Below are 133,264 nucleotides of genomic sequence, written 5' to 3' on the forward strand. Positions count from 1 at the left end.
GTATGTAGGAGAGACGAGCAGTGAGGGATCAAAGAGGAACAAAAAAAAAGTGGTTATCACGAGGGATGGTTTAGTTGGAGAGGTGGAACGCAAAGTGTTTATGGGGGAAAAAAAAAAAAGATTGACTCAATGGGGGCAATTATACTAAAACAAAAGTGCTGAAGCTCTCGGTTTTGTTGCTTAAAATATGTGTCCTTAATTTCATCGTCATCTATATGGGAAGATGTGTGTGTGCGAGACAGAGAAAGAGAGAGAAAGAGAGGCAATAGTAAATATGTTAGGGAGGTAGGTGACTTTGTGAAGAGGGGAACCTTAAAGCTTCTCAGATGATCACAACTGGAGACATGAAGAATCTGTGTTCTCATTTCTTTTCTCTGCCATGTCACTTTTACCAGTCTCTTTTGTCTGTCAGTTGCTTAGTTACTATAACATCACTCAGCTCACTGGCAAAAAAGATCCTTTAGAGTAATTCCTGCTGCTACTGAGTTGAGCAGTTAGCCCATTTATAAGCTTAGCGTATCTCTGTTGTGTGTATGCTTTCTTTGCTGCTCAGCTCTTTGTTGGAGCCATCCATTCACTCAACCAGCTAGTCAAGAGTTGCATCCACATCTTAGCCAGCCTGCCAGTGGGTATGTCAATCTGTCATCTAGTCCATCAGTCAAATTGTTAATATTTCTGTCTGTTTGGCTCATACAGAATTGCACCAAAGCAGAAAGAACACTATAATCCACATGATCTACTGGCAAAGTGCTGGCAAAGTGCTGGAGCTCAAATTGCCATTTACTTTCGTAGTCCCCGGAGATTGGGTTTTTAGCCTTGTGTTCAAGAGTGCAAGAGCTGGAAGAGTGCTTGGAATGGAAAAGCAATTACTGGCTCTCATGACTGTAGTAAGTATAATACTGACAGGGAACCAAATGCTGCAACGAATTCCTCAGGCCAAATTTACAAAGGTTGTCCGCATATTGATTTAAGGCACTGATCAGAGTAACCTCACCAAATACTGTATGCCCTGATGTTTCTGTGACATACAGCTGCCCTTCTCCTTCTCCTTGGCGCATTTGCTCATATTCAGTCAAATGGAGTTATTGATGGGACAGAGGACTGCGAGACAGTAGAGGCAGAGGGGCCACCACATGCTTGTCCTTCAGTGAAGACGAGTACCAAATCTGCCATTTAAAAAGCAATGCACCAACAGTGTTTCTGACTGTTTCATGTCACGTAGGATTAATTAAGAGACTAAATAAAACCCCTTTGTGCATCGTCCCTTGCTTTGCACCAACATTATGCACTAGGGATGCATGTCTTCCTTATGTGCCGATCCAATACGGATCTAAATACATGGGCTACGATATGATTCATGCATTTCAATACAAAATGATACGATACAATGTTATCTGAATCTATCTGTAGGGTAAAAAGTGGGAAAAATCTAATATCGTCAGTTTGTTTATTTTTCAAATATACACAGGCAGACTTGCTGTATGAAATATGAAAAAATACGCAGTGAACTATCTAAAATAGTTCGAGGCCTGATGACAACGTCTCCTGCTGTGCTGAACACTGTTTCTCATGCCATAACGGTGGCTAGTATACAGAGGTATTTTTTCGCAGTAGACGACAGCAGTGGAACAGGAAGTCCAGGCATAGGACATAGACATAGGTGTCACCGTGCTGTCTCAACTGGTGAGTGTTCAGATTTGTCGTGCTATCACTGTACTTAATCGCTGTTCTACACAGTTTCCAAATGACTTTTGTCTAAATTTCCGTCCTTTTCCAAAAATCCAAACATCTTCCAAACTTTAGATATGATTGTGCACTGTAAACTTTGTTTACATCGTTGTTGCCACTTCTGGAATGACATTATGCAAAAAATTAGTCTGGTAAATGTCACAGTGGAAGTCTCGCGTGATTGGAAAGGCCATTTAGCAGCAATCATGTTACGTTTAAATCGATTCAGCAGTCCACCGATCAATGTAGTCGTATCTTTCAAATGAAAATTGATTTCCAGTTCGTACCGGTGAATATTTACACCCCTATTATACACCATTTAGCTAGCAAAGGTGGATTGGACAGGCCTTAAATGCAGTTGCGTCATTGTCTTTAGATCACACACTAAAGATTATTTAAATAAGGCCCTTAGGCTCTGATCAGATTCTAATATACAGTATCTCATAGAAGTTACTGGGAAAATGACAAAATATTATAAGAATAAGTAATCACGTTTATTTTATTAAACATGTACATCATACTGAATTAAAATCTAATAAACAATGTGTGAATTATTAATTAAATGTAAACAAGACTAGAGTATGGTGTACAATAAAGACTATAGGAGTGCATAGACTTCGTAGAGTATAGTCAGTGAGAGACGTAAAAAATCAGTGTGTTGAAATTAATATAGATGCAGTAAATAAAGCAAACTGAACACAAAGCATGAACAAGAGAGAGGGACAGAGCTGTAAAGAGTGCGAGGACTTGGCACCAGATAGTGTGAAGTTGTCACTCTGGGCATTGCCCCGACACTCTCTGTATGTGGGAGTGGTGAGTGTGGGGCTTGGTCCTCAGGGTGGGTCCTCGGAGGGCTGGGGTCAGCACTCTCATACCCCATTGGATGAGAGAATGTACTTCCTGCCAGTACTCAGTGCTGCTCAGGGCAATGTCGTCATTTAGCGAGGGAAGTGACTTACACTGTGTCTGTGCATCTGTGCGTCCGTGTGCACTCTACTGTATGTTTGTTATGAAGATTTAAGGATAAGTACACCCCTAACTTTGCACACCCTTTCAGTGCGATAATGACACCTCAGTTTCTCAGCATCAGAGTTAACTGCATGACTGTGCTGTCTGTGCATCCATCTATGAAAGATTACAGAAATTAGCTAATAGTGAAGGTTTAAACTGACAAAAAAAAGAAAAAAAATCCCTCATTTAACAATGATATAACCTAATGCTGTGAAAAAAGGCAAAAGGCTCGTACTGTTACATTTGTTAAAATTCAACAATGCATCAGCATAGTGTGGTTGTTGTTTGAAAGTAAGCTTGTATCTCTGAATTTCTCTGACTACTTTGTTAACTTTTAAAGAGCTCTTTGATTGTTGTCTTGCCCCTGTGCATGCAGCACAGTAAACTGATTCAACCACATGACAGACTTCTTGCTGTAAAATGTTTAGCATTGCTGCAAAACATCTATTACAAAGTTGGCCCTTTAAGCCAAGCAATATGTTACAGGTCCAAAACAAATCCAGAAACGTCAATAGTTTCCATAATGCATGGCTTTTCAGCCACTATTGATTGCATTACCAACTCTTAACTGGGGCCCTATTTTAAAATCTTTTACATGTTCTGCTGCTTATATTTTATGTATAAACTCCAATTTGGTGAAAATTAGTACACACATATTGGTCCCAACTGTATGAAATCATTAATACACTACAGGACTCCCTGGCCAGTAAACACAGACTTAAGACATCTTCAGAGAAACTGGTTTGATATTTCTGACCAAAAACAAGATCTTTCTGTTTTATTATATTGCATAAGGCAAATTTGTAAAAATACATTTCTTTCAAATGTCCATTCGAATTAAAATGGTAAACGTAACCATTTCTTATGTTTTCTGCGTTTATGAGTGTGATGCCTTCCCGTACATGCAATATGGCAAGCTGCTTTCATGCTTTCAATATAATGTTTTGTTGTTGTTTCTGTTTGTTATGTATAGGATAATGCACACATACATGTGTACATACAAATGCTGGTACACACATGGATGCACACAAATACACTTAGTCAAAAACACACATCCTTGATGTATTGGCTCAAATATGCTGTGTAAATACATAAAAAAAAAAAGCCTTACACAAATACACAGGCGCTCTCTACAGACACATTACATTAGAGTACAAACACTGACATACATCTGCCCTTGTATATCACTTGAAGCGCTTAATGTCTTTAGTGCGTAAAAGCATAACGTCTTTGTAATTCGATATGCTACAAAAGAGTGACAGTGTAGACATCACAACAAAGATACGAGCAACAGCTTATGTCTTTGATTACTCATATTTGACCTTTTTTGAAAATGTTTACAGGCAAATTATTGCTAATAATTATCGTCCTTCTTTCACCTTAAAAGGCACAGTCCGTGATTCAAGTATAAACTCATCTATGATTCAAAATGTGACCTGCTATCACTGCTATCCCAGATTTAAATAGTTGGCTCTCATCCAATCAGTTCAAACTAGTTCAACAGATTAACTTTGTCAATATACATGCATACAGTTTCTACTGTCAGAAAATACTATTTAGCCTTTTAATTGTTAGTGGACTAAACAGGCTTGATTTAGTTCTATTTTCCACATGCTCTCCTCTCTAATTGCTTTCCATAGTATCATCCAGTCATCTCTATATCACCACATACTGATGATAACTTTGTCAGACCACCTTTTCAATTACTGCTCCCAGACCAAAAGCAGATTGCCAAATTAGATGCAGATGATAAGACCAGTCTCCTGGCTAACCTCACCAACCCCATCTATGGTGAGGTGGGAGTACAGCCACACGGATATGCTGCTGCTGCTCCTCCTCATAAGTCATCTTTCTAAACCCACAGAATGAAAAATAGACATCTGCTCACACTGACACTGTCTTCTACTTCCACTGGTTCTGTAAGGACATTCCCACAAAGTGGAAGCAAGGCTATCAATGCGTTGGTGGCGCCAATTGGACGACAACCACGATAGCCCTTTCAACTTTTCCACCAATTGGCCAGATGGTGGGACAGATTGGTTGCCGTGAAGGCCAAAGATGGTTTACGAGAGCTTTTGTAGCCTCTGCCCTACACCTGGCCATGAATCCTCAAATAAACTACACTCAGTTTATTAAATACAGTTAGCTACAACTAATGCAGTCTAATGCAAGAGTCCTGCAATAAATCTTAAGTTGAAAAAGCTTAGTGTTTCAGTTTTTGTCAAAATGGTTTGGAGAGGTGCAGATTCACCTGTATGACCACTCTGGAGAATGCAGTTTTCTGTGCAGCTGAACTGCATTAAGTTTTAGAGAGATATTTCTGTTATGTAGCCTTCCCTCATTGATAAAAAAAAAATGGGGTAAGAGGCCATTTGGTAGCCTTTTCCCTTACTACTTCAATCATGCATTCATTCATTGAATCAGGGACATTTCAAGCCATGAAGAAAATTACTTATCTAAATTCCATCTCATTAAACATTTTGAAAAAAAAAAAAATAGGTCAAACTCGCTGGAAGTTTGCATGTTACTGTTCTGCTGCAGAGTGTTTGTTCATTGCCGCTAAAGCTGCTGGTAGACATTATGGCTTTATTTTTCAGCATATCCTCTTTATCTCGGTCAAACATTCAAACATTCAATTCAAAAACTGGCCAAAGCCCAGAGCTACTCTTGCCACATAGAGGTCAGAGAGCTGACCCAGTTCTTCATGTATCTGGGTTCATTCCCTCCGTTAAAAACTGGGATGCAGTGGAAAACATGTCTGCGAGGGACTGACGCAGAGAATAACAATGCTATTGCCTCAGATATGCTCTTTACATTTTCCTCTGACACCAGGACTAAATGTGTCCTCAAAAGAGTAATAAAGACAGATTTTGTATCTGCATAAAACAAAATGCCGTTGATATAAGCCAAAAAACTCTATTATCTATTATTATCTACATTACTATGTCAGGTAGACTTACTGTATGATAATCTTTGCTTTGCGGAAATCACAGGTTATAAGAATAAATAAATTGTTAACTCAAACAGATGCAGCCACCTAGAATTGCCAGCTCGCCTACGCCCCGCCAGATCCATATCTGCTCCCCGCTGCATACTCTCTGCTGCATGCTTGGCTAAAAATAATTCCGCTCGATTGCCAGGTGAACTGGGAGCCCTAACGTTGACACGCCCTATAACGCAACAGGAGAAGGCCAGAAGACTCCCAGTGGCTGGGTGTTGGCTGGGAAGCTAGCTGGCAGCCGATAGCCCTTCAAGTTGATAGGAGTATTTCTAGGAGGCTGTCACTGTATGTATAAGATGGTTTGTAAAGTATTTTATCAGTTGTACAACTTGGTAAGTTTTATAAAGATCAACCCTTTATCTGGTGTGTCATGCAGTACTGAACACCTACCCTAAAGTTACAGTTATTGCATTACACCTCTGAAAACTAAAATGGATGGCTTGGAATCTGGACAACACATGCACCATAGACACTGGGCTTCAACTGTTTGAACCATGTTTTCAATGAACACATTTTATCTAGTTTTATCTAGTTAGAACCTCCTATAGATTATCCCAAACCAATACCATATTGAGCAAAGAATTAGTAATATGTTTAGAATAAATTCCTCTTCTTTTTTACATATCATGCCTTTGGTCACAAAAACACTGGGCTAAATATAACATATGAATCACCTTGCAACTTTAATAATGGTGGTTAGAGTTTATGCCCACAGCACAGTGACCAAGCAGAGTATTCTGGCAAAGCTATGTAGGGTGATGCATGCAACTCTGTTCATGCTTTTAATAGAGTGAGAATGATCTAAAAATGTGGGATAATGCTGCAGCTTTTTCATCACAAACACTGTGCAAGATCTTGAGAGAAATCTACTGGTTATTTTTTTTGCACTATCTGGACACCAGACAACCATGTAGCATTCATTCTAAATGAGATGGGACTTTGGGGGCTGCAGGTGCATGTTTCCGACTGTAATCTGTGATGAGTTTCTATCGGTACCTCAGACATTTATTTGGTTTTTGATTATCTAGCTGTCACAGCTTACAGCTCTATCAGTGTAGCCACTCTATCTCGGTCAAACTGACAAAAACTGTCCAAAACCCAGAGCTAATCTTGTCACGGAGATGTCAGAGAGATGACCCAGTTCTTCCTGTTTCTGGGTTCATTTCCCCTGTCAAAAACTGGGATGCAGGGGAAAACATGTCGGAGAGGCACTAAAAGAAAGAAAAACAACAAGCAATGTCAGTGCCTCACTTTGTCTTCTGACACCAACAATCTGATCATTGTGTGTAAATGTGTCATCGAAAAAGCACATAATAGAATTACCATCCTGATCTTTGATGTCATGACACCCTAAAATGGCTGCTGTAGCTCTGATTCATCTGGATTTAGGCCAGTTTAATCCATATTTATACAAGGACACAGAGAGTACTTGCAATCCACGGCTTAGAGGCTGTCTCACTACCAGCCTTCCTGTGAGCATCACACTATATCCCATTCATACAATAGTACCTGATGTACAGTGGAGAGTGGCAAAAAAAAATCATCACTGCATTTACGTTTACATCTAAGTTTTAGGCATGACATTGATGCACATCAATGCCTTTTCACAGCTGTTGAAAGACAGACAAAGCTGGTGGATAAAACCTGTCACCCTTTGCTTGACCTTCCAAACAAGATGACAATAACTGAATGATTTTACTTAAAATCTTCAAGCCTGCCGCACGTTCACGTTTCTTGCTTCGCCTTGCCTTCAGTCTGTGCCGCTGAACTCTGGAGGAAAACATTCATGGCTATTGAAAATGAATGAAAGAAGAGAGACGAGAGAAAGATAAAGTCAAAATAGGAGCTCTTTGCTCTGTAGAATTCCAGTGACAGCTCCCATGAGGCTCCAACAAGTTTTTGCCCTCTCCTCGCATTTTCGCATGATTGTCTCCTTTTCCTCTGATTTCCTTTCTCAGACAAAAGCTGAGTTGGAATCCAACATTGATGAGGTGTTTGGCATTTTACGCTTACGGGGCTAAATTCGAAACCATTAGTCTCTTCCTCCCTTGCTGTGTGTGTCTGCCTGTGTGTGTGTGTGTGTGTGTTTTCTGATTTCACCCCATCCTCACTAGACCTCTCTCCATCTCTTTCTCCTTTTGCCATTGTAATATACCCCAAAAAACTCGTTGAGGCAGCAACTAATGTTCTCTCTCTCTTTATCTCTCTCGTGCTCTCTCTCTCTCTCTCTCTTTAGCTCTCCAGGGAGAGCAGTGTGTGAGAATTAGGTCTCTCAGCAGACGTGTTGTATTTTTGCTCCGACAGTTTGGGGCTACAGTAAGCAGCAAGAGATAGCGGATGGGATGGTAGGCTTGTAGACTCTGTGCGTGTGTGTCTGTGTTTGTGTGTGTGTGTGAGAGAGAGAAAGAAAGAGAGAGTGTGCCACACAGGCTTTTGGCGAGGACACCATCTGGCCACAGGCTCAAAAACTCATCCAGCATGACTGCTAGAAGAAAAACAAAACACGCAAATATGGAAGGTGCATACACAGACACATATGCATGCAAGCAGACACACAGTTACAATAATCAGTGATAAAAGCCTCTGGTGATTGGGGGGAACTGGAGGTATTTTAGTCAGCTGAGCATCCTCAAAAATGAAAACTCTTTGGACGCTGAGGCATCTCAAGGGCTTGCATAGCAGAGGGGTGCTACAATCCCATAAAAGATCAGCCGCCGTATCACAAAATGGCCGGCGCTGCATACACTACATCTCCCAGAATGCTTCACCACCCACACAGGTGTGGGTGCTTAAGCCTCCTAATTGAAGCTGGACTGAAGGAGCGTCACGAACGCTAGAGCGAGAAAAGGAGAGGGACAGAGGCTATAAAGAGCCAGACCACCTACATTCAGGAAAGTGCCTCAATGACTGAGAACCGGTCAAATGGAACAAGCTGTAAAGTTTACGTTGAACACTTTTTCCTCCTTCAGGGTGCTTTAAGTTTGTTCTACAACTTGGATTCTGACTGAAAGATTTACCTGAGTTACCTGTTTACGTCAGAATAAAGTCTCAACTTGCCTGATTTTTCACTTATATATCACTGTCCTAACATTGCCTTCCCAAGTGGCATCTTATGACATAACAACATGTGTTGATAAATCAAGAGATCCATTAGTTCAGTTATACCGTTCCAAATACTTGTTATTTATTTAAATATATGCACATTCACACTCAGGCCTGCAACAATTCTGGGTCTTATGGATTAACTGCAGTCAAAGTATTGGGTTACCTTTGGATAACATGCAGCAAAACATTCAAAGATGCATATCTTTGCATACACTTGGACACATTCCAGTGTAGGCAACCATTATGGCCGTTGTTGGGAGATTAGTAGTGGTGTCAGTCCCTGAAGTCTCTCTCCACTGATCAGTTGTTAAAGTGAATCAGCCCACAAAATATACTTTCAGTAACTACTGAATGTTTTCTTATTTATATTACTAGATCTTTTTTTCCAATTCACACTTGGCTCCCTTGACTTTTATTTTAAGTCTAACTTAACAGTCCTCATTGAAGAGAACTACTTAAATAGGTGTGTAGAGGAACAGGTTTGTACATTTACTGTATCTAGACATCTACACAGAAGATGCAGAGACAGATGAAATGCAGTGACAGGGGCAGGCAGGACAGAGTGTACCCCATTAAACATTGTATTACTATGTGTTCTCGTCTCTTTGTCTCTTTTTGTGGGCCGTAACGTGTCTGAAATGTCAGTAACAGTGACATGATTGTTCCTGCGTTTTATGAAGAGAAGCTCGACGATGGTATCTGGGGTCAAAACTGAGACACATGAGGCTTCACAATGCAACGTTCTCATGAGACAATGACTCCTACGCTGACTTTGTCAGTCTCAATCTCAATGTCAGATAGTGTGTGCGTGCACATGCATGCATGTGTGTGAGAGAGAGAGAGACAGAGACAGAGACAGAGAGAGAGAGAGAGAAAGAGAGAGAGAGAGAGAGAGAAAGGAAGCATTTGTCTGTGTTTTATATTTGGATGCTCTTTTGTCCTGAACTTCATTCGCACTGTTGGGCCAATCACTCAGACGTGACCACATTAAAGTGCTGCTGTGTGGCTAACACACACACACACTAACAAAGAGGAGAAAGTTCACTCAAAACGAACTCCAGTGTGACATTTAACTTATTCTGTTGCCCAGTATATTTGCAGTGAATAATCCTGTGAGAATCCGCCACAACAATAGAAACTTATAATACTTGGGCTGATATTAAAAGTAGCACATGGGGTTTAGCTTTATTTCCACTAAGAATTTCCTCCAGGCTTCGATGGAGAAAAAAAAATCCTGCTGAAATTGAATACAAACATAAATTGATCTCCTCAAAGAATCTCTGCAGCTCTGTTTTCCAAGTCAAAGTTTTCCCCAGCCACTGCTTCTTAAAGCCTAGGCCAGACCAGACACTCAGTCTGGGAGCACATTGAAATTTCAATGCCAGGCCCTGAACTACAAAGAAGATGTTTAAAGTGAATGTAGCAGCGGATTCCTTATTTTCACACAATGCCCTTTATAGCCTCATCTATAGCTTCTTGTGGTGGTTAGTCAGCACCCCTTATACATTCCTCTTTATGAAACTGTAATGCAAATCCACTGAATATAGTATGAAAAAGGAAAAAAAAAGACAGGGTTTTTTCTCTACGGTGTTCTTCAATCATTGATAAATGCTAAAATAAAAGTTGATTTTGTTTAGGTATTTGTGGTTTCTCTGCAATCATTCTCTAAGCTTTCCATTAAATGTCTTGACCTTAAACATCAACAAAGCACTAAGCATTACTCGAAGTGCAGACTGACTGAAGGCATTATTAAATAAAACTAAAATGACAACCATTTTGTGTTCCCTGCTCAGAGGTGGGGGGACAGATCAACTACAAGAGATGGTAAACACAGATGTCAAGCTGGTAAAGAATGTCTGACTGGTGGTTTTGTTTTTCCTCCAGTGACAGAATATGTTTATTAGAGTACAAAATATTTCCATTCAACCAAGCAAGGTATGAGATATTCTCAGTTCAGTACAGTATATACAATTATCCATCCATGAATGGCTGTTTTCTTGCCAAAATCTTTCTCTGTATAACTGAATCAGCGTTTGTCTGTGATGAACATCAGACAACTAAGTCCAAGGCACACCGTCATGGCCGCAGATAGGTGCGGCGGCACAGAGGCGGACAGACAGACAGACAGACATGAAACCAGGCAGCCAGTCGGCCAAACAGGCAGGCCGTCAGGTAGAGAGACTGGCAGTCAGGTGGTCTTGGTTGGCAGTCAGCCAGGCGGGGCTGTAAGTGGACAGCAAGAAAGGCAGACCGGCGTCCAAGACGTATTGACTCCCAAGCAGTCAGGCGGACTGACAGGGGGAGAGACAGATGGACAGTCCGATTGATAGGGAATTATTTGACTGCGCCTCCCACCATCCCCTGTGGTCTGCAGAAGGACTTAGGCAGGTGGCATGAGGTATGTCACTGAAACCCCTGACGAGCAGAGACGGGATAATGGAAAGTTTCAAAAGGTGACAGCTGAAAAAAGAAAAAAAAAGAGGAAACTTTTTAATGGAAGCAAACTTTTTTTTTTTTTTGCTCATTCTCATTGGCTAAAGACCATAATCATTAACAAGTTAGACTGTAATTTAAATGGTTATTGCAGTACTAATTGGGCCTTTAAAACTGAAGGTATTCCCCTCTCTGTTGGCCGCTTCTGTAAGAGCGCTGTAGCTACCGGTAATTCTGCACATCCGTCCCCAACCCTCATCCAAAACAGTTTGTCCCGCTCCGCTTGCACAGACTTTCTGAATGATCACCTCGGTGTTGGCTGTACTGCGCGCTGGAAGCTTGAGTGAACGAATGGCACCCCTCTATTGCACTGTATGTATGGGTGCATCTCCTGTCTCTTTTCATCTCAGATTGTGGCTGTGCTTCAGCACCACTGGCAGCCATTTCCTTCCCCATTGGTCGCAACGCTATTCGCTGTCCAGGATGACAGAGTTGTCACTGATGTCCCTTCATCATGCAGTGAGGGCTTTAAAAAGGTCAGTGGTGACCGAGTTGACTTTAATGCCCATTACAATGTCCAGACGTATCAGTCAAACATTATGACTGTGCTTTTCTCTGTACTTTGACTCATACATTTTTTTTTCTCTCTGATCTGCCACCACAGCAGTTACAGTTTAGACAACCAAAACTACTCCATTTAGACCATGAAAGGATCGTGGTCATGGTTAAAAAAAAAACACTACTGGATCAATGTCCCACACTTTGGAGGTCCAACCATCATCAATCCAAGATTTTCATTTAAGAGCAAGTGCTTTTGTTTTGACATGATCCTTCTCAAACCCCGAACAGTTCAATATCCGATTCCCGGCTGAGTCTCTCAAGGTAGAAATTCTAACTGATGATCTCATTAGCCCCGATCTGTAGTCTTAAGGATACCAAGGCGTCATGGTGACAAACTCTGGCCAATCCATGTCGCGTGGGCTTGACTGAAAGGTTAGTAGTGGCCTCCTGTCAGTCTCTGTGACATTAGCTGACAGGCTGAAGGAGTGAATGATGGCTTTTCATAAAGAATGGCAGTTTTACAGACCACCAGCTGATGCGAAGCACTCTTCACTAACCTCCCATCTACTGCTTGTGTATATATGTGTGTGTGTGTATGCTTGCGTGGAATGGTGTGCATAAGCTCGCGCTTGGATTGTGTGAATTTGCTCCATTTGTACAAAAGGCAGGCACTGATTAAAAGAAACTGACAAAAGCAAATGTTTCTGCTGATGACCAACGTGTCCATTTTTAACCTTTGATTTGTGTCCGTACCAGCGTGTAGAAACACTGATAGGGCATTATATGGTACACAAGCGTGTCACCAATTGGGAAATCTGTTTCAAAATACTAAAAGAAAGGTCTCCTGACCTCCATGAAACAACATTTAAGATAACAACAACAGTGAAGTGCACAAATGATGAGAATCTCCCAAGAGCTCAATCTATTTTAATCCACCATGGCATGGAGAGTGGTGCAGTATATCTCGATGGGGGTTATAGATGGGATAGAGGTTTACTCGTGTAATCCTGCATCAGGATAGTTTTAGAAATAATCCTAAAGGTCAGTGGGTTCTGTGTCTGAGGTTAGAGGACCACCAGGGGCCTTGATCAGCCTCCATTGTTACACCTATCTAAAGGTTCATTTAAAGGCCTATAATATCTCACCTAGAACGACTTTTAAAAAGCAGCATCTATGAAGTTACTGTGCCGGAGCGCACCAACAGTGCCCTCAGAGTGTTTTTGTTTTTTTTACCGCAGCCTAATATCGTGGTTTTGTTCTAACATGTCTGAACTACAGCAACATTTTGGGTTCTGTGTTCTCACCAGAGACACCGTAGGAACGTTTCAACTTTCACACAGCAATCAGCCCCCTCCTTGCTGAGCTGCGAGAAGTGGAAATCGTGATGGTGCCTCCACTGCTTGTGAGCTCTGGCTCGTCTCTCTGCTCACAACGCGGGCTTGTGTTGCCCGCTGGAGGCGAGGCGGGGGAAGGCACGCAGACGGAGGGGAAAGATGAAGCGCACCGTGTTTCCCTGCCTACCCCCCCCCCCCCGCTTGCATGTGGAGAGCCGCGGCCACCCTCTTCGTCTCCAGAGCAGAGAGAGGAGGCAGTGACGGGGCGAGGGGCTGCCAACTCCACATTTTGCAGCCGAGAACATTACCCCGAGCAGAGGACCCGGAGCATTATTAGATCAATGTCAATAATAAAGAAAACGAAGATCATCTAGAGAGAGAAAGTCTGCTTGCGTCCTGACTTGTCATCCACAGGTCTGGCAGTCTCACCCACCCCACACGCGCGCGCTCCCCTGACTCTCTTATATATTTATCCCCCCCCCCCGATGCGCGCCCCCGCAGCCAAAGCAGGAGCGCTCCTCACTCTCCTCTCCTCACTTCGCTTCCTCTCCTCCTCTCGACAGCACCCAGAACTATAGCGCAACCGTCCCCATCACTCTTTTCCTCCCCTCCTCCTCTTTCTCTCACCGCCAGATCTCTCTCCACTGCGTCTCTCACCCCTTTGCCCCCCCTCCTCCTCCTCCTCCTCCTCCACCACCTCCCCAGCTCAGTCCCTCACTCCTCTGACGCACGACAGGGAAACGGACCCGCGGACAGAGAGAAAGACACATACAAAAAAAAAAAAAAAAAAGCAGCAGCAGCAGCAGCAGCTGACCCACACGTCGATATGAACCACAGACTCCTGCGACCGCTGCGCCGGACAGAGACGCGGTCCTGAAACCGAGGGGAGAGCACTCTCACCCGGTTACACTGGTGTTGAGCGCTCGCCCGAGGGGGGCGGCGACGGTGGCAGGAGGAGAAGAAGAAGGAGGAGGAGGAGGTGGAGGAGGAGGAGAGGGGAGGAAGAGGAAGCGGACGGGCACAAGTCGAGGGCTTGCATTTTAAGCAAACTGTTTAGAGAAAAAAAAAAAAGAAAAGAAAAACGGAGACGAGAGAGAAGGAGAGAGAGAGAGAGAGAGAGAGAGAGTCAGAGTCGCCGGAGAGCGAGTGGGGGGGAGATTGCATTCCTATCACGTCTTCATTTCTCCTCTCTCCTCTCTTTTGCCTCAGCCACTGAGTGAGAGAAGGAGAGAGAGAGAGAGAGAAAAGAGAGAGAGAGAGAGGGAGGAAAGAAAACGAGCGAGAGAAAGAGATCTAACAAGATTCATACCAGTGGTCTTTTTTTCCCGATGCTTTCCAATTGCAGTGCGAAACTAAGGTGAGTGCTTAAGCTGTGTTTGCCGGTGCAAGAGTGTATTATAAGGGGAAATCTTGTGCTGATGTGTGTGTGTGTGTGTTGTGTGTGTGTGATCATATGCTTATTGGTGTCTGCATAGCCATGGACTTCAAAAAGGGACAAGAGCATCCAGGATAACGCGTCGCAGGGACCCAGTCGACTGATCAATAGTCATTTGTTTCTTTATTCCCCGTTTCCTGCCAATGTCACGACGAAAGGCTACTGCATTATGCTTGGCATGTATTTCAATAAGCGCTCTGCTCTCTCCGCTGTACTGACAGGAGGGGATTTTTATTTTGGGGAGGGGAGGGCATTTCAGTAAACCAAATGAGAGCGGGATTTCTCGACTGGTTTTGGTTAGACTGGAGCCACCAACGACTCCCAATAACTTAGTTTGCCGTGAATCCACGATTGGAGGCTCTTCAATAGGTCGCACTGAAACTGCCTCTCATTCTTTTAATTCATGTAAGTGCAGGGCTGTGGAGGTTCTCCCCAGCTTGGTTTTGAAGCTGTGGCTCATTCACATGCGCATCTTTTCCTCTCTCTCTCTCTCTCTCTCTCTCCTCAATGCCCTGCTCTCTTTTTCCATCTCTCTCTCTCTCTCTCCCTCCCTCCCTCTCTGTCTCTCCCCCTGTTCCTCTAACGGCTCGGTCACCCCAATTTCTTGTTCTCTTCCTCGCAGCCCGGCATCGGACGGTGAGCGGGACGCACCGGGCATCGGCAGCAGAACACACCGCAGGAGGATATGTGAAGTTGGAATCCCACTAAACTAAGTACGTATACCATCTGATTTGATTCACCCCGGGGGAGTGAAATATGGCGCGCATTATTTTTAATTGCTTTAATTGTCGTTATTACTTTTTTTTTTTTTTTTTGACGTCGCATCTGCGCTTTTTGATCTCTATCCTGGGAGCGGAATCAATGAATCCTGGAGGATTACGCACGGAGAGGGCAATGAAAGCGGTGCATTTTGCACTGAGGAGATCGCGTTCGAGGATGTTTTATGTATTTTTGTCCCTTTTTCCTGTCTTTTTTTTCTTCTTTTTGGGGATTACAGCGCTTTTTTTCTCTCCCTTTTTCCCTCCCTGCCGCTGGGCTTCTGGTTTCAGCACCACGGACACTCTGCTCCGATCCCTGCGCATCTTCTCTGGATTTTCAGCACCTTCGTTTGAACGGACAGCTCTGTGCGTGCCTGTGTGCGCGTGTATGAAAAGTCACAGCTTACAGAAAAGATAATCAGATGCTATGTGCTGTGTGTGTGTGTGTGCGCGCGCGGGTGTGTGTGTGTGTGTGTGTGTTGACTTTTTCCTCACTTAACACCATGGAGACACTGAACGGAATTTTCGATCTGTCTGTTTTTTGTTCATCGTTTTGTTTTGTTTTTTATTCAAAGCAAAAATTGGGGCACACTTATTATTATTATTCGTATTAATATTGCTGTTTCCAGTTGTCCTCTCTTTTTATGTGATTTCATTTATTTCTAGGCCGGCAGGATTTACTAAAACAGCCTCATACCGGAGCATCTCGGGGCAGCAGCTTCGCCCACTGCGCTTTTCACTTGTGCCGTTTTTCCTCTTTTCTCAAACGGCGTCACCAATTGGGAAAACCAGAGGAGTGTTCTAATGATTGTCTTTTTGGTAAATGACAGCTGAATAAGTTGACGGTTTTCACTGTTCGTTGGGTTTTCTCGTGGTGCATTTAGCCTAAAAATAAAAAAGCTTCTGAGGGCAAACAGCCGAGGCTCTGCCGTTTTCTGCAAGTCGGAGTCATTGGACCTACTGGACTGTTTTCCTTTTCCCTCTTATTTTTCACGTCTTTGACATCTTTAAACTGCTCAGTTCAGACCTTACATGTTCTCTAACTTTAAAGCTTTAGCGGCACTGTTTTCCATACCCCCCCCCCCCCCCCCCTTTTTTTTTTTTTCCAAATTCCCATGACCTATAACCTAAACGGAAACATATAAATATATATGTATATGCTCATTTTAACGAGATGGATATTCAGCAAGTCCCTCAACAGTCCTTCTAATAGTGACCATGCTGAAACCTGTTCCGTCCCCGTCCTCTTCCTGCGTTAGACCTTCGATGCACCCACTTTAATTTCCACCGCGCTTTTCTGGACTCTCATTAACCAAAAAAAAAAGGGATTGAGGTCCCTGTTATGTAATAAACACAGCCGGGGGACCGCGTCTCCTCACCACTAACCTCACCCACCTGCTGTTGCCTTCCTTTACTCACTGCGATAAGCATCTCTGAGGTGATTTATTGCGACCTTAGCAGCATATCTGCTGTATAATAAATAGCACCCCCCTCCCCTCCATACACTGACATTAACTATCTGGAAGCAGGTTTGTTTGAGTTGCTGGGTATCACATTTCCCTTCCAAGAGTGCTGGATTTATATTTTGTTTGAAATACCCAGTGAAATTGCAACATCTAAAGTGGTCTCCAATGCCATTCTATTATTCATTGGTATTCATTTCAAAGCTATCTTTCACTCTACTGAAACTAATGCACCCCCTCCTCCCTCTCTCTCCTACCTCTGCCTGCCTCTCACCTCAAACTTCACTTTGCGAGGGTGTATGTGTGTGTGTGTGTGTGTGTGTCTGTATTGCCCACCCCCATTCCCTCCATTCTCTCTCCCTCTGTTCTGTGTTGCAGTGCTGTGAAGTGGCTCTGTCCCTGGAGCCAAGACTTCATCCCCTTGGTGTCAGCGAGGATGCTGTGGGTTACCTTGCTGAGCACCATAGCCTTAGGATGGACCACCCCAATCCCACTACTAGAGGACTCAGAGGAGATCGACGAGCCCTGCTTCGAGCCCTGCTACTGCGAAGTCAAGGAGGGCATCTTCCATGTCCACTGTGACAGTAAAGGATTTACAAATGTCAGCCAGATCTCCCAGATATGGAGTCGGCCCTTCAAGCTCAACCTGCAGAGAAACTCCATGAGGAAGCTTTACTTTAACAGCTTCCTCCATCTCAACAATGCCATATCCATTAATCTGGGTAATAATGCCTTGCAAGATATCCATGCTGGAGCGTTCAATGGCTTAGGAATACTCAAGCGGCTGTTCCTACATGAAAACAAACTAGAAGTTTTCCGGAATGACACTTTTCTGGGGTTGGAGAGTTTAGAGTATCTCCAGGCGGACTACAATGTTATCAAACGGATTGAAAGTGGTGCATTCAGGCACCTTCACAAATTGAGAGTGCTCATACTAAACGACAATCTGATCCCTGTGCTCCCAAATTATCTTTTCCGGTCTGTGTCACTCACACATCTGGACCTGAGAGGAAACAGACTAAAGACATTGCCATATAAGGGCACGTTGGAGTACGTTGGGAGGAGCTTAATGGAAATCCAGCTGGAGGAGAACCCCTGGAACTGTGTGTGTGAGATTGTCCAGTTAAAAACGTGGCTGGAGAGAATTCCTTATACAGCTCTGGTCGGCGAGATCACATGCGAGTACCCATTCCACTTACATGGGAAAGATTTACGGGAAATCAAGCGCAGTGAGCTCTGTCCGCTGCTCTCCGATGCAGAGATTGAGGCCAAACTGGGACTTTCCCGGGTCCCATTCAGCAGTGAGAACACATGGCCTACTAAACCTTCCTCCATGCTCTCCTCCTTTCACAACACAGCCTCTTCTGTGGAATACAAGGAAAGAGTTGTCAAGCCTACCAAACGACCTCGGCCCACAAAGAATCCCCCAACCCCTCGTAGCATCTACCCAGGCATTAACCAGCCCCCCATTGCTGGCTACCAAACAAGGCCTCCCATCCCAATAATTTGTCCAGCTGGATGTACCTGCAACCTTCACATCAATGACCTGGGGCTAACAGTGAACTGTAAAGAGAAAGGTTTCCACAACATCTCCGAGCTCCTGCCTCGGCCCCTAAATGCCAAGAAATTGTATCTCAGTGGGAACCTAATACAGAAAATCTACCGTTCTGATTTCTGGAACTTCTCAAGCTTGGATTTACTGCATTTAGGGAATAATCGGATTTCCTATGTCCAGGAGGGCGCCTTTATCAACCTGCCAAACTTGAAAAGTTTATATCTGAATGGAAATGACATTGAGAGACTCACCCCTGGGATGTTTCGAGGGCTTCAGATGCTGAGTTATCTTTACTTTGAGTATAACGTCATACGTGAGATACAACCTAACTCCTTCTCCCTAATGCCAAACCTCCAGCTGGTTTTCCTCAATGACAATCTTCTACGCTCCCTCCCCACTGATGCCTTTGCTGGCACCAATCTTGCCCGCCTCAACCTCCGTAACAACTACTTCCTTTCCCTGCCCGTGCGCGGTGTTCTGGAGCATCTGACCTCCATTGTTCAGATTGATCTCCATCAGAACCCCTGGGAATGCTCCTGTGATATCATCCCCCTCAAACAGTGGCTGGAAAAACTCTCCTCTGTCATTGTGGTTGGAGATGTCATCTGCAAGACACCTGAATTTGCTTTTGGGAAGGACCTGCGTTCACTGGAGGTTGAGGTCATCTGTCCTGAGCTTAAGTATTCTTCAGGCCCCTCACCAGCCCTGCCTGGTGGGGATGACCTCACCACAGGGAGCTCTGACGTGGGGGAAGCAGGTGGGAGAGGGGCTGTCCCTCTGTCCGTCCTCATCCTCAGCTTACTCATCCTCTTCATCTCTGCTGTGTTTGTGGCTGCCGGGCTTTTCGCCTTTGTTCTCCGTCGCAGGAAGAAGCTGCCTTTCCGGAAACGTTCTGAGGTAGATCTGACGGGCATCCAAATGCAATGCAGGATTTTTGAGGACCCACCAAGGCAGAGTTGTGCTGGTAACACCAGCACACCAGAGAAACCGAAGCCTAGTATGCACACACATACTCACACTACTCATGCACATGCCCATGGTCACGTTTATGATTACATCCCCCATCCTGTGACTCAGATGTGTAACAACCCCATATATAAACCTAGAGAGGGGGAGATAGCAGAGGAAGACAGAGTGCAGTTTTCAGAGAAGAAAGACAATGGGAGCAGTAGCAACAGTAACTACAGAACCTTGCTAGAGAAAGAGAGGGAGTGGACCCTGGCCGTCTCCAACTCTCAACTCAACACCATTGTCACAGTCAACCACACCACGGCTGACATGGCAGGGTTTCATGAGAATGGAGGGCTCTGCCCCACAGTAATTGACAGTCAGAGGCCCACGCCAACAGTGGGCTTTGTAGACTGTTTGTATGGGACAGTACCCAAATTAAAGGACATGCATGTGGCGCATGCGCATCCACCAGGCATGCAGTACCCGGATTTGCAGCAGGATGCACGGCTGAAGGAGACATTGCTTTTCACGGCGGGGAAAGGCTGCTACCCCGACCCGTCCCAAAGCGATTACCTCGAGTTAAGGGCCAAACTTCAAACCAAGCCGGATTACCTCGAAGTCTTGGAAAAATCTTACCGGTTTTAACATCTCTGGCCCATGGAGAAAATAAAACAAAACACAAAATCAACACATTCACTTTGCCACCCTCAAAACAAAATCACCCAAAACCAATATAAAAAAATAAACTTGAAAAAGCAGCATGATATAAAATAAGATATTATATTACAGTTACAACAAAGTTTCCCCCCAAATCACTTTGGAGGAGAGGCCATTCTCAGATATTTCAATGAAGTGCCTTTTTTTCAGAGTAGCCAGCAATGTCAACAGCCGTTATTTTTATAATATATAAATATCTCTATATGCCCAAGAGAGAGCAAAAGAGAAATGAGAGGGGCACCGGGGAATAAAACATACAAAACATCCTAAAATACATCTGTCACTAAAACCCCTTTTTATGGAGTTACCATGATGTGCAAGACACACGGGAGCTGGACGTCTCCCTGACTTGGTCTCTCTGTTTCTTTTACCCCTGACGAGGATGTACAAACACCCGGAGGCCGTGCACATAAAGTTTGTAGGAAATGATCGAAAGAGAGAAAAAATACATATATTAAAATGAACTGCAGTTTGCTGCATGCACTCGCTTCAGTGCAGGAAGCGAGGGGATTTACTCAGAACTATCACATCACATTATGAACAGAGATACTGCAACGCATTTACAGTTCAGTGTTCTATTTAATTTTTATATCTTATTAATATGGTTATTACTATTAATGAGGACTTCTGTCTATATCAGGGTGCTTCTCGTAAAAAGGATGCGCCAACGTGCGGATGGTAAAACATTTGTGAATATTATTATAAGACAACGCTCAAGGTTTTCTGGATATTTCCACGCACTTTGTTGACCCCCCTTCCCTCCCCCCTCCATTGCTTCTGGATTCCCCATCGTCACCCACTAACGGCTTTGTAGGAAGCACTTTTAATGTTTTCTCTCTCACAAAGATTTGAAGAAAAATGTGCATATATTTATTCTGTAATTTCAGTGAAGAATTTAATTGTAAAGGTAATGTTAAATCAATGTATAGTGATTATGCGTCTGGTATAGCCTTCTTAATAAAAACAAACTCTTCAATCAAATGATGAAAGGGTTGATGCCACGGGAACCTGTATGTGGAGCACTACTGACAGGCTGTATATTTGGTGTCTTGTTACAATGGCATATTGAAGCTGTGGCCATGGTGAGTTAATGCTGCTGGAGATGGAAGAATAGCTTACTGAACCAATAGAGTGGTAGACAGAAGTGTAGTGGAGGGCAATAACATTATAACTCAGCTCAGCTCCTTTTTGATTATCCGATTAGTACCAAATTACTTTAAGTTTTAAGGAAAAGGTTGTTTTTTTTTTTTGTTTGTATTGTTTTTTTTCCTTGAAAATATAAAATCGCTTTTTCTGCCAGTTTGTAGTTTGTCCTATGATCTTCACCTGCTGGACATCATAGTGCCAATTTTTTTATTTGCCACTACATTACTGGTCCTGGTTGGATGTAATCTGAGGGTAAAAGACACAGAAAAGGCAATGCCACAATAAGTTAAGTGAATGCTGCTGGTTTTGAAGTGGATGACATAATGGGACATACCAAATCAGTGAGGCACGCTGCAATTTTAATTATCTTAACGGGTATTGCTGATGTAGGCTAATAAACAGTAATTGAGAGGGTGTGAAAATGTGATTGGAAGTCGCTCTTTAAATTTGCGCATCTAATTTTACTGACTCCCTCCAAAGTAGCAGTGTGGATGCAGTCCACTGGAGGGCGACAAAAAGGCGTATACATTCATTGGGCATTTAGTGGGTTGGTTGCAGATACAGTATAATGTAATGCACAAAATGCTTAAGGGGTCATCAAGTCTCGTTCTCAGAAGGGATTATTTTATATATATATACATAAATATATAAAAACCTACAAGTGGCATAAGAATTTTATTCATTTTAGTGCTGTTTCATGATTTTTTCATGCTTTATTTCAACAAGTTGTCTTGAAAATGGCAGAACAAAGCAGGTCACTCTAGCTGTGAAATATTATTTTCTAAAAAGGAAATCTTGAAAGATTTTTGAAATCCCTAGTAAGAAATTAATCCCAAATAGCCTCTACCACTGCACTGCTTAACGTTTTTTTTTTTTTTTACATTTTATATTTTCTTAGCTTCTTATTCTAGCCTGATTTCGTTTTTTGGGACCAAATAGTGCAAGCAGACAAAAAACAAGATTGAAGCAGCTATGGAGTAAATATGGTGTTACAGTACACATCATCATAGCACCATTTCTTTTTCTCTTTCCTAAGGTGAAATTTTGATTTGGGAAAAAAAAAAATTAATGCAATCTTGATGTCTATAAATTTGTGAATATCTATGGAAAGAGGGTGCATTTCTGTTTTGTTTTAAAATGGGCATGATATGCAATTTGCTTTGATTTCAGTAGGTTTACTAGGATTGGTGATGCTCGGTTGCAGTTGGGTGTTATAGTTTCTCATATTGTCAACATACAGTAAGTGGAGGATATGTAGCAAACCACATACTTCCCTGTTAAATGGGAAGACTCTTAGCTAGTCTAGTCTAGTCACCTCCAGTACTGATCATCAATGATCCAGTCTATGAGCTTGCGTAATATGGAACATTTTACCCTATGTTGTATTCATTGTTTCATTATTTTGACAATTATTGTTGCTCAAATGAGTGGAGGTCACCTTCATATAAAGCCTTTGTAAGCATGGAAGCATTACCGTGAAGGCTCTTTGTTTTCTACTCGCAGAAAATTTCACAATGCTGTACCCCAATGTTCTGCTGCCCCACCTCATTTGTCGTCTCCTTTTTTACTTTATCAATTACACACACACACACACACACGCAGACATGTGCTCACAAACACACACACACACAAAGCTTTCCTTTCCCTGACCAAGAGGTTAGATTATATGGTCAGCATTTTCAGTGTGCACTCAGTTTGATTAAAAACCTAATGCATTACTCTGTTAACCCAAACTCTCACCATCACCCCCACCCCCACCCCAAAGGAAGAAATAAATAAAGTTTTGGGATCATTGATGATTTTGCTATAGTCCCATACCTTGGTAACCTTTTATCCTCCACCCCTGTCACCCACCCACCATAATATTTCACAAATGAGTGCTGGGCTTTGTCCCATTATACCATGCTGAGTGGTTTTATCCCAATAAATCCTCTTGTTATCCTGCACTAATATCTCCAAGTGATTTCATACTTTGGTGGCAGCCAATGGAATTGAAGGTTGCCTAAACGTTTCCTTTTTTGTGTGAAATGTAATCATGCACTGCTTGTTTGAATCTCTCCCTATTATGTCAGTGATATTTGAATTTTGCAGTGGGGTTAACCTTTCCTTCAACATGTCCCTTGAGGTTTGTACGTTGGCAAGACTTCAGAATGGTAAATGCAGTGCGCGCTTTTCTTTCCGTCCTTGGATTCCTATTTGTCTCTGTCTCTACAACCTCTTTTTTCTGTCTTTCTCACTCTCTCTTGTATACATATGCCTTTCTTTCTGCCTTCAAGCCGAGTTTGTCTTGTGATCTATTTTGTCTCCATCTTAAACTGGGCTTTGGCTTGTGTTACAGCTCTGCCTATGCCTAAGTCTGGGGTCAGTTAAGTGTTGGTTTTCACCCACTTACAACACGAGCACGCTGTCCTTGGACTAATGAAGGTTATATTAATCTCCATTTTAAAACCTTCAGACTGACCTCTAATGTCTGTGGAAACAAAATGGCTACCTTGGCTGTCTTGCACACTTTTGACCCTTTGATACTAGAATGAGAGACACATATTTTAATTAGCTGTGTCAGGCATTTCCCACACCTTACCTTTATGCCCCACTTTCTTTATCAAGATATATTTTGTGCTGGATTGATTGATTCATGTTCACTGGCAACAGTTACACTGATGAAACTACGATAAGACACTGTGCTGTGAATGCTCTGCAAGGCAATTCTCTTAACTTGGTTTTTGCTCTCGTTGTGAAGTTAAACTGTATGAATGTTTTGGCACACTTTCCAACAGGCATTTATCAAAAAGTTATATTAGAGCATAATGCAGAATATAATATGGCAACGCATGTTTATTAACGCACACATATTTCTACATCAACTGGCTGATTAAAACCTTCACCATGACATAGTTGTTTTAAATTAGCTCATTTAAGAGATATGATATACTATAAGCCTATTAGAAGAGCCACCGTGGGCTCTCAAACCCACACAGCATTCACTCTGGCTATTGCTGTCAGTAAATGCAAGTGGATATTTTTGTGTTGAGTGGAGGTGGTAACCTGGATGTGATAGTGTGGATTACAGGTACACTTTTAAGTGGTCCCCAGGGAGGTGGTATCATGTGTGGTATATTTTCCTCCTCTCCTCTCCTCTGGCATTTCTGCTCAGGATATTTTTGGGCCTCTGGCTGTTGTTTGGCTAGCATATGTCTGCAGTGCACAGTAGAAAGAAGGGTGCTGTCAGTTGTCAGGGCGCCCATGTGTGTCTGTGCATGCATGCGTGTGTGAGAGAGAGAGGGATTATGAGATAGACGGATAGATATGCAGACCTGCAGATCTGTCATTGTGGTGGCTACATATTTGCAATGTGGTTCTGTTCTGTTCTCCTGTTTTTCTCTGCTGTATTAACGTGTGTTTTTGAGGGTCGCAATTAGCCAAGACGTGATTTGGAATGATAGCAGGGAATGAAAAGCGAGATGCATAAAAAAAAACATTATTTATTTATTTATTTAAATCGGAGGAAGGGATCAGTTTGAGAGCACTATTGATGGGAGGGAGTGCACAGACAAGCGGCTTAGGGAAGGGTGAGAGAACATGGAGTTGTCAGTAGAGGATTGTGAAGGATGTGCCACTTAGAGAAAGTAGGGATTCTTTCTGCTCTTTTGTCACTGAAAGAAGCTGTAATTGTCCAATTAACCAAACAGAGTCCAAAGCAGAGAGAGCATGTTATGAAGGGACAGAGAGAGTGCTGTGCCCACTTATATTTTCATTATGCATGTGTGTGTGTGTGTGTGTGTGTGATATGTTTTCTCTGTTTGGGAAACAGGGAATTATCTCCGGTTTGCTGAAAAAGCCAATCTGTCTCTGACCATGGTGCTGAAGTTGCAGTATACTGCAGGTGCTGCAGAAAGAAAGACACGTTCCACTTTTTGTGCATGCGTGTGTGTTTGTGTGTGGTGGGAAATGTCGAGAGGGCTCTCTTGCCTCAGTGTGTGTGTGTGTGTGTGTGTGTGTGTGCGTCTTAGAGCTTACTTGAGTTTTGTGTGATTATGCTGATGGCTCAATTTACCTCTGGTTATAGAAAAAAGTGGTGTGTATATTCTAGTGCAGAGACAAACTCTGGCCATAGTTGTACTTATTTTAAATGCACTGCATTCACTGTTGGTGCTCCACTGTGTACTGCAGCAGCAGCCACTCCATTTAGCACCGTTTCCTCAGTCCTGCGATCATGAAAAAGCCTTCAACACATCACTCGACTGTGCTGCAGTGCAGGAGCACGACTGACCCAGTATGATGAAAGAGAGAGAGGTGGAAGGGGAGCAGGAAGAGAGAGAAAAGGAGGTGGAGAAGGAGAGTTGGATTGAGAGAGCGAGAAAGAAAGAGCGAGAGAGAGAGAGAGAGAGGGTGATTCTCAACCCTCTGCTACTTCTGCTGCCGTCTGCGCTGTAAAACCCTGCATACGTATTGTTTGCCTAGTGAATTTTGGGTCCCTGGGGATTGTGGCCCTCTCTCCTGTCTAAAAAATGCAGCAAGTTTGGGAAAAGTTGCAGTCGTTTGTGCTGCTCAGCAGTGTGCTACAATCTTAGCTTCAGCGTGCAAGAAAGGTTAGCAATCTGTGTCGTTATCACTCATTTCAGGGGGAGGGGAGGGGAGAAGGAGAGGCATCATTTCATAAAATAAAATGGAGCATAGTGTCCCTGGCTGGTGTACCGAACAGCCCATCTCTGTCGTTGTTCCGCAGTGTGGGGCCTACTTTGTGCTTCAGAATGGCCTGTAGTGAAATTCTTCAGGATCATTTTTCTTATTCTACATATCTGCATTCGAACCGCAATAAGCTTGGCTACTTATTATTGTTTCACTTAACATTACAAATGAGTTGATATTTACTCAAAGTCAATCCTCTGTATACTCCCTTGACTCCACGTTTCATATTTTACTCTTCAGTTTTACCCTCAACTTGGACTTTTTTCCTCTTTCCTTCTCTCAGCCCTTCCTCTCTTAGCACTTGCTTGTCTTGTCACCTGTCTCTTGTTTTCTATTTCCATCAGTGTATGTTTTATTTAGTACACAGACACACAGCAAACTATTGACCTGCTGACCTTGCTGCTGGTCTGTGTGTTGTGCTCGACTGGGTAATATTCCACTGACACGAGTTTAGTGGATCCTGTACTTTGCTTACGTGTGTGTGCATGTTGGCCAGGTGCATTGCTTTTTGGAGAGTGCTCCATCACATCTACAAGAGAGAATGAACAAACTGGTCGAAATAAGAGTCTGATAACTGAGTGACATAATAAGCCAACTTTGAGTGTTCCTTTTTTTACTTCCAAGGTATCGAGTTTCTGCTGTTAAAAGGCTGCTATTTGTTGTGTTGCTGGAAAAAAAAAATCACAGGAAAGTGTTTTACAAAATATCACCATCAGCATATTGACTACTTCACATTCTCTAGAGAGGGCATGTATTTTCTGTTAGTTTTTGTTTAACTGTTTAACGAAATGTACTTTTTAGGCATCTTAAATTAGCTTGAATTAAATGAGGTTCAACATAAAGGGCACTGGTGTCTCTTTTGTGCCAGCATGTAGCGGAAATCCATCCGCTTTACTCAGATGGTGAATGGTTTAGTTGGCCGAAGCCACCTGCTGGTGGCTGGTGTAGCTAATGTGCCTCGTTGTATCGTGCTTTTTATGTAAAAACAGCCTTCAGGGGGGGGTTCAGTGCTGCAGATTTAGAAATGTTTGGCATTCAGAGATTCAGTGAAATCAACATCTAACTGCTGATGTAACAACAAAGCAAAGCGTGTGTTAAATGTATGCCAGTAAAACCAGCCCTGAACAGTGTAATGCAGACTGCTGTGCCAGCAGACTCTACACATTTGAGTGACATTGGGACTGTGAATGAGGAGAAGGAATACGAGAGAAGCAGAGGTGATGACTGCAGAGGAGACGGTTAAAGAGAGAGAGGGGAGGTAAACATGGCGGGAGAGGGCTGGGACTCTCATTCTGCTCTTTGTCTCGTCGATCTCCGTTGAGTGCCCATTGGTTTGTGTGTTTGTGGATGGAAGGGCCCACATTAATGCTTAAAGAATGCAGCACCGACTACAGCAGAGTACATTTGGATGTGAAATAAATGATTCATAGTTTTAGGAGGGTCAACATGATGCAAAGCTTAATGTATGAGGTCAAGTGAGTAGAAATGTCATATTATACCTAGAGCTATATAAACACTGCCTTTATATTGTACATGATTATGCATATGAATAAGATATATGGGTATTCACTCACACACACACTTCTCCTCCACAGGTAAAACAGCAGGCTAACACATTTTTTATGGAATACTATTTGTACTACAACAGTGTGTATCACCTCTTTTCATATATGTGTGTGTGTGTGTGTGTGTGTTGCTGGCTGTGCCTGTTCGATCAGCTTGCTGACTTCCATTAGCCCCACACAACAGTAGTGGCATGAAGAGAGGGCAAGTGGAGCAGGAGGAAGCATGAGACGATAAAGAGGAAGGCAGGAGTAATTTAGGACATACGGCAAAAGACAGAGATAACAGAGGTGCACTTAACAGGGCTGCAGTGGGAATAATGTGTTTCGAAGTGATGGAATGATCGATCAGGAAATAATAACACAGACTACGGCTTGGGATTTAATACAAATTTACTTCTTGTGTATGTTTTAGTTGGGCTTAATGTTGCTTGAGAGCCACTTTCAGTACTTCAGGTGGGAAATTGTTTTGACATTTTTATGTCATGTTTGCAATAGGAACCAAATCCTGAATGCTTGAAGGCCTAATCCCCAATTTTTTTTGGTGTTTGTATCAATTACAGGTACATTCAGGGCGAGCTGAGGATCAAACATCAGCGTTTTGCATGTTTCTTGGCAGTTCAAAATTTAAAACGTGACTTTTATCTTGTTGTATTAACACTAACATCAAAAAATGCTCAGTGTATCCACTTTTAGATGGTGTTCTGAAAGACCACAGGGTTGTGCTTAACTTTGCGTAGTTGGCATTATCAGACAAAGCTTTAGCTAACTAAACGCTGTGTGTGTGTTTCCGTGGTGGTTGTGTGTGCGTGAGTGTGAGAGATGGCAGTTGCTGCCTTTCAGCCTACCAGGACAGACCACTGGCATGTCCTCGACCACTGACCTGATGTTAGCCAAACATTTCTGCTCTGTTAGTGAGTGTAATGATGCGTAATGTGCCTCTACACTGTATGTGTGTATTGGTGTGTGTGTGTGTGTGTGTGTGTGCGTGTGTATACAGAGTGTAATGATGTGGATCTGTTGTTGTGCTTGCGAGACTGCTCTGTAACTACTACCACAGCAGAGAGGGGGAGAGATTTGTGGAGTATTTTTGCCTAATGAGCAGGAATCACTTGCATTGTTAGTGTTAGCTCAACAATACAGGAGTTAGCTTAATTAAGGCATTACTGCTTTTAGAGGATCAGCACTCACCAACGCAGACACACAGACACACACTTACGCCTTTTGTTTCTATAGGTAATGAGTGTCTTTATAGACACAAATCCACAGCTACCAGAGGAGCTCTTGCAGTTTAGCTGGGAATTTATGACAAATTACTTTATAATGCATTTGCATAGCATAGAGGAATCTATGTTTAACTGGGTATGCGGATGGCACGTCAGCCAAGTGTTGCTAGACGATGATGTGTATACATCATGAGTGTATCACAAAGAGGAGTATATGAATGTAACCCTGGTAGCCTGTGACCGTGTCATAATGGTTTTGAGTGTGGTCTTGGATCATATGCAGCAAATGTGAGTTTGTCATATCTATTCTTTGAAATACTGCCTCTTCCTCTTCCTCCCTTTATCAAGCACCTCGTCATGGTTTTGAATATGTGCTATACGACTCCAAGGTATTTAAGGCCCCTTAAATTGTAGATGTGCTAATTTTTGCTAAAGAAAAAGCATGTTATTAGAATTTAAAGAGCTCTGCTCGCTTGTGTGAACGTAGGATGAGCATGTGTGTCTTCTTGTCACGGCTAAGCAATTGTGTAATTTCTGCGGTGGTGTAAAAACAGTCGCACCGACGGGGGAAAATTGACGTTAAGCGCTTGTTTTTGTTATTTAAAGGCTTCGCTGATGTCTGTTGGTCTACTAGCTGCTTCTGTGTGTACTTGCGCGTGTGTGTTTGTTTCTCTGAACAATGTCTAGAGAGTATGTGGGCTGTGGAGAGAATCCATAATGTAGCCCTATAATTCAGGCAGAGTGCTGATTCACGGTCACACGCAGGACAAAAGCAGCTCGTTTGCTTTACGGTAGCCAACTGCACGGGTCTGTCGGTGCTGGTTTTGCAAAAACGGCACATGCGTCTGCTTCGCTTGCGAGCACATAATGTATTCTTAAAGATATTTTCTGACAGCGTATATTCCTGTATTTCCCTGCAGGTTCATGGGACTTTTTGTACGTTGACAGATATGCGTGCAAGGTACTTGTCCATGCATGTATAGCCGTTGTCAGGCGGTGAGGGCAGCACCAGACAGATCTCAGCTGTGTATGAGTGAAGCCGAGAACCCTTAAGGAAACATAACTAGAGGGAGAACAGAGACCACTGCAATGTGTGCGAGTGTGAGTGTGAGAGAGAATTGGATAGTGAGTTAGAAAAACAGAGTGGAAAAAAAAAAAAAAAAGCCCCCACCCCACTTCCCCCGAAGCTGCTGTCACTCTTCTCTCCACTATCTCCTCTTCCACCCTGGTCTTTATTTTTTTTTTTCTCTCCTTCTATCCATCTTGCCTGGAGAGGAGAGGGCAGGGAGCGATAAGAAACCAGGGGGAGAAGAGGAGAGAACGATGAGATGGAGAGGGAAGGAGAAGAGAGGACGGGGAGATAAACAGTGTAGACGCTGCAGACAAATGAAATCATGGACACCTGAAGAGAAGACTAAAAAAAAAAATGAAACGGGTAGGGTAGGAACTATTTTTAAGTGTCTGATGGATGAGCATGCTTAACTGCTTCGACTGAGTAATTTTCTGGGCTCCATGAATAATTTGCCTTTCGAGAGTGAGTGAGCGAAGAGCGGGGCAGGTGATGGACAGGCAGGTGAGGAGGATGAACAGTAAAATGTAAAGCTGTGATACTGTATTTTCTCTCCATGCAGACTCAGACATTTGACTGGCCCGGGTGATTCATCATCATTTTCACTCGTCATTACACCAAATCATTTTGCAATTAGTAAAAAAAAAAAAAAAAAAAAGGAGGATTTGCAGATATATTGCTGCTTCATTTAATTGGAGCATTTAGCAAATTTTTGCTAGCATCAGGACTCTGAGTGTGAAAAGAAATGGGACAAATAGTTGGCAAAAGGGGAGGAGAAGGAGAAAGATTAAAACTACTTGGTGAGCAGCAGAAGGACGCACATGTAGCAGATGGAGCCTCTGTCAGTGCTTCCAGGGTTTCAGATGCAAAAAAGTAACCCCACCTTTCCCTCGGCCAGTCTACCGTTTTGTCGTAGCTTGGAAGCTGCACAGAAGGTGGCGTCCCCTCTCTCTGACCGGAGTCTCTCATTTGCTCTCGTCTTTCTCTCCTTCACCTCACATCCTTATCCCTCCCTCCATCTCCTGGAGTAGCAGTAGCAGTTGATGGATCGTTCGGGTCGGCAGGGTTGACAGGCAGGTTGATGTAAGAGACAGGGAGACGGAAAGACACGGCATGCACGTGCCAGAGTGTGTGTGTGTGTGTGTGTGTGTGTGTGTGTGTGTGTCAGTGTGTGTGTCTGGAGAGAGGGAGTGAGAGCGAGGTGGCTACCCTCATCCTTTCCTTCACCCTCTCTCTTTCCTCCATGCCCCCATCCTTTGCACTCCTAAAATCATCTGCTGATGCTTTGACCCCATCTATTTTTCCCATCCTCTTTCCTGCACCATGTCATGGTTTTACAGGGGTGTTTGGGAGCAGAAGTAGTCGAGAGTCCAGAGAAGCAGAAGATCACAGATACTAATCTTTTCGCTGGCAGGGGATGTGAATGAGTATCATTATATTTAGTCGCTAATCAAAGAAAGCTAATAACATCTGAAAACATTTTAATACCTTTTTTTTTTTTACTTCCTTGTTGAGAATTACACGATAAGACCAGTTTCAGACATGACGTTGGTATTAATCTTCTCATCTAACTCTTGGCATGAAAGTGAACAAGGGTATTTTCCAAAATTTCCCAAAAATGAAGTTTTTCTTGAAAGTGTTTGGTGGTGTACGTGATGGAAAAATCTATAATGATACTGTAAGTGTAGACAGTTGTCTACATTGAATAATCAAATGGACAGAATAAAATCAATTTCCTCTAATAGTTCGTTTAGCTGGGAGCTACCATATAGTCATTATATATTGCCCATTTACAACATGTGGTACCTCTTTTCCTATCATGACCTCCGATACTGCATTGCATTTATTTAAATGATAGGTAGCTCATCACATTATAGTGCTTTACCATAAAGGAACATATTCAGCCTATACTCTAATCCAAACGCTCTTTATTTTTACTTTGGGCCGACATCATTAACCCTTTGATACATTCAGTGTCATGCATGAGAGCTTTTGATAGAACACTTATGTGTGATGATCTTCTTTGAATCAAACTAAGAGCGGAAAATTATCGACTACCTCCAGGTATACTTGATCCAATGTTATGTGCCTGAAAGATAAACTAGATCTTTAACTTCATTGTATAGCCTGTACCATGCATATTTAATCATTTTATCTTCAGGTTGCCCCATCCCATCTGAGCCCAAGATATATCACACCATCTTGACGTGGCACTGTCCATATGGTTTGTATATGAGATCTTGGTGGAGTGGAGTGGGCAGGAGATGCAGTGCATGCAAATACCCTACATCTTTTTCTGCATTTAGGGTTCTTAACTGGATAAATAAACATTCAAGCACACATAAATAAAGAAAGCCAGGGTCTTTAAGAGGTTGCAGAGGACTAACACTGAGGTTGTGGCCAAATGTGGAGAAGAAGGGGGAATTAGCACAAGCCGTGCTACAAAACAGACATTCATTCACACACAGCAGAATGAGTCACTCGTATTCCAAAACATTGGAATAAACACAGATATGGCAAATTATAGAGATTTCCTTTGTCTTCAGTGTGTTCCCTCACAGTTCTCATTTACTGTGCCTGAATGCCTGATTGCTTGCATGTGTGTGTGTGTGTGTGTGTGTGTGTGTGTGTGTGTGTGTGTGTGTGTGTGTGTGTGTGCAGGAGTTGATTCTCAGTCCTGTTTTCAAGATCTGGGAGGGTATGTGTGGAGGTAATAAGTCCAAACCGTAAAGGGGATTGTCTGTGAGTCTCTCAGTTATGAAAGGCACATTCCTTGATGATGACTCTTTCTCAGGTTTCAGCAAAGAACTGATTTTGGATCCCTGCTTGTGACTTCTGTCTTTACTTGTCAGCATGACTCCTCAGCAAGCTCGATTATTGCCTGTGTTCCTCACAGGAGGTATGAAATTGAAGAGGCTTATTTTTCTTTTTAGATTATTATTATTTTTTTTTTTTAACCTTTCTCATCATCTTCATTCAACATTCAACATCAAAGTTTCCAATTCATATTCAGTTCCAACACTGCTTCACAAAATTTACGTCATGGGACTTTTATTTATTCTTTATTTTTTTGTTCTTTGTTTTTTTGTGATTGTCATGTTTCGTCCGGCCCTTCCCCGTCTCATGGTATGTCAGATACCTTGAAATTTAGAAGAAGGTAAAAAAAACAAAACAATGACAGCATAATTTTTGATAAATTTTTTTGGCTTAATGAAAGAAAACAGAGGTCGTTGTATGTAAGAGAAATTCTCTCTCACAGCTACATTGTGGGTCTAAGATTAGATTGGTCTTGTGGGACCTGATTGAACCACTCCCCTGGATTGAACCAGACATCAGTAAAGCCTGACATGGCAAAGGGCTACTGCTGAGCTCGCACTGCTTTATTTATCACCCCGAAGTGAGTGTGCTTGTGTGCATGTATGTGTTGACATAGTTGGGCCTCTCACAAGACTGCTTGCATTTGAGTATGTGTTCTGATGTGTGTGTGTTCTGATGTGTGCGACAGAATCAAAGAGAAAGGGTGGGGGGTCCCAAACATGCATTTGGGACTCTGGACTTGGTCCAAGTTCTGTGTTTTCTCCTTCTCTTTTTATACATTATATTTATACCACAAGGACAGCGATGAAGTCAGGGACAGAATTTCGATGAAGTGTGTGTGTTTATTTGCCTTTATGTGTGTGTGTGTGTGTGTGTGTGTGTAAGTATTTATAACACAAGGACAGTGATGCAGAGAGGAGCTGCATACTGATTAAGTGAAGTCGAAGAGAGGGCCTCTGTGTTGGCAGGCAGAGCCACACAGCAACAAGTCATTCACCTAATTTAGGATGCACACACACACACACGTTTCTGATAACTCTGCATGCAAATGCTGCGCCACAAGATGTTTTGAGAAGAATATTTTTGTCTTCAGCTGCAGTGCTGTATGCTGTTTAAGTTTCGCGAGACCAATACAGGCTAAAAGGTAAATTCTAATTATCATTACAGTCATATAGAAATAGGGATATGCCATAATTCTTCATGGCCTCTGAATCAGCAGAGAGGTCATTAGAGATAGGGGGAAGAGGGGGGGGGGAGAGGGCTGAATGAAGAGAGGATAATGGATGGAGTGAGCAGAGAAAGACAGAGAGGGAGTCAGAGAGAGAACGGGAAAGATCAATAGTCTGTACTTTGAGAGCTAAGAATTGGCATATCATGGAACAGAGAAGGAGAGTCGGTGTAGAAAAATAGAAAAGCACGCAGATTAAGTTTTCACGTTTTGTTTTAGTTGTGTTCAGGAGGGAAAGAGGGAGAATCAGACATGGGAGCATGTTAGAATGGGGGGTTTACAGAGACGAGGAGTCCCCCAAAGTCATTTTCAGTGATTGGGAGAAGTATGTAACAATGGCGTCTCTGAATCAAAGATAATGGAAGATACAGAGAGAGAAGCAGAGAAAGACAGAGGGAGAGAGTCACGCTGCTGGAGGAGTGAGAGTGACAGGCCGAAGGGGGATTTGCAGTCTTTCTCAAAGATAAGCACACTGTTTTCTTTCTATCCTGCTAACCCTCACACTGGCACCATGTGCATGCACACACACACACACACACACACACACACACACACAAAATAACTAACACTATTCTGTTGCAGCAAGCTCTTGGCACCTGACAAAAGTTCACCAGCTCAGAGTTGCCATGGCAACGAGGAGATTCGTTGTTGCTACCCGTACAGCCTGACTCCCAGTCTGATGAGAGAGAGAGAGAGAGGAGAGGGGGGGGGGGGGGGGAGATAAAACAGCTAATTGAACTTTAAATGAGGATGTTGATTTGATTAGAAAACTGAGCAAATTGGAATCTCATGGTACAAAAATTCTGTATCTATTTGTCAAGTGGTTTTTAATTAATGTTTGACCGACATGTTGTTATTTTACATCAAGAATATGTTGCATCATTTATTGGACTCTGTTTGTTGTGGTGCAAGTGCTCTGATCCAAAGAAGCCAATGGACAGTGATTTTAATCATCTTCAGCAGCATATTTAAGTATTAGTCTTTAAACTTCTATATGTTCTTAATATAACATCTATAACAGGTCAAAACATTAATATTGCAGCAAGCAATTATTTGCTAGGCAAAGAGAGTGCAGCAGCAATAACAATATTAATAATAATAATTATAATAACTTTGTGTGTAATAGTTTTGAATAGCATCTTTAAAATAGTAGATATCACCTGCACAGCAACATTCCATTGCTCATATAGCATATACACTGTATATATAGCCCCTGTAGTTTCCTTTGCATCGATGCATTTAGAATCCTGGCCTAATATTGATAAATCAAATTTAAATGAGGAATCCGGTTATGATAAATGCGTTCTGATCTTTTTCACAAGGCTAAACAAAGATAATGTATCTTCTACGTCAGGCAGACGTAGGATTAACTTCTAGGATTACTTGTCTGCATAACAGACAATTTGTTTGTTCTTTTGATGTCTTAACGCTATTGAAAATTAGGAGACATAAATGTTAACATATTAAACAATCATTCTATTATTATGAGCTAATAATTCTAAAACACCAAGAACATATTCACATTTTCCAAGTATCTGTAGACTGTAATCTGTGAAAAAAATGTTACAGTTGCACCTCCTGTAAAACACACTGAACCAGGAACACTGTGTCTCGGGTTCTTGTTAAAAGGGTTCACCAAGTGTCTTGATGTTTTCTTTTATCTTTTCTTCTTTGAGTTTGCTTGACAGGCTGAGACATCGTGAGGAACTAAAGTTGCTGTGAACATTCTAGAAGGCTGCAAATGCAAAATTTTATAAGGTAACAAAACTGTCAAAACACTAGAAAAGATCACACGTGTGGTATCACATGTATAAATGTCTACATACAAAAAAAAAAAAAAAACAACTACATGTAAAGAAGATGCTGTGGGAGATACAGGAGATGAAACCAGGTTCATCTGGTGACTGTACCTGACACCCCACTGTGACAATCACTATGTATATCACTGTCTGCCAATGAAGGTTACTTCATTTTAGATCAAGAAGATGATTGGTGTCTCTTGCAGACATATTTCTGAATGACTGTAATGTCTGTTGTATTTCAGTAAAGATACAGAGGAAGAAAATGTGAATATACTAATGAAATATTTATCTATGGATGACTGAGAGTTTTGTCTCTGCGGTGTTTATCCTTTAATGGTAGGTCTATTTTGCTGTCGTCAGCACGTTCAATTTCAGATAATTAGCTGTCAAATTATATCGGTTAGCTTTTAAATCTGCTACGCAATCTGCAGGGGTAAAGAAGGGAGTAGTCCAACAACCAAAGAATCTTTTATGTGCACATGCAGAGAGAGAAAAAAGAGAGACAAACAGCACGCTTTCCTCTTGTTCTCAGCACACAGATATGAAATAATGAAATATTGATACTCCGCAGACCGTGAGCAGCTCAGCAACAGTAGTAAATCTGAAACCTCAACACATGAGAGGAGAGCGAGCTTCCTGCTTTTCTGCTCCTTGTATCATGTTCTACAACTCCACTGAACTCCAGGCTTTCTGGAGTTCACAAGGCCACTGTCAGATTTCACAACATGGCTCACATTAGATAGTGATATATGAGATACATTGGAGATATTTAAACTCTGACCTTCTTTTGACAGATAGTAGCGACTGGTGAGCTTTGCACCGAAAGTGTATAACACAGACACACACACAAACAAATAAATAGTGGTTAATGATTACAATTGTTACACCGGATCTAGCACGCCTTGATAGCTGCTTTAAATGCACAGAGAGTTGTTAGCGTACTCATTATTTTAGAGAGAGTGTGTGTGTGTGCACACGGAAAAATGAGTGTGTGTGAGAGTTGATTTCTGTCAAAGCATTCGGAGTGTAACAGCAGGGATGGAAGACATTTCCCTTAGAAATGACGTAGCAGAAGTCTGGCATGTGTGTGTGTAGATTTGTATGTGTGTGTGTGTGTGTGTGTGTGTGTGTGTGGTTGTGCATATGCATATTCTCCTCATTGACTATGCTGTTTGTCCCCCATAGGGGTCTAACATCTGTGGCATGCTTATGGGGAAAACTGCATAATGGGAACACTTAGATAGGCCACCTGCATATTATAGCTTGTGCAGCCATTGGTGATAAAACACAACACACACAGACACACACACTCCACGAACAATTGAGAACAATTGCAACACCACAGAATAATTGCTTGATGACTTTGTCTCCTAGGAGGTTGAATGACTATATCAACATGGACAGTTCATTTTTATGCTGCCGTTTCTGTGGGCAGAAAGCAAAGATAATCATTTTTCCACCACTAAACTTTATCCTGTGGCCGTTTAACTGTGCTGGTAAGGTGCTATCCCTTTGCCATCACAAGCAATATTACAGCATAACGTGGGTAAATGCTATAGCAGCGGGATACCCAACACGCTATGCAAAACATACAAATGAGCACTCCTGTTCACATGACTTATTATTCGAAAACTCCTGCTGTATGTTTATCGATTTCACCCACACTCTCTTCTACCAGCCCTCTGCAACGCTAGCAGATCATCCAAAAGCCAAGGACACGGGGTTAATTAATGGTGATGCTGTCTTGAGTTTTGAGTAGAATGTTTTGCATGTACTGTCATTACACCCCCACCCCCCATTATGCTACCAATAGAACATAGATGCTTGTTAAGGAGGCAGGTCATTTAAGGAAACAACTTGCTGAATTGTATGTTCCTTCAGAAAGACACTTTATCACAGGGGTTAAGTCAGACTTGAATGTGCTGTACCACAAGGGGGCTTATTGAAAAGAGAAAAATGTGTTTATCGACATTTTGTTTTGCTAAGGAATGCATTAATGGTATGTAGCAGATGCGCACAAAGCGGTTAGAGGGACTACCATGAACTCAGCAGATTGCTGGGTTGATACCTGGAATCAACAAAGCCCAACGCTGCTACAAGGTCTCTGAGCAATGGCACCTATCCGTGCACTGTTTGTCACAATTTTATGAAATGTGTCTGGGAAACAACAATCGCTAAGAATGCTAACAAATTGGGCCGGTGTGAAGAAGAGCTGCTCACGCACCAGACTCTACAAATTGACTTCTTACATGTGTGAAGTGGAACCCCCATGAGAGGAGGTGACTCAGCACAGGAGGGGCTGCAGTGGAGATCCAGGGCGTAAGGAGCAGCACTGAAACAACAGCTCAACACTCCAGACACCAGCAGGTAACAGGATTAAAATCTGTGTGCATGTATTAGTATTGTGGCCTTAAACAATTGTTTTCAAACAGTTGCATGAATTGAAAATTGAAACCCTCAATCACCTCATTAATAAATCACCTAACTGGGCAGCCATTGACTAAACAGAAACCACATGTTCATCATAATACCGACCACCAAAACCCACAGTGCTGCACCGCCATGTATCTCTATCCAAATTAAAGCTCCACGTGGCTCATCATTTTCATCAACCACGACTTGAGGTTCAGGTTTTATTTGCAAAGTATTACACAGCTCACCAGCACAGGGCAAACAATGAGCATTGGAACAATGTCCACTTAAGAGAAGCGTAGACAGGACAAGGAAGAGGTTTGATTGAATGCAGTCACTGAGCAATATCAATCAGTTGAATTATATAGCGCCATTTCATAAAGAACGCTATCTGAGGACACTTTTCAGACCAAACTCAGTGACCAAATTCAGGAATTAAGGATTCTGGAATCACGACATGAGCAAACGACAGGCGACAATGGTGAGGAAAAACTCCCCTTTAACAGGAATAAACCTCAGACAGAACCCGACTCAGGGGTGTGTGGCTGTCTGTCCTGGGCCAATATTAGTTTACGGATGTGAAATCAGGATCTTTCAGGGAACTCTGCACATAGCTGCTAACATTCTGGGCCTTCTAACCAGCCAGGCGAACCTTCAACTTCAGTTTCTGCTGAGGCAATTTGACAGCACTTATTTGAGGAAAATAATGAAGTGATTCATGCACGCTTCATTTAACAGGCTATGAATTTGTGCAAACAAATAATCCCAAAATGTAACCTTATACATGACAGACAAACAATAGCATGGTGATTATTTTGTCATAATATGTGAAAGGGTTCGTTTGGCTAAATGTAAATGTAGAAGCTGAAAATGACATGGCTGACTGTGATAAAACAAAAATTACAGCATAGAAATGTCTCCTCAAGCATTAGACTGACAGTAAGAATAAGAACAGTAATCTTCCTGAGTGAACATTCAATATAGTACACCTTCATATGGTCAATTATTAATAGAGCTGGCATTTATCATGGCAGAGAATAATTTAACGTAGAGACAGTCAGAAAGTTGAGGGCAGATAAAAATCAGTATAAACACATTTATTGTATTGAGACCTTGAGAGTGTTTTATTGTGCGTCAAGACTTTCCAAATGGGAATGTGGATGATAAAATACAGAGAAGAAAAAAAAAAAACATCCCTTGTGGCCCATGTCCTCCAACTCTGAAAGACACCAGTAAAGAAATATTGTAGAAGCTGAGGAGCTGTTGATTTAATTCTTGGGTAATGCAGATCCAGTTACTGGTTCTCCAAGATGATGAGGGTTCCTCATCACACTCACAAGCACACAAACAAAAGCAGAACACAAACACGCACACACACACACAAACACACATATATAAACTTGGCTGGTTGGCAGCTCTCAATGTTGAGTGCCTAGTTTTAAAGTGACTGGATCGATACGGGGGAGTGAATTGCCAATTTTAGTTTGTTCTATTGAAATCGGCTGGCGCTGCATTTTAGAGGGAGAGCACCTGAAATTGGCAGTGGCAGAGTGGAATTGGATTTGTAAGAAGAGAAAAGAGTGAAGAGCATGATCAGAGAAGGACTTGGATGCCTACATCTCCATGCACGCACACACACATAAAAGATGCTCTTATGTCATTGCTGCACACATGGCGTCTGAGCCAAATTACGGCGACAGTGAAAGACAGAGACTCGAAGTGCTTTTATAACTGTCTCGCCTACCTGGATCCACTCACACACACATACTCAGCCAGAACTCATCTTGGCTTCTTCGATCGTATAGTCCACTGCAATCTAACTCTGTGTTGGAAAAGCAGATGATTGTGTGTATCTAGATAGTGAATAGCTCATTCACTTGATCCTCTCCATTCTGTTTATTGGGATGACATGGACTGAAGCCATCACCAAACTACAGGGTGTATTGGCACGGATGGATGTCTGGCCATGGAAAATGTACACCATTTAAGCCAAGGGTTTTTGGTCCTTCCAATCCTACCAAACTAAATCAACAGTCAGCACATAGTTTAAGCTCTGAATCTGAATGAAGGCTGCAGAGAGCCCGTTGCAGAGGGCCGCAGAGAATCTTAGGTATTTCTAGGTCCTTCAAATAGCCCACAAAAAACACTTCATCATGTTCACAGGCATACCCCCAAATGAAAAGTGCACCACACCGTATTTAATCTCTATTTGGAAAGACAAACAGAACAATTTGCTTCAAGACGGCACGTTAACTGCCTGCTTCAGTTTTCTCTAGGTAGCAACAACTTTCACGTGTGGTGACCAGAGAGGAGGTGAGCTGCTGACCTGCAACATGATGATGATGATTTGTGGCATTGTGTCACAGCAGAGTGTGCGGTATATTCTGTATATGATGAAGTCTAGTTTGCACACTGTGTTCGAAGTGTTAAGCGGTGCCCCGTTCAAAGGCTGGCCACCACAGGCCCAATTTACACTCGTTACTTCAAGTGTCTCATATAAAAAGGTAAAATCCAAACATTTTAACACAATTTCAGTCAGCCACATACTGTATATGCATGTCTCTTGGCCAGATTACAAATCTGAGAGCATTCCATTGTGGTTTTACCAGTCTTCATGCAAATCTGGGTCTGCCCCACCTCCTGTCCTGAGGTAGGTGGTAATGTACCCAAAGCCATTTTGTAAATGCCAAAAAAGCCTGTAGAATAACTTTTGGACTTTAGCAGCTTAGTAATAACAGTACCAGTTGATCTGTTATCAATAGCACATACACATCAACGAATAATTAATGGACTACAGGTGAGATTTTATTATCTTCACTGACACGCGCCGCTCCTTCACTCACCCACGCAGACCAGTCAATGGTTGAACTGGTCAGGGGTCACATCAATTCTGCAGCAGGGTGGTGCACCGTGTATTTGACTGTATGTGTAGAACTTGCTGGAGTGATTTTCCTTGCTGCTTTAACTAGAACAACTATGTGATGAGAGTTGCTGTTAGAACATACTGATGGATAAGAAATTGGCCTTCTTGCTGCCATTGACCATTGGCCATTGACTAGATCATCCTAAAGTCTGAGCTGTTTTATACAAATTTCACACACACACACACACACATATATAGACACAGATACAGGGATTCCGACATCACTTAAAAATACAAAAATAAAATTTGAAAGTTTGATCACAGTGGATCTGTTACTAATATATTACAGTCAGGTATTCTAATGAGTTGCCTTTTTCTATTGCAAATAGTCAACTTAATACTGCCAAGTGTGTGCCGGAGTGTGTGTGCACATGTGTGTCAATGACTGAGAGGTGGTGATGTTGTCACAGTTGGGTAAACACTACTCTGCTGCTGAGTCACAGCTTACATGAAACAACAAAAATACACAATAATCTTTAGACAAATTATAACCATACAAGGACACTGACACACACACACACACACACACACACACACACACTCATAAGCACTGTGGAATCAAACATGATAGAAGGATTGATTGTACCAAGCTGATAAGAGGATTTTAGGGTGTAGTTGTTTTCTCACATTGTAGATTGTTATCTGACATTTTATGGTTTAGGGGTCTGCATGCTGAGGCTGCAAAACACACACACACACACACACACACACAAAGCAGTAAAGGAGCGGTGAGCCCCTATGACCACAGTATATCCTGTGGATTATAAGGTGCTATCTCTTAAACTCAGAAGCACTTTGCCCTGAACATTGGAGAGAGCAGAGGTAAGACTGCAGCTGCAGGCTGTCTATCTGCTCAACTCAAAACTAATCATCTGTATTTGAATTATAGTTATTATATTTACACGCAAACAGATCACTGCTCAGTTCACTGCCGTCATTTTCATTTTTTAAACTTTCTATAGCTCGCAGATGTTTGTATTATGCAGCTCCAATCCGTATTACTGTGGACAGACTGTGACCAAGTTTGTTAATGATAATATTGGCTACGTGCAGCTCTTTGTCAGTAAAGTAAATAATCCACTGTAAATTGCAATACCACCTCGAGGAACAGATGTCTACGGAGGGCTTTGAATACTGGTGTGTAGACACATTTTTTTATGCCAAGCCTTAAACATAATTACAGGTGTCAAACCTCATCTTTTGCCGACATTAACTTTTAAGGATATGTCGCAAAGCAGAACTAAAAAGATACTAATTATAAATTCAAATGAAATTGTAAACTGCCCGTGCTCATAGGAATCTGTGCAGCCATATAGTGGCCCTGTTTGTTGTCAAATGTGTGTGCAGCTGCACATCAAATCAGAATGCCTGTGTGTTGGGAGAAGTAAAATGATACGACGTTCTGAGTGGAAGCTATTTTTAGGCACTTAGCTAAATGGAAGACAGAAGAGTCCAAAGGGTTTGTACTGTACGACTGTTTGTGTGTCTTTTTCTGTCTGTGTGTCTGAGCGCTACATTTCACGTTTGCATGCGCTTTTCAGTGCTTCTGTATGATGTGTAGGGGGGCATGGACACGTTTTGGCTCCGTCACTCTCTTCGCCCTCACCTGCTCTTCACAGCACATTACACAGGATGGCTATAAGCCATTCAACCAAATAGACACATATCCACACACACTCATTCACCTTGTTTTTGTCTCCAAGAGTACATTGGAGTGAAGCCTAATTGCTTGAGTGATATGTCAGGCGCCTTTGCAAAGACTGTCCGGCCCATCGAGCAGTTTTGTCAACACCCCGTTTCTCTTTTCCAAAGTTTTGTTCTGTTTATCCCTCCCTTTCCTTTCCTCAGTTTTTTAAGTTTTAGTGTCTTTTCTCAACTTCAGAAACAGTTTGCATTGTCCAAGGTTAATGCAAGGAAAATATGTGTGTGTGTCAAATCTGTGTTTACTGTATTTTGGTTGTTTTGCGCTTGTATGTGTGTCCTGCCAATGGGCCTCATTAAGCAGAGAGGTTTTTGAGACCTTGGAGACCTTGCCTTTGGTAAACTTAGTGTCATTATTGGGTGTTAATGATGTTGGCCTTTGTAATCACTCTCCGTGTATGCGTGCTTATGTGTGTTTGTGTGTGTTAGATGGGGAAAAGGCATTTTTCAGGTCTGGAGGTGGCCCTAATGGTCATGTTCGCATTGATGTCTGTGGCAGCCATCACTCTCATAGTTCTGTTTGTCACCGGAGAACCTGGGGTCATTAAAGATGGTAGGTGAGCACACCTACACAAAACATTTGTCCTAAACCTTCACCATGTTCCCCCTGAAAAAGTGTGCAGCTGTTAATGATAGCTAGCCTCTGCAAAAAGAGGAGAAATATCCATTCTGGTCAATCAAAAGTTGACATATGCAGGCGAGGTGAAACCAATTGGGTTACGTTCAGAGTAAGGACTGTCAGAATTGAAGTGCTGCCACACTGCCACCAGAGTTAGCTAGTAATAGTCAGACAATTTTACATATAAGATTTGATTTGTGGTGATTTTGGAGTTGTTGAAAGGCATATTTTAAAAGGAGACTGAGTAAATAAACATTAAATAATATTAAGTATCTGATTTAATGAACACTTCATGTTTTGGCAGAAACTACTGATGTATTCATCCCTCAATGTCCCAACATTCCTTTGGCTGAAAGAGTAGACTGTTTCCCTGATGCTGGAGCCTCAAAGGTATGAGTTACTATCATTTCCAACACAATGGGCTGATGAAATTGATAACAACGTCAAACTTCCTATTTGAACAGCAACAATGTGAGCAGCGCGGATGCTGCTGGAGTCCACTGGAGGAGAGAAATGTTCCCTGGTGTTTCTTCTCAACCAACCATGGATACACAGCGGAATCAGTGGAGCGACCGAATCCTCATGGTAAATCCCAATTTCCCCCGTCTCTACCCTGCTATCACACTCTTGCACTCACCTGCGAGTGAAAAAATATTTGGCTTTCTATTTAGTTCATTTTCTCGATTCTAACTGCTCCACATTTCTTCAATCTGTCCGTCTCGCATTGTTTTTCCTTTTTTACTTACATTGCTTACAGCATGTTTTTCTATGAAATATGACATGGATGGCATATCAGAAAACATGATTGACTTTGCTGCATGCAGGCTTTTCCATTTTCTGCTTGATTTCACTGCCTTTTGTAAAGTCAGTTATTGTATAAAAGCAAGATGAACCATTGGAAATTTAAAGTCTGAACTACGACATTTTCAGTTACATTGTACGAATAGCACATTAACGTTTTTTTTTTAAACAAAAAAAAAAAATGATGTATGGTGGCTTGTTTTGTGTGACAAAATATGGCTAATGCTTAGTCTGAGAAGAACGTTATAAAAAAACCAAAAAACAATTTCCAACAATAATTTCTCTTGGACTGCCAGAGAACGGCCGGACGTTATTCAACAGGGACTTTAAGTGATATATAAAAATGAAAGCACTCCCTCTTATATAAGTTTAACCATCTTCAAATATTTTTACATGCACTCTGCTATGGTATCGCTCAAAGCTACTATGCAAATTACCCACATTTAACTCAGAGGCAACTGAGGACTCTGTGAGCTCTGTAAGCATATTGCACCCTTTGATCATACTGGTAAATGAATAACCAGGGAATACATCTGTGTTTGAACGGATTCCCATCACGGTTCACCTGATGCATTTTATGTGGAGTGCTCGTTTGTTTTTATTATTGCAGTTCACTCATCATTGCAGGGAATAGATATTTGTCATGCTATGATTAAATGTTTTCTTTTCTTTTTTTTTTTAATGCACTGATGTTGCCAAAATAACTAATGCAGTTGGTGCAAAGCTTGTCCAACAATGTCGGGCACATTGTGACTGTTAAATAGACCAATCACGACAAAGGGCTCTTAAATATCAATAGAGAATATCGGTCAGAGGTGTTCCAGATGTGTACAGAAGTATTAAAGGAATAGTTCGACATTCTAGAAGTCATGTAGTCACCATGACGTTGCTAGGCAACTAGCAGAGAGTTACTGCGCCCAACCAATAGTCCAGCACACACTTGGCTTTAAAACCACAACGTGGCTTTTTTCACTTCATGGATGTATGGATCAACCAAACCAGCATGTTAATTAGTGAGCTTTATAATGTTACCTTTGGAAAGAGCAAGGCTTGTTCTTTCCACGTTTCCAGTCTTTGTGCTGACCTACGCTAACCCACTGCTGACATTTGCTTCGTAGTTACCACAAAGAAAAGAGAGTGGTATCAATCTTCTCATCTAAATCTAAGCAAAAAAAGTGAATGAGCTTATGTCATACTATTCTTTAAAACCCCAAAACATCACCGCCATTTTGACTGACTTGTTTTGTGCTTGGACAAAAATAACTACAATAGTACGACTATATTCCCACAATAATAGTATCATTTTTGAGTCATCTTTATTTTGGGGGTTAAGTAGTTAGGTGTGATATACTTCTTAAAATGACTATTTTTTTTTTTCTGCGTTATAACCTTTACCTTCCTATTATCATGTGTTTCATTTTGCAGTAATGAACGCCCGACTGAAGAGAATGCCCTCTCCCTCTTTATTTGGCGGCGATATACAAGAGCTGTCATTTCACGCAGAAATGCAGTCAAACAATCGACTCCGATTTAAGGTACACACTAAGAAACGGTTTTCAGTTTCTGTTACACTTGCACACAAATTCACACTCACACACACACACATTTTTGAAAACAACAGAGGAAGTTGTTAGATAAATGTAGTCCAGTCGAATTAATTTCAAAAGCGGCTTTTATCAAAGCGTGTTTAACACCAACACTGTACAGAACAAAAGGGGACAAAAATAGCATTGTAGACAACAAAGTACGAACATGACCGTGAGATATGAGGCCACACTCACACCAACTGCATGGTTGTTTCCTCTCCTCAGATCTATGATGCCCACAGGCAGAGGTTCGAGGTCCCCCATGAGCACATCAGCAGCCTCAACAGTGAACCATCCAGCCCCATCAGCAACACGCTGGAGATGACAAACAAACCCTTTGGCCTTATTGTGAGCAGGAAGGAGAACAAAAAAGTCCTGTGAGTGCTCAGTGTGTGTGTGTGTGTGTGTGTGTGTGTGTGTGTGTGGATGGGTAGGAGGTTGCTTATGAGAACTACAATATCACATTGTATTTTGTACAGTGAAGAAACAACAGAAAGGAGACTACATACTGTGTGTATTCAATAAAATAACAATAGCGTACATTTAGGCATGTACTGGAGGTTTAATGTGTATTGCAATATAGATATATTATGTACTATGTAGGGTATATTCTACTGTATGGCTGCATCTGTGGAAACGGATGAGGCCGTTCCTTGGATGAAACACTTATTGTGATGCGTAAGTTATTTTGACAATATATTACTTGAATGTAATTCTGGAGGCAAGGTACAGTAGGTGCCACAGTGCCAAAAAACATTTTAAGACAAGCTGAGCTGTTGAATATGTGATTTGGTGTCTCACCCGTCGCCTCCCCTCTCGCATTTGTTCACAGTCTTCTCACAGTCACCTTACAGAATTGAGCATTGACAGTTGTCAATAGATTAATATTGATTCTTTGTATGTCATTTGATGTTATACTGTCAGAATCCTCTGTGGTTGCCTGTCCAGCCCGTAATCTCATTATCTTGCATTATTTCCACATAATGGCATGCAACACCTTCCCACATTGCGCTAGTTTCCCAAAGCAACAAGTAATTATGTTCATGTCAATCCAGGCCACTTGCAGAGCCCTGGGTGACACTGCAGTAATCAATTACCCCCTTAGAGCTGTGTGCCACCACAGCTCACACACTTCCCATTAAACACCAAAAGGCATTAAACCATTATTATCGTCAATGCTATATAGAATATGGCACTTTGTGACTAATAGGGTACAAAACCCCTTGTTTTATTACTACTATAATGTGATTCACATACCACAACTACGACTTTATACATTAATGCCATTTTTGCACCTCATTGTGTTGTGTTGTTGTGAGCTGATTGCTCTTTTGTTTTTCTGCAAGGCAACATCGATATTGAATCCTGATTACTGAGATGTTTCTAGTAAGGGAAGGCCGAAGCTTCTCTTTGGAGGTTTTTCTTTGGGATTTATATATTGCTCAGATGTAAGAGCTGTGTTCCTACACTGCAGAGCTAAATATATTCACTATCCTGAGTTTTCACACTGAAAGAATTTGTTTTCATTGTGTAAAGTAATGTAATGCTGTTACATGACATGACAATCTTTGGCTTTTGTCACCAAGTTTCATCAAAGCAACCAGAAGCAGTGTGACTGCTCTAAAGATTAGTTGTTGAAGATAAGCAGCTATTTAGTATTTCAACTGCTCTAACTTTTGCTCTCACAGCCCTGTTTTTACGAGGTCACTTGTTACGTGATCCACTATTAACACTCGGTATGTTTTGTGGTCTATCCATGTGACAGGACAGATTTTAGGATTCCCTTTTTGTTAGGATTTTACTTTATTGCTTCCAAAGGAGGAATGCTCGTCATCATAACTTTTTAGGAAAGGACAGCCACTGGTAACCGAAACTCTGAAAACTTTTAAGGTCAGTGCAATGGTTACTGCCAGTCGCAGGAATACAAAACACCCACATCACCAAATTAATGCTGAACAATTTGCCTGTGCAAAGTGTTCAATAGCATTCAAGAAGGATACTAGCGTTTATACGGCCTGTTCTATCGAAGGAGAGCTCATTTAGCAACAGTTAATCACATACAATGTGTCAGAGGTTTGAACCACATGCTCTTAATTTAATATTTCATTGTATTCTTTTTTGTGGTTTTTAAGTGTTTGGTGGTTTAATGAGCCTGTCTTTGGACTCACAATAAGCTGTGTGACTCAAACAATGAACAAAACACCAGAAACTAAATAAATGATTAAAAATAAATTAATATAGGAAAATAATTTGGTACAATAATCTTCCAGTCTGAAGTTTGGTAACTCTTTTCGTCCCTGCTTTGATTTAACGTTAAACTCCTCCTGCTCTGGCAACGGCTATCATTATCAAGAGCAATACTGCATTAACCGTTTTATGTTGCATAGTTATTCAATAGCAGTGAAAATCTACTGCATTTACAGTCTTATATATTTTTTCTTTATCTTTGTTTTGGCAGCTGTATGCAGACAAAGCAGGCTTAGTATTTCAACTATCAGTGTATGTCTTGTTTTGAAGGCTAAAGGAATGCTACCCAGAGGGCTTATTAGAGCCTGATGCGATGGTTTGTCTTCCCTCTGTTTTTTCTTTCTACAACTCAACTCCTCCACATGTCCTCGTCTCATTCCCACTCCCACACTCTCTCCTCGCTGCATCTCGCTCTCGCTTTCTTTCTTGCGTCTTTGTCTCTCACATTTTCTCTCTCACCTACTCTGTTTTTTTTCCCCACACCTCTCTCACATTAGTCTCTCTTCTCACCTCCCAGTGGTGACCCAGTGTTTTGTTTCTGTCTCTTGTTCTTTCTTTTTTAAAAAAAAAAAAATACATTCAGGTTTGACACTACAATGGCTCCTCTAGTGTTTGCAGACCAGTACCTACAGTTGTCAGCTAAGCTCCCCTCTCATAATATCTATGGCCTGGGAGAGCATGTGCATAGACAGTATCGCCATGACACAAACTGGAAAACCTGGCCCATCTTCACCAGAGACGCTTTCCCTAACGGGGTGAGTGGTACACACACACACACACACACACTTGACATAATGCATTCCCTAGCCCCTTACCCTAACCATCACAACTAAATGCCTAAACCCAACCCTTCCCCTAACCCTAACTTTATCCTAATTCTAACCTTAACATAGAAACAAAGTCTGAACCCTCAAATGGCCCTTGAAAGTTGTGAGGACCAAGCGAAATGTCCTCACAACCCAGCAATGTCCTCACAACGATGGTGTAAAACCAAAATTTGTTCTCACAGTTATACAAAGACATGCACACGCACACAGTCAAGATCTTAAATGAACAAAGCGCTGACACTGATACTTGACGGTATGCGTGGTTTAAGACATGCTTATGCAGATGTAGACACGTAGGTATACAGTGTATCTGCATCTATACATATGTCAGTCGCTGTAATGCCATTTTTTTTTTATTTTGGTCATGGTTGTAAAAGGCATGTTGTGTGTTCAAAGGCTTATACTTGACAGGTCTACCTAGACTGTCTGTGCGTGCATGCATGCTTGCTTGTGTAAGTGACATGTTTACATGTGCTCCCAACATGGGTATTCTCCTTGCCATAGGGCTTATAATTGAATGCCTTGTAAGCTGATTAGGCAGTGAAATCAACCCCTGAGCTTCAATAAGTCCCCAACATCCCCCCTGTGCCTCACACCTCTCCCATATGTCCCCTCATCCCTCAGTCTCCCTACGTCTTTCCCTGCAGGGAACGCATAACCTCTACGGACACTACCCTTTCTTCCTCTGTCTGGAAGATGAGAGCGGAAAGTCATTCGGAGTCTTTCTCATGAACAGCAATGCAATGGGTAAAGATGAAAAGACTGTGTATGCTGACACGTAAAATCTCTTCAATAGTTAAAGCACACAAATAACGACACTGTCCACAGTGAAGTACACAAGGACACTAACACACATTTTCAAAAGGGAACACTCTTGCAACGACACACAATTATATGTGGAAATAAAACGGACGAGTACACATATATACATACACAAGCACCCAAAACATTAGGACAAGCCATTTCAAAATGGTTCAAGGGCACATGAACCATCAGTTGTGCCTCCCAACACAAATGAATTCACTGTTGCCTCAATCAAAAAATGTGCTGACAAATCAAAGTGAATATTGAATGGCTGTTTTATTCCGTGAGGGAGATGAATGATGGTTTATTGTAAAGAGTGATATTAAGATTAAGTTTGCAGTGTTTCCATCTTTGGTGTCTTTTTTTCCCCCAGAGGTGACATTGCAGCCCGCTCCTGCTGTGACATACAGAACTATTGGAGGAGTCCTTGACTTCTACATTCTCTTTGGAGACACACCAGAACAAGTAGTGCAGGAGTTCCTTGTGGTGAGGCACATATAATTATATTCATAACATGGATTCAGTATACTGTATATAACAATATATGGGGAAGGTTTTCAGGGCAAGTCTGTCGTGCAAAGATGGTTTGTGAGTTGTTTTGGCACAGTTATTGCATTAGCATTAACAATATGTCCAATTGTGTTGTCCAGCTCATTGGCAGGCCTGTCATTCCTCCCTACTGGTCACTGGGTTTCCAGCTTTCTCGGTGGGACTACGGCAGCCTGAGTGAAGTCAAGAATACAGTGGAGAGGAACCGTGCCGTGAGCCTGCCATATGTGAGATCCTGTCTGTTTGCTTTTCTTTGTGTTCTGTTTATTTTTACATTGCCTATATGCAATATGCCTGACAACCTGTTTGTCTTCAAGCCCACCTAAAATTCCCATCCAGGCTGTTGTCTGCTATTTTGTGTTCATAGTCTTGTGACGAAAATGAGAAATAACCGTTTTTGTAAATGTTACAAATGGAATCTTTATCTAAACCATGACACATCATATCACGGTTTGCAGGTCCATAAATGTCGTCCCGTGTTTGGCACTTTCACACTCAATATCTCAGCTGTAAATCTCAACCTTATAAATTATTGTTTGCGCTGTGCTTATTATCACAATAAAAATGCACAATAAACTCATATCAGACTAGGTGTAAGGTTGGGCTGAAGGTTCTCTGGTCCATTCAAATGGCTCTGATGCTGTGACAAAGAGAAATAGGCACTTTGTTACAGAGAAACTCCATGACGAAATCCACCCAAAGTATAAGAGGCATGAAATCATCATCGACTGCAGTCAATAGTCAATAATGGGAAATGAAAACATCAGACATGCTTTACAAAACGCGTGTCCCAAGCAAGAAATGCAAATTGTGGGGAAAAAATGGAGGCAGGTGTTTGGATTTGGTCTCAGATGTCAGGAGGAGGTTGCATGATATTCCCTTTCTAAAGACAAAATATGCATTTTAAAGACCAACTGTCTGAAGTCATGTAGTGACGATGCCTAGTATATGCACTGGGGGATGTATTTAGCTGCTACTAGCTGTACAGCTTTTAGGGGGGGAAAGTGAAGGAAATCAATACTTCACCTTGTGCACCCCTTGTTAAATTTGAACCACTCATGCACTACTGTGTGGTTCCAGAGGCAAGAGCCTTAACCACTACACTATCTGTGAAGACGTGATATGAAGGTTGAAGCAGGAGTTTCGACAGACAGTCAGAGTGATAGGGATGGCCTTTAGCTTAGACGGGGTAATCCAGCTTTCTGTCAAATAATGGGGAGTCTGCTGGGCTCTATAGGTTCAATCCCGGGACAACTATTTTTCAAGCATCACTGAATGTTAGCGCTGATCAAAGATCAATCGACCGTGTTCCTTTCATTATCTCATTCATCCTGATCTGAATGTTAAAACTACTCCAACACCTCGTCTGAGACACCTGATAAATACCAGTTCTGGTTGACATTTTCTTGGGAATGATCCTTACTGCTCATCACCGTCCGAGCCCGCTTGGAGTAACTATAAGAAGTCCTTTCCACACACAGCACTAATGTTTGATGTCCTCTATATTCCTTAATTACTAAAGTAAACTCCTAATCCTAATCTTTATATGTCCCCATCAAACAAGTCAACTGTATCACAACTTAGCAATGACTGCATCAATCAAAACCAAAGTCTGAAATCTGCCCTATTTAAAGATCAAATGCAAACAAATGTCCAACCCATCTCAATATTTCACTCTCCAATCTCTCTTTCATATCCAAAGACATTAGGATGCAGCTGCTTCCTCTCCTGCTGTACTCAGGGACATATTTGATAACCATTAGATAGACCACAGAGGGCATTATCACATTCTCCCTAATATGTCTGGAGCTGATTACCATTAGAGGAAGGATCTGGCAGAGCCTTCCAAACCATCTGTTCTATCGATATGAAGTAGATTTTGGCAGACAACAGACAGACAGAGAGCAAGCATAAAGTCACACCCTGAATAAAAAAATAAAAAAAAAAGAGCGTGTTAACATTCCCATTGTCCTCCCAAGGTTTAGCAGCACATTAACCAAGTTGTTTGCACTCACATCAGGTCTCCAAAAAGACCAGCAAAGGCAGGTCAGCAGACAAGTGAACAGTTGTTTTTTTTTCCAGTGAGGCTCAGTGTGTTCATTAGCCATGTGGAGATGGGAATATACTCGGTTAGAAAGATGCATTCAAGTCATATTGAAGATGCTGAATTTTGAGTGAATAGATCCAAGTAATGCACAGACTTGGAGGCATGAGTGGGTACATTTAAAAAGTATTAAGAGTCATTTTTTTAATGTATTACATTCATGCAAGATGCAAATATAATTTTAATACATGAAAGTCAAGCCAGCATTTTAGCATTTCCAATTAAGTTTCCAATTTCCTATTTGAGGTAAACTTATTAAGTCATTCATATGAAATTTCACACATTTATTGTAAAGCTGGACTAGGAAACTGTTTTTTGTTTTGAAAATGTCTGAATTTTCTAATCAATTTTTCCCTCAAGCTGCATATGAATAGGTAAAAGTATACAGGAAATGCCCATACATAAGCGTTGTTCTTCTTTCCATGCAGGACATTCAGTATACTGACATTGACTACATGGAGGACAAGAAAGATTTCACTTATGACAAAGTCAAGTTCAGCGAACTGCCTCAGTTTGCTGATTACCTTCATGAGAAAGGGCAGAGATACATTCTCATCCTGGTAAGAAGAAGAATGTAGCAATTTGCATATTTCACACGTGAATAGAAAATGGCTTGGCTTGGCATTGTTCTTATTCTTGTGTTAGTGGCCAAATGTTGGTGCTGTGATGTCAGTTTGATACATTTTGGCTGTGATTGGGCCTAACAGAGAATGTTTTAACTATGGCAGCTTGCTGTCATGTAAAAGTAAACTTCAGGTCAAATCACTGACTCCAACAATTGGCGTACACAGTGAGAGTTCAAAAGCACTGCTAATTTATCTTTTATTGTTTCTGACATGAAAACCAGAATGTTGCAATATCATGACGTCACTTCTGAATGTCTCAAATTATAATTTCTGTGAGTCAGCTAAACCAACCAGTGTGATTTTTTGTAGTAGTCAATAAAATGTTTTCATTAAAATAACAATATGAAAAAAGATCATTTCTATTTCAAACTAAGCAAGTGTACTCGTTTGCCCACAGGACCCTGCAATAGCCACCAGTAAGAGGGTGGGGAATGCTCCATATGGCTCCTACGACCGTGGGACTGAGAAGAATGCCTGGGTCACTGAATCCGATGGGAAAACTCCTCTGATAGGAGAGGTGAGCTTTATTTGGGTGCAAGATAGAGCTGCAACGATTAACTGATTAATCGATTAGTTGTCAACTATTACTCACCTACTTTTTTGATGATTGACAAATTGGTGTGAGTGTTTTTTTAAATCTTTTTTGATGAAAAAAAATCTCTCATTCTCTGATTCTGGCCTTTCAGATGTGAATATTTTCTGTTGCTTTACTCCTCTATGTCAGTAAACTATCTCTGGGCTGTGGACAAAACAAGACATTTGAGGAGGACATCTTGGGCAGTGGGAAACCCTGATGCCGTGAACATTTTTCACCATTTTGGGCCGTTTTATCACTCAAACAACAAATCTAATATTCAAGAAAGTAATTGACAGATTAATCGACAATGAAAATAATCCTTAGTTGCAGCCCTGGTGCAAGAGAGAACAAGATCATGCATACAGATGAAACAATGCACTTAGTGGCCCCTTAATTAGATACTTAAATCCATTCAAGCAAAGATTTCCCTCCTCCAGATGGTAATGTCTTTCTAAGATTCCATCCTACGGATGCCCCATGACTGCATGTTGTGTAAATGGCTTGTCACAGTGACATTCAGGTCAACAGCTTGTGAAGAACCCCTACATGGGTCAACCTTAATGTTGCGAAGCACAGGTCAAAAGCAGGTGTTAAGTATAAGAGGGGTGCTTATACATTCATGTACTGTAAAGCTGTAGAGGTTCTCTTGCTGTTCTACTTATTGTTACAACTGGCAACAGACATGATTTAAACGATCATGGCATGGCACGATTGTTGCCAGATGCACCAAGTCAGAAACTGCCAAATAGTTGGGAATTTAATGCCCAACAGCATATGGATTTTACTCAGAATAATGTGGTTGAAAACAGTCAGCTACGGTCCCTAAACACTAATTCCAAACCTTCAAGAGTATTGATTATCACTGTCCTTGTATGTGCATTTTATAACGCTGGTATGTAGACATGCCAGATTACGTAAACCAATGCTTCCATTCCACTGTATAGCAGCTCTAAAGGCCTATGAAAGTGTCAATAATAGTGTTTTGAGACACATTATCCAGGACCAATTGAGCCCTGTATTGTTGTTACCGTGCTACCACATGATTCCAAGAACATGACCTTCAGTTAAATACCAATAATGTAAAGGAACTGAGACTGATGATGTATCAATGGGTTGAAGTAGACTGAAAAGTTTGAAGCATGAGTAACTTAATAGTTTATGGTGGCTGTGACTCAGTGCTGGAGGTCATCCCCTGATCGAAAGATCGGCGGTTCCACTTCCGGCTGCTTCAGTCCACATGTTGAAGTATCCTTGGGAAAGTCCTTGGCCAGATACTGAACCCCAATTTGCTGAAAGAGTGTGAATGGTTGGCATCTTGCATGGCAGCCCCTGCATTCGGTGTATGAATGGTCGTTCAGTGCTTGAACAGTGCTTTTAATGGTCGACTATACAAATAAAGCCTATTTACCTTTTTGCCTGACTCCATAGCTCGTAGAAATCCAAGTCCAGCTTTTCCGTTGAATGTTTAAGCCTTTATATTATACAATATATCATGCACCGTGAGATTTTATATATACATTATACTGTATATACGCATCTGCTATGTGCATGCAAGTGTGACTGGTTCTCCACAGTCTCCATCAAATCATTATATTCCCTAATGGAAGGTCAAGCCTCCGGTATGGTTATTTTTGATCCTTTTCCCCACAGAGCACGTGTTTAAAAAGCTCCCCCCTGCCGAGAGGGCTGGAGGTGGGGGGTAAAAGTCTGTTGCTCCCATGCTTTTATAGTGTTGCTTTTGATTACGCACACGATTAGGCCCAGTCCCTCGGCTAATCGCTTTTTCATGCTGTTTATAACAGGTCAAACATATGCATTGATTCCGCATTAGTGTTTAATCTTAAAATGTTCTGCATCATCGCATCGCAGATTAGTTGCGCAAGAGTATGTGTGTGTATGTGGGAGAGACAGACAGAAAGACAAGGGGGGAAAAAGTGAGTCAGTGTGTGCATCTGTGTGTATCCATTTCTCGAAATGAGAAGCTATTCCTGGTTGTTTGTGCTTTATGTCTGTGCAAGCATGTGTGTGATTATAATTGATTCTAGTTTATTTCCATACAAATGTATGTGTCCTGGTTATGAAAACAGTGGGGTCTTTGCAAAACGACCTTTGCAGTAGCTATTTCAGTCATAAAGGAGATACAGCGACAGGATGGTATTTATTTTGCTTTTAAGACAGCTAATTGCTCGCAAAGATAAGGATAAAAGCTTTCCCTGGTGGCCCATATGTTTCATTGTGCAAGTAAAATCATTGCATGACCTCACTCACACAGATGAACATTTCTGTTCAGAGCACAAGGGCAAAAAAAAAAAAAAAAATGGATGAGAGTAAACAAACCACCAGTCTATGTGGGTTTAAAGGTAGGAATGACAGAGAGAAACATGCACAGAGAAAAACGCAGGTGGAGGCATATAGACAGTCACAAATAATGGATTAGAGAGTAATGTATAAGGGGGACAGACTGGCTGTCTTTCTGAGTGGTAGAGTGACGGGGAAGTACATAGGAAGTCAGCCACAGTGAGAGACAAGAGACAAAAAGGGAGATTATCAGGTAGGCACAAAAGAGGGACAGACAAGGTGGAAGGTAGAAAGACACTTTGGAGCAGAGGCAGGCAGAGGGACAGATAGAGACAGGTAGAAGGAAAGACAGACAGATAGGAAACGACATAGATAGGCGGGCTGACAGAAGAGCATAAAAACAGACAAATAGACATAAAGATGGAGTGAGATATGCAGCTACAAATGCCAGCAGATTTGTTGAAAGTGTTTACTGGGGTGCCAGTATTGGTAAGCAGCTGGAGAGGTCATATAGACAAAATCTGGGGTTAAAGGGAGGAAGAAATGGCTGTAAAAAAATAAAGATGGCAACTGTGAGGGACTATCAATAAGCGCTGACCTTGGATTTCTGACCACCTGCCAAAAAGATCTGCCTATAAATCCATGTGTGTGCGCGTGTGTGTTTGTGTGTGTGTGTGTGTGTGCGCGTGCATGCAGGCACGTGAGCATACATAAGCATGATTCATGTCTTTCCTACAAACCGGGTTGTAAAGTTATTGGCAGTGGAAGTAAAAGGTAAAAGATAGCTAGCGTGGAGCAACCTTGAGATTTAATATCTACCGTGCTTGTACAGAAATGCACACACACACACACACACACACACACACACACACACACACACACACAAAATATCCTCCTTTCTCTGTGGATTAATCATTTTTCTCTATACATGTCATTAAGGACGACTTCTAACACACAGTCACGTCTTGAGATTTCTATTGCATTATCGATTTCTCCTCTCCTCTGTTCTCTTCCTCAACTTGTCTGTCTCTATATCCCCGCTCTCCTTCGCCAACTCTCTCTCTCTCTCATCAATCCCACCCCCTCCTTTACTTCATCTCTCCTCTGTTCTCTTTTCTTCGTCATTTCCACATCTCTAAGCTGTTTCTCTGACATTTCCATAGGCCTAGTCTTGTGCTTCTCACTACGCCTGTGCCATCTTAGCTGATCATACCCAATCATGTTGTGTACATGCACAGTACTGTGCAGGCTAGATCTTTGCCTCGTAAGAAGAGATTCTGCAGAAAGTTTTAAAACTGAAACAAAAAGGATAACGTTTTTAATTAAGTCCAGTCAAAAAAGTAGAACTAGTGGGTGAAGTGAACACTGTCAGCAGGGAAGCACTAACTAATGATGCCAAAATGATTCCCAAAAAAAAAAAAAAAAAAAAAAAAAGTGCTTGTAAACACATCACATCTCACATTCTCTCTCCCTCAGGTGTGGCCAGGAGAGACTGTATTTCCAGACTACACCAGCCAAAACTGTATTGACTGGTGGGTTGACGAGTATGAGCGGTTCTTCAGGGAGATCAAACACGATGCCCTCTGGATTGTAAGTCAATTTTAAATACGCAAAATGAAGGTGTGTATCCGCTGATTAGCTGTTCATTAACCAAGCATTCTGAAACTGGCATTATTCTGCAGCCAATTAGGCGCACACAGGGCCAGTGAGCTTAAATTTTTGTAATTTTCGGTGGCAATTACTTCCCTGCGGGTTGAACACTGAGGCCAATAAAGAGCACCAAACGCAGGCTGCAATGCATATTATACTGTTAATGATTCCTCAGCTGAAAAGTTGGATTTGGCTCAATCATTGCTCGGGCTGTTTGCTGTGATACACGCAGTTTCCCATTTTACTTCAAACACCTTTGTTCAACCCAGGTCACTTCACTAATATTTATCACGGAAACCAAAAATGTTGGTTGTGAATAAATCTCCTTCTGAGCATGACATCATATTAATCCTGGATTCACAGTGCTGTTCTGCCTTCTTGGTTAAGAATTCTAGGCCTCATTATAAGTTACTTTATTTTTTATTTCTGTGTCTGGCCCATCACACATGTGATTACAAGACGCCGTCACTTTATAAAACATGCATACAACATACATCCAGTGACACAAAAAACATTTTAAAGTAAGTGTTATTAGGCAAAATATAATCAGGTTGTATTTAAATAATGTTCTCTGGTGCATTTGTAGGACATGAATGAGGTGGCCAATTTCAAGAAGGGATCAAATAAAGGCTGTGCTGACAACAACCTCAACTACCCTCCCTACACTCCAAGTAAGACTCTTTTTTTTAAAATATTCTGAGCCATAACCATCAATACTTGTACTTTTAATATCCACAATATCTGTGCTCCTTTGGAGACATGGTTGAGGTTCAAAGCTCATGTCGACACAGAACTGTAAGTTTTCCTTTGTGTACAAAACACTTAAGAGTATTATGATCAGATAAACAGTAGATTTCTAAGGCTTACTGTACTTCAAAGAACTAGAGGGTGTCATAGGCTGGCAGTATGTAGCCCAAATGCTGTGCACAGGTTGATAAATTCACCACAATAGCTCATAAAGTAAGTTCAGGTCCAGAGGAAAACTCATCTAAAATAGTGGGTCCCTCAAGAGGAATTTTGAAAATGACTCTTCTGCCATGTCTTTTATTCCAACTGTGTCCCAGACACGATGATCATAACTGGAAAAGGCATGCTCCCCTGATGCCACCTTTTTATTGCACTCCTCCTTAGTCATCCTCTTCCTCCATTGCTCTTTTTGTCTCATTTCCTCGTTGTTCCCACTTCCTATTGCAGTATATATCAAAGTCTCTCTCGTTCATTCTGTCCCCTTCTTCCTCTTTCTCTCCGTCTCATCTCTCTCCTTCTCCTCACTGCGTCCTATATTTTGTATTCAGTCCATACCTCCCCTCGCCTTACCTCATCTTCATCTTTTCCCTCCCCCAGAGGTCCTGGATGAGGTGATGTACAGTAAGACTCTGTGTATGGATGCCAAGCAGGCCTGGGGGAACCACTATGATGTCCACAGCCTGTATGGATACTCCATGGTGCTGGCTACTGAAAAGTGAGTGCATTCACAATCAATGGCAGAGGGAGTTTGGCCAGCTTGCGCTATGGGAGCCAACTTGCTGCCACCCCTTCAGAGCAATGAGACATTGGCAGACTCGAAATGCAATGTGTAGTGTCAAAACAGTGTAACACACAAAAATCTTTAAAAAATGTTGCAAAAGGTTATTGAGAAATGGCCCTGGAAGACAATTATGGAGCCGACATGCAGAAGCGCAATGGAGAAATCTGTCAGTTCAGTGCGGTGCAGTGACTTATGCCCTCTGCTAAATCATAGCCTGTGACTCTTGCAGACCATTTGCAAGTTAGTTCCCATGTGATAAGTGCAGAAATATGTTTTAATGAGCCTGGCTCCCAGGGTAAGTGGATGAATTTCTCATCTGGGCCTGGTGGTGAAATAGTTTAAAGGACCCATTACTTACACAAACCTACAGAGAGGCATCAATTTAAGTATAGGATGTAATCATTGAGATACGGCGATTGATGAAGCTTTGAGTTTATCTAACCTTCTTTATGCTATATTTACTGATATATTCATAGGCATGGTACTCATAAGTTGATAAAAACCAGTTTATAAAAATACAATATCTGCTTTCATACGAGCTTGTGGACAAACATTTGGACTCCGATAAATCCTTCGAGTCTATGCATATGCATCACGCATGCAAATGGCACACCAGTTTTTTTGTAAATCCCATATTCAAGCTATGCTAATGGTTGAATGAGTTACATGCTACACAAAGGTTACCTTGCCTCTCCGACTATGCTTGGGAACCACACAAATTATACAAATGATGATATTGTGCTGAGCAAGTTGGGTCGAAAATTCATGTAGCTAATTCTCTGTTCCTATCACAGAATCATAAACAAGCAAAGAGCAATTTGAAAAGCAAGCAGCAAGGGAGGTTCACCAGAGCACCTCAGATTCATCCCTTCAAAGGCTATCAACACAGTATAGTCTAGATAGTCAGATGACTAAATTTGTGGAAGCCTGGCACATGAGCAAGTGCTGCACAAAAACACAAGCCACTCACAATTCACAGAGGTATAAAAGCTGCTTTCATATTTGTCTTAGTGCAGGAATTTCTGTAGTCTCAAAGCCCTTAGCTAGTCATTTCACACAAGGCTAAAGTTGCCGTCAGTTGCCAGAATTCTAATATGCACTAATGGCGATGGTACGGGCAGTTGCAGCAATTAGAAAAGCAGCACACACCTGCACTAATGGGTTTTGACTAATGGAATAAAACAACCCATAAAACTAAACAAATGCATGGCACACCCTTTGGTGCAGACATACAGTATATCACATGTTGAGGTAACATTCAACTTTGAATATGCAGGATATACAGTATCTCTCCCATCAGTACGACAAGGGTTTCCTCACCTTTTTTTGTTTTTCAGTCCTTCGGATATTCTGCAGCTATCTTATGCTGATTGATTACTGCCATGAGTCAGATGTACCTCAGATGCTGCCGAAGAAAATCACTGCATTCTAATAAAATGCTGCTGTAACCTTTCAGGTGTTACTTTATTTCCTGAACATAGTCTCAGAATTGTTACAGTATTTGCAGAGGAAGAGAATCTTTCGCTATGAGCCCATTATGAACCTTTTGGTTTTTTGTTAATACAAAAGTGACACCTTAAAAAGGTTGCAGTGACATTTGGCTGCACGACATCCTGCCGGTCAACTTAGATCCACAAAAAAGACTGTTAATATTCATATTTGGCTGTCACATGCAGATATCCTGTGCACAGTGATATTAAGGAAAAGTGTGTAGTCTAAATTATCAGACCATATATTGTTATGGCTGTCTGTTGCTCCTATTTTTACCAATAAAATGACAATTTAAAAAGTTCCCCAGGTATGCTAATTAGCTGTCACTGAAGCCCAACTGTTGGTTATAGAAAACACACTGACTGCAGCTTGTTTTGACATGGTCTCTCACACACACACACGCAAACAAACACACACACGGGCACATACATATGCACAGGAGACCATTAAATACGAGACTTCTGAAGTCGACTTGCTGACTCACTGTTTTGGTATTAAAGCTAGCTCATCTTTTTTGTCTCCTTTCTCACTCCCTCCTTATTTTTCTGCCTCTGTCTACTAATTAAAATGTATTATTGGCAGGAGGCACTTTTTGTAAACATCATCATGGTCTTGGATTGTCATAGCAATCAATGCAGCTTCGATTTCCCTCATCAAACAAAATAATAATGTATAATGGCGAAGGGAAAGTACTACAAGTTCTGGCTTTGTCCCCATATCTCTCCATCTTGCTCTTCTCTGTGAGCATGTATGTGTTTGTGTGTGTGTGTGTGTGTGTGTGTGTGTGTGTGTGTGATATCCCCGCCTCCGTCCTTTTTATCTTAATGGCCGCTCTCTCTCTGTTATATATATATACACACACATACACACACACACACATATATATATATATATATAAAAACATAATCTATCTCATAACCTATCTCCCTCTCCCTCTCCCTCTCTGCTCCATCCCCCAGAGCTCTGCAGCAGGTGTTTGGAGGAAACCGTACCCTGATGTTGACCCGCTCCTCCTTCCCAGGTGTGGGGAAATATTCGGGTCACTGGCTGGGGGACAATGCTGCCAACTGGAACGACATAAAATGGGCCATCCCTGGCATGCTAGAGTTTGGCCTCTTTGGAGTTCCCTATGTGAGTAGCAAACCTTCACAGAAGGGCAAATATCATTCTTATTGTGTTTAATGTAAGTGAGTTTGCCGGGAACAAATACGTTCTACCTGGTTGCCTTCAAAAGGACTTAACAGGTTTTTCCATTTAAGCTACAGATTCAAAAATCACATAATTAAATTCAATGGTAACATTTTAATTTGGACCTCATTTCAAGCCTGTGGAGAAACACTCTTATTTATTTTATTTTGTAGCCCTCTCAACCTTGATATTGTCGTAGCACATTTGCAGAGGAAACAGTTTTGTTTGATTTTAATTGTCCATAAATTTTGAAAAAAAAAAAAAAAAAAAAAAAAACTCCCCACAACCAAGAGCCTGATGCAGTCTGGTTCATTTTTTGTTTTCAGCAAAGATCCACTGACACAGGCAGACAGGCTCGGATTACTAAGTAGAACAAATGCATCATAGAAAAAAAAAAAAATATCCTGAGACAAAACTCAAAAAGTTAGCTAGTGCCAGTCGTCCCTCTTATTGTATGTTTTAGTTTAGTGAACATGTAGTTCTGGCATTCAGAAGGGTTTCTCCTTGCCTTTTTAAAGAGGATTCAGCTGCTAATTGAGATCTATGTTCAGGCGTAAGCATAAAGACAAAGGGGCAGGCCAGAAAAAGTGTGTCTGGAATGAGATCCATTAAAATGTCTGGAAGAACACTGGTCCATACAAAAAAAAATAAAAAACACACACACACACTGCTAGTCAGTATACCCAAGTGCACTCTGTACTTGCACATGTGTTTCTGCAGAGTCCAAACAGCGGCATGGAAACAACAGGGAGTCAAGCGCACGCAAATGCACGCACACACACACACACACACACACACACACACACACACACACACACACTCCTCCAGCTGTGCACGTCAGGCGGTCTTATAGATGCCAACTACATCCTGGTGGGACTGTGTCAAGCAGATTTTAGGTTCTTCAGCACACACACACACTCTCACACAAACAAACCGAGAGAGACAGAAAGAGAGACAGCAGGAGAAATGGGATTTGGATCGATCCCCCCCTCCCCCATAGAGTCTGTTGTAAAATGTGGCCAGTAGTAAACAATAGAAAGCAAGCAGTCTCTGTGGACTGGCCTTTGACTGAAGTCTCTTTCTTGGACTCCATTCTGCAATTAATGTAAATAAAGATCAGTACCCTCATCTGCTGTCTGCCAGTAAATCTTAACTGAATTGAACAGACATCAAGAAAGGCATTTTAAAAGACAAATATGTGGCCAGCAATCACATCGGCACCACTTTTTTTTTTTTTTGTTGACCTCAGAGTTACTTGTTTGTTGTCTCTCTGAAGGTGTCTGGATTGACATTTACAATATAGAGCTACTGTACTTTATTTGATTTTATTTTAGGATTCCAATACAATACACTGAATTTAACATTTCAGACAATAAAAGTATACCGTAGGATTCTAGCTAAATGTCAAGCTGTCACCCCTTCGTGCGTTTCAGATCGGCGCTGACATCTGTGGATTCTTTGACGACTGCAGCGAAGAGTTATGTCGTCGCTGGATGCAGGTGGGAGCTTTCTATCCCTTCAGCCGGAACCACAACGCTCAGGGCTACGAGGTACTGTAAAGGCATTTTGTTCTACAATTCTTATATTAGACTGTCAGTTTTAGATTTATGTATCACACAGCCATTGTTTGGTCTGAAGTGCTGCAGGGTATACCCTTCATTTCATAACATTGTATAGGTGCTATGAACTCCAAGTGGTTAAAAATAGAAATTTCTTTCAGTATCCATGGAGATTGTCATTATACCAGCACTAGTACCAACTGTGCTATAAAATGGGAGCAGTGGGACCTGTGATTTTGGGTTTAACACTGGGAAAGTTAGCGGTTTAAAATTACTATAGCTGCAGAGGGTATTGGAACATCTGAGCCTGAAGTAAAACATAACTGGGAAGCTGAGTGCCAGGCTGATGCTAATAGATTTCACACTTTAGTGAAAGATAACTTCAATGCCAAATTATGTGAAATTACTATAATATGATGTGCCATATGGTGGACACGCAGCCAGCATATTGTGAAATATAAAAGCAGTTCCAGCTTAGGTGGCCCCCATAGGCGTCAGACCCTTTGAACGGCCAATGTCATCTCTCTCCACTCACACACACACACACACACACACAGCACCACCTTCCTCAACTCCAGCTGTGAAGCAAGTGATGTCTTTTGCAGTGTCTTGATTTTCCTGAGATCTTGGATGACAAACTGTGTGACGATGAATTCACACCAGAAATGACGTACAGTGATTTTATCAGCCATTGCTATAAGTAATTAACGCTTTAACACAAGTCGGTTGAGACAATGTCAGGCTAACTGTTTAAGGTTTGATGTTAATGTCAAAATGAAACCCCTGCAAAGGGGTTTTGCATAATGCACTTGATGATTCAATGGATATTATGCCAGCAGGTCGCAGGTAAAATTGACTTAAATGTCAGAGGAATGCAGAGAAATCCAAAGTTTCAGTATCTTAAAACCTGTTCTAGGCCAAAGCAGACCAGATTCAAAATGACTCTCAGCAGGTCTAATAATGATAATGACAATGATGATTATATTTAGACTATAATGAAGACAGATTGACACCTATGTTTTTTCTGATGTTATCTTTAAAAAGCAATTAACAATACAATTAAATGTCACATGTCAGATCAGAGCAAATGTCACAGTGAGACACAGAAAAAGCACCTGCTGAGCCTACAGCAGTGTTTATATTGACCTTACTTTTGGACTAAACGATTCATTGAATTCAAATTGAGGTTGTGACGTAATAGGATGCAATTTTGCTACATAATCAATCAAGCAGAGGGTGGGAAACACTCGGCCGCTGCCCCATGTCACATATGAATGACATACGAGTGCAAATGAGAGTAGATGTAGTCTTGCCCTTCGCTACGGTTGCTTCCCCTTTCAGCTCTAGGAAACCAATCATGTCTGGTCGACATAAAACACATCACTAGCAGTCAAACAGCAAAGAAATGCCGGTACAGAATCCGGCATGTATATGTTACCTGTATCCAACATTGTCGAACTTAAAAAAAAAAAAAAAAAAAAAAATCACATCCTAAATTGCAATCATAATAATATTGGTCTTAAAAAAAATCACAATTACTTTATTATTTCCCCATATTACTCAGCCACATGTTACATACTCAGCTATTATTGTACATGAACACAAATAAAGTGGGAGAGAAGTTGGTCTCCAGTGTTGAATAGGGTGAAAATTTATGCTCAACATTTTTCATGTGACATTTCCATGCTCATCACTGCTGCAAAAATAGCACAGCATTGAGGTAGGGAATGAGGGGAGGGGGGCACTGAGTAAGAAATAGTGTGTGTTGGAAAATGTGTGTGTGTGTGTGTGGGGGGGGGATATTTGCTGGAGGACAGGGACATGATGATGATGAATTTGAAGTACGACTTCCACTAAACGAGACAGCTAATGTGTGACCTTTGCTTTGCCCTAATCATGGCTCTCATCACACGGCCATGCAGGCCAGTCCAAACACACACACACACACGCACACAAACACACACACACACACACACACACACACACTCAACCAGTTCTCATCACACTCTCCGAGGTGCTGAGGGCATAAATGATTAGCCAGATGAGAGGAGCACGGCCTGTTAGCAGCTAATCACCCTCTCACTCTCCACTATCTTAGAAATTAAATCACACTTCTCTATTTCTTTCTCACACACTTTCCCTTTATTTCTCTCTCCTAAATGCTTTTGTTCATACTTTTTGCAAAACCTGCTTTTAGATTAGTCCTATGTACAGTTTCCATTTTAATTATTATAAATAAGGCTAATATCCACTTATTCATCATGAATAAATTGGTGATGTTAAAAAAAAAATCCCCTTTCTCATCTTTCCTCTCACTCGTCGTCTGTCTCTCATTTATTCTTTCCTCCCATTTCTTTTTTTCCCCCCCCTGTGAATAAAAGACAAATCTTTATTTTCGCTCCACCCTTCATCAACTCCATCCCTTTAATCCATCTTTCTGTCTCCAGCCTCAGGATCCAGCTGCGTATGGCGCCGACTCAACACTGGTGAAGAGCTCTAAACATTACCTGAGGATACGTTACACACTTCTGCCTTACCTCTACACGCTTTTCTACAAAGCGCACACCACGGGGGAGACTGTTGTACGTCCTGTCATGCACGAGTAAGTCATTCACAATACTGTCTTGACAGAATATTCTGTCTAGGAACTGAGCGTTCATGGCAAATGGTCACAAAGTTATAATTGGCGGTAAAAGCCATGTTTGAGTTTCTCAGACAGAGATCCAAGAACTTAACTCAACCCCACCAAACTGGTTGAGTTAACATTAAAGCAGATTAGTACAGAGACTTCAAATGAATACAGAGATTCTGCAGGCTACCAAACTTAACAGCCAGAGGTGCAACATCCCACACAGGCATGCCAATCAGTGGAAGCGCCACAGATTTTGCTATGGGGTTGTTCAACTATTTAGTGAAGACACTCTGAAAGTTAAGGTTTCCCATTAATAGTTTGTACTAGTAAATAGTAAAGTCTACAAATGCATCTTTAGGCATAGGAACTTTGTTCAAGCTTTCCTGTCTGATTCCATAGCAGCAGGCCATAGGCAGTATGCATTGTTTGTCTAGAAGAGATGTGTTTGGGGCTCAGGACTGGCACACCTCTCAGTAGATAATTTGTCTCTGTTGAAAAGCACAGTTTCATCTCCATTAATAACCTGTCTGCAACAGGATAGAAAGAGTGTGTTTTTAAGTCCATGCTGTCTAGGCGTGTTTTTTTCAAACAAGATCTCAACAACAAAACCCTCCAGATGTTGAGCTGTTTGGCCCTGCCTTCTCTCACGTATTGAAGTTTTGTAATTCCTGTGTTCACGCACAGGTCCTCTGCTTGCTTTCAGATGTTTTGCCATTTGTCCCTGTGTGATGCTCACTGAGAGGCCAGTGATTACAGACTGGGCAACATCATCTGCCCCCTACAAGATCAAAATTAGGGGATTGTAGCTGATCCAGCATGAATTTGGTTGTTCTAAATACATCCTCGAAAAAAATTAGATGCAAAACAAAGCTCTTGTCAATGATTGCACTGGTAGCACTTGCCACTGTCCTATGATGTCACCCAGGGTAGCGTTAAAGTAGCATCCCCCAAAACTGAGTGGGACGAGTGCTTACAGAGTGCTTACAGAGTGGGAAGAACAAAGTGCTTAAAATGCCTCACCTCACCCATTTCTTTTCATATCATAACAGCCATTACAGTAAACTTCATTTTGCACGTCATGGCGAATGTATTTGGTATTTGATGGATTGTTAGCTAGCTTCTCACCCTCACTGTGACCATGCTGTTCGCTCCCTGGCAAGCTGTGTAATGCAGGCATTCTACCACAGCCTGTTCTCCATAACCAACACTGAGTATCCCCCGTCTTCATAGTGTATCCCACACTTTCATAATGACTTTTCAGAGGTGCTGTGGCATTTCGCCTTCACGAGAGCTATTAACGTCACCAGTATTGGATTCGCAGTCACTCTTGAGTCATTCTCAAGCTTTGACTGAGTCTCCACATGTGGACATTTATAGAGTAAAAAAAATGATCCTTTATGATACACCTGCTTTACTAATGCTAAGTCACCAAAACATTGTGGTTTGGCAAACAGGAAGTGCAAATAAACTTCCGTGCCTGCTGCACCAATGTCAAAATCATCCATTTCCCATTAATGTTGACATATTTATTGGTTTTTCAAATGATCAATTATAGCGTTCACACATTCAAAATAGAAATGACACTGACACTGCTGATGATGCCAACGGGCCTTTTACAATGAGGACATTTTAACTTGTCACAGTAGGAAAAGCACAAATCAAACAAATGAGGGCTGGGTTCCATTTAGCTGCTTTGGTTACTGGAACAGAGCCGCTAATGTTAGTAGTGCTTTTTCTTCTATAACAAGTCAAAATGTCTGCTGTGAAAAGAGCCTATGAACAAACTGAATAATGAACAGCAACAGAAAAGGTGAACCGAGAAGTAGCCAACAACAATGCAGCCATTAGCCAGCTTATTTACGGACATTACCAAGTAAGCGCAGCCTGCACAGAGCCCAAACCCGCAATGTCACAGGCACTGAGTGAAAGCACAAGCAGCACAAGCAGCACAAGCAGCACAAGCAGCACAAGCAGCACAAGCAGCACAAGCAGCACAAGCAGCACAAGCAGCACAAGCAGCACAGAGCCCGCTATGACGGCGAGTAACAACCCGGAGAGTAGTCACCTGATAGAGCGGCCTCGGTCCGACAGGAAGCACAGCAACACTCAGCCTTTGTCCCCGCATCTGGAGTGAATCTGGCGGCAGAAAATGCGTCGCTCCTTCTGCGATGATTCGCTCCTTTGTTAGTCCAAACCGACGAGCACAGGCTGCCCCCAGGTGATCTGTGACGGTGTCCAGGTGAGCCTGCAGCCTCCAGCGCAGCGAACGTGAAGCGACAGGTTGGAAGGTGCGCGCGGTACACCTGCATGAATATGATTGGACGTTACTTGCCTCACAGGTCTGAATCAGCCAATCAATGGACAGGATACTCAAAACAGCTGTCGTCAATTAGCCAATACCAGCGCGATTTGAGTGCTGTGCCCGTCCGAGCTCACTGTGCTTCATTTAGTACCGTTTTCAATGTGGAATGCAGGATTACATATGACTAACAAGGACACTATGTGCTAAGTAAGGAAACTATAGGCTACATGCATTATTTTTCCATTTGTTTCTCAAACGTGTTTTGAGTCACTCACAGCAAGAATGTTTAAATTATAATAATATGAAAACTATGTGACTATCAGGATTATGGAGTGATTTCATCAGCTGGGTCAACATCAGCATCTGAACTATAGGCTGTAAACTTTAGTGTACATTTTAAGTCATTTTAAATGGGCCACAATGTGTTTTTTTTCTTTTCTGTGCTTGAACAATTGATTCTATACTCTTCTTTATCTCTCCCAAGGTTCTACTCCGACAGCGCCACCTGGATAGTGGACCGCCAGTTCCTCTGGGGAAAACACCTGCTCATCACACCCGTACTGGACCCGGTCAGCCAACACACACACAAAAAAAAAAAACAAAGCATCCCAGAATAGACACACACACATATATGAACACACTTTGGTCTTATCATATAGAAGGCAACATATTGTAACGTACATGTAGTACATAAAGAAATGTGTCTTGATGCATATGAGATGATCAGTTACTAACACACACACACACACACACACACACACACACACATACCTACACAGTCATACACACATACACACACCCTGACCTCCACTGGGAAAACATGACATGGGATTTTCTTTGTTGCCCTCCCCTCCTCTCATCCCTCTTTCTTCTCTCTTTCATATCCTCCCTCTTTTCTCTCAGCTCTAATGAGAGCGCTGACCTCATTACTAGCAGATTAGAAGTGTAGATAGAAGTGTGTGTCTGTGTGTTTGTGCATCTGTGTCTCAGTGTGTATACGCGTGTGCCCGTGTGTACATATAAATGTGTGTGCCTGCATGTGCATGTGTATGTGTGCATACACACGCGATGGCGGTCATGTCAAAGTGGCCTGATTAATAAGCAATTTAGCATGGCCTCTTGTGAATTACAGAATAGTGGAAAGCCAATTGGATTCATAGCGGAGACGGGGATAAAGTAACTTCAATCAGTGTGAAAAGTTTCTAATACAAGAAGCGGAGGGTTTATGCTTGCAGTTTCGAGGTGTCCAAAGGGTAGATGAGAGGAAGGGCCAGAAGGTGACTAAGCAGCTTTTTATTTTTGTGAGTCAAAAATACAGACAACACAAATGCAAATAGCAGTCGAAAGTGCACCTATTTTGGGTCTTTCCAAGGCCCGAAGCACAGCCCCAACTATATAATGCTGTTGGAAACAGGATAGGATGAAAAGAAATGATCAGTGCGTGTGTGCTAGGGGCTGGCATCAATTATGACCAACCTTTAAAAGCAATATTCTCTGCATCAAAGTGCCCTGATAATTGACTAGAGTGAAATGTCTGCAATAGAAATGATGACCTTGCTTATGATGTCACAAATGAACTTACAGTACATTAGATAAACTTATTTAGGAGTTCCATCAAACATTACCACGCCTGCTTCATCTGGAAACTCTTTGGATGAAACTGTAGGCAGCGACAGGGGCGGGGCGGGGGGGCATCTAATAGACAGTCCCTGACATGTACAGAGGATTCATTCAGCCCCACAATTCTCACTTAATGCATCGTAGCACTTTCTGGCAGCTGCATGTGCGAAACCAGTCATTCACACCACAGCCACATGTACGGTATACCATCGGAATGAAATACACAAGTTATTTTTTCTTTCTCTGCTTGAGGGAGTACAAATGTAAAAATACATTTGGCCAACATATGATCCACAAACAGAGTTTATAAGCTTTTGAGTAACATGTGTTCATGTGCCCAGAATTTGGTGTTGAGCAAAACACCAAAGATGCACCATGCTGCTTGATCGATACTGACAAGACCCCATACTGAACCTTCACTCCCACTTCTGCGTAGTTCGTGGCATGCAGAGAAATACCAAAAAGGTAGATAGAAATGCAGCATTCATAGCATAATGTAGCCACTAGAGTCACAATTGGAACAGCTATCCATTGACAGCTAGTATTAAGGTGAAGCAGCGTTTTATTATTTACATTGAATATCTCACACTCTAAGGTGATTATGTAACATAAGTGTACCTGTGTAAGAGTTTACAAAAAGACATGTCTATTTTTCATGTCAAACGTGATATTTCTAAGCATGTCCTGCTGCGCTGTCACATTTACCTTTACATAAACCATAATCTGCTGTAGAAAAGTAACATTGCAAAGCAGTGTGGTAGACTGACACGAGCTTTAGGAGCATTTCAGATCTCTGCTGCACCACTGGAAAAAGGATTCTTTCCAAAATGACAGATCTGATGCGGCTGAATATTCATCTTTTGTGGTGACAGGGTGCTACTGAGCTGTGGTGCCACGTTTTAAGCCGGGATAAGGGCAGGCATTAAGAGCAGAGTGCCTACTATCTGTTACAGATGCATCAGGCTGTGAAGGGCCACATGAAGAGATAGTGTCAGCCACTTGAGTAAGGTCACAGGCTGATCTTTAACAACCCTTCACATCCTACCTTCACTTTACTTTTTCATTATTCTCATCTCTCTCTGTCTCTTTCTATTTATCGCTGTGTCCGCCTGCCTCTCCCTTTCTCTAATGATGCTCTCGCTCTATCATTCAGATCAGTCCGTGCTTTAACCTTGATCTCTGTGATAAACTGGAGAGATCTTTTGCACTCTCTCTCTGTCATCCCCTCTGGTCTTCATCCATGCCTCCACTCTCCCTCCTCTTGCCCATTACTCCCTTTTCTTTTTAGCTCATCCTTTCATCAAACGTTGGCTCCCTTATCTCATCTGCATTCTCTTAATCAGCTGCTGTCAACTCACCCTTGTGATCCCATTTCATTTCATCCCATCTCTCTTTCACCCTCTCTCTCTCTCTCTCTCTCTCTCTCTCTCTGTCTCTCTCTCATCTACCATCTGATCATTCTGCCAGTACGAATCTTTGGCCCACCTGATCAAATCTTACCTCATGGCTAACTGAGCTTGTGCACCTCAGCACTCTAAATGAGGATACAGGCCTCACACCTTGTCCCTCTCAATCACAGTTAGCAGCCATGCTACGTCCTGCGGTCCCTTCCCATTTGTCAACGGGGTGAGTGATAGGCGCCGCGAGCAAATCAGACACCAGAAAACGAGGTATAGGGGGAGCATCCATTTCCCCAGGCTGTCATCTCACAGGCTGTGCAGCAGTTCTGACAGGTGAACTGCCTCGAAATGCGAATGTGGGCCCCCAAAGAGGACATTAAGTAGTTTAATTTGGTTAACTGGGCATGAGAGCAATATGTCTTTATCATACCTTTCTCCTTTGTAGTGTTTCACCTGCACTTTTTGGGTGTTTTGCGCTCAAAAATTGCCTCTTTGTAATTGGGTTGGGTTGGGTTCAATTATCCTCTGTTCCCTATTCTCCTAGCTGTTTATTTTTTTTCCTGGCTTCCTGTCACCCCTCTTTCTCGTTCCTAATAACAGGCCCCAGAGGGCTACAAAATAGGACATGCTGCTGAAGCGAGAGAGAGAGAGAGAGAGAGAGACAGAGACAGAGGCAGAGAGAGAGACAGAGATGGGGAGTGAGAATTTGGAGTTGGTGCCATCAGTGCCTTTGACAGACGGCCTTGGCCTACACAGATGACATAGTGTATTTCACAATTTGTTCTGTTTTGAGAGGGACCCGTGGTTCATTCTTTCTTTCACGGTATTCTCTGTGTTTATCTCTCTCTCTCCTTGTGTTCCGCCCTGTCAGAAAGAGCAGGGAAGTGACAACGCTATCAAAGGCTTGGCGTTCTTCTATTGATTGCTCCTGTCTGTACACCACCTTAAGCCATCAAAGGGTGTCACCTATCAGTCGTTGCTTGATGCTGTCTCTTCCATCATCTGTTGCGTCACAGTGCTGTAGACTGAAATGTCACAAAGGCTTTGTGGAAACTTTATATCTGATGAGAGGGCAGTTTTAGAATAACGCTCCTTCATAGAAACATTTTATCTTCCTCTTATTCATTATTAAGTTGCAGTGATTTATAGCGGCATATATCCATGCTTCCTTTGTGGTGTGCTGTGGCTTCCCTCTCCGTGTTTAGCCTTGTAAGATTAAAGTGTCAGGATTGGTGCAGTGAGCTAAAGCAGGTCTTTACGGGCTGCAAACACAAATCAAACACTGGCATGCTTTCACACAAAACACAAAGCTGACATCTTTTCATGTCTACTCAACAAATCAAAGGCACATAATGTTGTATTTAATGGCAAGAGCAAACATCCAGATCATTGTTCAAATATGGACACATATATTATATGAGAAAACATTTGTTTTTACTTTCTGCAGGGTGTGGACAGGGTGTGGGCATATATCCCAGACGCTGTGTGGTATGACTATGAGACGGTAAGACTATTCTGCTTAATAGTTTTTCTACAGAGCATCAATTTCCATGTGATAACTGTAATTATGATAATTACATAAAATTGCTGTTGTTATTCCTGTAAATGAACTCATCTACTCAGAGCAGACATTGCAGGCATTTCCACTCTTTCAGGTAAAATTGTTGCATACATTTTAGAGAGTATAAACCAACTTTACCAGCAACAAAGTGAATGTTGTCCAAGTGAAGTTCTTTCCTGTTGTGCTGGCTATAGATTTCTCTGTGTCCCTCTGATCCAGTCTTAAGAAACTGAAGATCATGAGTGTGATAAACAGGATAATTGGATAACAAATAAGCCACACAAGATTAATTGCAGGGTTACTGTATTAGAATGCACTGGATTGTCCAGGTGTACCTAATTAATTGGTGACATAAATGTGCTGTGTTCAACAAAAATGATTACTAAGAGGCTTATAAGTATTATGTTACATCAGTGGAACCAACACATACACAAAGACCATGTATCACATGAAAGTCTTCGCCCGAAGTTCTTTGTTTGAGACGGCGAGATGAGAGCGATAAGACGAGTGCGAGAGTGAGGACAAAGATAGAGTGAAAGAGGGGACAGGGAAGAGAGGAGAGAGACTATCTCCCTGACAGAGAGATAAAAGAGGTGTTGAGCTCCTTTGGGACCTTATTTGGGCGTCACAGTGGCGATGTAAAGCGCCCACTGATCAGATGAACGATTAGATTGGTTGTCTTGCCGCCGGCCCCTTGTCCTGGTTGGTCCCCTGTGATTATCTGGGTAGGAGGATGGAAGGGTGGAGGGGAGTATTGATGTAGTGAAAATGACCATGAAAAACAAGTTGCAGAGGAAAGAAATAATGGAAAAACAGAGACATGAAGGAGCAAAAAACAGATGGCATGTTAGCTGAACAGAGAGCGGGGGGGAAAAAAGGACACGGAGACAGAGGAAAAAGCGGAAACGAGCGAGGTGATGAGAAGAAGAAAACAGGGAATGACAATTACAGTATGTTAGAGGAGTGGGGCGATGGGAGGATTGGCCAGCAGGAATAAGGAGAAGAAGAAAAGACAAGACTGGAGAAGACCTCCTTAAGGCAGACAATGAAGGGGAGATAAGATCTGAAATTGCTTGTAGACGCTCCACTAACTCCAGCCCACACACTCGCCCATACTCTACTGTACTGCATAGAATGGTCCATGCACATGCACACACACACACACACACACACACACACACACACATGCCTCCATGGGAATGGAAGAAAATGGGATAAAAAAAAAAAAAGAATTAGAGCACCACAAGAGAGAATAACAGGACGTGGAGAAGGAAGTAGGTAGAAGGAGAATGAGAGGAGATGGAGAGAAGAGAGTTTTAAATTGTCTTAGGCTGGTCTGAGGCTTCAGTCCTCAGGGGATCACAAATTAACTGTGCTCTATCTGGGCCCTCAGAGAAATGAGTGGAGGCGCAGAGAAAGAGACAGAGAGGGAGAAAGACATTTGTCTCCTCATCTTAAATAAGTGCTTCTTAGCAGAGCAGCACAGTCTCACATTTAAATGCTAAAAATAACACATTAGACATCCTCCCCAAGTGACTCAGTCATCGCATTTTCGAAACTTTTTTCGAAGCATTTCAGACTTTTTTTCAAAACTGCAACTGCAATGAATTGCCCAAAATGAGGCTTAATTGTATTGAATGAATAAGCGCTAGAAAGACACGCAGCATTTTCCTATTTAATAGCTTACATTTAAACCCACCCAAATTACAAAAATAGATATAGATATTTTCTCACTTATTTTACTCTACTGTAGTCTAGATTTTCTTTTCTAAGCTTTCTGCCACAATTCTAACACAATGGAGATGAAGGAAATAGTATTTGTGAAACTCACAGGTTTACAAATTCAAATAAAACCCCTCATAACTCTGCATAATCCACACACCTCACTGCGAAAAGTGAAAGTAAACAAATAACTACAAACGTGGCCATAAAGGCTATCTGCTTAACTAGTTTCTAGTTTTTGTTGTTGTTTTTTTGGAGACCGATGCTTTAAAGCACTTGTGATTACTTTTTGAATCATGCTGTAAGCTTCTACAATGAAACTTCATGCAACAACTGATGCAATAAGGTCCAAGTATCTGCTATTTCTAAGAGTGGAATTTATAGCTGAGGAGGCCAAAAGTCATCATGAGTATCTTTAGGTCTACTGTGCTGTTTTAAGTCAGTCAGTCAGTATAATAGCCCACGTTCACTGTGCCTTGGTTGCAAAGGTTGCGGACCTAGACTAGTAACTGATCAATTTACAGCAATGACAAACAGGTTTTCCCTGCATTTCAGCTTCAGTGTTAAAGAGGCCTCAGAGAAAGTCGAGCTGCATTGTAGAGATGGCAATTTCACGCAAGCCCAAAGCCTGTATTTTCCAGCCCAGGCTTGTGCAAATTTATAGCCACTGTCCTCACCTTGAAATGGAGATTGTCTTGCCAAGGGAGCATCAAATTGGGGAATTTGGTGCGAGTTAATAGATTCTGTTGTCTTACCAATCAGATGGAACGACTGGCAGACCGCAGAAAGCATGTTTCTATGTATCTACCAGCTGACAAGCTTGGTTTACACATCAGAGGTGGTGCGATCCTCCCCACGCAGAGCCCTGATGTCACCACCACACACAGGTACACACACACACACACACACACACACACAAAGCTCAAATCATGTTTTCACTAGGCTCCAGACAGAAATTACATGTTACACTCTAGTGCTAGTGCAGGCAACTGTTACATTTAAGTCATGTGCACGGATTTATTCAGTAATCGTTTTCATTCCTCGAATTGTAATTGCGCATGCGTATGATGTTTGTACTTCTGTGTGGGTTCATGTGTGTGTCCGTAGTCGGCGTAACCCAATGGGCTTGATCATTGCTCTTGATGACAACAACCAGGCGTCTGGGGAGCTATTCTGGGATGATGGAGACTCCCGAGGTATTGTGTGCAAATGTGCTGGTGTGTGTGAGACAGGATCATCTGCGTCTTGTTATTACCACTCATTACAGGCATTTTCTTTTACAAGCATTGAATTGAAGCTCTTCTCTCGTTAAACACAAAGCATCACGAGTCAGTGTGACTGTTCAAACGCTGTCAGCCACATTAACGAGTGAAGGTCAGTTACTCTGCTGTGTGACAGCAGTTATGTTAAACTGCTGAAGCAACATCTGCCCTTTTTGTTTTTACAGAAACCGTTGAAACATCCAACTACATCCACTACAAGTTCTCCACCATCTATGTAAGTTTTTCCTTGCACGCACCTCCACCGTCTCTTAAATCCAGCCCACATATTCCTTCTGATCTGAACTCAAGTTCAAAGTTCAAAACCACCAGAGACTTCAGACTTTCCCAGTCTAGAACACCAAGCATAATCGATCCATGTTGTGCAGCTGAGGCTTTGTTGGATCAAGTACCCCATGTTCCTGCTTCACACAGCACAGTGGATTTCCTCGCATGTTTCATGCATGCCAGTGATGTTCTTCTGGTATGTTAGCATACTGGGGTGGGGGGTTTACACACGCGGTGGGGGGTTTACAGACAGGTAATCTATTGGAACAACCGCTTGACTGATGGACATGAGCTAGTGGGGTACGTGATAACGGCAAGTGATGTAAGCTGTGACTGTTCATAGGAGTGGAGTCTATTCATCAATGTATCCGTCTATCTATTCAAAACAGCAGTGAAGAAAAAAAGTTAAATGTTGCAGCATGTAAATTAAGCTGTCCCTTGTTGTGGACATCTGCTCAATCTTTCCCACAAAAATGACATTACAAGGCACGATTGTTAATACATTTTCTTTTCAATTCTTTCTCATTTGATGAATTTTGGAAACGCATATAAAACAAAATTTAAACTCTGCTCTATTGCTTGGCTCTCTTCATCTTACTCCACTGACAGCTCAATATCTAATTCTACATCAGTAATTTTCAACTAAATCTTTTCTGCCTCATTCGGCGCTCTGTTTCCTGAAGTGTGGAAAATAGTTGAAAAAGAGAAGAAGCAAGTCCCGCTGTCCCTCACAAAGGCCACGGGTTAATATCTGTATTCAGAAAGGCTTAAAATTAACATGCACTTCTAAAATCTTAGTGTAATACAGTCGAGAGTCCCATAAATAACAAGTGACATCCCTATGACGAACAGAAACAATATATCTTTATAGATCTAACCACCTTTACGACATAATATATATTTTTAAATTCCCATTATTTTGAATAGACAGGAGATGTGCTCTGTTGGTCACACCCCCCGTGTGTGTTACATCACTAGAAATCCCTTGATGTCTTGTTGACAGCACAGTAGGACTCAAATAGCTTCCTCGACTTCATTTAGAGCTCTCAGACTCATGCCCCCCCACACAGGACAAAAATGAATTGCCGTGTCTTAGGCGGTTAGAGACGTTTGAGAGCCTGTAATCATGCAATAATGGGTTCAAATTAGGCATATAATTGTATGCCCTCTGTCTTACAGGGAGTACTGACAATGCAGGTGATCCATGCTGGCTACAGGGACCCAAACAACCTCAAGTTTGAGGAAATTACTGTCCTGGGTGTGCCTCATCCTCTACTGTCCGTCTCTGTGACTCATGTTGACACTGGAAACATCATCCTGCTGCCAGACACCAACTTCCAGTATGATGGAGCCAAGAAGGTAAAAACACACACATGTTCACAGCTACTGCACAAATACAAAATAAAAACAACAGCCATTTATTTTTCATCATGCAGAGGGAAATTACCACTACCGAAAAATCATTCAAATGTTGCATAAAAGACAACCTGTAACAGAACTAACTATGCTAAATGGGTTCTTCCACAGGCATAGACGTGCAGGCATATGAATGCACTAATCATTGTTTTATATTAATTCATTGCTGTTTCGTTGTTTATTACATTTTTGGCTTTTAATTTGCGTTCCAACTTAGTCATATTTGACAATGCCAAATTGCACACTTGAAAAAGATTAAATATCATTCTATAAATAATGGAATTATAAGCACCAAAGCCATAATATGAAAAACTCTCACACATATTTTCAAGTATTTCCACTTTATCAGGAAAACCTTGCTTTAATGGCGCAGGACAGATGCAGGGTGGATGAGTTCTACAGCGGCTACTCCTGTAGGCCTCTGCCATTTGTTTCAATAAGAGCAGGAGTGAAACCATCACTGTACATTTCAAGGTTAGCCTCTAAGTGTAAGAACAGATGACAATTTACGCTAGGTGAGGATCATAAAAGTCTTGTGTGAGTGTGTGTGTGTGTGTGTGTGTGTGAGAAAGAGAAAGAACGAGTGAGACAGCGTGACTAAGCAATGATCCTACAGTAAGCGCCCGGGGGTTATAAGCAAAAGGCAAGAGTCTATCAAGTGTTGAGCAGTTCAATTAAGTAAAACTATAAAGGTTTTGCTGTGTGCGCTTGTGTATATTTGCGCGCGGATGCGGCCATGCTTGTGTAGATCCTCAAGGTCTCTCTGGTCACACACACAAGCTTGCATTTATCAAATGACTCTCTGCGGTAATCATTTCCTGGGGGTGAAGGGTAAATGTGCTGTTAAACCTAAACTCTGGTTTGTCATATCCATCCGTCTTTGTATGCCTAGTCTTACTTGGCCTTGAATGTAGCTCACAGTCGGCAAACATCAGTAGCCCCATATATACTTAGATGGAACATTACTTTAAAGCATTACATTGGCTCCCTGTATTTTTTTATTTTTTTTCGACTTGACAGTGTTGTGCTTTTTTTGTCTGCCTTCAATAGTCCATGTGTAAAATGTCTCCTTCACAGTCCCCATGCCTTCTTTTTATTCCTTCCTTTCTCTCTTTCTCTTCTTCCTCACTTCCTTTCCTCTCCACTTCAATTTCTGCATTCACCCCTCTGCCTGTTCCCGCCATTGCACTCTCTTTGCTGTTTTTTTTCTCCCTAAATACTGCGCGCCTGTGTGCTCCCGCAAGATCCATTTTACACAATATAATTGCTGAAGCATGATTTCAAAATAAAATGACACAAGGGAAAAGGCCAATGAAGATCCCAGAAGTCTCCTCACCAGCTGAGGATGTATCAGATGGCGACTGTGGTGACTAGAGTGAAAGGGGCTCCGCAATATTTGTTGCGAGAATGACTCATAATTCCAGGCACAGGCTGTGGAAACAGCGAGGAAAATTAACAGCTGTGTCTTAATTGATAGCACACGCAACATCAAGCACACGTTCTGTCTCAAGGAAGCACGTCTGGGCTCACTTGCATGAGACAACTGCTCACTATATCAGACAACCTGGGAATAATGTTCTCACACTGGCATCCTCGGATTTAATAATCACGACGCTGTCCCACCTTTCTCCTCCCCTTCACTTCATCACATACACAATCACAGGTTTTGTTTCTCCGCGGCCTCTCCCTGACTCTGGGGGAATCCTATCTGGTGAAGTGGGAGTTGATGGTGGAGGAGTACCAGCGCTTTGACTGCCATCCAGAGGAGAATGCAGATAAGGCGAAGTGCAAGGCCAGAGGCTGCCTGTGGGAGGTGAGGGGTGAAACAGATTAGGTCCACACACACACACACATTCTGTCTTGGTCTATCTAAAACAAAAAAAGTTACATTTCTGATACACTTTCCTTTCTGTGCCTTTTCAGCCAACCACTCTGGAGCGTGTTCCATGGTGCTTCTATCCAAAGGACTATGGATACACTGTTACGGCAGAAACACCAACGGACTCAGGCCTTACAGTTGATATCACTCGGAATAAGAAGTACAGGAGCAGTGGTCGCCAAGAGTCTCCAGACATTGACACACTCCGCGTCGAGGTCCGTTACCACAACGGTCACATGCTGCAGTTCAAGGTGGGTGTTTATTCATTTTTGCTAGAAGCGGTGCGTTCAATTGTGTCTCATGTTTCGTCTTTCTCATCTTTCTCTGACTATTTTTCTTAACTTCAATGCATCCATCCTGCTTGCCTGCTCCATATAAACGCGCACAAATACACTGACAGCCTGACATCCCCTTCCTGCCCAGATTTGGGACCCGGCCACAGAACGCTATGAGGTTCCAGTGCCGCTGTCGGTTCCTGACGCTCCCGAGACTGACGAGAGCAAAAGGCTTTATAAGGTCCTTGTTACCAAGAACCCATTTGGCATCCAGGTCATAAGGAAAAGCACAGGAACCAAGATGTGAGTATTTCACATCCGAGGCTGAAAGTCGTATTTCACAACTGGTTCAGGAGGGCTAAACATATGGTTTGGCTATTTTCTAAGGCAGGATTTTTAAGTACTTGTATTATTTTCTTTTTTTCGTTTATTTTATTTAGTGAGATTTACTTAAATGTAGGTTTACTTTACTTACGTGTGGAAGAGAACCTGACTGATGGCAATTTTATTTATGATTTGTAAACATATTTTGTGTCATCTGGTTTATGCTGTTTACCTTTAACTTCTTAAGGTATTGCTGCTTACTGTACTTTAGCAAGGTAGCTCTTGTAAAGGATCATTTTAACCCACGTGAGGTTTTTCTGGTTAAATAAAGGTTTGCTATATAAATGGTATAGTCCCCTGACAATTATGGTGAAATTAATATGCATCCCATGCTATATTTTGTTTTCACAAGCACAATGCAATCCCCTCGTGTTGTCCCTTAAATTGGCCCCTTTAGGGCGGTGATTCATCAGGCCACTTTTGGCAATATAGATGCACCCATTAACAAGCAATAAAGTGAGACACAGGATAAAAATTATATTCAACTATTTTCAGGCAAGAAACTCTTTTTTTGTCCCGTGAGATTAAAGTAACAATGCTGAGTCAACTCCTTCTGGTACTGGTGCCCAATCAGATGCGCTGAGGAAAGTTGCCCTGTGTTTCAGCGCCCAAAGTAGTTTCCTCTTGTTCAGCAGTTGTGATGATGTCACACGAAACAGCCGAGCGTCGGAGACTCTTTTCAAAGCATATCTTTAAGCGAGGGTGACATTATTTTGTAGTTAAGCCTTCCATGTTTTTTAGAAGTGTCAGTTGAAATTTTACTAATTAAAATTTATGAAGTATGTTGAAGGGATGCCTGCAGTTCCTACGGGTTATTATGCTTATTTATGTCAAACACATTGTGAATAACTCCCTTTGACAATAATTCCCTCTCTCTCTCTCTCTCTCTCTCTCTCTCTCCCCCCCATCTCCCACTGATTTAATCCTCTGTCACTTTTCTCAGTTGGGACTCCTCTGTGCCAGGTTTTACATTCTCAGACATGTTCATCCAAGTGTCTACTCTCCTGTCGTCAGAGTTTGTCTACGGCTTTGGAGAGACGGAGCATCCCACCTATAAACACAACCTCTACTATCACACCTGGGGTATGTTCGCCAAGGACCAGCCTCCTGGTGTAAGTATCACAATAAAGCACACACTGTTATTTCACACACATGAACACATGGAAAGAGTGAGTGCAGCAATTGTTGTTTATCAGGTTGAGCTGTTATTCTGCAATTCTTTTGATTGATAGGTTACTTGAATTATATGTTTAAAGGAAGGTTTGCCTGGTAATGATTTCCATGATTTGACATTGAACTCAGGTATTGTTCACAGCAGCAGTGCCCCTTCTTTTCAAAGCATTTGCGTGTTCCATCAAAACCAATCAGCACCCTGCACTGAATGTCTTTAACATCACACCCTCTAAAGACTGCAGAGGTGACTTGTAAACAACCTCCCTGCACAGTATGTATACTTGTCTTTCTCACATTTGTGTCACTTTGATGCTGCGCTGTTGATATGAACTGCAGTTATAGAGTGTCATCATGTTTTCCCTACTGGTGTCAAGGCCAGACAGGATGAGGTTTCCACCTGCATCAGCATTATCAAGCCTAATTGCTGAGCTGTCAAGACAGCTCCACGGGGTTCAGACAAATGTTATGGGGCCCCTCAGAGAGCAAGGGAATTAGAGTTAGGGGGAAAAAAAGAAGGGAAAGGAAATCATCAAAAAAAAAAAAAAACATAGAACAGGCAGGATGACATGGACTCTGTATTTGCAGTATTTAATACACTAAAATTAAAGTGGGTAAGCTAATGCTTTTAATAGGAGTTGCCACACAAACACATTTTTGATTAGCTTAATCTAAATTAGGTAATCATAAGGGTAGTCAATTATTAATACATAGAGCATTATCTTTTTTGTCATATTATTTAAGTTATAAGTTGTGCTTCTTTGAGTCAGTAAATCACATGTTAATTCAGTTCATTAGCATATTAATTGATTGAACTGATTAATCAAAACAATTCTATAGAGGTTATTTTCCTTTTTTCCAGAGAAAAGACAGTAATTCTCCTCTCGAGCCCCTAAAAATCTGTTAAAACACCACACCCCTGATCAATGAGGCAACCATATGGAGTACTGTGCAAAGACCTGTAACAGCGTGCAGTTGTCAGTAGTAGTGATACATACAATACAGGAATGCACAGCTGCAGCAATGTGAAAAAAGATGTGCTCTGAGGTGGATTACTTGATAATAAAGGGAACTCTTGTAAAGGGATATCTTAAGTCAATGACCAGAGAATATAAAGGAGAATACAAAGATTAACTTTTATAAGGCACCGTGCAAATAAAGTTAGAGTCCATGTAAATGTTCGCAAAATGAGTCTGTCTGTCGTGAGTAAGAAGTCGAGAAAGTCCGACAGAGAGACCAAGAGAACACTGGCTGTCACTTTTTGTTAGTGGACATCTAATGACCTTTCTCCCTCTCGAGTCAGGACTTCACACCAGGGCTACAAGGACACAGGCTCACACATAGTGAGAAAAGCACACATCCCAGTGAGACTGATGCAGAGGCAGAGCCAGTCCTCAGAGCCATTATGCTACAGTTTAACAACTTCTTATGCACCAGAAGTGCAGGAGGCTGATGGAGTCTGATGTGCCCATGAGTTTTCGTTGCAAGGTGGTGACATCTGAAAGTGGCAGGTTTCCTGTCCCTCGCCACCTTTCTATCTGTTCCTCTCAGCCGAGTCTGTCTAGTTCCATCCTCATCTGAACACTGAGGGCAACAAGAGAACCCTCGCAGTAGTTACAGGAGGAGCACTAATAGTCCACACTCTGAAACTCCTCTCACTCCTGAAACAATACGTTGTTATTTAAGCATAATTAGTAAAGCATACTACTCTGTGTGCATGCAGAAAATCTGTACAAATCTGCAAAAGACAGGTGCTTATTAACATGTGATGAAGGAAATCATAAATAAATGACTGCCCCCGGCCACACAAGCTGATTTAAGTAGTGTTTAAGTACTGTAGGCGTTATAAACTATTTTTGAAAAAGCCCCAAAAAAACTCTACTCTACGCCTCTAATTTGCCAAGCTGAGTTTGGTAACCACCAAGCTACCGTTATGTTGTTAATTTTAATGGTCTGCATGCTACATTTATGATTCCCTGATTTTGTTATAGCACCCAGCAGCAACTCTAATCTCAAAATAATGTCCCGGTTCTCTGTTGATGTCTTCCAACTCAGGCCAGAGGATTTATTGGGATTTGGGAGCACCGCTGGGTGCTATAACTAACACAGAAAGTATACTGTATATTTAAATAAATGTTTCAGTCAGTGCACAATAATTTGCATACAGTATAGTTGAAGGAATATTTTTCTCTACTTTTTGGAAAGCGCTTGATGTTGACAGCACTGGGGAGTCAGCCCATTGTAGCAGTGGTGTTGTCAGACCCATACATACAATGAGAAATGCCCTGTCAGGTGTAAAGAAAAATGCTCATGAATAAACAAAGCAGCGCACAACAAAACATTAGTACAAGCCACAGAACCGACCAATTCTTTAGCCCACAGTCACCCATCTCACACTTTCTCTTTCATTCTTACTCCCTGTCTCTCTGCCACAGTACAAGATGAATTGCTACGGAGTGCACCCCTTCTATATGGGCCTTGAGACCACGGCTGATGCTCACGGTGTGCTGCTACTAAACAGCAATGCCATGGGTGAGTGAAACACACACATACACACGCACATAAGTTGCCTGTATATGCACATGTGCCACATGCAAATACAACCAACCGCCCTCACATGCACACACGATCCACAGTCAGTTAAATATGCAGTGAGCATCTATGTATTCATGAGCGAAGCCTTTTTCGATGTTCTCAACACACGTGGTTTTATAGCGATGCTCATATAGTATACTGAAATGTTTTAGTTTAGTTTGTTCTCCAATCATTTCCTCCCTTGCTGCACTGCTTTCTCACTGCTGTTTAAGTAACATGAATGTTTGATTTGCTTTGTGTCCAGATGTGACTTTCCAGCCTACTCCAGCTTTAACCTACCGAACTTTAGGAGGCATCCTGGATTTCTACATGGTCCTGGGACCTAAGCCTGAAATGGTGGTGCAACAGTACACCGCAGTAAGTCGTCGTGGACGTCTGCTCTGTTTGTGTGTGTGTAACTGCGTGCATTTGTGTGCTCCTGCCCCTACGCGTGTGTGCTTTTTGTGTCTGGCCCTGGGCCGCTGTTGATGGACTGCAGCAGCTGGGACTTCCTCGCTTCATTGCGCTCTCTCATTTAGCCTATCTAAACACACACACAAACACACACAAACAATCAAACAAACACTTTGTGGACGCTGTCCCGTTTTTTCCTGCAGAGCAACTTTTTTTTTTTTTTTTTGTGCTGAACTGTTTTGACTTCCTTGTTTGTTTTTCTTCTTAACAGCTGATTGGACGACCTGTTCTACCTGCCTATTGGTCCCTTGGGTTCCAGCTCTGTCGCTATGGTTACGCCAATGACTCGGAGATAGCAGATCTATACAGAGACATGAGGGCAGCGGGTATACCCTATGTAGGTTCCTGGATAAGGACCTTTTTAAGATGTCTGACTTCAAGATGAGAATAACAACAGCCACAAGAGTATAAACAATAATTATGTTGGCCATGAAGAATATTGCCACCATTAAAAAGATCTACATAAAAAAAAAAAATCTTCAGGATAAATGAGAGTGTCAGCTTTTAAATAAATGAGAGAAAGAATATATAAATCTGTGGAACAAATGGATCATGATTGTATTTTTTATGATCCTTTTGTTTAAGCTTATATATAAAAAAGAAATTAAATCAAAACTCCTGCATAACAACTTCTTAAATGTGATCTAAAATAGCTGAACATTACAGGACACAATGCTGATACTGCACACATACATTTTATCCAATTCAATTCCAGTATGTTTGCCTTTTGCCAAAAACACTGATTTCATTGAATTAGTGTCTGACCACAAGGAATCAATTTACCGCCACATCTGAACAAATGCATTCTGACAGCTTCTTCTTGTCCACTGGAGGATGTACAGTATTGAGACATGCACTCAGTGGAAAAGACTGACCTACATCCAACAAAGAATCTATTCAGATTTTACAATTTGATTCACTGTAATAACGACATAAAACTAAATCAGATAAAAAGTTATTGGGATGAAGCAAAATGGAGACTTTATGGATAACGTTGGAAACATCCAGATTAACCTAATGAAATGTGACCTCTGATTTAATTTGCAATCCATTCCATTGTAGTTTTTTTCAGCCTCTGAACGTTTCAAGTTCATAGCAGAACCATAATATTCTCCAACAGTGAACTCTTGGGTTTGTATAAGGAGCCAACTTTGTAACAAAACAGACATCAGAAACAGGCCATAATCCCGTTTTCTTTAACATGCAGAACAGAGCATATGAATTTCCATCAGTAATCAAGTGATCCTCAGAATATGGTCTCACGAACGGCCTAACCCGCAAGAAGCTGACGCCAGTCGAAAAGAATCCTGCATCATTAACTGGAATGAAAGGAGCAGAAAAATGCAGCTACACATCAGTTAGTTTTACAGACGAACCAGCCTTAAAGTGCTACAGACACACCAGGCAGCCAAAACAGATGAAGTTTTGTTCTCACTGTAAGAAATAACAGCCAGATGCAAATGAAACCCTCACTTCTCTTACATTTCAGGTGTTCGTGCCATATGTTAAGATTAACTCTCCAGATTTCCATACTTGATAGTAAAAAATCCCAACGTTTGTCATCACTGCAGCAAAATCTGCAATTATTTTTCCTGACCTGATGACAAGGAAGTTGTTGTTAATAAAATCTAACTTTTAATTATATCTTTCTTTTTTTGACAGCATTAGTTCATTCATGCAAACTTTAATTAGATTCACATGGCATACCAGCTCTTAACCAGCTGTAAAGTTCTGGGGGCTAAAAGTGAAATGCATGCCCTAATAAAAGCTCTAACTATAATCTCTAACTGTGATTCTTCATGCTCATAGCATAAAACGGAAGACATGAATTTAATGCAGGATGATATTGCAATTTGAATTACTGCCTTGTGTTGATTTCATTAATGTCTGATATTTTCAATAAAACAAAGTCAGTTCAACTTCAGTTGATTTGATCTTTAATGCTGCAGGATGTGCAGTACGCAGACATCGACTACATGGACCGTCAGCTGGACTTTGTTCTGGACCCAGAGTTTGATGGACTGCCTGCCTTGGTTGATAGCATGAGGAAAGAGGGCATGAGGTTCATCTTCATTCTGGTAATGCACTTACATTGTAAACTGCATATAGGTACAGTCGCATGATTTGGCACTCAAATATCTGCAACCACAGGCCAGGTGCTTAATATTATATAGAGATACTAAAGATGTCTTAAGCTTCCATCTGCAAAGGCTGTATCTTAAATTACTGAATCGCTAGCTACTCTCTAATACTATACATATATTACACAAGAGCCGTGTGTTTATAATTCCAGGATCCAGCCATCTCAGGCAATGAGACAGATTACCCTGCCTTTAAGAGAGGTGAAGCAGCGGATGTCTTCATCAAATGGCCCAAAAACATCAGTGATGAAATTGTGTGGGGGAAGGTACGCGGAAATGGAAGGCAAAAGAAAAAAAATAAAAGAAGTGGAAAAATACACAAGCATTTAGTGATGAAGAGAGATTAAAACCTACAGACAAAATGGTGGCTTTTGCAAAGCATGCGGCAACATGATTGGTTCAATATTTTCTTGCAGGTGTGGCCAGATTACCCCGGTGTCATAGTGAATGAATCTCTGGATTGGGATTCCCAAGTAGAGGTATAATATTTTCCATATTCATGACACTGGCCCCTTATGTCACATGCCAATTAAATACAGTGACAGTTTACAGCTTGTTGGCTCACTTTCAGCATTTCTTGATCGTTTGACTAATTTCCAGGAATACAGGGCATACACCGCATTCCCCGACTTTTTCCGAAATGCAACAGCAACGTGGTGGAGTAACGAAATCCAGGATTTCTATGACAATATCACAGAGTTTGACGGCCTCTGGATTGTGAGTGAGCAGTATTTTTTTGTCAATAAATTAACCCTTTTTGCGTTCCACTATCATTCCACCTGATTTTATTTGTACTTTCATATCCCCCACTATTCCTCTGAAGGACATGAATGAGCCTGCCAGTTTTGTCCACGGCACAGTTGGAGAGATGTGTCTTGGTAACCCACTTCTAGAGAACCCTCCATATATGCCACGTAAGACACACACAGTTCTGCTCTCCTCATGTTCTAATTAGGTTATTAAACTATGATATCAACGTTGGCAGGATGTCTTTAAAGGATTCTGTGTGTGTGTGTGTGTGTGTGTGTGTGTGTGTGTGTGTGTGTGTGTGTGTGTGTGTGTGTCCTCCCAAAAGCCCTGGAGTCTAAACATCGTGGCTTAAACCATAAGACTCTGTGTATGAACAGTGAGCAGATACTCAGTGATGGAAAGAGAGTCAGACATTATGACGTCCACAACCTCTACGGCTGGTCCCACGCCAAGCCCACCTATGAGTAAGTGAACTGTGTTGTACCTGTGTGTATGCACTTATATTTGTGTGTTTACGTGTGTGCTTTTGTGCATGCACGCCTTCTTTCATGCCAACTTCTATATTTTGGGGGGGTCTAATACAGTAGGTGGTTTTATTTTATACTACTACTGTAAAGTGCACGTATTCTTTATATTTAAACACATCCATATTCAAAAGTATCCATCCATATGAACCCACAAGTTTCAATGTATACTACAGTAATGCAAATAATAATGAAGATATTTCAAACAGATGTGCAGGATCCCAAGGAAATTTGATTGCATTGCAGACTAAACCGGACTGCATCTGGAAATGGATAAATTAGCAGTCAAATTAGATGTGGGTGAAAAGAAAAAGAGAATGACCTGTCATTGCGAACCCGTTTACGGGGAAAATGCAGCCGCAGGGGAGACATAACTGATATCTTCCATCTACCCACAGAAATAGTCCCATCAAATCTTTATGATAATAATCATAAACTGAAAATAAAACTGCACTGGTACTTGGGATGAAATTTTCTCCTCACCACAGGGAGGCCAGATTGGTAAGTTAGCCACAGAAGAGCCCGGGGGACGCTCAGCACCATTGGGGCTTGGGCCCAGGTGCTGTATATCAGAAGATTATGAAATTTAAGCACCATGCAGAGCTTAACATTCACAGTGAATTTTCTGATTCGCTTCCAAAATTAATGTTTTTTTTATTTAAGTGGGGGGAGGCACTTTTACATTCTACTTGTTGCCAGTTTATGTCATTTCCATAGTTTGTGTTATTTCCGTGTCTAAAACAAATCCCTGCCATTCCCTCTCTGTGCAGCGCCCTGCTGAATGTGACAGGAAAAAGAGGCATAGTGGTGACCAGGTCCACTTACCCCTCCAGTGGAAAATGGGCTGGACATTGGCTGGGAGACAACTTTGCAAGTTGGGACCAGCTAGACAAATCCATTATAGGTATATAGACTGTAAATATACTCTTTGGGATAAACTTTGCTCCCATAATTGGTGATGGCAATCTGCATTGTTTAATTCACAATACTTTTAATATTCGCAGTAATCTGAAAATATTGGGGTTTTACTCATTTACAAGAGGGGACTCATGTGATCTATCCCACACCCTTGCAAATTGTGCAGCATAGAGACGAAAAGGAATCTTTTATTTGGCATAACTCCCCATTTTCCTTCCTTGCTCTGCAGGAATGATGGAGTTCAGCCTGTTTGGGATCCCTTATGTAAGTATCAACGTCTGATCTTGGTTTTGACAAGACATAATCTTATTGATGTGACCTTGTCCTCTCTAAATAGATTACAGCAGCCCGAGTGAGGTTATTTTGTTTGCTAGACTTTTTGATCAAAGGACATCTTGAGATACAATGTGAAGCGTGTCATAACAAGCCCCAACCCAGCCGTCCGTCATGAGCTGTAAAATTTTGTCATTAATTGAGTAGTCATAAATAGATTTTTGAATTGCTGTCCTGGCTTTCTCTGTCATTGCCTGTTTGCCCCCGTGTCTCTTTGTCTCTATTCCTCTCCCTCGCATACTGTCCTTCTGTCGTCTCTCATCTCCTCAGCGCATCTAATAATAATTAGAATCCGACACCTTATTGATCCCTATATGGTAAATTATTTGCATGTCCTCAGCCCAGCCACAGGGTCAGATACACAACGTCCCTCACTTTTGCCGTGTCTTGCTCAAGGACACTTCAGAAACATGATGCCTGTAATCAGAATATAGTGAATTCAGCTCCAGTGCTTTTTGTAGTCACACTTGCGCCCTGGTGCCCATTTTTATGTCCATCTCTATCTCCTAACACACACACACACACTGACACTTTTTGTCTGTCCCACTTTTTCAGACCGGGGCAGACATATGTGGGTTCTTCAATGATGCAGAGTATGAGATGTGTCTTCGTTGGATGCAGCTGGGTGCCTTCTATCCATACTCACGCAACCACAACGGCAAGGGTAGCCTGGTGAGTGATTTCAAAACAGGAGAAAAACTCTCACATGCTGCAGAGATGTACTGGGCTGTAACCCACACTTAAATTCAGTTTCCTCCCCCAAAATACAGTGCTTGTTTGTTTCATGCTGAATGTCAAATTGGAGCCATAACACTGTTACTTTTGTGTATTCATGCTAACTTTACTCAACTCAAAATTACCATTGAAATTATGTTTTGTTTTTTTTTGCAACCAAAAAAAAGTTTGTTAGAGTTAAGTGTGATGTTGGTAATTGAGATCCACAGACACAGCATGCCAAAACGGCTGCATTCAGATTGTTTCTCCCACCACACACAGTGTAACATCAGACGGCCAGTCTTTCCCCTATAATTTCTAGGACATATTAAAATTCACCAGAGTGTTAATTATCTTTTCATCACTTAGGATTCCTGAGATGACATTTCGCGATGACTTGCTTAAAGCGACAGGGTTAGAATCCAGGGTTATATCTGTATGAATGATTGAATATATTCAAATTTCATTCCATATATTCAAGTTTATATTCAAGTTTCAGTCCATATATTCTTTCATTTCACTCTATATGCTGACTGTCATTCCATGTATTCAAGTTTTAGATTCATATATTAGAATCATGGGGACCAAAAAGTGTTAAAACAAATCAATACACACGGCGCAATTGTTGTATTCTAAATGTGTACGCTCTGCCCTTCGCAACCACGCAAAATGAGCCGAATGCTTTCAAAAGGCACGACAACTGAATTCGCCATCTTTAATATCAAACTGATGCTCACTGTGGCTGAGAAGATGACTGTTTTAGCAAGCATGTGCCTGTGCTCTAACAATAGGAGTTCAGGTTGTATAAATATAGTTAGACAAAAAAAAAAAAACATACTCTTGTTGCTTGCAAAAAAATACAAACTAAGATGCTTTCTTTACCTGCCTCTCTCTTAATCTGCGTCTGACATACACAAACACACAAAGATAGACCTGTTTGGTTGGTGTAGTGTCGGTGGCATTCATTCTAGCGGTGACCTTTAAGAGTGTTGGAACACATCTGAGAAATCCAATAACGCCCGTCCGGAGATCGATCCCACCGGCCGAACTTTCTCTGCACTGGAGTCTGCAATACTAGACAGGACACAGTTGTGTGTGTGTGTGTGTGTGTGAGTGTGAGTGTGAGGTGTGTGTGTGTGTGTCAGTGTCTGTGCTTTTTAATGGCATGGAGTGGGGATATAATTGAATTCTCAAGGTGATCTGGGCACCACTGCACACCACCTAACCTCCACTCCACACACACATACACCCCATGATTCCAATCATTTAATAATGGCTTGCAAATGGGTGTTTAAACATGGAGAAAATTGGCAGAAAAAACACACACACACACACACACGGCAGGAGAGGGCGGCACAAAATGACAGGCTGAGAGAAAGAGACAACGTCAGAAAGGAAAAAAGTAAGAGAATGGAATAGGACAACAGTATATGCCAAGTTGGGGGTGGGGGGGGGAGTACAGAGGGACTGAGAAGTGAAATACTGACAAGCAAATACAGATAAAGAAGCATGGAGAGGAAGAGAAGTTTATAGGCTATGAGACAGAAAGGGGAAAAAATGATGAGGAATAAAATTGGCGTAGAATAAAACAAGAAGGCAATTTAGCAAGTTAAATGGTGGTGACACAGGGTAGTGATGAGGATGTGAGAGCTGAGACGAGGCTGAATAAACAATTTACCGATTTTGAAACACCTGCGATCGAGTCAGAAAGGGGATGTGAGGGAGGAAGGTGCACGGTGAGAGTAGAAAGAAACAAAATCAGGTCTGAGAGATGAGGGAAAAAAAAGAAAGGCAATCAAGGTCAACTATTTATGTAGTCTACTGTAAAACACTGTATTATTTTTCCAGTCAGCCATATAAAATCCCCAATCATCAGACAGTTAGTGACTGTAACCTCCAGTCTGCTTAACAAGGCGTTTGACAACAAAGTATTAACACCACAAACCAGACCGGAGGGTACGCAAGGTCAGAGACAGTGGAGAGAGAAAGAGAGAAGAGAGTTTTTGCAGAGTCATTCCCAGAGCTCCGTCACGCCTAGTGTCTCTTTGCCCTCGGACAACTTTCAGTGGTGACCTTGAGATAATTTCCCTGCACCAGCAATATACTGCAGTGTCCACAGTTATATCAGAACAATGCAAAATTAATTAAACGTGATTAATTCTCCACCAATAGTTATTCTGGCAGCGTAGTCTTATTCTAGTCATGTATATTGTTATGCACCCAAAGGGACATATTGTTCATCTAAATATATTTTCTTTTTATGATGTGAGCCCTGCAATGCAAAACAGAAACTCAAAGGTTTATGAGATGGGGTGAGGGAGTGCATTCCAGACAGATAAATGAAGAGAAAGACCACATAGAGGAGAGAAAAGATGAGAAGGGCTGACACAGCCAGATAACCTCATTTTTTTTCTTCAGGCCGGGCACACGCACACACACACACACACACACGCACACACACATGCATGTCTGTCTGTCTACAATCAGTTTGTGTCACAAGGCCTTTTTGCGAAAATAAATGTGGCCATAAATTAGGTGAATTCATACGATGGATTCTCTGTCTGCTTCTCAGTCTTCAGCAGTCCATGCTCTCATCTCTTCATCAGTCACTCCTCTGGTTTTCCACAGATGAAAAGTCTACTTCACGGGCCCAACGGGCAGTGGTATAGCCGTCAAGTCATACCAGATTTGTATGACTGAATGTGAAAAAGCGTAAATCAAGTTTTTGGAGACGATCCCGTTGGTGATCTTACCTCCCTCGTAATGACGGCATCGACACTGAAGTCATTCAGGTGTGCAGGTTGGATTAGCATTAAAAAAAGTACACATAACAAAAGTAGTGAATATTGCTAAGTAACTATAATAATTATTTAATAAGAAATTATTTTCATAGTCAACACATCTTTTTTATAGCTTAATTGGTTAGCACGTATTACATCAAAAAAATGGCTGTCACGTCTCAGAGTACACGATGAGGTCTTTAAAGTGATGAACAGTCTGAAACCCAAAGATATTTATCTTGATTTAATAATATCACGACAAAAATCCAAGCGTAATGTGCCGCAGAAAACCAAACCAAATAAACAGCCAGAAAAAAAAGTCGTATTCCACTTTTCTTCCTGCTTCAAAAACAAACACTCTCTCAGCTGGCCTCTCTCTCAGGTCGGAAATCAAGCCGTTCCACTTGGCGCTCCCCCGAGAGTTGTGTTGACTTCAGCTGTGTTGCGCCATTTGTCTGCTGCATTTGTTTTCCGGGTTTGTTTGCAGTTAATGTATTTGTTTTCAGCCTTCTGCAGCTCATTTCCGTTATTGCATTATTTGTTTTGGATTTCCGTATGTGACTTCAGATCGGCATTGTTTGTTAGGCTGCAGCACGTTCCTCCCAGTGGAAATGTTCTTGCCGGTTGGAGCATATTTTCCCTTATCAGCCACTACATGTAAGAATGAAAAAAGCTGCAAATCGCATCATATTTGCAAAGTTAAAACCAGATAATTTATGAAGAGGGCAGAGTGACAGTACAGGGCATAAAATAATCACATATGAGAGCGGGATACTGGTCACCACTCAGCTTTGTGAATGAATGAATGAATGAATGAACAACTTCCAAAAGGAAATCCAAAACATAAGGCAATAGGTTATCGATCCTGCAACTGCCCCCAGCTTTTCACAAAACTTGTACTGCCTTGATTGAATGCTAGGTGAGGAACAGTGTTTGTCCTTTGTTGCACTGTGTCAGCCGTCTAATCACACTTGTTTGCTTCAGACATTTCATTAGTGCATTAGCTCCTAACAAAGGTTCTGTGACTTTGGGGACGGCCCTTTTGAGTTCAGCGATGTTGACTGAGCACAGTTTTACACTGTAGATCGGAGCCGGTGGGGTGCAAGAGCGGCAATAATTACAACCTTTGATTTATTTATTTTTTCATTTTTTTTTATATTATAATATTTTTTAATAATCAAAATCTGACTTAAGCTTGAAGCAACAAAACCAGCTGAAGCCGGACTCATTGCTTGGTTAACTCCACTTTGTAACTTTACCTTTTCTGTATCTGCGTTTTATCAACTGTATTTATCTTCTGCCTTATTCTGAAAGCACAGCAGGCTCATACTTACTCATTCAGATTCATACGATCACTCTCTCTCTCTCTCTCTCTTTCTTATGCACACACTCATTCACTCCCAACTTACCTTGGTAATTACTTCCTAGTGAAGACAGCTGATTGTAAGGCATGAGAGCGCAAAAAGGAGGGTTACTGAAAAGGGAGAAGGTAGAAGAACTCCTGTGTTTCCAGATAATTACAATCTTGTAAATTTCCTCAGAAAATTAAATGATACTGTGGTAAACTCCTTAGGTCATAAGATAATGGAAATGTTCTGTATTCAATCATTCGCTGTTAGACCTGTACTTAGTAACCACTGGGCTACAGTTAATAACTATTATCAAACCTGACCCAGTTAAATTGCTGCTGGGAAGAAAATGTGTGTCATTTTATTGGTCTCTGTGACTGCTTTAATGATTGTATCTTGTAATTTTGTTTTCTGAAGTTGAGAGACAGGACGCACATACACACAGCTTCCCTCTTAACCCAAATGCGTGCATACACACACAGTCAAATACAAATGCAGTACACACCAAGACACATGCGCACACACTGGATCATAGGGAGAAGCATATGGTGACGACACTCTTCAGATAAAAATCTTCCTCAACCTCAGTGTGTGTGTGCGTGTGTGTGTGTGTGTGTGTGTGTGTGTGTGTGTGTGTGTGTGTGTTCTTGACCAGGCTGATTATTGTCCTCTGTACAGTTTCAGAAAATTAGCTAATACATTTAGATTGGCCTATATCTACAAAATGACAGTACACCGTGTCCTCTTTTTGTGTCCTTGTCTCTTAAGGGGATGTAACACTTGTAACTAATTAAAATTAGGTAAATGTCGGTACAGCGTGGGGCAGAGCAGTTTGGGCGTCATTTATCAGCATCAATGCGTGCAGGTCATTTGAGTATTTTCCGGCATGCCACAACCGAGTGATGCTGTCATGCCTGGTAACATTCTCAAAGTTTTTTTTCAATTTCAGTATGCTTTGAAATCCAAATAGGAAAGAGTCAACGCTGCAGACGCAATGACAAGATAAGAAAAAGTAGCTGTTTGGGAACCTACATTTATTTCACAGACAAATCTAAAAGTAATACATTCATACTCCGCCTGCTCATACAGGCCTGCCTGTCTGTGTGTATCTGCACTTGTAACTGAGAGAAATGAACCATAGAGCTTTTGAAGTGCATATCTATTGAAACAGTGAATCTGTTTACTCAGACACTGAGCACTTGCTTCTATCTACATGTAAACAATCGCATTCAGTGGATGTTGTACAGGTTTTTCGACTTTTTGCATTTTGCACAACACAGGTTGTCCACCCATACGGGGGATCACCGGATGAACCGAAGATAACCCCTGAACGGCGGCTGTCTAATCGCCGCAAAAGTCAAAACCCAAGAGCAAAGGATGGATTAAACTGCTCTGACAAACAGCTGGCACGTCCTGCAGATAACTACATTAGTTAATAGATACAATTCATGATTTAAAAAGAAGAAAAATTGTGCAGCAATTCCCCTCAGTGTGGAAGCTGTTCCTGCAGACTTAAGGATAAATATAGTGGCCCTGTCATGCTCTTTGTTGGATTTGGGGAAATTTACACTCTGGCAACCCCAGCCATTGTTACATTTGCACACATACAAAGCATTGCGTTCGCCAAACACATCAGTCAGCTCTTATCCTAAAAGCTTAAAAACCTTCTGTCCTGTAACATTAACAGTGAAGCATGTTGTAAATAACAGTTTTTATATTACTTTCTTCTCATCATACTCACGAATTGAGGACTAAGAACAATGCTGTTTCTTTAGCCTAAGTCTCCTACATGGATCATCACTGGTCATGATGCTGAATTTATACCAGAGACACTCTGCTTTACCCTCAGTCTTTAAACATAATAAGTGTGATACTGTACGTAGTTATCAAGTGAATATCAAAGACCCTGGAGAGATCTGCAAATCTTATAATGTCTGCAGTAGACAGAATTTTTAACCAACTAACTGGAGCTAATGTTAGCTCAACAACAACAACAACAATAAAACCTGCCGGTGCCAGTCCCATTGCAGCCACAATAATCGGTGGTTGTTATCGCTGTGCTGTGGAAGATCAGAAAGCCTGGCATAGCAACAGTAACTAAGGGCCCAGAGCTTACCAAAAGGTCAATTATGAGCAACAAAGTTCAGAAGGCCAACAAGCCAAAATCCTCTTTCAGCACACGTGTCACATTAAATGTTACATGTTTTTATCACCACTCATTTTGGTTAACCCAACTGTGTTTTTACTACTTTTATTTTTTTTTTCTGCCAGAGACAAGATCCCGTTGCTTGGGATTCCAACTTCAGCAAGGTGTCCCGGGACGTCCTGAACATCCGTTACACGCTGCTGCCCTACCTGTACACACTGATGTTTGAGGCTCATGACAAAGGAAGCACAGTAGTCAGACCACTCCTGCATGAGTACGCACACACACACACACACACACACACACACACACACACACACACACACACACACACACACACACACACACACACACACACACACACACACACACACACACACACACACACACACACACACGGGTCTTATCTGTTCTTCTAACATCAAGGCTTAAGCATTGCACATAATCACTTAATCAAATCATGTAGTTATTACCAGGATGGATTTTTTGTCTCCTGATTTGCTTTCAAGATAACCTGATTTTATACTACATTGCTTCTCATTGGTATGCAGAACATCTCATGTGGTGGTTGCTGGACTAAAAACCAATTTAGGTAGAGCTTTCATTTAAGTGCTTCAACACGTTTTCAGCACCACTCTGTTTTAATGCCCAACTAATTTTCAACTAGTTGTCGTAATGTTACCATCAAAGCCTCCTCTGTTAGCTACAGATATTAAGTCAAATGGGAGAAAAGAGGATCCCTTTATATACATGCCCCAATGAGGTTAAACAAGCTGGTCTGAGACATTTGCTCATTTGAATAACTTGACAGACTATCATGCCATAGCGACTATTAAAGGGCCCTTGAGCAAGGCACTTTTTTTGTTTCAATTCCAGTGAAATTATTTTGAGACCCACAGCAGATGACTGTGGTTATACCTGGCAGTTCTCAGATGTAAATGTGTGAAAAAGTATGAAAAAAACATATTTACTAATTTTAAGAGGCTCTTCTAAAGTCACAGATGGTATCTAAGGAGCTGGCAGGGTTATTTGGCTCACTTCTTCAAACCATTGAATTCAGAATGAGTACTTGAACAGTCGTCTCAGCTGAGGACACAGGAGGGAGCATCTGTAGCTTTTTCTTTTTTCAATCAGGCTAAATGGCACTTTTGCTGGTGTTTCACAGGTTTGTGAATGATAAGACAACGTGGGACATCTACAAGCAATTCCTCTGGGGACCTGCCCTACTTATCACCCCTGCCCTCGATCAGGTAGACACACACATACGTACAGGCTTTAGCTTTGTTTTTTTTTGTTTCTTTCTTTAGCTATATCATTATGCATTAATAAATATTCCATAGATCCAATTTTTCAGTCATTTCAGAGATCGTTAGCTGTATTTTTCTATGGTTTGGTTCGGACTGGGGTTGGGATTCTTTTGATTCACCGACTTTGTGATTGACAGGGAGCCAGATCTGTGGACGGCTATGTTCCTAATGCACGCTGGTATGACTTCCACACGGTGAGTTCATGTCCGTAACAACCAGAAAACATTTAAAAAATGTTTGCTGACTCCTTATCTTGTCTAATGCATTGCAGAAATACTGTATATGAAAAATGCACCTACACATTTAGGCTGGAGCAACAATACAGTAGATGGTACTGAAGAATGATTACAGTATTTATTATTGAAAGAGTTACTACATCTGACTGGCTGATTTGTATATTCGTAAAGTGGATGCACTCTGTTAACATGTATCTGTGTTTTATATCTAAAATTGTATTTTTACTAAAACCACAACTGCAACACAAACCCAAATAACATTATTAACAAGAGACATCTTTGACAACATCATTAAGGAGATACAGCTCAACAACTGCAGAAGGCGCCTTGCTGACAAAAACAAACATCCAATCGCTCGGTCTCTTTCTAGCTAAGGGACTCCCCATCTGTTAGACAGCATCATAAAGACAAACAAAACACGAGGAACAACAGTATAAATGGGGGCATGGGATGGTGGAGAGGAGTGGTTACCTCCATTAAACTTGTCCCCTCAGCTGTAGAGCCAAGGACAGTGGAAAATACCAGAGGAAAGAGTGTTGCAAGAAGAATTCCTTTTGGCGTGCAATAAATTACCGAAATGTTTCAGATGTAGCCTTTATAGATGTCACATATCTTACTGCGTGCTTTGTGATTTACCGGCACACAAATGCCAGTTTCTGCACAAAGGAATTGTCGAATAAAATGAATCATAATTTAATTACCAACAGTATTTCTAGTCGTTTAATAGTTTGTCTTTATTGCTGCCTTCATCAGGCCAAAGATGTTGGAGTGCGTGGCCAAATGGTTAGAATGCCCACACCGCTGGACCATATTAACCTTCATATCAGAGGAGGATATATCTTACCCTGGCAGAAACCAGAGCGCAACACACTCTACAGGTAAGTGCACACACATGATGGCAGACACAACACGACTACAGGTCAGGGTCCCGTGTTTTTAGTGTGAAGTGTGTGTTTTCTGTCAGGGTAGCATGTCAGGGTGCTTACATGTACGTATTCTGCTGTATTTTAGAGTTTCAGAGACTTTTTCCCTGCAGGATGGTAGGTTGCTAGGAGTGACCGAATCGAAATCATCCATTATCAGTAGTGTGTGCTAAAAGAAGAGGGAGTGAGAATGTGAGAGAGAAAGTTAGAAAGTTAGCAGCAGTGAGATCAGGTGGATGCCCCCACCAGGAATGGGAATGTATTTGTCCTCAGCATTAGGTATAAATAGATGTTGTCCTTTAGCAATCTGGTATAACCCTTTCTACCTTTTTTGTTTCAGTCGGAGGAATCCTTTAGGACTGATCGTTGCCTTGAGCGACAGTGGGACTGCTCAAGGATCACTCTTCTGGGACGATGGAGAAGGGATAGGTGAGTGAAAAGTCACCCCCCACACACACACACACCTTGTATTTGAACTCTTCTATTTGCATTGCAAAACAAAATGTATCCTCGGATTACCTCTCAAGATAAAGCACCAAGAATGGGGAATTTTTGTGCTGTCAGGAGCATATTTGGATAAAAATGCTGCAAGCTCATGTAAAGAAGAATTGAACCAATTAAAATGACCTAGTTGATCCTGGACAGCAGCTGGCAGTATTTAAAAAACACACACAAACACACACACACACACACACACACTGCAAAAGTTCATTCATAAATACAAAGTTCACCTCATAACAGAGTTGGTGTTAAAATTGCATCTGTCAGGATTTGTATTTATTCATCTGTAGGAGCAGTTTCAAAAATGAAGACAGATAGTCAGAGACAACTACTACATATAGTCTCTCTCTCCACTTTCTCACACACACACACACACACACACACACACACACACTGATATACGAACAGCGTCAGTTTCAGAAGTGCTTCTGTGAGAAGGTGCACTCCTCTGTGAAAGGCGTGTTTGTGTTGGGACAAAGAAGAAGAGGGAGAGATAGAGAGAGAGAACGAGGGGTGACAGAGAAGGGGAGTGACAGAAACTATTACAGTAATTCCCCGTGTCGCTGCCTGGAGATATGCTCTCCATCACTCCTCTTTTATCTTCCCTCTCCTGCGTCTCCCCGTCTGTCTGCAGCATAGCCTCCCTATGTCTTTCTTGTTTGCTTTGCCTCTTGCTATAGCGCCTGCTCACCTGTATTATCTGCTTTCCTTGAGTTCTGCATGTTTGTGTTTCACTTCAGAGGGTTAGCAATTCGCTTTGCTGTCAGTCAGACTCCCCCATTTCCGTGTTAGTCACTTATTCATCACTTATTCCCCCTTCATTCAACAAGTCTTAAGTCCAAACTACCCTAATTCTATTATTTGCTTATTTAATCAGCCATTAGTAAGTTGAGGTGCTTCTGTGCGATGAGTCAATGCGTGGATGAGTCTATTAATGAGTCAGGACTGTATTAACTCATCCATCCAGCCACTCAGCCAGTCAGTTTTTACATGTATTCATGCAGCTACTCAGTGTTTCATTAGCACAATGCAACATTTCACCACACCATTTACTAATTTATCCTCCTCATCATCTGTTGGTCAGATGAACTCAGTCTTTTGCCAATATGAACACTCACTTATCCATACAGCCCCTCATTTATTCACTTGTGCATCATCACTCTGTCCATCTGTCATTCATCCGACTCGTCTCTGTCTCCGTTTCTCACTCTGTACGTAATCCACTCTTATTTTACTCTTTTTCTCTCCTCAGACACAGTTGAGAAAAAACAGTACCTGCTGACGTCCTTTGCGGTACAATCGGTGAGTCAAAGGGACAACTACAAGTCACGTCTCCTTTTTTTCTTTATCATCATTATTATTATTATGAATGCAGCTGGAGAATAAGCCGATGCTTTGACGTGCAATAGGGCTGCGGTAGGCGTATGTCAAAGGCTCCATGTTGGAAACCATTAGCGCAAAATTTATATGTAACTCTGGGGTGGTGATTTGAGTGTAGCTTTTATGCCTTTGGCTGAGACAAAGTTCTCATGTAAAAACACCTGTGCCAAAGGAAAAATAGATTAGTTTTCATTAAACTTTAATCAGAATATATAAAAGCTTTACCATGAAGATTTTATAGTTTTTGTTACAACGGAAATGGTTTGAAAAGTTGGTGGAGTGGATTGACATACAAAAGTCTTGTGTATGCCACGGTGACATTACAGTTATTTTAAAAATGTGACAATTTGAAGAAGACAGAGTAAGAGAGAAGATACTGCAGGACAGATGTTCCTCCTAGAATTTTCTACTTTCTACTCTTCAGTTTTGTGCCATCACCAAGCTGCCAGCCCTAATAAAGTTGCCATGTCATTTTCATCAGGTGCAAAGGCTTTTGTTGTGTGCACACCTGTTTAGTATTCTAATGACTCCAGAAGAACATGCTCTCACTGAGGTAGCTGGAGTGGAGCAGCTGTGGGTGTGTTTATGTGTCTGGTACTTGCTTTGGCACGAAATTGCACTTACATTTGTGCCTGCTTAGACAACCCCTTATGACGAACACAAGCACAAAGAGCAATTTTGTGCTTTGGGTGGCAAAAATACAAACACTGATTCCAAAATGACAAAAGAAATGTTGCACTTGACTCCTTCGCATAGTACAGATTTAAATGTGAATCAAAATAAGTCTTTCAGTGTGAGTAAAGCAGACTGTTCCGGTCAAATTAATGAGTGAGTTTTACTAATACTGTAATCCTCAGATGCCTCCCTTAGGCCCTTCCCCTAGAGTTAATTAAATATATGTATCCAACATCCAGTATTAACAACGATGTGTGCTGCATCTACAACTTCTAATTTGATGAATACCTTATGTTAAATAGGTCCAACACCTTAATTTGATTGAATAATATTAAATATTAGGGCACGGCAAAGGATCCAACAAAATAGACACACTAAGGCTATGCCAGATAAAGCCTCAAACATTATTCTTTGGGCTTGCATTTGCAAAAAGAGTTGGTCTGAGCAGCAGAAATTAGAGTCCAATTTAATGCCTAAATTGTACTGTTCAGCCCCATCAAAACAACCTCAGCTGCATCAACCTCAGCTGTTTCACTCCACCAACCCTGGCATGTGAGCTTTCATATAGAGCCATGACATAATAGACACATACAGGAGGACGACAAATGTGAAACTGTGTTCTCACCTCTGCTGACATTGTGCAGCCCTACGAGTTTGGGTTGCATGTTCATAAGTCTCGTGAATGAGTTCAGTGAGAAGCAAGTGTTTACCAGTCCACACTTTGATGGTCAAACATGACAGGCACTCCCTAATCACTGGGACTAATGGGACTAACCCAGCCCTTTTTGCTTCTTATCCGAGCAAAGGCGCACAATCGCACACAGACACACATTAGCAGGCACACTTCTAATCACAAACATGCATACATGCACACATCTACAGCATGCACATACCCACATACAGTTACCATGGCCAAACATCTGTGGCTGTCCTCTGCCTACCATCAGGCTCATTCCAAAGCAATTTCACAGAGCGATAAAACAGGCACACTGTCTGACAGCCAAAGGGGGAGAGAGCGGGAAGGAGAGTGCAAGTGTGTTTGTGCTTGTGTGTGTGTGTGTGTGTGTGTGTGTGTGTGTGTGTGGGTGGGTGGGTGTATGTGTGAACAGGCAGATGTGAGAAGATGAGGATAAGTTGAGCAGTGAGGCCAGTGCTGCCTGGCAGATTAGCAGATCGTATGCCATTTTGGATGGCTATCTGAATGTAGATGTGTCTGTGTGTTTGTTTGTGTGGTTCTGCAGCTCCATGTGAGCGTTGGACCTTCAGAGTGAGACCATTTTTGCAACGTGAGAACATCTTAGTCTTTGATTAATTGATAGCTAGGGACCTCAAACGTGTGTGCGTGCATGTGTGTGTGTGTGTGTGTGTGTGTGTGTGTGTGTGTGTGTGTGTGTGTGTGTGTGTGTGTGCGCCCAAGCACGTGTGCCTCTTACAGTGGGAGCATGATAAAAGCTCAGATATAAAACTTTTTCAGACAATCAAAATCTCCCTGCAGAAGATTATTTCCCAAAAGCAAAGCATAGAGCAAATATTGTAATACGGTAGACATAAAATGATATGGAAAAAGGATACCCAAACATTAAATCTCACTCTGTAAAAAGATGAAGCATAGAATAGAATAGATATTACTTAAAATGAATCAAGTACTTTATGTTTTTGTATTGTATTCATTCTGTTTCTCTCTTCGTCTCCCATCTCTTTCACTTCCAGGGCACCCTATCCAGTCAGGTCACCCACCATTACATAACGGACCAGCTGAACTTGGGTGTGGTGAGGGTTTGGGGCGCAGGCAGTGATAAGATCACAGAGGTGACCCTAACAGATACAGCTGGAACGACGCATCCACTGACCCCGGAGCACAACCTTGACACTCAGGTCAGAAGAGTTTTTGGATAGTAGGACGGACACATCTGTATTAAATTTTGAGTTCCGGATAGTTACATTACCAGTCGAGTCAGTTACAGCTGAAAATAGTGCCATCCTCCTCGTAAGTATTTTAAATTGGCTTAGAATTGTGTGTCCCTAATGCTTTCTGCTATTGTGCGCTAGTTTCACCATGATAAAGACAATTCAGCAGACTACTGGCCAAGTTAATCAAATGCAGGAAATAGTCTTTGACCACAGAAGCGTTTAAGTTTCTGGCATTAAGAGGAATACTTTTGTGTGATATACCACATTTATTTATTTATTTTGTTTATTTATATTTTATATAATTAAAAAAAAAAAAAAAAACACATGATACTGCAGCTTTCAATCCACACAAAACTGAAAAATGTCTCCAGTTTCCAGTTCACAGTAAATTATCTCACAGCATTTACTTAAAAGCAACTGTAGACGTTTGTTAATTCATTTTTTATTTTTTTTGCTAAATCCTATTCACTGATGACTAAGAGCGTACAGACTAGACTGGGGCATCTGCAAGCAGGGGTAGGAAACTTCGATGGTAATGGAACAAAATAAACTAATGTGTATGCAGGCGCACATATTCCACTGCATCACACAAATGCACTCAGCGAAATTTCTGCTCTGATAACCTCAAAATAAACATATTAATCACTGTCTAATGCATACAATCAGTGTCATTGCATTTAATAGTTCACTTTGTGCATTAATAGCATAGTTCAGTGAGCCTCTTTCATCATTACATGCACCCATTTCATAAACACACCCCAGCTTGCACATTGATTGAGCATTTCCCTGACAGTCAAACACTGTCACCACAAAAAAAAGAAGAAAAGAAAAAAAACACAGTTCACAACCCAACCCCTGCTGTGTTGCACTTTGTCATCTAATAGCTGTAATCAACTCTGCATTTCAGCTGACACTGTTTTTGTAATGAACGCAGCAACGACTCGAGGACTTGACTCAGAATAGCGAGTTTAAAGCTGCTAATGCAAAATGATCATCACTCCTCCTTGCTCTCTCCATCATCTGCTCCGATGGCCGAGCCAAAAGACACGTGACGGAGAATCACGAGGAACTGTGCTCACAAAGCTAAGCTACATGGCCTGTTGCAGCACTCCCTACGCGTTGGCTTCTTTATCCAAAGTGCCTTGCAGTACCACAGTTTAATTTCATTTTCAGTGGCCAATGTGAAAATTCAACACTGGCGCATTGTCGCTTGTCACAGAAGTTTGTTTGTGGCTGAATCTCCACTGTGGGGAGATCAGAAGGTCGAGGTCGACTGCAACTTTCAACAACAGCTAGAAGGGATTCATTGTTTTACACAAGGACACTTAAGTCGGATGGATATTTACTGAAACAGGACTTGAGCTGAAGTTATCCAGCTGAAGGACAGCTTTTTTTCACTAAGTGAAAGTAGGTATAATACTCCCCAAATGTAAAAACTCAATTGAAAAGAAGAAGAGTTGAGGAGAATCTGGAAAAGAGAAGGATAGAAGAAGTACGGGACGGTATAGAGCTTTCTAACAGCCAAACGTATATGTGTTTAAGATGGAGGATGGGTGATATTGAGGTTGACGATACCGTGTGTCCCCTCTCCTCATTTGGACTGTGATAAAATATTCCTGTCGAGGTTGTGTACTGTACTCAGTGCACTTATCAGGTGCATGAAAATAACAGATACAGCAGCACCATAAATAATCGTCGGTGAAAAAGCCCCGAAGCCTTTGATTTATACTGTTCTTGGAGAAGACGGACACAGGGAGAGGCAAGAAGAGACGGCAAGAATTGCAGATGAAGAAAGTCACAATGACAAAGGAATTGAGTGTGTGTGTGTGTGTTGGGGGATACAAGGATGGGTAGAGAATAACGAAAAGACAGAGAGATGGCCCATCTTTGAAAAGGATGGGAGGAAGGACAGAGAGAGCAGAGAGAGAAAGAGAGAAGGCATCGCAAGAAATAGATGGAAAAGGAAAAGAGATAAATAGGAAGAATGAGAGATAGGCGGAGGAAAGGAAGGGCATATAGAGGGAGAGGGAATGAGGGTGACACAGTACGCGCAGGGTAATACGAGGTTTTTCAGTGTGAGACAATCCATTCATCTCCTTAAGTATTCTCTGAAAGGCTAACAACTTGAAAGAAACATTAAGCACTGTGTCATTTAAATACAGTGAGGTGGGTGAGCTGCTTCTGTCTCATGTTTGATCCTGAACCTGCAGCATAAAGACCTGTTTAAACTGTCATCAACAATATCTAATCACACGTAGTAGCCCGGGCTTGTTTAACTTTACTTCGCAATCACTGCATTTATAATGACGATGATTCTTTATTTTAAAATTGTCAGTGCTCACTTTTGCTGTGACGTGTCGTGGGGAGCTTAGCTTACACAGAACGCAACCTGGACAAGTCTGTCACCGGCTAACTTACACAGTACACAGACAAGTGATTATCCACGCTCACATTTACACTTACAGGTAATCTAGAGTTGCCGTTTCACCTGACAACGTCATGGGAATTGGGGCGAGTATAGACTTTAAACCATGAAGTTACCTCATGGTTTTTTTTTCTCCATATACATAATTTGCCCATAGCCGCCACCACACCGTGAAACCAGGTAACAGAGGTAAAATGGATGTGACTGGTCAAGAAGTCATAACTTTTAAGATATATAGTAGTTATATAAAAATTATGATTTAGGAAAATACATATAAAAAACGAAGACAGTAAAGAACAATTAGAGACATAGAAAATAAACATGATAATAATCTGGCAATGAATCAGCTGACAATAATTATAAGTATAAAAGAAGCGCATTTATATAAAAGCAAAGAAATTAATCATGAATTAATTGTGGTGACTTTTTTTTTTTTTTTAAATCAAGAGTTTGATAATGTGTCGGTTTGTAATTCCATATCTGTACACTACAATATACTAAAAAAAACATGGTAAGAAATACTGGTGATGTCTGCTTTTACAACAAATGCATATTTACAGAAACTACATGTGTTGTTTCTTCTTGTGTCTACAGGAGCTGATCATAAATGCCACTGCAGCGGCCGTTCGTTTGGATCAGCCTTTCACTATCACATGGAGGACCAACGTCTGATCAACAGAGTACAGTTTTTGTTTTTGGTGTTTATCAGTTAATATACCTGCATATAATGGCCCTTTGCCATAAATATGATTTTGTAAAGTACTTGCAATGTTTTTGAACATGAAATCACCTCAGTGTGCGCTCCTACCCTCCGACCTATTAATGCTGTTTTCTGTTTACAATAAAGAACATGATTTAAGTGATTGCATATAATACAGTTTGCTCGATTTTTTTCTTTTACAAATTACATGAACGGTTCCCAATAGAATTTTCGTATTATATCATGTAGAAGGAAATACATTCACCATATGTATCTCAGGCTTGATACACAAAGTCAGTTTTGGTAAGTACTATGAATGTAAACATATTTTTTGTGTGTTTTCAAATGATGAGATTGAAAATAGCACTGATTCTAGTGGGGATGGCTGTGCATTGCACACATGCCAGTCACTCTTTGGGCATAACTACAATAAGAATTCAGCTTCTGTAGCTAAAGTTAACATTAAAAGTATCACTGACCAGTCACAGTTCACAGCTTTTGTCCTTGTACTTTATAAAACTTAACTTTATATATGTATATCTTTTTTTTTTAAATAACCAGCTGCATCAATCACAAAGTTGAAATCATTAACCTGCACTTTATCTTTAGCACTTGCTCTATTTGACAAAATTGACCTTAATATGATGAGAGGGATAATTGTTTCCAATTTCAGTTATTGTCACATAATTCATTTAATAGCAGAGGAAAGAAATGTTAACCTAATTTGTGTCCGCAACACATTACCTGCAGAGTGAGCAATTTTGTGAGGTTGTCCCGGCCCTTAATTCAACACACAGAGGCATACCGGTACCAACCGCTGTGCAAAATGAGTGACCAGGAGTTTATAATAAAAATTACAAACAGCAAGAACTAATGACCGGTGAAGAGACAGATTGTGCAACATCTCAAGAAGTCGGCTTTTGATAATTGGAAATGCTTTGATTCAAAAGATAAATGCTGCTGGGATTGATTCCCTGTGACTATGACTTAAGCGGAATTATTAAGCAGATTTAATGCCATCGCCAAATTTTAAGTATGTGCGGGCACCTGTGAGATCTGACAGTCACACATATGCATGCATGTGTATGTGAAAGAGCGTGTGTGTGTTTGGGTGTGCCAGGAACTAGACACTAATTATAGCTCTCACCCGCAGCGAGCTGTCTACCTGTGCTTTGTCTCGTTCCGTTACTTCCTCATATAATGATACGGTCATCCATTATTCAGCCTGCAGTAAATGTAATGATATCAATTTAGCCATGGGCAGCTCAAATTGATTTCCGCTCTAAACGCCACTCCACGGGTAGGATTGTAAAGGGGGGGGGGTTACTGTTGGTGCGTGCCTCTGTGTTTTTCCGTGATTTTGTCCAAAAGGTTATATTTGTCATGACTCATTCCAGCCACTGTCTTCAGGTAGTGTGTTATTTTGGAGAGGAAAGCTCTCTGTTTTGACTGCGAGAAAACAAAGCCAGCCAGCCAGCCAGCCAGCCAGCCAGCCAGCCACCCACAAGTGCCAGCAGCAGGACTAATTGCACCGGTGATCTGACTCTGCATTCTTCCTGGAATCGTACTGAAGTCATGACGCTGCTGGTGGAAGATAATCGAAGGGAAGACGAGAGAGAAGCGAGAACTCTGAAACAATCAAAGCTTTTATCTCGTCTTCCACGTTCCTGTACTCGTGCTTTCTGTTTTTATCAGTTGTTCTAAAAGATATTTTACATTTCTAATCTTGGCGGAAAAAAATTGATGATGAATGTCGCCTGGCATTAAAAATAAAAATCATCAAAATTTGAATACAAAAAAAAATGTGTATACACCACCGCGACAGTTTACACCACGGGGCAGTCAAACCAGGCTTAACTCTCAGACATCAAGAGGATCTCACATCTATTTATGCTTGGATGTGTTGTGGCTCAAACCTTTTTAAAGCTTTTCTTTATTCAGGATTTACTGTATTGTCTAGATTCCCATAGTCATTTCATGCTGACACAAAAACTTACCTGCCTCATTTTGTGTATGTGTGTGTGTGTGAAATGAAAATTGATATATATAAAAAAAACAAAACAAGAAAAAACATGACATGCTGACATTAAAACTAGATCTTTAAAGTGAACCAAAACTTTGCATATCAATATTCTGTTAGCTTATTATCAGATGTTTTAAACGCGTCATTTTTCGGCCTCAAAAATCCAGTATCGAGTCAGACCACAGCTGACATACACAGTGTCTAAAAGGTGCGGGTACAATGCTCTCAAAGCATGATCTTCACATGATTTCAGAGTCCTTCTGGGTAATATAGCCAACAGTATTAAACAATGTTCTATTCTTTCCACACAGTAAAATTATGAGGCCCAGCACTTTTCACAGAAAGTCTCATCAGTATCCTATTGTCCATAGATCAATGTGTTTCTATCTGAGTCTCTAGAAGAGAAAACACCAAAAAACATGCTTTTAAATGAGCTGCAGTAACAATATGTCTTTGTTACCAGGGTGACTGACAGATACAAGTGTGTCGCAGTTGAAGGAGGGAACAAAAAGATAAAACAACATGAGAGAGAGGGAAAGCACTGTGACAACTTCAAAGACTGTCAGATGTGATGGATGTGTGTGTGTGTGTGTGTGTGTGTGTGCATGAACACGTGTACTTGTGGTTGTGATATTGTATATTTGTGTGTGCTTTAGCATGCTGGTGTGTTTGAGGTATTTCCTTAATAAGAACTTTGATGAGTCTTGCAAAAATTAATGTCACCATTAAGTTGTTACAAATCTATACAGAGATGATAAAGGCACTGGGTGATTAGCAGCTCTGTGCATGTGTGTGCAGTCAAATCTCACAGTCAAACAGTAAAAGCGTATGTGTGCATAAGTTGCCACCTGCATACATTCAACAATTCAATATTCTTAAAAAATGTTTTAAATCAGACAAGTCTCTTCACTCTTGTGTTCCTAACAGCCCCCTTTCCCCCCATATATACAGGTAAGAAATAAATCACTCAAATACAGACTAAAAGTGTCTCATTTTGTTCCATCTCTCTCTCTCTCTCTCTCACACACACACACACACACACACTTGTCTTTCTATCTTCGTGAGGACACACATTAACATAATGCATTCCCTATTCCCTTACCCTAACATCCCTTAACCATCACAACTAATTGCCTTACCTCAACCCTTGCCCAAACCCTAACCTAATTCTAGCCTTAACCTTAAAACCAGGTTTAACTGTCAAATGGCCCTTTGAAGTTGTAAGGACCAGGCAAAATGTCCTCACAACGCAGAAATGTCTCACAAAAGATGGTTTGAGGACATTCAAAATTAGAACAAAATTCAAAATTTGTTCTCATAACCACATGCGAGTACACACACACACACACACACACCTTTTCCTGTCATCCTGTCATTTCGGGCACAGCCACTGTGTCGACAGCCCAATAGCACCCTACCTGACCAGATCCTAACAGCCAGTTTCACCATTTGACACACACCCACACTTCCGCTAACACATGCACGCAGACAAAGTGTAAAAATCTCACTTGTTTGTCAGGAACCATTTCATGTGTTTGACACCATGCTTCAGCTATGCAATTTTTCTTTCACCTTCACTAATCTGCCACCCATACAGGGCAGCCATGCACGCCGTGAAGTCACACATATCTGCCAAATGAGAGCCTACTATGTTAATTGGTGTGTTCTGCACTGCATTGAAGGACCGCCAGTGGTTCCTTATATAGGCCACGAGCAAAATGAAAATCTTCCAAAAATCCTTATATGATGGAGAAACAAATAACTAAGAAGGCACCTCAGGAGAGGCAATTCACAGAGAAATGCTTCCTTGTCTGACAGCTGGTGTTGCAAAGGGAACCATAGGATAAAAGAAAAAAATTTACATTTTAAGAAATCTGCTATAAAATTGTTAACTTACTGTATTTTGTATTGTGCAACCCCTTGGCTGATTCACATCTGCAGTTTCTTGGCATTGCCATCACATTCTTTCATTCCAGCCTTATTTGTCAGAGTGCCCTTGAAGTAAACAGGATGCTTTTGGCCTTACTTCTATGACTGTTATACATGTTACACATGTCTGAAAGTCGACTTTTGTTGGTAGAAAAAAGAAAATGAAGGCTTAAGATGAAGGTCTTGTACAAAAAAAATGTTAAGTTGATGACAGGAGTACCACAAATTCATCAGTTTTTGTTTCCACTCTCTCAGCTCCACTAGTTGATTTGAGGCTTGTTAAATCACGTTGAAATGAATGAGAGTTCATATTGTAATCAGGTTATGATTGTATTATACATGAATTATTGACATTAAAAACACAAGACAGTACGGCAGTGATGGTAGAACTTTACTTCATGCTTTCTGCATGCTTCATATACCAGATCTACAATCAGAACTATTATATTGTTTAGTTTGTGAAATCCTCATCTGAATACTAACTAGTAACTATGTCTGTAAGATAAATATAGTAGAGTAAAAAGTAGTGAAATGTAGTGGAGTAGAAGTATAAAGTAACACAAAATACAAAAACACTCACGTTAAATATAAGCAGCTGAAAATTGTACCTAATTGTACTTAGTTAATTAAAAACATGACAGAGAACCATCCGAGGGGAGGCAGATATAAAGGTGTGACAGTGGTACAGATGATAACTACCTGTCATTCAGATCAGCATCAAAAACACAAGGGCAAAAAAAAAAGGGGGGGGGAATCTGCAGAGAGCACTAGACAGCCTTTTTATTTTAGAGTGAATGAGTATAATTAATAAGTGCCATTAAACTACATCTGGCGACACTCAAGCTACCCCTTCAGGTGGCATGGCAATCATAATTGAGACAATCACCATCATCATCATCATCATGATCATCACTGTCATCACTCTTAAAATGTCTCAGTCGAGAACAGAACTAGCCGCCTTCAAATGAATCATGAAAAACAAGCAAAGGGAAAAAGAGTTCTCAATGAAAGCTGCACAAAATTTTGATTAGCATTGTGTTTTAAAAGGAATTTGGCCAGAAAAATATTTTGTCGTGTGACATCAGTGCATCATATTTCCTGTGTTCTATCACAACCTTGCTTTTAACTGGCTGAGGTTCTACAAGTTAAGCAGTGGCAGACCTTTAACATTGATATTTTTCAGCTTTTAACACTGACTGATAAGTGAATAAGGACCAACTGTTTGTTTTTGCTCTGCATTACTTACCAACCAATTAGGCAGAAAGCTGCAAAAAAAAATGGGTGAAACTGACTGCAAGTGTGCTTACTAGTCAGTGCAAATTGGGATTTAAAAAAAAATTCCGAGTTTGAGCATTGAGGGGAAAAAAAAAAAAGACATTTCTCTCTGGCAGACGGCAGATTGTGGATGAAGCACCAAAGGATAGCCACGTGCACACACACACACACACACACACACACACACACACATCTTTGCAAATCACATCAAATGGCACAACGGCACACCCACGCACTTACATAGTCACACAAACATTCCTCACAAATCAAATCAAAAACAGTGCACACACGGAGGAAGAGCTATTTGCCAATTGGCCAGACTATCCACGCAGAAAAGGATTTAAATATCACTGGAAATGGGGCCAGTGTGATTGCATCACTTCCGGTCCAGCAGAGCTAGTCAAATGCCTCTGGTGGCCAAGTAATTCAATACTCTGGATAGTGTGCACAATGTCACAAATCGCCCTGCACGCAGGATCACCAGCGCACTGAAGATTCAAATCAAGCTTGTGCAGGGGTGTTGTTGAGGCAGTTATACTACAACAGACTAATTACATGCAAAATGTATAAAGTGTAAAACCTACTGCCCTTAAAGTCTGAATTACATTTTTGCGACTGAGCTTGCCTCATCTGAATATGTGAGAGTAAATGTGACAACTACTCCCTGTAGCTGTCAGCTGATAAAACGGGGACAAGACAAAAAAACAGTAAATGAATGAATAATGCCTCCTCATTGTGTACACACAGAAGGCGGTGAAATCTCTCAGTTTATTTTTGGTTTTGCCTCCCTTTTTTATTCTTTTTCAGTTACAGCACCACAATAGAGCCACTGAAGCGACTGAAGCATCCACCTCTGGCTTCACTGCAGATTCCAATCACCCCCAGAAGATGAAACATACATGATTCAGTCACACACTTCACACACTTGTGTGGGCTCGGGCTAATGAATGTCTGTGGAAAGTACATGTCACATTTATCAGCACAAGTTGAAGAATGTCGAAGGCTGACAGTCATGATGCATGGTAGTAATTGAAAAGCTAAAATGGGAATTTGTTTTATTAGTTTGTGGATAAGTGTTGCCATGACAACACATATTCTGCCTTTCTGACTGACACTTAGAAAGGACACACTGGAACTGCTCCCCTCATTTTTAAGGCCTTGCATACAATGTCAATTATTACTATTAATGTACACCCACATATACCAACTCTGGTATTTAAGAAGGTGAGTGAAATTGAGAAAGAAAAGACAGAAAAATAATTAAAAATGATTATTTACCTAAAGATGGCTGCTTGGAAGTGGACAGAGGACAGCGTGCAGGACCTGGTGGAAGCTGGCCTCATAACCTTAGTCTGCAACACACAGTACGACCATACAACCTTGCACTGTAAACGAAAACGTTCTGGGGTGCAATTGAACAACGTTGGCGGCTGAGAGAACCATAAAAGTTAAATTAAAGCAAGAGAAGAGGTGCAAAAAGTTTTAAAAGCTGTTTATCTTGCCCTGACTGACATAAGGCTCTCTGAAATGCAGTGTGAGTAGCTTCGAGTGGTCATAACTGGTGCTACAACATGAGCATGAGTCTTTCTTTGGTTAGCTACAGTGAGGAGCCAGCAGACAACAAGAATCCGAAGTTGTGCTGCATCCTTTAACCATATAATGCCAGACTTTGATCAATACTGAACTAAAGGATTAAAGGAAAGAAACCACGGTACACTTCCCAAGTGTTGCACTACATGGTCAAATAAGTCTTTTCTATCGTTCCATTATTTTAAACTATTATTTGAGACAATCCAGAATTTTGAACGGTAAACATTTCCTTAAAAGTAGATTTTTTTTTGTAAATATGAGGTTTCTTGGACACAGCTGATGATGGCAAATTTGAGAGTTCCCCAGAAGGACAGATTACCATCACAGAACAATACAGCCGATGATGACAAATTGAGAGTGATCACTGAGAGTGGATGCGGGAAAATGAGAAATGAGCGTAGAAAGCAAGAGAGGGAAGATGAGAGATGGGGAGCACTGACATGGTAACAGAGCGGGTCAGCGAGAATAAAGAATGGTGGATGAGAGTCAGGAATATACTGAGTAGGAGGGATGGATGGAGGGAAACAGAGAGGAGGGGAGCGTCCTCTTGGTAGAATAGTTCTGATTGAGGTCAGTTTTCCCACCAGATGAGACTCCACTTTAATCACCCTCCGTCGGTCTCATCACTATGGAGGGGCTGGCCTCATCAGGGAGAGAGGAGAGACAGTGCTTGGAGAGAGAGAGAGAGAGAGAGAGAGAGAGAAAGAGAGAGAGAGATTGACAAGATGAAAAAAAATGACCAAGAGAGAGAGACACAGACAAAATGTGAGCAGGATGTGCTGCATAAGAGAGTAGGGGAGGCAGATATACAATGAGAGAAATGGAAAGCGAAGCAGAAACGTAATGCATAAGACACTATGTCGGAGCGGGACAGAAAAGGAAGGGGTGCACATAACGTGAAACAGAGTAAAAAAGAAAAGAAAGAGAGGAGAACGTTTTTTTTTCTTAAATTGCTTAACACAGCTTCAATGTTATAAATGTCCAGGCATCCAACAGAATAAAAGAAGCAAAACAGAAAGCCAACGACACACAATAATAGTAGAAGGAAAGGATTTATAGTTTGTGTATACAAGAGGAAGAAGATTAAGAGAAGGAGAAAAAAAGAGACCAGCGGGGAGGAATACTAAAAGGAAGGGGCTAACTGACTGAAAGAGTTCAATAGTCTGCTACTCCCCCTACTACCCACTGGCCTGCTTTTACACTTGTTTGCTGTTGTTCTGATTAATGCTACTTCTGCAGAAAACTTTACTCATCAAAGAGCCGTGTACCACCATTGCTGTAGCGCTGGCACCTGAGAGTGCATTCACACAGGTATATTACTTTATATTTCTAGCCTAGTGCATTTTAGGGGAAATATTACTCTTTTTACTCACTTACTTAACTTACTGTTACGTTTCATGTTTGTTAAAGTTAGTTCATGTGTTTTGTATTGTCTCTTTTATTGCGCCGTTCATCTTTTCCCCCTTGTTTCAGGCCCCTTGACTTCCTGCCCTTGTGTGTTTCCCGCTCCTGTGATTGTCTGCCCCGCCCCGAGTGTTTCCACCTGTTCTCCCTTCCCTGCAGTATATATTGTCTGCGTTTTCCCCCGTCCGGTGCCAGATCGTCTTGAGCCCTTGTGTCGAGCATTCCAGCATCTAGTATCTAGTTGATAGTGTTGGAGTCTAAGCAGGTTTGTAGAATTTTTTGGTGTCTTTGTCGATTGTGTTCAACAATAAACTGGACCTTCTACCATCTGTTTACCTCGTGTCGGGCATTTGAGTCTGTATTCTTGTGAGAGCTCCTGGTCACAACAATTACATGACATTTACATGCAAAAAAAGTTGATGAAAAGCTGCAGATCAGATCACCGAACTACTACATGTACTGTATGACCACCATGACCAACTACAACATTATAGTTAAAGGCTCAGTCAGCAACATTGCAGAAACTAGTGAGGGTGGCTAGATTTTGAAAAGTTCCCACCCCCTCCTGTGAGGATTTCCGCCAAAGGCACCCCCCCACACACACACACACAACACGTGAGCATCACTGCTCGAGCCCACAACAGTAATGAGAGGACCGGCTGGGTTGCTCATTCGTTCTGTACACAATCTCTGACTGACAGCCTCTCTAAGCTTTTCAGCTTTATATATAAACAGCTGTGTTAAATGCCACAATCGCATAAATTCAAGCAAAACAGCCGTCACAAATGTAACGTTACCTTTAGCTCATAGCAACTGCTCACTTGGCATAGAGGCTGTGCTTCGTGCTGGTAACTCGCGACAGTGTGTCGCTGAGCTGTGATCTAAATTTTTGGCCACTTTCTCTGCCATTCTTGTCTTGGATTTAGCTTTGTGGAGGACCCCAGTCATGCGCAGTGAGTTCACAGGCAGCATGCGTGCAAATAGGCAGGCAAGTAGGTAGATAGGCAGGTCAGACATTCATTAGGTCTGAATGAAATGACTGGACAGGTTTATTGCAGCCCTATGACAGCCACAGACAATGGAGTTTTTTCTTTCTTTTTTTTTTTATGTCAAATTATTTCAATCTATCTGGTAGCAATCTATTGCATTGACTGCTATCAGGCTGTAATGAGAATGTCAACCACTGTAACAAGAAGTGCTTTTAAAATAACTCACAGATCCTGTTTTTAATGTTGCTTATACCCATTAAGGCATTAATGATAATAATGGTATAACAGTCTGAAAGAGGCCATTCTACCTAATTGGTACTCTTACTTTTTGAAGTACAGCACATTTTGCTGTTAATGCCTTTTTGCTTTTACTTACACTTGCACTACAAAACGTTTTTGTGCTCACAATGGAAAAATAGGGATAAAAAGGCTACATGTAATGCGAAAGGTGTCGGACTTATCATCACTTGACTCTGCAGTTTCACTCAAATCAATGAAGCATCTTTCAGCTCACTGGTTTGGTTCACTTTCCCTGCTCTTATTAACCTTGTTTCTAGGTGAAGAAGGCAGCTGTTAAACCCATGGACCGCCTGCTATCATGACGTGCGAGTAAACAAATTGTGTTCTTAACTCACATAAACTGCACCACAGTGCAACTGCAACCGATTCATGTAGACAGCGGACAGTTTTGTGGATTGCTTTCTGGACTGAAAAGAACATTCATACCATACTATGTTTTTTCAGGTATTTTAGTTTTAGGGAAACCCCATTGGATTCTGACAAAATTGCAAATGTAAAAGCCCCCGGAGTGAAAAGCCAGCCGGCACTGGTGCAGGGACAAAAATGATGAGTGATTTGGGGTTGCATAAATGAAATTTGACTTGACTTGAAATGGAGAGAGAGACGTACACAGGCAGATCAGAGAGAGGGAGGGAGAAATAGATGAGAAGATAGGATTCTGGTTCCAGCATGAGGTCTCCCATCTGTCTGTATCCAGAGTGACACCTGCTTAGCTTTGATTCAAAATTGCACACTGAGATTTAACAGGAGGCACACATAGTGAATAAAAAGAGCAGTGGCACTGTGCGCACATATGCTCAATTTCACATATGCCAACATAAAAAGTGGAAAACAGAATGCTTCACATGCCCTCATGCAAACACAATTAGGTGTGTGTGTGCGTGTGTGTGTTTGAAAGTATATAAAAGGACCGAGCAAGCAAAAACACACTTAAATGAGTCCGCGAAAGCAAGGACATCATGTTCTGGAAAGTTCTGGGACACAAACTCCGACGTCGGGCTCAGAGAACCTCTCCGTCATTCATGGTGACATTCAGCACCTGACAGGATTATTTATTTGCATTAAAAGAACACTGAGTAACTTGAAACACGTAACTTATTTCTTTGTTCAACTTTAAAAGATGTGATGTAGCGATCCATTTTTCTCTTTTCCAGATACATTCTGCCTTGACATTTAAAGTGCTCTGAAGAAGACCTAAGTGAGGACATTTCCAGTGTTGAAAATCACAGGAGTCTCTCTTCCACTATCAGCCCTAAAAATCGAAGAAAAATGTCCAATTTTGTCAATAAATGAGTGCTGATGGAAAAGCTCTGTTGGATGCGGCCATTTCCCCTCACCCTCAGTTGGTTTGGAGGTTCCTTTGGCATAAAGAGGATGATGATCCCGTTCTCCTGAAAAGGCTCTGAAGGCCTTATAAAGTCTGGAAGGGGAAAGCCAGTCACAGCAAAAGAGGTCAACAACAAGTCCCTCATCATTTAGTTCACCTAACCTCTCATGACAGGTTTGAAAAACACTAGCCCCCAAGCGCTCCACGCTGGTAAGGAGAAAAAAAAAACATTCTACATGAAATCATATGACTCTGACTGGTATTCTAAGGTTAAAAGATGAGACTTGTGATATTGCATTTATATGATTCTTTCTTTTTGTTATTGTCAGCAAATCCCAAGACAAGGCCAACAATGCATTTTGTCTGTGTCTTAGTGCTTTCTGGGTACTCTACCCCAGCCACAGTCATACCAACAAGAATCAATCATTAAAATGCTTGCATATAAAAACCTTCATTTAAAAAAAAAAAAAACAGTGTGCCCTGTCGGTGTGGTCCCAGAGTGGCCGCGCATTTTGATTTTCGTTCGTGTGCACGTTTTATTCAATTTGTGCACACAACTTAGTTATCTAATTAGTTTTGACATTTTGATTAATTGATGCACATGAGATAAGTGTATGTACAGAGATCCGGCACAGTGGTCCAGTTCCCTCTGAAATACAGTCTGTACTCAGTGGCAGCTGTCACACAGGCATCCTGCGCACTGTGTGAGGTGGAATGGCAGCGTCCAGTATTGCCCTTGTGTAGAATTCTCTCTCTAGAGGCTATTGCTCAGCCCTTTCAGACCTCACATGTGTTGCCCCCGGGGAGCACACAAACACAAGCAACGGTGGCTCTGGTCTGGTTTGTCTACACGACAATCATAACTGTACACCTGCTAACAGCGCTGCTTGGGTTGGGCTGGGATACGCACACACCATGCTCTCATGTTCACCCTGAATGACAGTCTAACAGAGATGGCCGGGAAAGAGACAGAGGGCCGACCGGCCCGTAAAGATCTTATGGATTTTTGACACCCACTGATGCGGCCCACTGGGATTTCCCGTGGTATGCCAGATGGACACAGCACTGGAGACGAGCCGAGCAGGGCACAGCCGTTCCTCAAGTCGAAGTGTACTCCGGAGCCACCCACTGGGGGATCGCCCCGAAAGGGCTGAGCAGAAGCCCCCGAAGAGCGCAGTACACTCATACAGTGTGGGGAATATCTGTGTGACAGCTGCCACCGAGGACAGACTGCATTTCGGGGAGAACTGGTCTTTTGTGCTGGCTCTGTGTACACATTAATCAAAACATTTCTATGAATTATATTTAGTGCTAATGCATTTTTGTTTCGTTCTAGGGCCACTCTAAGGCTCTGTAGGGTTTAGCAAATGTTACCTAAGTGAATAGTGCATTTGAATTCTTACAGCAGAGGGATAGTGTATGCACGATTTCCTCTAAATAAACTACAGTGCCAAAACAGTGATTAAAAGATTTGCCATCATTTTCAGAAAATCCAATTATACAGTATGAATATGGCACTTGGTCAACAGTCAGGGGAAGTAACTGCTGCTTAATAGTGTAAGACTTACCGAATGGAGCAGGGGGGACATGATTGCGCATGATGCCCTCCTGCAGTGAGGTGGTATGTGCCGTCCTCTCTTTATGGTTCATGTGTGTACATTACATAAGACAGATTTGTCCTCAGTGCTATTCTTGGAGTTGAACCCCCGCAGGATCTGCTGTCCTACACCTCCACCCCCCCCACCCCCCCAACAGGCAGTCTAATAACATCCCCATCAAATAAATGCCCTCTGTCTCAGATCCTGATTAAAGTAATAGTCCTAACTAAGATGGGAATGACGATCAAATCCTTCCTACATGCAGCAGTGATGGGGGACAGCAAAGTGGAACAAGTGCTTGATGTGGATTTAAAGCACAAACTTTGCGAGCCTTGTTCAGGAAGTCACACACACCCACATTCAGAAAATGTGAATCATCTTTTCATTTTGTGCGTGATGATCTTGAATTGCTGACCTTGCGTGCACAATGTGTTACTGTGTGTTTGGAGGCTGCTATTATCATTATTACAATGAGAGGACTGACAACTAATTATAGTTTCCAAGGCCATAAAAAATCGAACCAAGAAAGGAGACACAATGCTAGTCTGATGTTGATGGTGACCAAAGCATTGTTTTGAGTTTACTGAGTTTTATGGGTTTGACTTTTCGACAAAGGACATCTTGTGTTTATGGATGGCTGTCAGCTTGCACATGTTTAGGTGATTTCATGCATGGGTTGGAATGCACATACCCGTGCCCATGGCTATGTTTCTATATACGGCTGCGTGTGTGTACATGTGTCATATTTGGACACACAATGTTAGTGTTTACATGAACAGGCACAACATAGCAATCGCAGTTTACATACACATTTTCTGAGATCTATGAAAAACGTAAATTTTGAATTGTCTTCTCACAAAAAACACTGGAAATGTTATGCAGCTGTGTTTAGTGCGAGTGTGCTGTTGCATGTAAATGTAGGTGTGTGTGTGTTTGTGTGCGGCCAGTGTGTGACCCTGGTTTAACCTTGGGGCTGGTGTCATCCCAGAGATAGATCGGTTTGGGAGGAATCTCAGGCCCCTCAGACACATTAAGGGAGTGCAGCTTCACTGAAGGATTACTCTGCACCGCAGGAGCCTGCCTTTAAATGTGTTAGCATAATGCTGGAGACAGCCAGGGAGAGAGAAAGGAGGCGAAAGAAGACGAGAGAAACACAGAGCAGGAAGGGGAGAGAGAGAGGAACAAAGAGAGTGAGAGACTCTTTCTGTGATAAGGAATGGACAATGAGAAGGGAACAACAGTAAACTGAAAGAAATAAAGATTTAAAAAGTCCACAAGACGTACTGAAATGAAATATAAAGTGTTGTCCGTATGGGGACAAGATTATACATCAAACAGTATTACAGAAATAAAGCAAAGTAATTTGGGTGATACTTGTATGAGCCTCCTTCAGAGCTTTTGTCTAAATAATTTGACCAATTATTCTCTCAAAATTACCTTTAAAAGAAAATGACATGGTGCTTTTCATTCTCGCTTTCTTTAAACTCCTCCTAATGCTCTCTATAGAATAACATTCACTTTGTCTCCAAAGACCCATGTGATAATCTTTTTAAGACAGGAACCCTTCACAATTGAATGACAATACATTTTATTTTTTCAGTGCGTTTTTAAAAATGACTCAAACATTTTGGAAAAAAGTGTGTTCAATGAATATGTCGAGGCAATATAAAAACGATTCATGTTTTCCTCTGCGCTGTCTGCTGATATGCTAACTGCATGTAGCAGAAAAAGTGAACTAACAGTTGAAAGAGAACAAAATACTTTTGATAAGAAATTTGAAAATTGCTCCTTTTACCATATCCTATGTTGCACAGACAGCTTGGCACTGTGTTAATGAGTGGCCTATGTTGTGTCTTTGATTCACAATTTGGCATATATGTCATATTTAACACATCAAAGCCTATTCTCCGTTGTTTACATGTCTGGTGTTAATATTACTTGTCGTTGTTTTTACCATCTGCCCAACATTCTTGATGTCTGTTAGTGCAAATGAAGCGTGGGAATCCAGTGAACTCAGTTCATATGTTTTAGCTTGTGTGAATGGTGTGTTGCTATATGGAGCATTAATTAGCTGCAGGGTGAAAAACTGGTGGGTTTGTGTCTGAGTTGATGTGGCAAGAAGTCTGAGCATTATAATTATAATGTTACTGCACTTGTGACCTAAATGAGAAAGACTTGTGTTTGAAAAACAGCTTCATCAACTTAACAACACATGCACAGCATTTAGAAAACACAAATGCACAGGAAATTTCAATTTGACGACACGCGTTCAATATTCAGAAAATATTCCAAATACAGACGAGACAACACAGAAACATCCTGCTAATTCGGAAAAACACAACAGAAGTTGTTGCAGTGCCTTTTCCCAGCTTCTTGTGTTGTATGGATTTGCAGCACTGTTTTCTAAATGCTGCGCATGTGTTGTCAAATTGCTGAAGATGTTATCTTAATTTGCTTGTTTTGTCTATTTGCGTGTGCTTGTTGGAGTTGCAGTGTGTTGAACTCTCAGGTCCTCTGTAAACTCTGGTTTACGTGTGAGAGAAGCTAATATGTAGTGAGTGTAATCCTGTTGTGGGAGTGGAAGTGAACACCTAAAGTCAATGCTAGTTCACATTATACATGAATACCAGACGTACATGTCTGGTTAAGTGTGAATGTGAATGTGTTTTTGTACAAATCTATAAACCACATTTGTAGGTAAGGTATCCATTTGGATACATATAACACATAAGACATTCATTTCACTGAATGGTGATACCATGCGGAGACTACAGTGAAACTCACATTGTTAGTAAAGAAGTTCGTCAAAAATAATTATGGAAAAAGAAAAGAAAAAAAAAAAAAACATCAGAAACATCAGAGTGAGTCATTTTCCATACTATAGCAGAGAGTGCTGAGGAGTCAGATGTTCGCAGCCTGTCACCTGCAGCTCTTAATCTAACTCTGCCGGTCCTCTTAATCTAAAAAACTGCTGACGAAAAAAATAACCATTATCTTGTATTTTGCATGGTGTTTCCTGTGGCTGCTACACAGTGGTTTTAACAATAAACAATGAGACGGTTGTTACAGAGAAAATGCAGAAAAATATCAAAATGATTTGGTTTGATTTCCTAAAAATCTTCAATCCTCAAATTGAACCAGTAATTCAGTAATTTTCCTTTTTGGCTACCCATATCTGGCACAACCGTCTCAACTGCTTCTTCTTCTTCTGCTCACCATGCTCAGTGCTCTCTATTACAGCAAATAAGACAACATAAATGTGCAGTAGTGGTAGAATTCATCTTGTCTCATCACTAAACAGAGATGAGGTACAGTAAAAGTTACGTGGATACAGCTCTTTTTTCACAATTATGTGTGTAGCCTAACCATCACTACATATCACAAGGTAAATGAATCTAAATCCAATTACTGAGGGAAATATAATGAAATCATGATACGGTGTGATCACGCACAATATATCCATATTGGAGTGGTGTTAGAAACACTGAACAATAAATCATAAACCTCTACTTTATCTGCGACTAGACTACTGTTAACTCCTTGCATCAGGAATCAGTCAAGTTTATATCTGTTTGTCTGTCTGTCTACTGTAGTTTATATACTGTGGTAAAAAAAAAATGAGGCCTCTGCTAGGATGTGATTGCTCTGTCTTGGATGTGGACATCCAGAATGTCATTTAGAGTCATCAGGCAGCAGCCTTACAGGATGAGGCACAATGCACTAGCAATGTAGCAAGTTGGATAAAACCTTTTTCTCTGATTCATGCCTGTCACAGCAGCTTATAGGAAAATGGCTTGGTCTCTCTCTCTCTCTCTCTCCTTTTTTTTTCTATCTCTCACTGACACACACACATACACAAACATGCTCTTGCCCTGTAAGCTTTTGAGTGAGTGCTGTCCAAGGTGCTGAGAGTTAAGCTCCTCTCTTGGCATTGGCTGTATCATTGAGGCTGCCACTGGCCGCGGTGCTGAAGTGGCAAGGTGTGCTTGCGCACCAGATTGTGTGTGTGTGTGTGTGTGTGTGTGTGTGAGTGTGTGTGTGTGGTGTGTACATAGCAGCCTTTGTAACAGGTATGCGCTATTCCACTGAGGTAATGATATCAGGTCACAACCGCTTCTTTTCACTACTGCCAATCCCAAACAGTTTCTCCCTCAAAGAGACTACGACTAGAAAGAGAATAATCTCTCAGAGACAAGGACTTTTCTGACCTTTTTATAAGTCACTTGATGGGGAGAAAAAAAAAAAGAAAAAGAAACGTATATGCCTCGTCCCCTCCCGTACATACACACACACGCTCCTATCCAGGACCTTGATGGCGTTGCAATTCACCTATTTAAAAGGCACACAAGGCGAAAAAAACGGGCATCTGGAGGACGGAGATAAAGACAAGATGTCCTCTGACTTCCTGACCCTGTGCATTTCTTTCCTTTCATCTGCCTTTCCCAATCCCATCAAGCCCACTCTATCATCCTGAGTGGACATCACTCACATGTTTGACAGCAAATCAGGATAAATGGCAGAATTAGACTGTCCATTCACTTTCCTGTGACCTCCTATAGAAATCTCAAGCTGGTGACAGGAGGAAAAGAAATGGAAGATGCACATCTGAATAATGCAACAGGCTAGAGGGGATGTGGAAGAAAGAGTGGGGAGAAGAAGGGAGAGACAGATCGTGAGATGATTGACGCGGGGAGGGGAAAGATGGCAACAGAGCAAAAGGCAGAGCGAGTTGAAAACAGGGTTAGAGAGTGGGAGAGACAAACACAAGGAAGAACTGAGAGGCAAACAGAAAGAGAATGGAGGATGGAAATAGAGATAAGAGGAAGAAGAGGAATAGGGAGGAGATATGGCAGATAGGGGAAAGGCGGGATCACAGAGTTGAAAATGGTGTGTAAAGAAGCAAAATAAATGAAAAGAATAAGGGCAAGAGGGAGAAAGCAAGACTAATAGTGGAAGTGGGAGAGGGAAACAGAGAGAGGTAGAGGCAGAGAATCGAGGAGGCAACAACTCTGTTCCACTTTTGGCAACAAGACTGCAGAGCGGAGAACGAACAGAGGACAACATTGATATTCTTTTCTTCTCTCCGCCATGTTCTTTTCTTTTTCTCATCGTGTCTTCTTGTCATTCTTGATGTGCAGTCTTTTATTTGTGGTTTTGCACTTGTTTGTGGTTTTTCAATCACGCCTATTTCAATACCTTGCTGTCCTTTTGGATTATTTTTTAATCCTGCAAGACATCTCTGGCCCTCGCTGACTCCACGTCTCTTCTCTCCGTCCAAGTGCCTCTCCTCTTCCTGCATTCTTTCTCCCCACGTGCATTTTGATTTAGTGTGTCTACAGACCGTTTCAGTGGTGTTTTAACAGTGTGTGTGTGCGTGTGTGTGTCAGGAAGGGTCAGAAAACAAGAGAGCGTGACTGTGTCCAACGGTTTCTTTACATCTGCGTGCATGTGTTTGCCTTTAGAGGCAATATAACAAAGCAGATACAGTGTTGGCTGGAGGACCAACAAAGCATGCAAAGTTTAACTCAAAAATTGTTCCTGCAACACTACAATCTCATCCGCAGAGCGTTAGGACAGCTGAATGAATGTCAAATGATGATGTGAACATTGTTTCTGATGGTACGAACCTTTAAAAGAGCGAGTTAAACAGAGAGTTGCAATGAAAATATAGCACGTTTAATGCTGAATATGTTTAATGTGGTTTTTGAACGTTTTTGAACGAAAATGATGTTGAGTTTGGGTCCAGCCTATACCTGGAAATGTTTTCTGATATCGTTTCAGTGAAGTTCTATGAGGAGTTCAGACTTGTACTATATAGCTCGTTGCAGTTGACTGAACACTGTATGATGCACTTAGAGAAGTGCATTATAAATAAAATCTATTATTATTATTATTATTATGATTATGATGTCAGCAGCATTGCTGACTACTGTCATAAATGTGTCTTGCACAAGTGGCCCCCTGCTATTAAACCTGTCGCACCAGTCTGGACCGAGTGCAACACCACAATCAGCTGTCTTTTTTTGTGTATTGTTTTATATTCAGTGCCTTCTGGAGAATGACTTCTAAAAGTCTGACAGCCTCCTTCTTCCTTTTTGTCCTGCTCCACATTATCGCGCCTTTCTCTAAATTAAGAGTTAAAAATCTTTGATGTGTCGATTTTATGCTAAAATATGAGAAACGAGAGTCAGAAAAGGACCAGGGGGGATGTAGATTGAGGGGACATCACACTGAATAATGCAATAACAGACGCCACGGGCTACTTGTTGTCATTATTTATTTATTTATTTTCCTGGAAGAATAGTGCATCCATTCCTCTTCTCAGGCAATTACTTTTAATTGGATAACCTTTTCGTTTGCTGAAGAGCACTATTTTTAACTTAGAAAGCGCAAGGTGTTGAAGCACCATGCTTTCCCTCAGGAGTAGCTCACTACACAGATAGGTAGACTGGAGAGGAGAATCTCTGTTAATATGGAAAAGATATGCAAGAAGTGGGAGGGAGACAGTGAGAATCACACATCAAACAGATGGAAATTCCTTGTTTAGGGTGATTTCATATGGAAAAAAAAAAAGGGTAGAAAAAAGTTTGGAAGGAAAGATATTACAAAAACATTCACTCTTAATATGTATGGAGCAACCCCAACTCATTGAATAGAAGTTGGAATTCATGAGTAACCAAAGTTCTGATTTTCATGATAAGCATTGATGTTTTCAGCAAATGTAATAAAGGTGCTTCTGAGGTATTTCTCACCTGGAGACTCAATTCTTCTTTTCAAACCTCATGGATTTTTTTTTTTTAACTTTTGAGTAGTTATAGCTTGATAAAACACTAAGTACTCAGCTTTGGTTAAAAAAACAATTCTGCATAAGCATGCATTTTTAGAATTTAGAAGTCGTTAGTGTACATGAATTAAGGTTATTGTAGGTTTTTTAGCCGTGTACAGTAGTGAGTTGATAAACATGTACATCGTGAACACATAGATAAGATGTTGAATTAAAACAGTTATGGTGTGCTGGGACTTGGTGAACATCTAGCCAAAAAGCAAACACGTTACTGCAGTTACCAGGAGAGAAATACCCATGAATCATTGCTGCCTTACAAGATCCAAACAAAGTGTGTGGCATACAACGCAGTCATTGTGTTTCTTTTTCCTAATGACAGACAGTTGACTTGAGGAATAGAAATAATTCATTTTAGCATTTGCAGACCTTATATATTTACATACACACTAAAGGAAAGTGAATCTTCTCAAATTCTAGTGCGGGGTTGAATTGTGCCTCACATTTTATCAGTGTAAAAGTTCAAATATATAGTGCACAGTCTTACATAATGTCTGCACCTTAACAGAAAACAAAGCAGTACACCTTTATTTCACTATTTTGACCATATATCTCTCTTCTGTGAAATAATTAAAAAACAAACAAACAAGAGACCGTATGCTAAAGCTAGTAAACTTACATATCTGGCAGACAAAACTTTGACATGTGATGTAATAGATAGCCAAGCTGTGTACAAGGATATGTGTTTCTGAGAAAAATCAAGAGCGACAGATATAGGGAGGCTGTGCCAAGAAAATGTTCACCACTCTGTAAAATACATTGGTAGATGTCATTTGCTGTTCACCATGCATCAGTTCAACTGAAATGTTTAGTCAATTTGTGTGCTCTATGTGTCAGTTCACATTCTTTGGTGCAACCTGCATCAGGCTGCCACAGGCTTTCAAATCAGCTGATAAATCTAATCCCAGACAAAGTTAGTTACGATGCCTCTGCCTAAACTTTTAAAGGCCAATTTCAGTCCAATAATTGATTTAAGTATTGCTTGTTATTACTGCTGCATTATTGCAATTATATCATTGCTGAGAAAACAATTTGAGGTCAAATCCAAAATCACCAAAAATATCCCAAAGTGGGTAAAGACCAAGAGGTTGGCGTTTTTACCATGGATTAATTATCCTTAATGCCAGTAAGTGTGTAATATCAGTTACGACATCCTTTTGCTTCAGATGTACGATACGTTGCACGTAAAACACACTTTGTCTGAGGTGTTCTGTAGCCTGGCAGTGCGCCATTAAGTAGGAAACAGGCCAAGTGTAAACCAAATACACATTTTGTCATGTTTTGGGCAAGTCTACGAGTGGTTGACAGGGCATGAAATCAGAGGGAAAGGGCTACAAATAAACTAAGCTGTTGTGATCTCGTTCTCTGGACTGCCTTCAGTATGTTTCCAGGATTATACTATCTTTTTTGCAACAACTGTTAATGTTTTTTGTTCTTTTTTTTTTTGACCCAACAATAGATACGACACATTTTATACTACCACCTTTCTATGGTTTAAACAGGCCGGTGGTAATTTAAATTATGTTTGTTCATACTGTCCCTTACATTTCATCAAATGTGCATATGCCATATTTCAACCTTTTTTGTAAGAAAAGGCTCAGTTGTAGCCCCTGCCGTGGTAGTCCTATGAATAGGTGTAGTTCAGGTTCAGGTTACCTAAATGGTGATTTGTTTGAAGGTTGAATGAGGATCTTCCTCAAACAACAATGTAAAGTGTCTGGATAGTGTATAGTATAGTGTCTGCCTGCATTTTCTTATTTCTCTGTGTTCTGGGCATCAAACTTTGGGCAGTGGGTGTGTGGCCAATAGCGACCAGGTGCCAGAATGTAAGCATGCATCCAAAAGGGGGCTACGAAAATTGTGGACACAGTGTCTAAAAAATGCAAATATGGCAAGGTGAGCGCCAAGTGGACACGGCTTGTTCCAAAACAAGAGTGAATCTGGGGTTGGCTTTCAACTGCCTGCTGGCGAGTACCCCAACTCTAACCGCGGTCAGGGGGCATGCGCTTCTGATGTCACTGAGCCGGGGAGGAGGGGCCGACTTTGAATATAGCATTCACAAACTGCAACTGGCAAATCCTACTAATTCTAGCTTTGGGGACTTTTTCCAAAACAAAATGCTTTTTGTGAAAAAAGTTTTCTTTCTGTGTGTGTTTGTGTGTGTGTGTGTGTGTGTGTGTGTGTGTGTGTGTGTGCATTTATGTGTGTTTCTGCCCGTGCAGACCTGTTTGCATTTGTAAACACCTGCAACAGAGTGCAATTGTTTGAAACATTACATTGATTGATGGCAATGTGTATAGGTGGGCAGACAGTGTACATGCTGAGTTGATTGCATACAGGTGTATTTAATATTTAATCAATGGTAAAGAAAATAGACAATCAAATTCTAAAACTAACTGAAATACTACTATATTGATCAGCACACAATTTCCTACAAAATTGTTTTCCTGTATATCGTACGAAGCAATTACAAAAAGAGAATGCAGTGAATGGCTGTTGATTGATCCATGTATTTATTTGATGCCTCTTATTTTCCAGTAATGAGCCACGTTCGGTCGTCATTGACTTAGCGTCACCCAAAAGAATCCTTACTTGGAAAGATGTCGCGTCTGCCATCCCGGCAAGATCAGAAAGCAATTACATGAATTTTTGTAATAATTACAGTTGCCTCAAATTCAATCAACCAAAAGAATCCCTTTGTTTTATTAAAGAAGAGACCATAAACTACATAAAACAGATAACTGTATGAGTGCAACTCCCTCTGTTCAACACAAATGTTCTTATTTACTATAGTACAGGTTGGAAAGCGTGTATTTGCTTGTGTATGTGTGTGTGAGAATGGCAGCATACCTGTGTTTGTGACTGATCTGTGTGCCTTGTAGAATGTTTTGTCTTTTTGTTCGTATATGCATGTGTGACCTGAATGCAGGTGTTTGTCTGATAACCAGTTCGGTACATACACAGCACTTGAGAAGCCGCTCTTTCAGCAAAGCCTTTCATCATAGCCCGACTGCTGCTTTCATGATAGTGTGATCCTGAATGCAATAAGAGTGCAGATGTTTGTTTTACTTGTGCACTGCTCATTGCTGTGCCTTTGGCACGCTGCTGTAGCTGCGTTTTTATTGTGGGAGAACTTGTTTGAATTGATTATTGGTGTATACACACAGTAAAAGGTTGGACAAGAATTGCCCTGCATAAATGCAGTGATTGTACATTCATTTTATTTGAAATGCATTAGAAATAATGCTCTGTGTCTTTCTTTTTACCAAACACGCACACTGACATGCAAGTACACAGACACGGCACATCACAGATTCTACAGATTGGGATCTCTAGGCCTCTCTTGTTCTATTTCACACAGGCTAGTCCCTCTAACAGCACTTTTTAGTCTTGAACTCTATGGATTGTGAAAGTTTGTATGTATGTGACCAGCCAATCAGAGCCTATTCGACCCTGTTGGAGCTGCCCATATAGAATGGCAAAGATCAACCCATTCCTTATCCACTTTGCTTCAGTAACAGCAATTACGTTATAACTGAAAATGGGTTTGCCTGATATGTAACTGTTCTTTTATATGCCTCAGTGCTTAGCAATCTGGCTTCTTAGGTTGAACTTGTTGGCAGCAGTGAGCCATTTTCAGCGATCTCCTGAATCTGCAGTGTGCATGCCACCGCATCAAACCAACCACTTACTCCTCTGGAATATCACAGTGGATTGTAACATTAAAATTCCTGCGTCACTGTGTCCCCAGATCCACAGTTAACTTTGCAGAGAGCCTTATAACCGTTTAAGGTCCTGAATGACCTCAGACCTATAGCTCACAACTCCCCCATCATGAAGGCCTTCGACAGGATTGTGAGAAGTCACATTACCAAACCCACAGACACACAAGTGGACCCTCTTCACCAATTCATAATGTCCATATACACACACATGTTTGAGTGGCTTCAAACACATCAGCTTAGCTCTTGTTTGCAGACTTGTGTGCTTTCAGTACCCTACAACCCTATATCCTGGCTAAAACCTCATAAACTGCTTCCACCTGGATCACCCACTAATTCATGAATTTCTTCATTTTAAGAATACAGAAGGTGCTGGTTAAGATAACTGCTCTCCGTCTGCAAGTACACAACCACTGGCTCCCGCTGGGCTGTGTCCTCTCACCTCTGCTGTTTACTCTGTGTACAGACAGCAGCAGGAGGCTCATTCCTTATTGCCGTTTGGTGAAATTTGTAGATGATACTGTTCTTCCCTCCCTGATCTCAGGGCCTTTCCTTAGTGAGTTTTTGGAATGGCCATAATCCATTAGGAACTCATTAGGAACCATTGGAAGCTGCAAACCAGTACAAATACCTGGGTATTGTCATTGATGACAAACAGTGTTAAAGCCAAGACAGAGGCCATCATCAAGAGGTGCCAACGCTGTCAGTATTTCTTGAAAAAGCAAGTTTTGTTGTTCCTTTGTCCCTTTTAGAGGGACTGAGGGATTATGAGTGCACTAACCCACATCTCAGATCAGAATGAAACGCTTTTAAACAGCAGTTACTTGCTGCAGTAAGAGCTAATTTTCACTGCATTTAACCACAGCGTCTATTTGTGATCAATATGTACATGTGAGATTACAAGAATGTATGTGCTTTTATTTGTCTCTGACTTCATCTACTGTAAAATGTGCACTTTACTAAACCCAGTTATCCAAAAGAAATCAAGTTTAGCTGGTTTAATGAAACAGGATTAGCAGTGCTGACAGCCAGCGGCATGTTCATAATAAATGTGTTTGCTAAGATGACTTAGAAACCAGCCACTAACATTAAATCAAGTTTCCACCAAAATACACTTTGTTTTTAAATTTTTTATCTTTTTATACTTTCTTTTGGTTTTATCTAATGTTTCATGCTCATATTTTACTTATTTCACCTGCAAGTGTAAAATCTCTTGGTTGTCTTAAGATCAAGGTTAGTTAGTGTGTGTGTGTGTGTGTGTGTGTGTGTGTGTGTGTGTGTGTGTGTGTGTGTGTGTGTGTGTGTGTGTGTGTGCGTGTGTGCCAGCTTCTCTGGCAAAAAAAAAAATCATTCCTTTTTTATCATTTTATGAACTTCTACTAAGTATGCATGTGTATGTTGGCACACTGATTACATGACAGTCTGGCTGTGTGAATGCATAGATGGGTTCATTAGATAAGAACTAGAGTGTGCAGCTGAACACTTAAAATGCATTATGCTCCACTAAAGCTGTGAGACAGGTCACAGTGACATGTCTGGCAGAGTTTTCTTCATAACGTTCAATTTCACTATGAAAGGTCAAGGCAAACACTTAGACAAAGCATTGCTAATTGATGTGCACTGAAAAGGGAGTGCATTAGAGACACTTAACACAAGAGAGATTGTCTGCGAGTAGAACAGTGTGTGTCAGTGTACGTGTGTGTCAGTGGGGGGGAGGGGGGGGGGGGGGGGGGGTATTTTTGTTTTTTTGTTCGGGTGCGCAACTGTGTGTGTCCATACCCGTGTGTTTGCGTGTCAGTGTGTGTAATTGGCCTGACGTGGTTTGTGTATTTCAGCCCTGGGGAGGTTAGTTATTGGACTGACCTCTGTAGTGTGACAACAGTAGAGTCTGAGGCAATCTAAAGGTCCAAACATCAGCAGCCACCAGCAACCAAAAACACATTAAAGATTAAAGCAGTCGCTCAGAACAAAGCCACTGGTGTGTGGTTTGTTAAAAGCGGACTTTGTGTGTATCGTCGGTTCCGTTGGGGCTGGTGGGGGCGCTGTACATGTTTGTGTACGTGCTTAATGCATGTGCGTATTTAGGAGTCACTGTTGGTTTGTTACTCTGGACGGATATTTGTGAGTGTTACTGAATTCATGGTGGCCACTGTGAAAGCCACTTGTGAAAATACTGACTTGCTCGTGTGTTACTCTGTGTGTATTTTGTTGAACTTACATTGGGATATTAAGTGATCTAGGTAGTGTAATATTCTTCTGTTCTGGTCGTTATTGAAAATGGGTTTTGAGGATCAAAGGTTAACATGTTTGAGTTAGAGACACAGTGACTGATGAGAGCTTTGTGTGTGTGTATGTGAGTGTGTGAGTGTGGCAAGGCTGAAGGCAGATAACATCCTTGTTTAGACAGAATCCCTCCCCTTGTTAACACCTTCAGAGGAAAGGTGACTGAAAACAACCTTGTTGTCTCCCTTGTTAAAATGGAATCCAATAGCTAATTTTTGTGTGTGTTGAGTGTGTGTGTGTGTGTGTATAGTTTCATGGTGTCACAGTAGGCAAACTCTCCACATGAGCAAGAAAAGAAAGTCAAACTGGAAGAAAAGGTAAAACAAAGAATGAGAAGCAAAGGAAGGAAGGGAAACACTTGAGGAAATACATTAGGCCTATAATAAGCCCCAGACACAGTGAGAGTGAATCAGAGCCTCTGAGGGGAATCAAAACAGAGATAAAAGAACAAAAATGGACAGACGCAATATTGACAGAAAATATATATGATATGGAAGAACACAAGATTAAATATATTTAACCGTATGCCTGATTGATTTTACTTATGACAACAACAATGGATAGCAAGTGGATCAAAAGGTGCTGTTGCAACACAGACAAAAGTTGTTGATGCTCCCGCGGGGAGCGTGCTAGGCAACCGTATTGTGAACACAATACATATAATAAAAACTAGTTATACAGTTGGGTAGAAATGATGAATTCTGTTGTCTTTGTATTTGTATAGGAGACTACAGCAGGAGTGAACTTGGCCTGTGTAAAAACCAAAATAAATAAAAACTGTACCGGTTTAAGCTCCAGGTGGTGGACAAAGACTGGATGTGCCGCTGCTTGGTAAAAGTGCCAGTAAGGTCATGAAAATGATAAAGATGAACTATGAGAACATTCTGGCAATATACGCCATTGTTACCTCACAGAAGCCTACAAGTGGACAGTAGAGCAAATAAAAGTAGAGTATGCTGATGTGTTAAGCAATGATGGCTGTCTTGAGGGACTCTACAAAGTTGAGGTAGACCACACGGTGCAGTGAGGTCCTGCTGGCAGAGAGATGTGTCCCTATGATGAAGCCAACTAAGGGCAAAAACCAAGAGTATGTATCAATCATCTCCCTTAAATTAGGTGTTTAAAGCACAGTCATTTCCTGCTACAAACCACTGAAAACATACGCCCTGACCTGTCCAAAGTGTTTACGGATGTGATGTCAAAAGCAGCTTCTGGCATGTCTAGCTAGAACAAGAGGAGTCCAGTGTCCAGAGTCCAAAGTTCACCACTCCATTTGGTCACTACCGATGCCTGAGGATGCCAGTGGGGATAACATCTTCCAGCAAAAGCTCACACAAGTGTTGGAAGATCTGCCTGGTCTGTATATATTGCAGATGACATGCTGATAACAGGTCAAGTTGAGACACTAGACGCCACTGAGCATTATGATAACAAAAAGCTGAGACTATTTATGAGCCGATGCAGACAAAAGTGCATCAAACTAAACGCAGACAAGTTCAAACTAAGACAAAAAGAGGCCACGTAGATAAGACGCCTTCTGACGCCAGATAGACAAAAAATAGATCCAGAAAAACTCTGTCCCTTCAAACAGATGCAAATCCACCAGATGTGAAAGCAGTTCAGAGGTTACTCAGTACAGTAAAGTAACTGGCCACGTTTTGCCCGCACTTCTCAGACTACTTTCGGGTAATTAGGCAACAGATGAGCAAAGACCGTGAGTGGAACTGGACAGCTCAACATGAGGAAACCTCAAACCTCACACTGAAATATTACTGCCCAGTAGACGAACTGATTGTTCAGTGTGATTGCTCATACACAGGGTTAGGCGCCTCACCCCTGCAAAAGGGTAATGACTTAATCCCAGCTGGCGCATTTGCATCGCGTTCGAGCTGCTCCAGCCGCTGCAGCTGATAATTTTCACTCTAGTTAATGCTTCAGACTCTACCAGAGGCGTTGTGTTTCAGAAACATCTCAGAAGCATCTTGGTGCTCTAATGCTCAAATAGGAGCGTTTTTAACAAGGATATTCAGTCTGGAAAAGCTCCTCCTATGGCTGCAGAGTTACTATTTATAGTGATCACAAGCCATTAGAAACCGCAGTGAGCAAGCCACTATGGAGTGCACCCAAAAGACTTCAAAAAGAAGTATGATCTGGATGTAGCGTATGTACCAGAAAAAGACATGTTGCCATCTTTTTGAGTGCACATCCTATGGCTCAGTGGAGGCTGAAATGA

The 133,264-nt window shown here is 41.4% G+C and overlaps 2 protein-coding genes across 2 annotated transcripts; both read left to right on the plus strand.

Annotated features, from left to right (window-relative positions):
• The first annotated feature begins 7,326 nt into the window (after nt 1-7,326).
• Nucleotides 7,327-19,980, plus strand: slitrk3a (SLIT and NTRK-like family, member 3a). The gene is made up of 2 exons (XM_070829577.1): nt 7,327-7,352; nt 17,265-19,980. Exons 1-2 carry the CDS (start codon nt 7,327-7,329, stop codon nt 19,978-19,980), a joined length of 2,742 nt encoding a protein of 913 aa, XP_070685678.1.
• A 22,366-nt stretch (nt 19,981-42,346) lies between these two features.
• si (sucrase-isomaltase) lies at nt 42,347-105,881 on the plus strand. The gene is made up of 48 exons (XM_070828724.1): nt 42,347-42,385; nt 43,057-43,180; nt 43,551-43,636; nt 43,711-43,831; nt 45,473-45,582; nt 45,859-46,010; nt 48,464-48,635; nt 49,355-49,454; nt 49,885-49,997; nt 50,162-50,287; nt 52,593-52,724; nt 53,188-53,307; nt 57,142-57,255; nt 57,902-57,986; nt 58,660-58,777; nt 61,294-61,465; nt 62,956-63,072; nt 65,529-65,683; nt 68,500-68,584; nt 72,483-72,539; nt 75,081-75,205; nt 75,426-75,514; nt 75,766-75,815; nt 77,045-77,224; nt 78,945-79,094; nt 79,205-79,411; nt 79,584-79,738; nt 80,763-80,931; nt 83,425-83,521; nt 83,829-83,941; nt 84,249-84,374; nt 85,987-86,115; nt 86,331-86,444; nt 86,595-86,657; nt 86,779-86,895; nt 87,002-87,092; nt 87,254-87,392; nt 88,223-88,356; nt 88,600-88,634; nt 89,259-89,375; nt 95,818-95,966; nt 96,858-96,942; nt 97,137-97,193; nt 97,989-98,113; nt 98,499-98,587; nt 99,912-99,961; nt 102,425-102,589; nt 105,645-105,881. Exons 1-48 carry the CDS (start codon nt 42,362-42,364, stop codon nt 105,720-105,722), a joined length of 5,481 nt encoding a protein of 1,826 aa, XP_070684825.1. The 5' UTR covers nt 42,347-42,361; the 3' UTR covers nt 105,723-105,881.
• The last annotated feature ends 27,383 nt before the right edge of the window (nt 105,882-133,264 follow it).

Source organism: Pempheris klunzingeri, chromosome 4 (genome assembly GCF_042242105.1).
Source record: "Pempheris klunzingeri isolate RE-2024b chromosome 4, fPemKlu1.hap1, whole genome shotgun sequence".
In the NCBI taxonomy this organism is placed as follows: domain Eukaryota; kingdom Metazoa; phylum Chordata; class Actinopteri; order Acropomatiformes; family Pempheridae; genus Pempheris; species Pempheris klunzingeri.

What these genes read in the sequence shown, in the direction of transcription:
- slitrk3a (XM_070829577.1), top strand. Translation starts at nt 7,327, where the DNA reads ATGCACATCAATGCCTTTTCACAGCT. An exon ending in ATCAATGCCTTTTCACAGCT is followed by an intron (nt 7,353 to 17,264) that starts GTTGAAAGACAG and finishes GGTGTCAGCGAG; the next exon opens with GATGCTGTGGGTTACCTTGC.
- si (XM_070828724.1), top strand. Translation starts at nt 42,362, where the DNA reads ATGGAAGACAGAAGAGTCCAAAGG. An exon ending in GTCACATGCTGCAGTTCAAG is followed by an intron (nt 79,412 to 79,583) that starts GTGGGTGTTTAT and finishes CTTCCTGCCCAG; the next exon opens with ATTTGGGACCCGGCCACAGA. An exon ending in AGTTTGACGGCCTCTGGATT is followed by an intron (nt 86,896 to 87,001) that starts GTGAGTGAGCAG and finishes ATTCCTCTGAAG; the next exon opens with GACATGAATGAGCCTGCCAG.